The sequence below is a fragment of the Dermochelys coriacea genome, chromosome 17 (assembly GCF_009764565.3).
Source record: "Dermochelys coriacea isolate rDerCor1 chromosome 17, rDerCor1.pri.v4, whole genome shotgun sequence".
Classification (NCBI taxonomy): Eukaryota; Metazoa; Chordata; order Testudines; family Dermochelyidae; genus Dermochelys; species Dermochelys coriacea.
In genome coordinates, this window is record NC_050084.1 from 19256111 (window position 1) to 19384164 (window position 128054).

At 49.1% G+C, this 128054-nt stretch overlaps 4 protein-coding genes across 10 annotated transcripts; 1 reads left to right on the forward strand and 3 right to left on the reverse strand.

Moving 5' to 3' along the window:
* Positions 1-7057: 7057 nt before the first annotated feature.
* On the reverse strand, positions 7058-10069 carry ALKBH4 (alkB homolog 4, lysine demethylase). The gene is given in 4 exon segments (XM_038376010.2): positions 7058-7584; positions 7586-7804; positions 8449-8646; positions 9943-10069. Coding segments are annotated over 4 exon segments (981 nt in total). The 5' UTR covers positions 10051-10069; the 3' UTR covers positions 7058-7128.
* On the forward strand, positions 9256-32953 carry LRWD1 (leucine rich repeats and WD repeat domain containing 1). Of its 6 annotated transcripts, none has more exons than XM_043499740.1 (16): positions 9256-9356; positions 13646-13792; positions 16287-16521; positions 17330-17449; positions 18773-18925; positions 20192-20335; positions 21624-21947; positions 23925-24051; positions 24424-24533; positions 25039-25246; positions 27860-27932; positions 28018-28158; positions 29449-29546; positions 30413-30574; positions 31581-31705; positions 32585-32953. In XM_043499740.1, the coding sequence occupies exons 2-16, from the start codon at positions 13713-13715 to the stop codon at positions 32723-32725; spliced, it is 2241 nt and encodes a 746-aa protein (XP_043355675.1). In that variant the 5' UTR covers positions 9256-9356; positions 13646-13712; the 3' UTR covers positions 32726-32953. The 6 variants fall into 6 exon arrangements, with proteins under 6 accessions (XP_043355675.1, XP_043355674.1, XP_038231935.1 ...); XM_043499739.1 differs by lacking the exon at positions 9256-9356 and adding an exon at positions 10034-10176; XM_038376007.2 differs by lacking the exon at positions 9256-9356 and adding an exon at positions 10040-10176 and having other exon boundaries at positions 13650-13792.
* A 239-nt stretch (positions 32954-33192) lies between these two features.
* POLR2J (RNA polymerase II subunit J) lies at positions 33193-39499 on the reverse strand. Its single transcript, XM_038376015.2, has 4 exons — positions 39341-39499; positions 36379-36468; positions 34355-34529; positions 33193-33492 (listed from the first exon to the last, which is right to left on the reverse strand). The coding sequence occupies exons 1-4, from the start codon at positions 39391-39393 to the stop codon at positions 33457-33459; spliced, it is 354 nt and encodes a 117-aa protein (XP_038231943.1). The 5' UTR covers positions 39394-39499; the 3' UTR covers positions 33193-33456.
* A 1383-nt stretch (positions 39500-40882) lies between these two features.
* On the reverse strand, positions 40883-96906 carry RASA4B (RAS p21 protein activator 4B). Of its 2 annotated transcripts, none has more exons than XM_038376089.2 (21): positions 96711-96906; positions 79620-79676; positions 77364-77477; positions 74211-74272; positions 70743-70872; positions 64764-64845; positions 62442-62573; positions 61253-61344; positions 59609-59726; positions 58564-58720; positions 56515-56579; positions 55842-55954; positions 50193-50385; positions 48821-48958; positions 48150-48294; positions 46724-46884; positions 45707-45844; positions 44985-45120; positions 44058-44178; positions 42968-43029; positions 40883-42637 (listed from the first exon to the last, which is right to left on the reverse strand). In XM_038376089.2, the coding sequence occupies exons 1-21, from the start codon at positions 96773-96775 to the stop codon at positions 42501-42503; spliced, it is 2418 nt and encodes an 805-aa protein (XP_038232017.1). In that variant the 5' UTR covers positions 96776-96906; the 3' UTR covers positions 40883-42500. The 2 variants fall into 2 exon arrangements, with proteins under 2 accessions (XP_038232017.1, XP_038232018.1); XM_038376090.2 differs by having other exon boundaries at positions 58564-58717; positions 96711-96904.
* Positions 96907-128054: the final 31148 nt, after the last annotated feature.

A 128054-nucleotide genomic window follows, 5' to 3' on the forward strand; every position in this document is an offset into this window, starting at 1 on the left:
ATGACAGAACAGTAGTCCAGACCAAAGATTGGGGATCATAATAGGGAAAAGCTCTTAAAGGGACAGTGGATTTTGTAGTCTTCTCCTCAATTGTTTCTTTGCAAGTACCTGACACAGTTAAGATAAGATATGATAAGATGTGCTTTGGCGCGCTCTGGGGATTTTTTGGAAAGATTCGCAAAATCCACTTAGCGGTGTCTCACTGAAAACAGGGTAAAAAGAAAAATTGTGGGTTTAATTTTAAAAAGTGGCCTGATGCACTGTGGTGTGCACATGTCGGGGTTCTAAGCAAACTATTTTTGAACTAGCTACAGAAAAAATTGGCTGGAATCTGACACTTGCCCGGGACAAAGACCCTCCTTGAGGACGTGTTGTGCCTCTCTTTTGAGGAGCAAAGAGAGAGACATTGAAACCCCGATTAAGGGGAAAATCACATCTGAGTATGCTCATGCAGCATCTGCTAAGATTTTAGTAGCGCCTGCTGAAACTCCGTCCCACTTCAACATCACTGAAATTCTCCCTGATAGCGGAGGGCCCAGACAGGGACATCAGCTGGTGCTGGGACTGTAAATGTGTCAGTGGAGGATTTTGCTGCAAGGAAAAGGTGAAAAGTGCAGGTGCAGAAAATCCAGAAGCCCTTGATTTTAGAGTGCCTCTGACTTTTGATGCAATTTCAGTCTGAACTGTAAGAAACCTGTTTCCAGCCCAAACAGTGGCAGCCATAAAGGTGAGAATTCTCTCCCCTCCCGTACTGAAATAGGTATGGTCTTCAAAGCTAAATTAACACTACATAGAAAATTGAAGATAAGAATGACAACACAGGGTCAGCCCTAGCTCAGTATCCTCTCTTATGACAGAGGCCAGTGCCAGATGCTTCAGAGGGAATGAATAGAACAGGGCAATTATCGCATCCCATCATCCATTCCCAGCTTCTGGCAATTTGGAGGCTTAGGGATATCCAGAGCATGGGGTTGCATCCCTGACCATCTTGGCTAATAGCCATTGATGAATCTATCCTCAATGAATGTTTTTTGTTTTTGTTTTTTTTTAACCCAGTTATACTTTTTGGTCTTCACAACATCCCCTGGCAGTGAGTTCCACAGGTTGACTGTGCATTGTTTGAAGAACTACTTCTTTTGTTTGTTTTGTTTTAAACTTGCTGCCTATTAATTTCATCGGGTGACCCCTGGTTCTTGTGTTATGTGAAGGGACAAATAACATCCATAACACAAGACTTAAATAAATAAATAATTTTCATTGTGCCTGGAGTGGGTCACAGCTAAAAATGCCACACTCAGGACAGATTGTCAGAAAATAAGGCAGACCCCCACCCCCTCCACTCGTGGTATATTCTACCACTAGATTTTACCGAACCAGTAAACATAGAATATCAGGGTTGGAAGGGACCTCAGGAGATCATCTAGTCCAACCCCCTGCTCAAAGCAGGACCAATCCCCAATTTTTGCCCCAATTCCTAAATGCCCCCTCAAGGATTGAACTCACAACCCTGGATTTAGCAAGCTAATGCTCAAACCACTGAATAAATATACTCTTGGATCATTATACTAATTTTTATCATGCAGCCACAAACAATCCCCGTAGGCATTCCAGCTCTTTATTACCACCCAGACAAACTGGACTTCTGTGATGTAAGGTTTTTAAAACCAAAAAACACCACACATTAGGTTCTGCCCAGGTCAATGGATGCGCAGGACCTTACATAAAAAACAACTCTGCAGCCAATCCTTAGTAAACTAACTAAGGATTTATTAACTAAGAAAAGAAATGAGTTATTAAAAGGTTAAGACAGTTAAAACATATTACTGTTGGATCAGAGAATGTAGGCCAAAACGTTAGCAGGGATGTTAAATCTTGTAGTTTCCTATAAAAAGAAAAGGAGTACTTGTGGCACCGTAGAGACTAACAAATTTATTAGAGCATAAGCTTTCGTGAGCTACAGCTCACTTCATCGGATGCATTTCCTATAAGTTTCCTATAAGTCTCTCTGGGTTGCCCAAATAGCTTTGGGATCTCAGTCCTTTTGTTTAAAACTTCCCTGGTCAGAATTCACAATCCAGAGATGGGGTAGGAAAGAGGTGGCCAGGAGCCTTTGTTCTCCCCTTTTTATATCTTGACCCTTTTTGCTGGAAAAATCTTGGCTGTCTCAAGGGGTCAAGTGGCTCCATGGCATAAGTGCTTTGCCCTCAGTTCCTCATATGAATTTCAGATCTTTGCCCCTTTCTGGATACATGCCGTCTGAGGTATCTTTACCCTTGTTTACAGCTTCTTTGTTATTCCTGAAGAGCTAACCTATGGATGTTTCTCAAGCTCACAACATCTTTAAGTTACAAATATATATCAACATTTCATAACTTCATTTACAATGATGATACATTCAAACAGGACAATGAGTTTCAGCAAATCCTCACTTTTTAAATGATACCTTACAAGGCACACTTTTTGTACAAGATTTTATTACAATTTGCAACAGTGGTGACCATATTAGTGTAACCTGTCACCTTCCCCTTTAGACTGCATCACAATAATAATAAAAGACAAATACAAATTATTTGTCGTGAAAGGAAAGGAAAGGCACCAGATCACAGTAATGCAGCGTCAAGGTTTTGATCTTGCAGACATTTGCATATCTTTAAGCACACGAGTATGCTCACTGAACTCATCTGTAAGTACTTGAAGGGCTGGGGCCTAAGCTGCGCTCACTTAAAATCACAATCAAGATACAGAGTTTTGGAAGGGATAAAAACTCCAGATGCAAGATTGGAGCCAATCTGATTAGTGGGGATTTGGGTGAGACTTGCATGGGGGCAGACCATATCTGCCTACTATGGGGTTCTGGCATCTTCCTCTGAGGCATCTGGTGGAGGTTCTGTCAGAGACAGGATACAGACGGACTTCAAGTCTGGTCCAGTCTAGTAATTCCTATGATTAAGATGCCTTAAACACCATGGATGAATTAAGGTATGGCATGCGTTTTACAATACGCGGTAGTAATATGTGGGAAGGTAGAAGGCACACCACCACAGAGTTAATATGCTTGACTTTGTGACTTTAGCAGTGTATCCTTAGGAGCTGATCCTGCAATGTACAACACACAGATGGATGCTGTGTCCATTTGGAGCCCTCTTGGCATCACTAGGGCTTCATGAAAGCGTAGTAGTCTGCCATACAATGTAAATTGCAGGACTGGATCCTAAGCTGCTTGTCCACTCTTGTTTTTGTGTTTCAGGTCATCTCTCCTACTTTCTAGTTTTTAAATTCTCATGCCCTCAGCATTCCCCATTTCATACCTTCCCCATCCCCCAAGCGTTGTACCACTGCCATACTCCCCCTCCCCTCCCATTTCTTTCAGCCTGGGAAACAAAGAAACCACTTGGATCCCCAAGAGCCAGCACAATCAGGCCAGCCCATTTATTTTCTAATTAACTTCTCACCATCAATCTCCTTTGTGTCCACTTCAAAGTTAATACTCTAAATCATTTGATAACCATCTGAATATAACAAACATCTACATTAATATCTGTACATACAGTTCAAAGCTCACCTTTGCTTTGATTCTAACAACTGATATCGAGAACAAAATGTTGAATCATTTAAGTGCCAGGAGAAAACTTTTGAAGTCTGTGGGGGGGGGTTTTCCACCTAGTTCCTGTTGAAGTCTTGCTTTATCTATGCATGGAGTATTTTATGGAAAAAAAAATATCCTAGACTGTATTTAGATATGTTTCAGAGTAGCAGCCGTGTTAGTCTGTATTCGCAAAAAGGAAAGGAGTACTTGTGGCACCTTAGAGACTAACACATTTATTTGAGCATAAGCTTTCGTGAGCTACAGCTCACTTCATCGGATGCATTTGAACTCATCCTATGTGAAACTGGATAAACATTTTCTAAAGTATAGTAGTCTTTACACTGTCATGCTGTTAAGACTATTTTTGAAGGCTAGATTGAGTCATCCAGTGTCCTGTATGGACAAAAAAAATATTATAGTACATTAGGATGTTGACCTAATTTAATTAATTTGGCCAAATATGTTAGGCTCCCCCTTTATAAAATGTACAGGATGCAAGTCAACTTGATTATTTTGATTTTTGAGAAGGACCCCTGTTCTTGGAATGCGTATACAAGTACTAATCTAGGTTAAGAAAATATAGTGCTCCGATAGGAGTTACTGTTGCATTGAATGTTAATAGTTTCAATGTATTACATTAACTGCATTAGCAAAGAAGCCCAAAACTCTTCTTAGCAGCTACTAGTTACAGATTAAAATCCTTTTATACTTTCCACAAATCTCCACAATACCTGATCATCCAAAACAACTATTAATGTCTTTACAATGCTGCCATTCTGCCTTTTCAGGAGAGAACATGCGTATGGTTTTCACAAACCAAAACAAAGCCACCATGTGTGTTCCTGATGCCACAGCAGCATGAAATGGGAGGTTTACAAGTATTGAATTCAGGAACTCCTTAAACAGGTGCCCATGTCAATGTTTACCTAGGAAAAGGATGTGCTAAGATACTGTTTGCTTCTTGCAGCGACCAAATTAAACTTCAGTCTCTCTCAATACATAGCATAAAACCCTTTAGTTTATAGTTGAGTAGAACATACATTTTAAAAAAAATAAGTTCATACTGAGTCTCTCTAGTCTGTTTTCCTCGGGGCAGTAACTGTCTTTATTTAGACTGTACAGGGCTGAAAACAGCCAATAAACACACAGCACAATGTGAGCCAAAATATGCACTACAGTTTATCTTCTTTTTATGAAGTTGTTTTCCATGAAACCATCTGGTATCATACCTTGAGATTAAAATGGGCATATGTAGTATTTTAGCAGTGGAGTGAGAGCACAGAGTGTAAGTTAAAGGAAGAATGTTTAATGACTGAAATATAAGGACCAAACACTAATTTAAATACTCTGTCTACTGTTGCTTAGTAAGCTTAGAGCATATTACTACAGAAGCTAAATGCTAACAGCAAACAGGATGATTTAGGACCATGGATCAAAAGTATTGTTACATGTACAACTGTGGTACTCTAGCTTCCTAACTTACTGTACCATTGTACAGAGCTCCAGGATGCTGCCACTACCTTTCTTCCAGTCAATTGGACATGCACTGAATTGAGATGGAGTAAGGAGCACCCCAAGACTCATCTTGTGATAGAGCACGCTATACAATTGAGTAGTAGGACGTAGGTGCTAGCAGTACAGGAGAGATTAGTATGAACTTGTACGTTTACTAGAAAAAGTTGGGGGGGGCCTTTAGCTTAAGAGCACAAATTACACACACAATCCTGCTTTCTGATTGGACCAAAAAGGTTGTAGCCTATGGGAGGGATGATGGGTTTTTTTTGTTTGTTTTAAAATAAACAACATGTGGCTGTAGTGAACAAGTCTCATGCAGGTTGCATTTCTACAGTAGTATCAGGTGCAAAGGATTGTCCTGCAGTGACAGATCTTCCCTTCTGACAATCTGTGATCACAGTATGATGTTTCCTGCAGAGAGAGGGAACACTTTAACTGTGTGAAGCAAACGCTTTGCTGTCAGAAAATCTGAATAGCCGCTCACGGTTTTCGAAGCTTAAGCGGGAGTCCGGGTGTGACACTATGTACATTTAACACTTGCTAATCAATGTAAGAATTAATATGTTGCTATTTGTGCATTTGCATTTAAATATTTGACTGAACTGAAACTGGTTCATTTTGTCTGCAACTATGAACAGACCTGTGTTTGTGTATGTAAAACTCAATGTGATTAAAATATCCGATAACTCAATCCTTTTTCTATTTGTCAATTGTTTGTAGTGAGTAGATTTTTTTTTTTTTTTAAATACAAGTGGCTGAAGCCTAAGACTTACAACATGAAGAAACTAGCTTAGAATATCAGGGTTGGAAGGGACCCCAGAAGGTCATCTAGTCCAAGCTTCTGCCACAGCTGACTTCTCAAATCTCCTACCTGGAGTGACACAAACCTGAGCCTTTCTGTTGGAAGTTACAGGAAAGGACTCGTGCTGTAGTCTGCCTCTTTGCTTATTCTTAAAAACATACTTTATTACTGTGAATTAATGGCAGGGTTCAGAGGTTACAGATGCTCAGAAAAGAACACAGCCTACTTAGAGTTCAGATACTGAAAAGATGTCTGAGTTGTCTTTGAAAACCTCCCACTGCAAATGTTGCTCTGTCACTCTGAAATCCCACAAGATGTAGGTCATACACTAATTCTCAGTATCACACTTAATATTTTCAGTAAAGGGAAAATTACTTTAATTAGTTCTGTGTATAGTATTATCTATGGGTAGATCCTTACTTATGCTCCTCCCCTGGAGAGCTGGCCTTTAAAGGAACTAGCAGATGCAAACAAGAAGATAGTTATGTCCCTAAGGAACAATGCAGCTCTAAAAGCAGTATCTCAGAACTGAGCCTTGACCAGTAGTTTGGAATCTGCTTCATTGCGTGGACTGAATTTGAACCAGAAGGTTGGTGACTGGTTCCTAGAATGATAGTGTGAAACATCCTGTCCCATAGAAAAGGACGTTTATTTTTCATTCACTATTAGTTTAGGCAGAGCACCTGCATTCTTAAAATAGAGCCCTAAAGAAAAGTCAAGGCAGTAAAACGATCCAAAAAGCTTAAAGAACAAGACCCTTTTCTGCTTGCAGTAATTTGAAACATCAAAATAAACATAGATCAACTTACAATAATGTTTAGACTATACAGACTGTCAAATTGAAAGTCACTTACCAAGTTTCCTTCCTGATTTAAAATAATCACTTGAAGCTAAGGTGTAAAGTGATTTGTTCACGTCTTTGCATTAAATTACAGTAAGGACAAAAGTACAATAGCCAGTTTCTGATTCTCATCCAGCAGCTAACACTACAATGTTTTGGATTGTGATACTGCCAGGGAACACTTATTTTAAAAACAACCAAGCACTTTCAATCTGCTGCAATGTTGTAACATTTCCATGAAATCTAGCTTTTATATTTTGTATAATTTGGTCCGAGAATGGCCCTTAAACAATCTCCAAATAAGACAGAGAAATTTCAGAATTTTTGCACTTTCATTTTCAAATATCCAAACAACTCATAATTCTGATTTTCTCCCTCTGATGATCACACTGGTTTTCCTTGAAATGTCAGGGCTATTTCCAGGAGCTCTTTACCCAGTTTTTCCTGCTTTCCTCCCAAAGTGAACTCTGCAGACAGCTCCCTGAAGGTGACACAGATCCGGCGATGCTCAATGTGCTTGCGGTAAATTGCGTGTTTCCACTTATAGCGTGCATCTTCATACAGTGCAATCAGGGATCTCCTAGGTAAGAGAATGTCTACAGTAACTTCTTTGTATGGAATAAGTCTTGTGGGAGAGGAGTGGTCAATATCCCAACTGTCCAAATTTTCACATGCTGATGTGGGAGTAAGGTTGTTTGATTTATGGTTCTGAGAAGCTTGAGGTGAGGCAGAGTGATTTGATGCCCCACTTCCTTGACTGTGAGTAGCAAATAATTGGAGACTCTCTTCTGAATCACAAGACATGGACAACACAGTTTTTGAGAGCAAGTTTAAACTAACCCAGTCGTTCCCCCCAAAGCCACCAGTCATCAAAGTGTGGGTCAATGGCAGAACCTCTTTCAGGTAGATAGTCCAGGTTACATTGCTCAACAGGAAGGAAATCCTCTAGCATAGAATGAGCTTTCATTCGCTGCACAATCTCCTGGCTAAAACTGGGCAGGCCAATGAAACCACCAGCTTTCAGCTTCTTTTTCTTAAAGTTCACTTTGGGCCCATAGTCCTGTTTGAAAAGGAAAACCAGATGATGTTAAATAAAAATCTGGGGCGTGCTTTTCTAGGGAGGCGCTAGCCCTCTGGACAAACTGAAAGCCCTGGGTCTCCTGGGTTCTATTCCCATCTTTACCAGTAACTTACTGGTGCAAGTCATATTCTGATATGACCCCATGAAAGTCATGTAATACTCTTGTATTCGGTTTTCGTGTTTATGGACACTGATGTGATATGAGGTTGTATTTGAATGTACACTATCAAGTGTGATTCATTATAACAATGTATTTGAATGTGCACAAATGCACTCTTGAGAGAACATAAGAACGGCCATGCTGGGTCAGACCAAAGGTCCATCTAGCCCAGTATCCTGTCTGCCGACAGTGGCCAATGCCAAGTGCCCCAGAGGGAATGAGCAGAACAGGGAGTCATTAAGTGATCCATCCCCTGTCGCCCATTCCCAGCTTCTGGCAAACAGAGGCTAGGGACACCACCGCTGCCCATCCTGGCTAATTTCAAATACAATTATGTTTTTGTTGTTTCAGAAAGAATCAATTTAACGAAAACATTAAACCTAAAACATAATTTTTTGTTAACTGAAGAAATAATCTCATTCCCCAGAGGGAGTTAGAAATAAGTATATTTCTGGAATCGGACCTGCTTCCTTCGGCCAGACTGTGATAGTTTCCAGTCATCTTGATCTATCAGCTGAACCATCTCAGATTCCTTGTCTTGGTTTATAAACTCCTCCAGCAAGAATACTCCTGGAAATGGAAATGCCCAGCCAGCAAACTCTGAGCATTCGTTTCCTACAGCTAAACCTGCTGCTGGACAGTAAGTGAAGTTACCCTTTTCCTGCGGAAATAAAAAAGGACACAGCACACTAAGACACTGCCATGATGTCTGTTGTTATAGCATTGCAACAGGTAATGTACGCATAAGACTGCGGTAGAGTTAACCAGTTATACTATTTGTCTTCATGAAAATGTCTCCCTCCTTTTATAGTTGCATCTTTGCAATGCAGGTTAATAGATGCTGTCTGTCTTTAACAGTGACATCTATAGTACAAGGCACCACTGGAGGAAAAATAACAAGCTGTGCATTCTTAAAACACAATGTATATTTGAGGGATTATTGCCTCTCTCCCATCCCTCAGTGCTCCAGGTTGCAGCCAACTTCACTGGGGCAGTGAGTGCTGGATTCCCTACAAAACCAGAGGCACCTCTACCAATGCTGCTGGTTCGAGGAACAGAATCCTATGTTTTAAAAATGGATCCACTGTCTAGTGCACTAGCCACCGGGCTGCCCTAATAACTATTTTGTATGTCTTTTCTGCCTCTAGGTGAGATGTGAGCAACTGACTCTGGACTGGGTGTGGGTTGGTCAACCGGGGTGCTCCAATTGTATGACTAACTAACAAGTCTTTCAATCCATTTGTCACAGGCCTAAACAGGAAGTGATCCAGATCAGGCTTGATGGTGCCCCCACTCTTAAGTTGAAGCAACATCGACTGCTCTGGCTAGAGGGGATGCCCTCTGAAGCTCCTTAGCATCGCTCCTAATCAGGTAAAGATCAATGTCATGCTCCCCAGGCCTGGGTATTGCCTGAAGCTATCTCCAATACCATCACCCTATGCCCTGGAAATGCCAAGGGCAGGGGCTGTCCGTGTGTGGTTTTCTTCACCTGGTAGGAGCAGAGGAGGGCAGGGGAATGGAAGCTGCTGATTTAACAGATACTTTCCCCACGCACACCTTAGCCTCTCCCTCTAAGGAGGGGGAGGGATGCAAAACTCTTCCAGGTAGGGGGAGGCAGACAACAGACCCCCTCAGCTGCTCTCTGTTCCCCTGGGGCAGCAAGGGGGCAAGAGGCCTTGGGCTCCATGAGGCTGAGAGAAAGCAAGCCCTGGGCCTGTCCACAGGGTGGGGTGACCAGTCAGCAAGTGTGAAGGGTGTGTGGGTGGGGGGCGGGGGCAATAGGAGTCGATATAAGATAAGCCCCACATATATAAAATCAGGACAGCTGGTCACCCTACCGCCCCGCCTCTAAACCCACTACCCCCCCCCATTCTGCCCATGCCCCTTCCATTGTCATCCCCTCCCCAGTCTGCCCGATCCCTCCCTGCCCACCCCCCCGCGCCCCTCCCCCCGCTACCTGCGGGGGCGGAGCGGCCAGCGCGGGCCCCTCGCAGAGCAGGCAGGAGCGGATCCCCTTGCAGCCGCAGGCGGGCCCCGCGCCCCCGCCGCCTCCCCGCGCCTCCATCCCGCGGGGAGAGGCCCCGCCCGGCCCCCGCGCCCCGGGGCCGGATCGCCGCGCGCCGGGCTCCGCGCCCCCGGCTCCGCAGCGGCGGCAGGGCCCCGCGCCGCCCGCACGCGGCCCCGGCGGCAGGTGAGCGAGCGGGGGGGCGGGCGGGCTGGGGGAGCGGACCCGCGGCGGGGGGAGGGACACCAGGGCTCCCTGGCCCGGCTCCGGCAGGCCCAGAGCCGATCCGTCCGCCCCGACGCGGAACTCGCTTTCCCAGCAGCCTCCGGGCCGGCCGGCCATGCTGGCGGGCCACGCTCGGCCGCGGGGGATGCTGGGAGTTGTAGTCCCCCCCCCCGTTTCCGGCCTTAGCCGCCCCTCGGCACCTACTCCCGTCCCTGCCCCGGGAGCCTGGGGCCAGGGCCCGGCTCTGCCCAACTCCAGCTCGGGCAGGGCCGGCCTGGGGCACGGGGGCTCCCTCCCCCCAACATCGCAGGCCTGGCCCGGGACACGAGGGCTCTCCCCCTTCCCGTCCCCCCCACGTGAGCCTGGGCCGGCCTGGAACACGGGGCTTCGGGCAGCCCTCCATGCTCCGGGCCGGGTCCTGAGTCAGGACTGAGCTGGGCCGTGGGGACGTGCCCACGGAGGCTCTGCACCCCCAGACCCGCCCCGGAACTGGACTGGACCAGGACACAACACAGTCCCCGCCGTGTTAACGCACAATGTGGTAACCTGCCCCGCTCTGCAGCTGGACCAGATCCCAGCCGTCTGGACTCCGCGCTCAGAACATGCCGATTCGGACCCAGCCATATGGCCCAGAACATGGCAATGCCACATCTCGCTGGAGCTGGACCGGGACACAGCAACATGACAAAACAAAGCAATGTAATCCTGAGCTGGGACAGGGTGACCTGGTCACAGCCACAGGACCCATAACATAACAGCACAATCCCACGCTGGAACAGGGCCAGACCAGACCATGGCAACCTGGTCACAGCCGCGTGACATGGCAACACAACCCCATGCTAGTACTGGATTGAAACGGTGACTCAGCCACAACCACATGAGCTTAACATAGCAACACAATCCGGATCCAGACCTGGATTGGAACATAGCCATACAACCCATAGCACGGCAACGCAACCCTGTGCTAGAACTGAACTGGAACATTCCAACTTGGTCACAGCAACATGATCAACAACATGGTAACACAAACCTTCGTTGGAACTGGACCAGAACTCAGTTACATGGTCACAGCCATGCAACCCATAACATGGCAACGCAATCCCACATTGGAACTGGATCAGACCACAGTGATCCATGGTGATGCCACGGTGAGGCAGCCATAGCTAGTGAACCCATAATGTGGCAACACAGTTTTGAGCCAGAACTGGACCAGAACATGGTGATGCAATCACAGCTTCATAGGAACCTGTAAAATGGCAATGCAACCCTGAGCCAAAACACAGTGACAGCCACTCAGATGTGGCCTGTAACATACCAACGCAATACAGCCCTGAGCCAGAACCGGACCAGAACACGGCGACAGTCACAGCCAGGCAGCCTGTAACGTGGCAAAGCAACCCTAAGCCAGAACTGGACCAGAACACCGTGACATGGTCATAGCCACATGACCCATAATGTGGCAACACAACCTTAAGCCACAATATGGCAATGTGGACACGGCGATACTGTCATAGTATAGTGACCTAATCCATAACGGTGATGTGTTGCTGACCCAGGACTGGAGGAGAATTTGGTGATGCAGTCCTTATTGCTGTTCTGATCCAGAAGCAACTTAGAACACAGCAATGCTGCCCATTACACAGTGACACAGCCCTGATGCAGAACTGGCCTAGAACATGGTGATTTGAGTCATAACATAGTCCATAACATAACTTTGAGCCAGAACAGGCCAAGAATATGTCCCTGAGTGAGTGCTAGTCCAGAACATGGCTGTGTGAAACATGACTGTGACGTGGCCTGTAATGTGATGGCAAAGCCTGTAATACAGTCACTATAATGTGCTCTGTAACTCAGTGGTGACAGAGCCCCTATATGTGAGAGGGTCCATGATATGACCCCAGTGTCACCCATAGTGTGGCCCATGACGGTGTGACACAACTGTGTCTGAGACATCAGCAGAGTTTCTAACATGGTGACATGGCTCATAACTCAGCTGTGCCTGCACTGATTTTAGCTCGTAACTGTTTGGACTCTTATAATTGACATGGGGGTTTATGGGAGGCTTGAATATACTGAATATATCAGTATCTGGGGGTCTGATCTGGAGCTCAACTCCCACTGACTGCCCTGGGAGATGAAGGGGGCTCTGCAGCTTGCGGGATCAGGCCATAAATGGTCACTGATTAAATTATCAGGTTTAATGCTTTTAATTCTTGGATAAAATGGGGAAATGAGAGTCTCTCTGCTGTTGAGCCTGCAAAGCCTTTATTTAAACAAAAGAAACAATGCAACAGTGTTGGTCCCAAACAGACCTTACAGCTGACTGTAGCAAGTCTTCTTCAGCAAGACAAGTGACTGCCCAGGGCCCACATACTCTTATCAACTTGCAGCCTAATCTCCGTTCCAACAATGGGACTAGAAGGCAGGTCATGATCATGGCCTAATAGCTTTTTTTGAACTCCCTTTAGGACTAGGGCTGGAAAGAAAGCTAAACCAAGGCCCAGTATCCCCAACAGCAGTTCCATAAGGCTGTTCTGGCACTGGACATAGTATTTTTAAATAACGGAATATGTGTCATTTCCCCTTTCCACAGCAATGTTTCCTAATAACCTACAATATTGCTATTAACATTTCTTTCCCCTGTGAGAAATCAGTGCCCACCAAAAGTGATGGACATTATCATTTGTACCTTCTCTCCCTTTGAATAGGGGAATTGGCTTGTTAGTCCAGTTTTGCAAAATTTTAGGAATTGCCAGACTGGATCCAGCTAGTGGTCTCTGTAGTCCAATATCCTATCCAGGGGGCAGTAACACTTGCGTCAGAGGAAGAAACCTTGCAGTAGGCAGGTATTGTTTATTATTTGTATTGCGGTAGCGTCTAAGAGCCCTAGTCATGGATTGGGCCCTGTTGTGTTAGGTGCTGTACAAACACAGAACTAAAATGTGGTCCCTGCACCAAACAGCTTACAATCTAGGGTACAACTCACCTGTAAGGAGTAACTTCTTTTAATGGGTGAGTAAAATATCAATAGTGTTTTTGAGTAGCAGCCGTGTTAGTCTGTATTCGCAAAAAGAAAAGTACTTGTGGCACCTTAGAGACTAGCAAATTTATTTGAGCATAAGCTTTCGTGAGCTACAGTGATAAAGTGAGCTGTAGCTCACGAAAGCTTATGCTCAAATAAATTTGTTAGTCTCTAAGATGCCACAAGTACTCCTTTTCTTTTTACTAGTGTTTTTATTATCATTATTGCAGTCTGGGCAGGTGAAGTGGAATTTGGTTGTTTTGCAAGGCTGGGTTACTAATATCACCCAATGATGTCAGCTTTATCAACAGGGGGTAGTTGCACCATAACTTTTTTTTTTTTTTTTTTCTTTCTCTTCCTGGGACACAGTTTTAAAGGATTCCCCCTAATTCCTGTTTCTTTCACCTGGAAGGTTCCAAGAAGACAATCTACGGCTGACGGCTTTGTGCTTCCAGGAAAGGGGCGGAAATTAAAAATGTCAAAAGTTACTACAGAGCTTCTTTTGGAAAGAGCAGTTCCAAGATCTACTAGGCTACGAAAGATTGAGACTCTGAAGTAAGTGCAAACCAGACTCTTGTCAATTTCCAGTTGAATCTAACCTGGGCTATACCCTCTTTTTTTTCCTTCTTTAAATAGTGTTATTGGAATATGAAATAAGGGCTGTCAAGCCATTAAAAAAAATTAATCGTGATTAATCGCACTGTTAATAATAAATACCATTTAAATATTTTTGGATGTTTTCTACATTTTCAAATACATTGATTTTAATTACAAAACAGAATACAAAGGGTACAGTGCTCACTTTATATTTTTATTACAAGTATTTGCACTGTAAATAAACAAAAAAATTAGTATTTTTCAATTCACCTAATAGTAGCACTTTAGTGCAATCTCTTTATCATGAAAATTGAATTTGCAGATTTAGAATTACGTGCAGAAAATAACTGCATTCAAAAATAAAACAATTTAAAACTTGTAAAACAATGCAACACTCCAATGAGCAAACTACAGAGCCTGAACCACCAAAAAAGAAAATCAGCCTTCTGCTGGTGGCATCTGACTCAGATAATGAAAATGAACATGAGTTGGTTCGCACTGCTTTGGATTGTTATTGATCAGAACCCGTCATCAGTATGGACATATGTCCGCTGGAATGGTGGTTGAAACATGAAGGGACATATTAATCTTTAGCCCATCTGGCACGTAAATATCTTGCAACGCCGGCTACAACAGTGCCATGAGAATGCCTGTTCTCATTTTCAAGTGACATTGTAAACAAGCGGGCAGCATTATCTCCTGCAAGTGTAAACTAACTTAATTGGCTGAACAAGAAATAAGACTGAGTGGACTTGTAGGTTCTGAAGTTTTACATTGTTTTGTTTTTGAGTGAAGTTATGTAACAAAAAAAAGTCTACATTTGTAAGTTGCACTTTCACAACACGGAGATTCCACGACAGTACTTGTATGAGGTGAATTAAACAAAAGAAATAGTCTTTTTCATCTTTCACAGTACAAATATTTGTAATCAAGAATAATATACGCTTTGATTTCAGTTACAATACAGAAAATATATATAAACATGTAGGAAAAGATCCAAAATATTTAATAAATTTCAATTGGTATTCTATTGTTTAACTGTGCAATTAATCACAATTAATTTTTTGAGTTAATCAGGTGAGCTAACTGCGATTAATCGACAGCCCTAGAAATATAAAAACGTTATAAAATATGGAATACTTGATAGTGTGATAGGTACTAGGGCTTTATCATCATTGTAGGTTGAATAGGCAAGAATTAGATAGTCATGTTATCTGCAGTTGTAAGATCTTTGCCACCATGTATATTCTGCATATGCCATGTATTTTACTGGAGAACTGTTTAAGGAGGGCTGGCTTCTGATCTCCTTACATTAAATAGCACTTTCCTCCATTGTCTTTAATGGGACCCACTCAAGGAGTAAGGTGCTACTTGCTGTGAGTAAGGGGATCAGAATCTGGATTGTAATGTAAAGGTTTAACCAGACCAGTCTGACCTCAATTCTCATGATATGTCAGGTGGGAAAGGTCCCCTGTCCCCTTAGAAAGAAAATTTCCCATTTCTCCAATGGGATGAATCACCTGGTTGTGTGTTTTTGTTTTTGTTTTTGTTTTAGGACCAATTGTTCACAACTACCTTAAACTTCTGTTTTGTTCTAGGGCTTGTAGGTGGAATTCCACACTGGAACCATTTTACAGCATGCTTTTATTTATTTGTTTGTTTTGTTTTATTTTATTTTATTTATTGAAAGTAAAACATCATTTATTTTTTTGAAAGTTTAGTCAGTTGTTTGAAAACTGCCCAGGGGCTGATCCCAGGCAAGATGATTTAGTGGTTAGAGAGGGAAGTGCTTTGAGGTGCATGAAAAATATAGTGTATCCTGTGGGTCTGGCTGCCATGTATATGATGTAAATGGGTACAAGAGAGACAGTCTGATGAGAGAGTACCTCTGCTATGTTATTTTCTTTTGGAAATAGTGTTCTGGAAGTCAAATGTGGACTCTGAAAGATGTGAACTCAAAGAATTCAGCAACAGAGATGCATCAAAATTGCTACAGTTATAATTGTTATCACGATAGGACAGGGAATAGTTTTCATAGGAACAATAACTTGTTTTGTAGTGAGCCACTGACTGCATGGCCTGGCAATTAAGATACAGTCATTCCACTGTTTATTTTCAGTGAATTGGGAGTGTCACAAATGGCTGTGTTTTCTCAGTAAGTAACAGGTGCAGGTTTTGCCTGTAGATGTTAGCAATGGTTCCTGTTCCCCCACCACACTTGTGGTTACATTTAACAACTCTCTCCTTGCTATCTTCAGATTTGTGCTTGAAACATGTAGCGCTACATTCAAAAGTTAATGTAGGATCAGCGAGATTTACTCAGCAAGTTTTGCCTGAGTGAGAAGTGCAGCAGAATGAGACTTTATATCCATTAAAAGTCAGATGTGTCCACCTTTGCCCTTACCTTTGGGGAACCAGAGACAGCATGTTTTATTTTTGTTTTTTGTTTCAGTTTATCCAAGCTGCAGTTAAAGACCGGAGACTTGGACCCACGGTTGTTTTCCCGTCTGAGACATCTGCAAAATCTCGATCTCTCTGATAATCTGTTGGACAAACTACCTGCTAATCTAAGCCTGCCAGACCTGCGTGTCCTAAACTGCAGTAACAACCAACTGGAAGATGTGACTGTCCTGAAGCAGTTCCCGCTGCTGGAGGAGCTAAACTATGAAAACAATGTGTACCTGACAGTGAGTGATACGGTTTCCATCCTTATGTGATCAGCAGTTTATTGACTGGAATGTAAATAATAATAGTATCTTTTATATAGCACTCTTGAACAGTAGATCTCAAAGTGCTTTACAAAGGAGGTCACTAGCATTATCGCTATTGTACAGATGAGGAAACTGATGCACACAGAGGGCCCAGGGTCACCCAGCGTGCCAGTGGCAGAGCCAGGTCTCCCGCGTCCCAGACCAATGCTCTAGTCATTAGGCCAGCTACAGGAAACTTCCCACTTAGGGCTGCTTGTTCAGGGTCCAAGATCACTCCTCTGTGCAGTGCTTTGAAGATGGAAAGTGCTATGGAAGTGCTAAGTGTGAAAGGGATCTTGGGGACCACAAAAACCATTTGGCTACTTTGTACTCCACATAACACTGCAGACTTGCTACAGCTGTGGGAGAGCAAGGGAGGTCGTCAACAGAAGAGTTAACTGAGTTCTACGTACAGAAGCAAATTCTGCCTGCACAACTCTCTGGTGTAGCTACTGGCAGAGATTTTAGTCTTGTTGATGTATGAACAGGAAAGAGCCCGACTTGACTTTCAGACCCCAGGTTGAATTTGCAGGGCTGGCAATCAGGAAAAATCTTGTACTTGTAAATGGAGCATATTTGTTTGGGAAGTCTTGTATGGTGCTAAATTATTTTAAGTGCCCATTGTGGAATAAATATATTCAATTCTCTCCTGGTGGATTTGTAATTTAAATACAAACAATGATTATTTGTTCGAGGGAATATCATACACGTGTTACCATAACTCAAACTTCTATCTGTTTTCTAGACCAACGATGACTATAAGGTCATGTTTCTTTTACAAAATCTTCGGCTACTCAATGGCAAGGATGTAACCAAATTAGCTAATCACGTGAGAGTTGTCAACAGCCGAGAGCTGACCAGCAAGGTAAGATGTGTAATGTTTCCGCATGCATGCCTAAGAAATAGCTTAGACTTGCAGTAGAACCTCAGAGTTACAAACGTCTCAGGAATGCAGGTTGTTCGTAACTCTCAACAAAACGTTTTAGTTCCTTCAAAAGTTTACAACTGAACATTGACTTAATATTGGTTTGAAACTTAACTATGCAGAAGACAATGCTGCTTTTAACCATCTTAATTTAAATGAAACAAGCATTTTGTGAAATCTTTTTTTTTTTTTAAACTTTCCCTTTGTTTTAGTATTTTACTTTTAACACAGTACTGTATTTGCTTTTTTGGGGGTCTTGGCTGCTGCCTGATTGCATACTTACGGTTACAAATGAGGTGTGTGGTTGACTGGTCAGTTCGTAACTCTGGTGTTTGTAACTCAGAGGCTCTACAGTAGATACAATGCAATAATCAGGTTAACATCTCAGACCCTGTCCTCCACTTTGCCATTGAAACTATGCTGACAGCAGGCGTGTTTAAATACGGTAGCACAGTTTCATCTGCAGCGTGAACAGTCCTTGTAAATATTTCAGAGTCCCCTTCACTGCCCTCCTGTTCTTTGAAACCAATTCATGATTGCTCTCCTGGTTTTTGTTAGTCTCCCTACACTCACTCCCCCCAGCCTTTGTGACCATCCACTGCCCCCGGTTTAAACCAGCATGCTCAGCACTACAAGACATGGCCCCCGATTCTGGGATTCCCAGCAACACCCGTATAGCAGCTCTGCTGGTGTATGGGGGTTGCAAAGTTGGCAGATCTTCCCACCTGGAATTCCCCTTTGTGCAGGAGGGATTTGACAGCCTTCATTAGATCCCCTTGCAGCCTGTAGTAAATGGGATTGGCTGAGATGTGGGTCAGGGGCCTTCAGCTTTTCTGGGCTTACTGCAACAACCCATAAGTATGTGGTTCTCAGTCTTTCCAGACTAATGTACCCCTTTCAGTAGTCTGGTCTTGCATCACCTCACTTAAAAACTTACTTGCTTACACAATCAGACCTAAAAATACAAGTGTCCCATGAGTAAAGGTACTATGTAAATTATATAATTTATTTACAGATGCTTCCAGGATGCCTCTTTTTAACACATACGTGTTCTTTAAAGTAAAAACACAAATGCAAAATGTGTTAACAAATCCTCCTCCCCTTCCCAAATGAGCTGAGATCGTATACAAGCACCTGATCACATAAATATCAAACAGAACAGTGTCTGGGTCCAGGGGTTGGCCATTTCTGGAGCAATTTTAGTAGGGAGCCTTCTGATTTCCATGAAGCATCCAGTTCAGTAAACCAGATCTCTCTGCCTAGGTCACAGCTCACTGGGAGAGGCACTTCCGAAGCCAACTCCCTGAGAAGTATTCAGCCGAGCATGTGGTGATCATCAGGAAAAAGTTTCTGAAGTCTGCACAAACCCACGTCATATATGGACCCAGCTCCCTCGGTGAATTTACCCGATGGAGGGTAAGTGTCTGATCTTTCTGAGTTGCCTGGCGCCAGGATTCGGCAGCTTCATTTTGTGGACCCATAAGGTTAAACTGCTCTAATGATTCCCGGTAAGGGGGGCTCCTGCAAGTGACAGTATCAGTCTTTGGTTTTCGTTGCTAATTAACTGTGGCTGTTATGTTAGAGCCAGCAATAACTTCCATTCCGGATGGAGGGATGGTCTTTACTGTCTTTGTTTTCTACTCACCAGTAGTTAAGGTACTCATAGTAATTAAGTATTAGAAATACGGTAGTCATTGCAAGTGGCAAATGATTTTAATGGCAACCATTGTGTATTCACTGCTCATTTTGCACAGCTCCCATTAAAGCCAATGGCAGCTGTGTGCATTTCGCCAGAGGAAAATATACCCTTTTGTTTGGGTATTTTATCTGCATGTGCCCTAGACTTCCATCTGTTCTTTGTGTAACTTTATTGCTTTTGCATTCCTTCCTCAGATGACCCCATTGGCATCAGTAACAGAGTGGGGTGCCTGGTCCATGTGGCACAGACATACCCAGTAAAACAAAACATGTATAGGCAGAAGTCCTACGTGGAGGTTAAGATTGCAGTCAAACAGGCTTGTATTTCACCACGTTGCAGAACTCTGCTGTGCTAATGCAGAAAAATTCACCCTAATCTCTCATTTCTGCCTGCGCACTTTGATCTCCCAGGTCACCAGTATCTATCACTTGCCATTCACGGTATCCAGGGGCTCCACTTGGTCAATGAGTTGAATTGTTGCTTCGATGTACTGGTCTTTGGCTAATAACTGGTTTCAGTTGGCTACCTTTTCATTGTGTCACCAGTATTTCTTCCGGGCTCACTGTATTGCCAAGCACCTGCTCCTTTCTCTGACTCTAAAAAGAGCTGTCTTTAAACTATCATAACTGACCCTGGTTGCTAGCAGCCTCAGCAGAGAGGCCGTACACTGAATGAGGCTAAATTCCAACCTCCTAGCAGTGGTCCCTCCAGATCAGGAATGAAGCATAGGAGGATGGCAGCATGGGGCATCTTGCACTGCTGCTTCCCTTCCTGGACGAATTCTGTGACTAAAGAGAGAGCTTGAGTCTCCCCGCCTGTCAGCCCAGCGTCCTTCCACTAGATAGTAAGTGCACACAAAATATCTAATGGAAGCAAAAGCACCCTCCCCTATTACAAAGTGTAGTTGCATAGTTGAGTCAGGATGTTCTTGTTCTTTGTCCTCCATTAAGTGATGCCTTTTAAAAATGTCCTTGCAATGCTAGGTGAAGATGATTGCGGAGGAGTTGCTGGCATCCATGCTGGGACAGGAAGAGAACACACATCCTGAAACACAAGAAAGGATGGAGGATGATGAGGAGGAGACTACAGAAAACCCCAGGGAGGTGGGAAACGATGATATTGCGCAGGTAAGGATTCTCCAGGGGATTCTAGTAGGTAAGACACTCTTGGTTTTTTAAAAAGAATACTGCATTAAAGAGTAGGGTCCATGCACAACTGCTTCCAGCTAGGTTTTACACATTGCATTGAGGTCAGTGTTATGATCTTGCTCTAGCAAACCTGCATGGAAGTAGTATATTTCTCTACTAAGGATTCCCCAGCCAGGAGATCTTAGCAGATCCAGTTGTAACCTCATCAGGGAAGTAAAGACAGCTCATTCCATCTAAGTTTTTACTTTCATCCAGAAGGATCTTAAAGTCCTCTACAAAATTAATGCTGCTTTATTAATTATTTGTATTTGGGTAGCGCCTTAAAGGCTCCAGCCTGAGATCAAGGCCCCATTGTGATTGGTGATGTATATGTATATAGTGAGAGACTGTCCATGCTCCAGAGAGCTTACAACCTAAACAAAGGGGGAATAGAGGCACAGCAGGTCAGTGGCAGAACAGGAGTAGAACCCAGGTCTCCTGGCTGCCTCTCCATGAATACAGGGATTGCTTCACCCACCACTGAAATGCAGCCACCTCTGGGATGATATGCAGCAGCTGCATGCTGGCTTTCAGAAATCCTAATTGAAACTATGAGATCAGGGGTTGGTTTTGTTAACTTTTTTTTTTTAATTGCTTTTCTTACAAATTTAACAATGCTCATCAGTTGCATCCAGAACTTACCTTTCTGTAACTCGGGCAGCACCTCAGGGTTTATCCTGTTTTAACAAACCTTGCAAGCTAGTGGCATCATCATCTGGTACCAGCTTTAAGCTTTCCCAGGAATGCAAAGGCTCTGATTTTCTAGGAGAGCCAGAATATTGGCTGGATAATGTCCTGCTTGTTCCATTGTTCCTTGGGGAAAAGATATTTTTAATGAAATTAACCAAGGTGGCACATGCCCAAGATGTTGGGGTTGTTTTGGGGCTGCCCCATCACTGCACTTTGCAGCTTTGACTTGGCGTTAAGCTCTGTAGGCACAATTCTCCTGTTCCTTATCTTCGTGTGAATCGGAAGTGACTCCCTTTGAGTCAGCAGAGTGACACAGGTGAAGCAAGTGAGAGGAGAATCAGGCCCTTTCTGTATGCTGTTCGCTGGTCATCCGTAGCTTGCTGGCCTCTGCAGATGTGGATCTGTCTGATTTAGGAGCCCAGTCTCTGTGGGCATTTAAGGGAATCAGTTTTGGGGTAAAGACTTTCTCTGAATTACAAGCTGTCTGTATGCTGGCTGGGGAAGGAAACAACCCTGTACATTGCCAATGTGTCTTTAGGTCACATTAATCCCCAGCAAGAGAAGAGGGAATCACTCAACAGCAGGATCTGCAAGCAAAAGGCCACGGTCCTGGTGTAACACTGAGGAGGAAGTAGTGCTTAGTCCCAGAAAGTCCAGCCATTCACAGGATGACCCAACTCCTGATAGACCAAGAGCATCGAACCAACAGGCAAAGGTGGCCGAAGAGACTCACAGGAATGGAGAACAGCCTCCGAAAGGACAAAGCCACAGAAGATCCAGCCAGTTGACGGAGGAGCAGAAAAGCCAGGAGCAGGACAAAAAGGTTCTGACCATAACCCCGGTCAAGAACCTGGAAGACAAGGTACATTTATCATTCTCCTTTTGGGGTTGATTTTTGGCCTCTTGGGCATACAGAGAGGATCTGTGTTCAGGTGGGGGGATGGGAAGGTTCTGCTCTTTCAAGGCATCTTAACAACTCATGCAGCTTTCCCTGAGTCACAGTTGACCACATGTATTCGGGGGTGGGGATTGCCTTTCTCTGGAGCATGAGGGTTTGGCCACAGCTGGAGATGGGACACTGGATAGGGTGGTGCAGCGCTCTGAGGTGGTACAGAAAATCCTCTTTCCTAGATGCTTGGCTGCTGTGCCTTGCTCACATGCTCAGAGTCAAACTGATCACCAGATTTGGGGCTGGGAAGGGATTTTCCCCTGGTCAGATTGCAAGGGGGGGGTTGCAATTTTAACCCTCATTTAAATTGGCAGGCAGGAAACCTTGATCTGTTGTAATTGTGTTTTGCATTTGTACTTTTTAGCTATTTTAGCCTGTTCAGGGGTGTGAATTTCTTTAAAATTTGGCGGCAAATACTAATTTTTGTATTTAAATTATTTTAATAGATTGTCAATTTCAAATTTAATTTTAAATAAGTTTATTAAAAAAACCTGGATTGCATTTAAATTTTAAAAAATATATATATATATTTTTTTAAATAATTGATTTTTATCTATCCTGCCAGATGAGCGCAGAGCTTGGGTTTTTTCACCCTCCTCTGCACCATGGTGCTGGGATCATTTGGATATATCCCACTTAATCAGTTGAACTGCTTTGGTTGAACTCAAGTTATTGGGCTCAATATAGGGGTAAAATGTAATGGTCTGTGTTATAGTGGCGGTCATACTAGATGATCTACTGGTCCTTTCTGGCCTTAAACTCTATGAATCTGTGACACTGATTCATTCCAGATTTGGGATCAGTGTATGTGCTCGGCTCCCAGGCAGGTGGAGGAAAGGCAGCAAGGGGGAAGAAATCCCTGTGCCGGTTGTGTATAGTCACCAGCTTGTTGGAATTTCTTTTTCTAAAGTTACCGTAGAGTTGGTGGATTTGTCACGGTAAATGAGCGAAAAGCATTTTGTGAGGCAGAGCCTTGCTTGAAGAACGCTAAATGGTTTTAGGATGGCTCGTGTACAGAGGACACTGCCCACTGCTTCGTGTTACTTCAGTTTCCCCTGGCACTGAAGCCCCAGCAAGCAGCTGCAGCGAGCTGTGCTGGCTTTGCTGAACAAGGGAGGACTCTCTCACTATGGGGTGTTCTGATGCAACCCCCCTTCCTGGTGTAGGGAGCCTCCTACAGAGCTGGATTGTGTCTGTGCCCCACTGATCCCTGCCTAGCAGAGCAACCCCTTGGTACCATAAACATCTGGAAATAAATTAAAGCAGCCCTGAAAATGCTCTAACATACAGCAGGTAGTGGCCCATTTCTCAGCCAGTCCCAGGATCGGGAGCATAATTGTGGCATAAAGTCACCTTTCCGCCCAACTTGGATATAGTGCAAGATCGGAGCCCTTGTCTTCAAAACTCCTAATGGACTATAGCCAGGCTACCTAAGGGAATGTTTTGCTGCCTGGAACACTTCATGTCCAGACACTTTTAAGGACTTGGAAAGTAGAGAAGCCCAGTGAGAGAGAGGGTTAGCAGCTCGGTCAGAGGCCGGGGGACACCCCACAGGAGAGGAATAGAATGCAGCCTCTAGTCTGATCCCCTCCAGAATCTGGTGCAGACTTCCCAAAGGTTGAGATGCTGAATAGGTTTATAACACACCAGTACAAGCAGCTGAGACCTATGTACGAAAGAGCCGATCCTAGGAAGTATTCTGCCTTTTTTTTTTTTACACTGTATTTCAACTCCTAGCTGCAGTTACTAGGGCTATGTAAACACCTAAGATCCATCTGCCTCTTGATCTAGTCACTGGTGTCCTGTTTAAACAAGCCCTTGGAGTAGAAGGCTTCTGATCTTCTATTCCTGTTACCAGCGCATGTTTTCTAACTGCAAGGTTTATTGCAGGAAGTTATCAGTTTGGAGCCATTGCACTTTCTTCAGTGTCACAGTAAAGGCAACAGCCGGGAGGATTTTAAAACGCAGCTCTGGTCCTGTGTCTTCGAGCCACCATTGGATTCTGGGACGAGGAAAGGTGAGTTTGTTCGAAGGCACCTGGAGAGCACTTTGCCGGCTTCAGAGAATGACTCCACATACCCTTTGGCGAAGGGTCTGGTGGGTACGATGCCCAACTGACTCATGTATTAGACCCCTCCACTTTCAAGCAGTAGTTTCCACTGCTACCTACTTATATTTTTGACTATAAAATAGATCAGGATTCTTTTGTAGTTTGTGTGTGTGAATTTTGTGTCAAGTTAACCTCCCTAGAGATGCCAGGCCATAGGATCGTTCCAGTACCACAGACAGTGGGAGCCTGGGGTAACAGAGAGGTGATTATGATTAGTATAATCAGCAGAGATCTAACTACAAGCCCCGGCATTTCTTAACAGTTCTTTTCATCTTTCAGACCCTGTAGTGAGCACCTCCAGAACCATGGCCACCTGTGGAGGGGAATCGGTTTGTCTTATCGACTGCGAGACTGGAATAGTGCTGAAAAAGTATAAAGTGCCTGCGGAGGTAGGAGCATGAGTACAGTGACTATAACTGTGTTAAAACAGCCTGTTAGAAGGGTGGACAGGAGAGAGATCACTAGATCATTACCTGTTAGGTTCGCTCCCTCTGGGGCACCTGGCATTGGCCACTGTTGGCAGACAGGATACTGGGCTGGATGGACCTTTGGTCTGACCCAGTGTGGCCATTCTTACGTTATGACAGGCATTAAAATGATGGGTACACATGGAAAATGTCATTTGTTGATCCTGAAAATAATAATACAGGCTAAAACTTAGCAACCCCACTTGTAGGCTGCTGAATCTGCTTCACAGGGTAGAAGGATCCATGCCCTGCTTTTGCAGTTTTTTTTCCCTCTTAAGTTTGGTCTGACACGTATGGCCCCTGATTGAATATTCATGTCATTTCAAAATGCGGCTTCTCACTAGTTCCCTAGATTGCTATCTAATCTGTGACTTCACAGCCATCCACCTGTGTTAGTTTCACAAATTCTCACCTCTCTCTATCCTAGGAGTTTTTCACCGTTGCATGGACAACTCTGACCATGGTAACTAATGATGGTCGGAAAAAAAAACATAATATTCTGGCCGCAGCCGGAAGAAGAGGAATTGTAAAGCTGATTCATGTATCAGCTGATTTCTGCTACGGAGAGATAAAGGCTCACAAAAAGCCTATTGCTACAGCCTGCTTCAGCCCAACCTGCGAGACACACCTCTTCAGTAAGTCTCCAGTTCTGGATTTCTCTAGTGGCAGGGAAAAGGCCTTGCTTCCAAATAAAGAAGCATTTTGTGGTCATCAATGTTGGAGCAGGTACTGGTCGATGGATATTGATGTGGAGGAGTGTTGAAACGCACATGGAGCACGTGTACCTCACTGGGGTGTGTGGTACAAGTTTCCCTTCAGTGTCTAGCCACAGAGAATATGAGTTGTCATAAAAATAAGGGGAAGAGTAACCACCTTTCCGTATACAGTGCTATAAAATCCCTCCTGGCCAGAGGCAAAACCCTTTCATCTGTACAGGGTTAAGAAGCTAAGATAAACTCGCTGGCACCTGACAAAAATGACCAATGAGGAGACAAGATACTTTCAAATCGGGACGGGGGGGAACAAAAGGTCTGGCTGTCTGGGTGATGCTTTGCCAGGAACGGATCAGGAATGCAGTCTCGGAACTTCTGTTAGTTAGTAAGTAATCTAGCTAGAAATGCGTTAATTTCCTTTTGTTTAATGGCTGGTGGTAAAATAAGCTGTGCTGGATGGAATGTATATTCCTGTTTTTGTGTCTTTTTGTAACTTGCCTAGAGGGATTCTTTATGTTTTGAATCTGATTACCCTGCAAGGTATTTACCATCCTGATTTTACAGAGGTGATTCTTTTACCTTTTCTTTAATTAAAATTCTTCTTTTAAGAACCTGATGGATCTTAAGAACAACGAAAAATCTAAGGCTTTGGGTCTGTGTTCACCTGTACAAATTGGTGAGGATTTTTTATCAAGCCTTCCCCAGGAAAGGGGGTGTAAGGCTTGGGGGATATTTTGGGGGAAGACGTCTTTAAGTGGGCTCTTTGCCTGTTCTTTGTTTAACACGCTTGCTGGTGGCAGCATAGGGTTCAAGGACAAGGCAAAGTTTGTATCTTGGGGAAGTTTTTAACCTAAGCTGGTAAGAATAAGCTTAGGGGGGGTCTTTCATGCAGGTCCCCACATCTGTACCCTAGAGTTCAGAGTAGGGAAGGAAGCTTGACATGAGTTGTTACAGCCTTCAGCTATAGAGCCTTGAGACTTTTGCTCCAGTGGTAGCAGCTCTGGCTTTTGGCTCTAGAGGTCCACAGTGTCTTGCCTGTGAGGGCGGCCATTGCACAGAGACCACATAAAACCCCAACCATTTCCATGCCAAGGAGTAAGGAGGGTCAGACCAGGCTGCATCTTGTGGGTCAGAAGTTGTGACTCAGTCCCCATGTCAAATGAATGCGCTTACCCTGGGCTGCTTGATTTCTTCAGATCAATGACGTTTGTGCCTTTACTTTGAGTAAAATCAGAGGTCACTAAATTTATTTAACAACCTCTTACAAATGACTCTATGCAGGGTCAGATCCTGACATAGAGGAGAGTTTTGCCTGGGTAGAGAGAGAGTGGTGCTCAGTGAGCAGCCAGTAATAACCGTTGGGTTCCCGTTGTACTGTCTGTCAGGTAATGAGTCATAGAATATCAGGGTTGGAAGGGACCTCAGGAGGTTATCTAGTCCAACCCCCTGCTCAAAGCAGGACCAATCACCACCAAAATCATCCCATATAGATCAACCCTTCTTTTTTTCGCATTCCGTACCTTCTGGCTTGCGTCTGACACAACTCGCATCCTGCTGTGTGCCCAGTGCCACGTGAATCATGAAGGCCTAAACTTTCAGAAGCATCCACTAACTTTGGAATCCTCCAGTTCTGGGTGCCCATCTTCTGGAAGCATCCAAATCTAATGGACATGTCTCAAAAGTATGCTCAAGAATTTAAAAACAAGAGCCTATCCAGCTCAGAAGATATCTGATTATCATTCTCAGCTGAGGGGGACTTTCACCTGGAGAATTGTTCTGAGTTGGACAACCATAGGCACATGGAATGGAGGAAGGGCCATTTTAGTTTGTAGAGTTGTGAGGGTTTTTTTGCAGGGGTTAACAGTTGTTCCCTAAAGGACTGTCTGGTGGCCAGGTAGTGGCAGTTTGAGGGCAGTCGTTTGGCTGGGGTCTGAATTATTTTCTGAATAATCTATTGGAAATGTACCATGTAGCTCTCGGTGCCAAAGAAGATTTTAAAATCTTTTGTACTTGGTGCCTAGCGTCCACAGTGGGAGGTTCCGTAACTATTAATAACGTATATGGAATGAACTGGTGGGTCGCAGTCCATTGGGACAAGTAACCAAAACAACACTGCCTGGAACTGGCACTAATTGATGCTCTTATTTGCCTTCTCAGAGGCCTGGAAAACAAACTTCCCTTTCACCCTTCAAAGTGCTCCCTTGAGAAGAAAGATTTGGTATGGGGGAAGCTTGCATTGCCTGTGCTGTGGATGAAGGGCCCCAGAGCTAGCAAGCTGGCACTCTTCACTAGCAGTAAATTCCCACAAGAGAGGGTTTTCCTTTCGCAAGTTTAAAAAAATATTTCAAACCATATGTTTTTAATGGCTTAGCTGCTTTGTTAGCTGGACCAAAATCCATATGGCTGATGCTGTGTTAATGGACTCACACATGACACAGCTGTGCAATGTCATGGCATGTGATCCAGGTGGAGCAAAAAGAAAAGTTGGCAAGTAATGGTCTGTAACTACCTAGTACTGTTTTTTGTCCCCCACAGCTGCATCCTATGACAAAAGAATTGGCCTCTGGGATATTGGGGTTCCAGATTGTGACTACAACTTCAAAGCAAGGTAAGTGTTCAGAAACGCTCAGTTAAATTCTCCCGAGAGGCAACTGTTACAGGAGGTTGGACTAAGTGTCTGTTTTATTTGCCAGCCAACTAATGGTGCTGGAAGTTGCCTCTATTCCATTACGGATTGCCCTGGTCCCATCCTGCCCAGATCAGTTCCTGCTGGCTGGTTGTGAAGAAGGTTGCTTTGCTTGGGATATTAGACTGGACAAGCCACAGAAGAGCAGGTAAGAACCATGGGCCTGGGACACAAATTCACTTTTCACAACCATAAGCGTTCTGAGGGCTTTGGGATTTTCATTATAGAAGGCTGAGATGAGGAAAACCTATTAATCTGGATATAATTCCCCAGCTCTTACAAGATGGTGGACCCCAGCAAGAGGTATAGAGAACAGTTATTTAGCATGTATGATGCTCGGATCCCTGAAGCCCCAAAGCACAAGGTTTCACCTGGCTTTCACCAGGCTAGTTACTCTTTTTTAGAGGGTGACACCAACAGCCCTGAGTCTTCCCAGATCTGCCGTCCCTAACTACCAGACACTCGAACTGCTGCCCTCTGGTTTGTCACTCCAAAGGCATGAAACCAGCCCCGTTATCAATTCACTTTGGCACCCACATTCCTAGTACAACAGAGACCTGTTTGAGATAAAAATAGACAAAAAGTTCATTTACTAGAAAAACCACAGATTCAGAGATGAAATAGTTAAGGGAAAGCAAACAGAGACAAATAACAAAGACTTAGGCTTTCCTAAGTCTATTAGATAATGCCCCTTTCCTAAAACAATTTACGTATTGCCTTTGAACAGGTTCCCCCAGTACCCCGTAGCTCGAGGGGGATCTAGGTTTCACAGACAGCTTCCTGCCTCAAGGCTGTCCCTTAGTTTCCAGATTTAAAAAAACCCCTCAGACACAAGTTTACTTTTAAAAGTAGACTCCCCTCCCCTCTTTTCCCCCCTCTTAGTGCAGGGTGACTCATGTTTATTCAGCATGTAAACTTGACAGCTGGGTTGGCTGGATGGCTTTCCATTAACTCTAATGCTCCACCTGACGGGACAGTGGGGTCATTACTTGGAGCCAGTTTCTTGAAAATACCTGGCTTAGGGGGTGCCCCTCCCTGCTTTGAGATGTAGTTGACATTGTAGTGCAGGTATGTATACTTCTCTCATAAAAACCATCAAGTTCTGCACATTAAAGGCTTTCATAAAAGACCTTACTCAATACACTGATAGTACAATAATGCAGTACGCAATCAGTCGCTTCAACGGCTCATTGTTGGGGATTTAAAACCTTCTGTTCTCCCCTTGGAGTGTCAGCACCTGATTATCACAGCATAACAGGAACTCTATTTCTTGGCACATCTAAAACTAGCTAGCATTAGGGAATGATCCTGCTTAGGCACCGAGAAGGGCTAGATGACAGGCTATATTTCCATCACTGTCTCGTTTAACAGGTCGCTTGGAGATGATGATTGTTCATTCGGTAGCTGACCACTACTTAACTTCTCAATTTTTCATCAGGCCTTTTGAAGTGGCATTCCAGTTTCCTAATGATGAGGGAGAAGAGACAACTTCCCACAGCGTGGATGGATTGGCCTTTTTGAACAAAGATGTTGTGGGTAAGTATGAACTCGGATAGTTGCCTCTTAGTTGGAGGCAGATTGCCATAAACAGTTACATGGGGTGCAGGAAGTAACTCATGCTCCCCTGATCTCAGGAAAACTGAAACAAATTTAATTTTGTACCACAGCTGTGGCTGTGAACATTTTAGCAGGTTTTATAATGTTTGGGCTGGGGCTACATACTGTGAAATGTTATATTCCAAATATAAGGAGGAGCTTTTCCCCCTCTAGTCATTCCAGGCAGATGGCTTGTACTTGCTTTGCATGTTGAATGGAACTGGAGAAAATGCTTTCTTGGTTCAGGGACCCTAACTCCCACCCTGAAACGTGGTAGGGTTTGGCTCTATGGGCCTGTCCACACAGGAACGTTGGCACACAGTAAGCTGGGGTGTGAACTTACCACACACATTAAACTCCCTGTGTGGACGCTCATACTAAGTAACTTTGTGCATTTTAAAGCTACAAGGCCTGGGGCACTTCTAGTGCCCAGTAGGATTGTCCATACAGGGAGTTAGTGCACAGCAAGGTAGGGTGTGAATTTACTGCACTAACTTCAGTGCAGACAACCCTTTATAGTAGCCAGTAGTGGCTTCCCAGGCCCCACTAGCTCCAGAGTCCTGGGGTGGGAAATCGAGTTTAATTCTTCCTTTAGCCTCACACTATCAATCTGCTTACAGCAAGTGTGGCTAGAAAGGTCCCTCCGCTATCGCCACTAATGGTGACTAGATCTCTTTTGTAATGGGGAGCATGTTACTGTCAGAAAGGCAGTATTTAAAGAGGGCCGGGTGTTTTGAAGTAAATGTGTCTGAATATTTTAGGACAGTCATTCCTAATATGCTGTTTGTTCTCTCTCTCCCCTCCAGTTTCTAAGAGTTCTAAGACAGGGTCTATATACTTATGGAGCTGGAGCCAGTCGTTTGAGGCCCAGGGGAAATCATGTCAGAGAACACGACCTGCACTGATTCTAGCGGAACTGGAGTGGTCGACAACAGACCTGCCCTACCTTACCCTCAGCACCTGTCCAGGTAAGCCCACAATGCAGAAGGCTGGACTCAAGAAGCTACTATTGGGGAAGGACTTGAAAGGTACAAGTTTCAGAGTAGCAGCCGTGTTAGTCTGTATTCGCAAAAAGAAAAGGAGTACTTGTGGCACCTTAGAGACTAACAAATTTATTAGAGTATAAGCTTTCGTGAGCTACAGCTCCCTTCATCGGATGGCATCCGATGAAGGGAGCTGTAGCTCACGAAAGCTTATGCTCTAATAAATTTGTTAGTCTCTAAGGTGCCACAAGTACTCCTTTTCTTTTTGAAAGGTACAAGTTGTTCTTTTAATGGGTCTTGCCATTTCTGCTTTACTTACCTGATTCCTTAGGCAGGGTAAGGATTTTATATCCAGCCTTGCTGCTGAGTTATTGTTCTAATGCTGCCTCTGTAAAATGTTAACATCTACCTCAGAAGACTGGTAGGAGCTCAGTTTATGAATGTCTGTAAAGCACTTTGAAATGAGGGGTGCTCTCTAAGTGCTTACACTATAGAGGTGGACAGCATGTTAAAATTTGTGCTGCATTTCAGACTGGTGGTAGAACTTCCACCTGGCACTCATAATAGTGACAAATTTCTGGGAGGAACCTGAAACTAATCCACATACTGTGTCTCATGCGGCACTTTGAAAGGAAAAGCTGAGCTGTCTGCTGGAGGCACCCAACTGAGGGTTACAACGGGGACACTAGCAATGCAAGACCAATGTTAAAACTACTTTATTTCAGCCAAAAGGGTCACACAACTATACCAGCTTGAGCCCAAAGTCCACTCAGCGCCTCCTTAGTATGATACAAAATTCAACTCCAATTATTTTTATGGGCTAGTCCTGTAAGGCTGGTTTACTGAACACTCTGTAGCAATTAAGAATGGGATACATTTCATCTGGAAGGTGACATTATAGTGGGCTCTGTGCCACTGGCAGAGGGGTGAGAAGTTTTTGGTCTTGGCCATCAGAAATCTCAACCCTGCACTGGGTCCTTTGCTCTTGCAGCGGCAGAGTATGTGTTCTGTGGCGATGAAAAGGGAAGCGTGTGGATGTACAATCTCAGCAAGCACTCCTCAGCCTGGAGGGCCTCCAAGGGAAAACGCCCAGAGAACAGAATAGCTCCCACGCAGGTAAGCCTTGGCCTTTGGTTTTTATATTGAACTATATTCCCTATCAGTGAGGCTGTGCAAACAGGAGGCATAAGACAAATTACTTAATTTTAGCATATGGAAGTAACAACTTTACAGATTTGTAGTTAAGTAACAGCACCTTAACTATCTCAGATGGCTCTTCTAAGAAGAGAATTTTAAAAAATTCAGACTAATGGGCTGTTAAGAGTTAGCAGGGAACTAAAATGTGTGGTAAATCTGCCTTTCCCAAGCTCTTGGATAGCATAGTCTTAGCAAGTGAGAAGCCTTGCCTTTCCGTACAAATTTTTAATTTTTTCCACCACCAGCTCTGAAAACTAGATGATCCCCCACAAACAGCTGTTCTTTACCAAGGCACTCTCTGCATTACCTACTTCAGTGGGCCTTAACACCTACTGTCTTTCAACTCAGGTTTTGGTACGCACTGGTTTAGCCCTAAGCTGTTGAATAAGAGGAGAGATTTTAGCTATGTGGATAAATATTGGTCTACTCTAGCTTACATCTTCAGTTACCTAATAATCCTGTATGATGGGTTTACTGTCCTAGATCAGTGTTGTATACTCCCAATGACTGAGGCCCTAAGTGTTAGCATGTAGTTTTCATAGGTGATTCTTCCAGCCTATTGATGTTGCATGCTGTTAGCCAATAGCCACTCCACAACCCTATACACTTACCAGTCGTGGTAAGATTATAGAAAGTTTGACCTCTCAGTCCATTGTTTTATACCCCCCCAGTGAAGACTTGGGCTTTGCACAGACTGTACATCCCTGTACCTTACCTTTTCTTTCTAAACAGAGGTAAACCCCAACCAAGACTTACTTTTGTATAAGCTTTTCTGAACTAAATCTGTTCTCTTGCTAGATTCTTGAGTGGCCAGAGCTTCGAGCAAATGGGGAGCTGCTGACTGAAGTCTTAATAAACAATGTGGTGACAGACCCTACTTTCACTTACCTTATTGCTTTAACTGGCGTAAATATAGCAGCTGTATGGAAGAAAACATAGCTCGTTCTTTATGGAAAACTTCATTCCTGTGATGTTTTGAAATAGTGCAGTATTAGTGATTGTTTCCAAGAGTAACCATGAAGTTTCTTATCATGCAAGAGAGAACGCAAAGAGACTTGGCCCACATCCTGTCATTGACAATACCCAATTTCTTTTACTGTGAGTTTTCACAATTTGTGTATTTGTTTTATAGAAATATAATACTTAATAAAATGTAATACCTGTTAACTTGGTAGTGAATAGATGACTTCTGGGGATGGGAGAGAATGCTGCTACAGCTGTAGGAGGGTCAGCAGTTAATCTTGTTCTGGAAGTACAGCTACTAAGCCCAATACTGCATGGTGAAAAAGCAGTCACTTTAACATGCTCCATGCTACAAAATAAAGTGGAGAACTACCCAGCTGTTAAGTTTCATGGGGTCTTACCTCTGTGTGACAGTAAATGATGGATTGTGGATGTGTCACATACAGCTTTGAAAAAAGTTTAATAGCTCAACTGATACACTTACCATCCTACCAGCAAATAATTTATCCTGTACAGAAATCTAATACTGCTTTCTCTGGGCAAACCAACAACAGTGGCCCTAATTTTTAGTTAGACATTAAGGATTATTTTAAACTTTTTCCGTAAGAATTAAATGAAGTAGAGTCACATCCACTATAATGAAAACAAAAACTTATTTATAAACACAATTCAGGTTAAAAAAAAAGTCCACTTGAAGCTTCATGTTTCTATTCAATTCCTTCTTGTTTATCTTTGATAGCAACCTGTAAAACAAAAGTAGTAACTTGTTTTAAAGGAATTCTGTACCAGAAAGTGATATCATTTATTTCCTCTCTGAGGTTCGAAGACCAATAATTTGAGAAACATTCATCACTATAAAAACTATATTTGAGTTTAAAGAATGACTTGGATTAAAAAATATTGAATCATGGATTTTTAACCCAAGTCATGTTCCGACGGAGAATGTGTATTTATACGGGTCCCTTACATTCTAATAATTACTGGAAGGCATTTTACATGAAAAGAGGGTAAGTTTCAAAGGATTTCCTGTGTGTCAACTGCTTTATTCTTTGAGATCTCATTAGTTGCTGAGATTATGTTAAAACAAGTCACAGCTAGGACTCAATTAAGAAACTAGCAAATAGGTGTGTATGGAATTCAATATAGCTTTAGTCTGAAATGTTTTTCAGACCAGTGGTGTATCAAACAATTTTAGAGGTTAAATAGACACTGGCAAGCAAGGAATGGAGTAATTACAGAAAAGTGAAAATATTAGAGAGATTTCAAAGGCACAATTTTTCAAGTAAGCTGTTCCAGACAACAGGCTTTCACACTTAAATGCTTGTGAAAAGGGAGAGAAAGCAAATGCTAGACACCTAGAGAGACAAGGTGTGTGAGAAAATGAACAAAATTTCAAGTGTCCTGGGGTAAGACAGCCAAATTCTGCTCTGGCTTAATGGAATTTACACATGGGTATTCAGAGCTGAATTGGGCTGATCATAAGTTACATTTTTCATACGAAAGCAACAGCTGTAAGATTAACTGTCATTTGTAAACCTGGTCACAGTTTCAGTAACTTTTCCCCACATTAGTGACACTACAGTTTAGCCAGAGGAGCAAGCTTACCCTGAATCTCTCCTCCAGAAGGGAGAGTTCACTGATCAGGTCTGTGATAGCATTGGTGAAAGCTTCCTGGGGGCTGTAATCAGGAGTGGTCTGAACTCGAATGATGATTTTATGTTCCAGAGGATGTGGGACCTTGTATCCTGCAAACAACACCTGAGGGTCTTTCAGTAATTGCCTGAAATGGGAAGGGGGAAAGCATTTAGAGGATACAAGACAGATGACTTAAACAGTTACCTGCAAAATTTCTGTAAGATCCCAAAGCATGAAGTTGGGTCTGCTATAGATCACATCTTTCTAACAGGCTAATTCAATCCTTGGAGAATTTTGCCAGAGGGCTAGAGGAAATGTTATGTCTATGGCAATCTCACCTTGAGAGCAAGTTTTATCTTATCCTAATAAGACGCAATACATGCATTTCATAAAGCCACTGCACATTTTGGCAGCAGTGACAGTTCCTACCTTAGAGGTCCAGGACAGGAACAGCAGGGATAATGGGAAATGCTTGACAAGTACTAGCAGAGCAAGTACAGAGCAGTGGTGGTCATGTGCACGAAGCACCAGGGTATAACTTTCAGCAAAATCCATGCAGAAGAGCTATCAAAAGCATACTTCAATAATCTGATGCAGCGAGCCCAAGTTTAAAGGCAGCAGTATTTACTCCTACCACTGGAGGCCACATGCTGCTGTTCCGAGCTAATAAATTACAGAAGGGACTTAAGCAAAAGACCTACTGCATCACCAGATACGAATGGATTAGCCCCTGCCACGTCCAACTGTGTGAAGTCAACCTGGTTCAGCCCTGGAGATTCTTGAATCACTGTGTACTGCTACAATGCTAAGTGCTAATTTGTAATTTGGAAAAAGAAAAAAAAGCAGGCATTTGCACCTTTGCCACCCAGATTGAGAATCATATTTTAAGGCCAGAGAGGATCCCCAGATCATCTACTCTGACCTATATATCACAGGCCAATACCACCACCCAGCGACTGCACTAAACCCAACAACCAAAATTAGACCAATGTATTACAGCCCACAGAAGACTAGACTATTATGTGCCACAGGCAGAGACCAAGAAGCATCAGGCTCAGTAACAGCAGGGAAATGATCAAGTGAGATATAACCAGATAATTTAGGCAAGCAACCTGCACCCACATACTGAAAAGGAGGAGGGAAAGAAAAAGGAAAAAAAAAGGACGAAAAACACACCCCCTCCCCCCCCCAGGTCACTGCTAGTTGCACCTGGGGGGAGACATCTTACAACATTACAAAGAACCAATCTTAGCCTCTAACTTTTGGGTATCTGCTAACATTATGCCCTAGAGCAGGGGTGGGCAAACTTTTTGGCCCGAGGGCCACATCAGGTTGCAAAACTGTATGGAGGGCTGGGTAGGGAAGGCTGTGCCTCCCCCAAATAGCCTGGCCCCCACCCCCTGACTGCCTCCCTCACCATGCCACTCAGAGTAGCAGGACAGGCTTATTGGAAAGCCACGCAGTGGCACAACTGCAGGGGAGGGGCCAGGAGCTCAAGGGCTGGGCAGGATGGTCCCGCAGGCCAGATGTGGCCAGCAGTTTGCCCACCCCTGTGCCAGAGGTATGATTCCCATACTCTTGCTAGCTCTCATAGCAGCAGAGGTACAAACCTGCCTGAAACCAGGGGGTATGTCCTCTGCTGCTGCGGCCATACTGCTCTTTCTGCTCACTCTAGGAGCTAGCGCCAGTACGTGTACACGAGCAGAGGAATCGCACCCCTAGCTCAGAGTTTTACACATGGTGGTAACAAGGGCCACCATGAGAAGTGGGCATCAACGAGCATAATTTCACATCCGTAACTACTACAACGAGGCCTGCAGGCATCACCCAAACATGCTATTGAAACTCACTGGTTGCTAGTTGTCCAGTGTTTATGGTTAGAGTCACGTGCGGGCGCTCTGCATCTTGGCAGTCTTCCCAGCTAAATGTAAGCTACTGCCTCACCATTAGAACTTTACTCCTAACCCTGTGTGACAGGAATTGGTTTTACTTACGATTTGATGATATTTCCAAGTGTGTGGTCTTCCTTGTTGATTGTAAACAAACAGGCATTTGGTACTTTTGTATCCTTATTAATTGTGATCCTGAATAAAAGAAAAATACTAGTATTAAAGCAAGTGATATTATCGAACATCAGACCAAACCATTCTGAGCTTTCAGTCATAAACGGTTATCTTTAGATTCACACCAGATAGAGCCTTTTGTACCTGTTTTGGATAAACAAAGTTAAAAAGTCAATATGGGATCATAATGATACTTACATAATTCATGTAATCCCTACAGCATTGCTAAAGCAGCACAACAGAAACATAAGAAAAGAAATGAATTTTTCAGAGCACAGTTTATTTCTTTAAGAATTACTGTAATAGCAATTACTTCCCACACAGCTGTAGCTGTATATATGGTTATTGGCAAGGGAGAATTTTTTTAATTATCCCAAGTTACTCTGCACAGTGCACTAATAAAAAGGTAATTTAGCAGATAATTTGAAAAGCTCTGTGGGTGAATTACAGAATAATTCGTGAACCCCAAAATTGCATCATTTTTTAAATTACAGCTTCTAAATGTCCCTTCACAATACTGTAAACCCAAAAACATTTTATACTTTAGAGCCATTTGCCAAATTGTCTATTTAGTAGACGCTGCCTTTAATAATTCAGATTTTTTTTTTAAAGAAGATTTAGCTTGTCAATCTTTTCCCCCGTCTGTAATCCATTTGTATTTCTGAAAATTTCTCTCTCAACCCATAACTTTGACTGATTATGCAACTCAGAGACTAGGTAAAAGGCGCAACATGCAACAAATGCATGACTCAGACACTGTGTCTCTCACTGATTGTCATTATGCAGCTGCGAAAACATAGCCATATGTACCAAATGTCAAGGCAGAACAGAGCAGGTGTCTGAAATGAAAGGATTTGATTGGGACATACTTGTTTTTGACTGCATGTCCTAGGACTGTGTACACCCAATGAAACATCTCTAAACTGGAAATATATCTATGGTCTGCCACTTAATTAAAAGTCCCTCTTGCCAGTTGTTGAGATTTTACAATAATAGAAATGTAGGGACAGAAGGAACCTTAAGAGCTCATCTAGTCCAGCAGTCTGAAGCGGGAGTCCACAAGCGGTTTCAGGGGGTCTGCAATCCCTGGTCTAGTCCAGCCCCTGCATTGAGGGAGGATTAGGTAATCCTAGACCAACCCTGACAAGTATTTGCCTAATCGTTCTTAAAAACCTTCCATGAGGGGTATTCCACAACTTCCCTAGGTAACATGTTCCAGTGCAGAATTAGTCTTAGAGTTGAAAAGTTTTTCTTACTATCTAAGGTAAACCTCCTTTGCTGCAAACCAAGCCAATTACTTTCCTCCCCTGCCTTTAGTGGGCATCGGAGATCAATTGTTCTCTCTCTGTTCGTAACACCCCTTTTACGTATTTGAAGACTGATCAGGTCTCCCCCACCCCTTTCCCACCCTTCTCTTTTCCGCACTAAATATGCCCAATTCTTTCAACCTTTCCTCATCGGTCACATTTCCTAACCCTCTTATTATTTCTGTTGCTCTGCGGAGCATTCTTTCCAGTTGGTTCACATCTTTAGTACCCAAAACTAGACATAACACTCCAGCCAAGGCCTCACCAGTAGCGAGTAGAGTGGGCAGATTACCTCCTGCGTCTTACAACACTCTTGTAAAAACACCCCAGAATGATATTTTCTTCTGTGCAATAGCGTCACACTGCTGATTCATATTCAATTTGTGATCCCAAAAAGAAAAGGAGGACTTGTGGCCCTTAGAGCCTAACAAATTTATTTGAGCATCAGCTTTCGTGAGCTACAGCTCACCGAAGTCCATTTCTGCAGTACTAGACAGTTATTCCCCATTTTGTATTAATGCATTTGATTTTTCCTTCCTAAATGCAGTTCTTTGATCTTGTTGATTTCAGACCATCCTCTACAAAGTCATTTTTAGTTCTAATCCTGTCCTCCAAAGTGTTCCCAGTTTGGGGTCATCCCCACTTTATTAAAGCGTATTCTTCACTGCACTGTTCAAGTCGTTAATGAAAATATTGATTTGCCCCGGACCCCTGTGTGTGATCCCACAAGGCACCCCCCGGCTGGCCAGCAAACCATGGGTAAGGAGCCAGTAGGATCTTGGACCCGGCTGGGCACTCCGTTTTACGGAAGGGGCCAATGATGGGGCCAGCAGCTCCCTTGGCACAACTGGCTGGAGGTGGTTTTCGGCTGCCCCCGCGCAGGGAGGCCGGACTCTGGAGGGGAGCAGCGGACGGGCCCGCAGGGTGACCCCGCCACAGCGCGGCTGAGCAGAGGGGGAGGAATCGACCTGCCCCCGCGCCGGCAGAGCCCCCCGCAAAGCAGCCCCTGCGCCAAGGACAGGCTGAGCCAGCTCGGGGTCTGGAAAGGGGGGCCGGTGCCTGGCGCTGCCCGGCTCGGGGGGCTGGAAGGGGGCCCTGGGGGGATTGGAAGGCGGCCCCGGGGGGTGGGGGGCTGGAAGGGGGCTGGCGCTGCCCGGCTTGGGGGGCTGGAAGGGGGCCCCGGGGGGATTGAAGGGGGCCCCGGGGGGATTGGAAAGGGGCTGGCGCTGCCCGGCTCGGGGGGCTGGAAGGGGGCCCCGGGGGGAGGGAAGGGGGCTGGCGTTGCCCGGCTCGGGGGATTGGAAGGGGGCCCCGGGGGGATTGGAAGGGGGCTGGAAGGGGGCCCGGGGGGGCGGGAAGGGGGGCTGGCGCTGCCCGGCTCGGGGGGCTGGAAGGGGGCCCCGGGGGGGGGCTGGCGCTTCCCGGCTCGGGGGGGTTGGAAGGGGGCCCCGGGGGGGGGCTGGCGCTGCCCGGCTCGGGGGGCTGGAAGGGGGCCCCGGGGGGGTGGGAAGGGGGCTGGCGCTGCCCGCCTCGGGGGGGATTGAACTCGGGCCCTCGCAGCGGCGGGGCCCCGGCCCCGGACTCACTTCTTCTCCCCCTCGAAGAGCAGGAAGGACTCGAAGGCGGGCGGCGCGTTCATCCTGCGGCGGTAACGGCGGCGGCTCCGCTTCCAGCAGCGCCGGGCTCCGCTTCCGCTTCCGGGGCGCACGCGGCGACGACGGCCCGGGCCGGCCGCGAGGCGAAATGGCCCCGCCCTCAGCCAGCCAAACACATGGCCGGCACCCGCCTGCTGTGACGCCGGGGCAACGCCCCCCTCCGTCCGCCACGGCAGCGCCCCGCCGGCCTCACCAGCACCGTGGACGGTGACGCGCTCCGTGCTGCCAACGGCCTGGCCGAGCCCCCCGCCCCCCCCGGGGCCCCCTTCCAGCCCCCCGAGCCGGGCAGCGCCCGCCCCCCACCCCCCCGGGGCCCCCCTTCCAACCCCCCCGAGCCGGGCAGCGCCCGCCCCCCACCCCCCCGGGGCCCCCCTTCCAACCCCCCCCGAGCCGGGCAGCGCCAGCCCCCCGGGGCCCCCCTTCCAACCCCCCCGAGCCGGGCAGCGCCCGCCCCCCGGGGCCCCCTTCCAGCCCCCCGAGCCGGGCAGCGCCCGCCCCCCGGGGCCCCCCTTCCAACCCCCCCGAGCCGGGCAGCGCCCGCCCCCCAGGGTCCCCTTCCAACCCCCCCGAGCCGGGCAGCGCCAGCCCCCTCCGGGGCCCCCTTCCAACCCCCCCGAGCCGGGCAGCGCCCGCCCCCTCCGGGGCCCCCCTTCCAACCCCCCCGAGCCGGGCAGCGCCCGCCCCCCACCCCCCCGGGGCCCCCCTTCCAACCCCCCCGAGCCGGGCAGCGCCAGCCCCCCCCGGGGCCCCCCTTCCAACCCCCCCGAGCCGGGCAGCGCCAGCCCCCCCCGGGGCCCCCCTTCCAACCCCCCCGAGCCGGGCAGCGCCAGCCCCCCCCGGGGCCCCCCTTCCAACCCCCCCGAGCCGGGCAGCGCCCGCCCCCCACCCCCCCCGGGCCCCCCTTCCAACCCCCCCGAGCCGGGCAGCGCCAGCCCCCCATCCCCGGCCGGTCCACAGTTCCAAATATCAAGGTAAATTCAATTAACCAAGAGGGCTAAAAAAAAAAAATCAAATCAAATCCAGCCCAGCCTCCCCCCGAACTAAACTGAGGGGCCCTAACCCCCCTTGGCATTTTCTCAAGGGGGAGATGCTGGCAGGGAATGAAAAGCAAACACCTGGCCCCATGATAAAAGAGGTGTTTATTGTGCATTCAGCTACACCGCTATTTCTCTAGCCTTGGTTCTGTACCAGGGCGAGGAAGGCACAGGCCACGCTTCCTGCCTTCGCCAGCAGCCTCCTCTGGAGTCCGTTTCCTTAGCTCATACGCACCTAAGCAGGGCTAAGCCGCCTCTGCACCGAGCCCACCAGCCATGCCCCAGCCTGCGCTTGATCAACTGCCAAAGGGACCCATTTCCCCTGGCAGGTGGATGGGCACTTGGGTCCCTCCCCCCTGCTGCTGGAGTGTGTCGACTCCACGTGCTGCGCTAAATGATAACAGGTTTCAGAGCGGCAGCCGCTCGTGCTCCTTTTCTTAAATGATAACAGTACACAGAACAGCAGGTCTAACCTGGGGCATTATCTGTCCATTCAATGGAGGGTCCGTGCGAGCCAGCAGGTGCACTGTTCTGACACCCAAATAGCCATGAACTAGGCTGGTTGTAACCAGCGCTTTAGTTAGTGCAGGACACTGGGTAACAGCCAGGCCCCCTGCTCAATAGTTTCAGAGCATCAGTTTATCTGGGCCTGAAATGTGGGTCAGGGGGTAGTGGCTAGCCTGCATTTCTACAGCACCTTTTGCCGGGGATGTGAAAGCACTTCTCAGACAGGAAACCATTATACAGATAGTGTTTTGCAGTTCCTGGGATCAAGAACCACTTGACAGGTAAGTAAGCTTTACAAGACCCCTGAGAGATAGGCATAGGGAGTGAAAATCTGCCTTCTGTGATTGCCAATGGGATCGCAACTCCGACCTTGGTTTAGCCTAATAAATATTATCCACAATTATAGATCAGAAAAAAAAACCAGACACAATGGTCAAGGCCCTGGCTTTCTGAGGTGCTGAGCCTCTCCAGCTCTCACTGACTCTTGCGGGTGGATGCTAAGTGCTTCTATAAAAGCAGCAATTTACCTAGGGTGGGGGGAGGTGGGAATAGAACCAGGAGCCCTGGCTCACAATCACCTGCTCTAATGAACCACTTCCCCAACTCTTCTTCCTCAAGGTGTGAAAGTGTCACCGAGCAGCCAGCGGTACCCACGCACCATGCAATGGGGTCTGAGGTGCTGCCTTGTCCATGTTCATGTTCATTCAATAAGCTGAACCTGCACTCCTTTACCTCGGCTACAACCAACTGAGACATATGGATGTGCAGCACCTGGATGTGTTCCAGGTGACAGCCAGCACCTCCAGTTACCCAATACGCTGCACCGCCATTGTGCCTTTCATCAGAGGGCCGCAAAGCACTTTAACAAAGAAGGGGAAGTCTCATCATCCCTATTTCAGAGATGGGAAAACTGAGGAACACAGCAGGGTCAAGGACTTGCCCCAGCTCACACTGTGGGTCAGTGGCAGGAGAGTGAATGGAATCCAGGCCACCTGGCTCCCAGTCCCCGGCCCAAACAGATTTCCCCTCCTTTTCTGTGGATGCATCAACCTGTGCATTACTACTGGCTGCAGTGCTCCACTGAGCCATTTTGACCCTGGTGAGAAACGCAGGCTGAAGCAGCTCAGCTATAAGGTTGCATTGAGGAATTAAGATTTCACATCAGATCAGGCTTGACAAAACAGCTGGATCTTGACTGAAAGGTAAAAATAATAGTGGAGAGAGACTTCCTAGTGCAACCCTGGCAGAGGTGAGACATGACAGCTTCCATGCTACCTTCTGGATGGAGCACAGGCCACCCATCCCACTCTGGGGACTAGTGAAAGCACAAGAGGGTCATTCACCAGTCGCTCATTAATGGAGACACGCTAAGCTAGCAGAAGTCCATGGCATGGCTTTTTGAGCAGCGGGGCAATGATGAGAGCACACGGTGTGAGGGAGTTCCCATTGCAAAGATGTCTGGTGTTGGCAGCTCTGATGGATGCAGCGGGACCAAGTGAGCAGAGCGAGAGGCAGTGGCGTCACCCTGATGGAGTGGCTCACTCCAGGAGTCACGTCTGCAGCTCCAGGAGGCAGTTTCTGTCCCGATCAGTTAGGGTGCCTGAGCTGAAGAGGGCTGTGTGATGGGCATCTTCAAGGTCCTGCAGCACCTGGAATAGCCTCGTGGGTCCATCAACGTTTTCGGGGTCTGTGGAGGTGCAAGGAAGCAGAAAGAATTGCCCTGATTGGAGTGATGCTTGCACAGCAGCTGCTGACAACACTACCAGCCCCAAGGATCAGAGACAGCACCACCCAGAAATTCAAGCCCACCTCCAGCAGCAGAGGATGATAGCTAGGGCTGGTTGAAAATTTTGATGGCCATGGTTGATGGCGAGGACAGGGAACTATTACAAGGTAATGTGGCGTTGTCTGGGAAGAGAGTGCTGGTTAGTAGATGTATTGCGAAATCTCAGCACATGCCCAGGTAGTAGTGATGGGTACCTTGGAAAGATTAATAAATCAATCAACAAAGCAATACCTCCACTTTGGCTCAGAAGAACGTTTTCGTTTTTCTCTGTCAACATCTCCAGGTACTTTTCCCTTAAGGGAGAAAGATGAAACAATAATGGGTTTTCAGGTGTAATTCGCAATTAACCGATTAGCCCCACCATATTGAAAGCCAAGAGGCCAGAAGGTTCAATCCTGCACAATGCCACTGATAAAAGGAGTTGAAGACAATCATTATCTCATGAGATGGTCAGGACCTTGCAAGATTAAGGTGCGTGTGTCTGCTCCCCTTGACACCGTGCCGGGTTTCATCACATCCCAAACTCTGACACATGGTGGCTTCTTCTAAAGACCTTTGAGCAGCCATCCCAGCCTCATGTACATGTCCACCCCCTGCTCACCCACACTTTCTTCTCTGGGATGGAGCCCCAGTGGATGCTCAGGACGGAGGAACTGTTCAGGGTGATACAGGGTGTAGACAGAGAAGGATGGGGATAGTCAGAAAGGGAACACTGAGGGCGAGTGTCAGAAGAAGTTCCTGCACAGTGAGTTCCTTAAGATAATGGAACAACCTCCCAAGGGAAACAGTGGAAGCCCCATTGCTTGGGGCATTTAAACTAGAATGGACAGAGCACTGGTAAATAGAAGGGAACAATCCTGGCCTGGGGATGGGCAAGATAGGACCTAACAGGGATTCCAATCTCCAATTTCTAGGCTAGTCACTAATGACTCATCTCTTTCTGCACAGGATCCCAAGGCTGCAGACCAGTGTAGAGGGAGGCCCTGGGGTATCTCCCTCACCCTGGCTTCAGTCAGAACGCCTGGGACATGTGCACATAGACAGGTAGAAACTCCAGGCCAATTCCAGCCAGGCCTTTGAAACAGAGCAGAACCCTGGGCCTTAGGCAGACGATTGCCAAGGGCAGAGCGTTGGCCCCTGGGACACAACTCACTGTGCTGATTGGCCCCCTTCCTCCTTGGGGCCACAGAGATGGTCCCCCACGAGTGAGAAGACAGTGTACAAGACTCGCTTCATGCTTACAGGGCCCAGAGATGATCCCTGGGTGCAAACTCCTAGAGGGAAACAGCCCCAATCATGCCGCACAAATCAAGTGACTCACCTCATTAGTTCCCTCACTCCAAACAGGTGTCTAAAAATTAACTGAGACTCTAGATCTGGATCCAGGGGGTCATTCCATTCCTGTAGAGTGACACCGTGCCGGGTTTTATCACATCCCAAACCTAGACAGCAGCCAGGACACAGACGGTTAATTTGAGGTGGGCCCGCAAAGGCGCCTGTTGATGTCGGAGTGGTGCCCTCTAGTGGATGTATTGTGCGACTTCCCTGCCCTCCCCCTGCTCTGGCTTTGCGGGAGGAGGGAACGTCTGGGCATTCCCAAGACGTCAATAAAGCAAACGAACACAGTTCACCCCCAGGGGGACAGGAACAGTACTCTGCCTTTCTCTAGCACCTGAGCCCTGGTCTGCACTACAAACTCATTTTGGTATAGTGCGGTCACCCATCCAACCGAACTCCAGTGTAGCCAGTGTCGACGGGACGGCTTCTCCTACCGCCTCTCGGGGAGGTGGAGCACCTATGCTGATGGGAGACGCTCTCGTAGGTGCGTCTTCACTACAGTGACGCAGCTGCACCGGTGCGGCCTTCTAAGCATAGAGAAGCCCTGAGCCAAGGGGCTCCAAGCCCTATTGGCGGACAACCGGGGAGCTCCACAGCTAAAAGCACGAGCGGATGACCCACGTGTCCCTAGTTTGGGCTGTACCAGTCACAGCCTCTGTGGGTCAGGCACAGAGGGGAACCCATAACACCCACCCACCTGTAGAATAGACAAACGCTTTACACCCAGGCATGCATCTCACAGATGGGCCCCGAAGGCATAGAGAGGTCAGGTGACTTGTCTAAGGTCACACAACGAGGCAGTGGCAGAACTACAGCCCTAGAATCCACCCAAGAGCCATGCCTCTCTGCTCTCACCCCTGGACTCCCTCGCCTTCCCCTTTGCTGGCAGGGGATTGGGCAAGCACGGTACCAGTTTTATCCTTTTGGTGGCAGCAGGTCCATTTGTCTCCTTTGAATACTCCTGGGTGATAGGAGCACAGCATCTCGGCGTTGTTCCCGCAGACTTTCCTCAGGGCCGAGAGCCACTGGTTCAGCTCATTGACGCACTGAAACAGACACACACAGCGGGGACTGCCCTATGTCCCTGCAACACCGGCCACTGAGTGACTGGAGGGTCCCCACTCACAACCTCCACCATCACTTGGCCTGCAGCCCATCGGCATTGCCCAGCGCGATAGCGCGCCAGCCTGGGAGCAAAGCAAAGGGCCACCATCTGTGGCGTAACAACCATGCATTGCACTAGTGCTTTCCCGGGGAGCCTCCTCCCTGGAGCAGCCGGCCTCACGAGGCAAACGAAGTTTCCGCCCTCACCACCCAGCATAAGAGCCTCTTCTGGCCCCTGGGACTGACTGGCTGCGTCGCTCTCCACTCTCAGCACTGCTGCTCACATGTTCTCAGCCTCTCACTCGAGCTGTGTGGCCAGCCTGTGGGCCTAGAACCCAGGAGTCCTGACCGCAGGCCTGCTGCACTGTCAGGGAAGGGGGACGACTCCCGACACCCACGGCCATGAGTTCCAGTCTCCATTCAGACTGGAGCAGACTGCTGCACATCCTCTTCCTCCATAAGTTATGGGCTGAGCGCCATCACCCGATCGGTGACCAGACACCCCCTTGGCCTGGGTGACCATCCTACCTTGCACTGCAGATAGGCCATCTCCAACTGCCCCGTCTCATCAGCATAGATGATCTGCATCACGTGGGAGCTTCCAAAGCTTTTCTCCTCCACCTTCTCGGCCGCCCGGATGTTGGACAGGGTGATGAAGGAGCTTTTCTGAAATGATGGGGTGGGGGGGAGCCATGGAAATGTCAGGAGGGGAGAAGGGGTGGGGGCCAGCCCAGCAGAGCAGGCCCCACAGCAGAGCCCAGGAGATCTGAGCGCGCCCAGGGAGAGGCCATGCCCCCCTTAGAGGGGGCTTCACAGGAGAAAGCTCAGTCTGAGGCTGGCTCCATGCTGATCCCTTCCCCACCCCGCCCCAGACTCTAGAGACAATGCAACCAAATCCTGACACCAGTGGATCCCCTGCACTGCAGAACCATGGCCCGTGCTCTGCAGGTCAGACCAGGTGATCCAAGTGGCCCACTCTGCCTTTCAGATCTTGAATGGATGGGCAAGAAAAGCCTTCAAGGCCCTGGGGTGGATCTGGCCAATTCTCTCCCCCCTGACCAGTTCACCCACCCCAGGTGCTTTGCACATGTTCCTGAATTCTCAACACCACCCCCAGAAGCCAGCAGTTCAGCTCCACGTCACAGATAGGCAAATGGAGGTACAGGCCCAAACCCGACTCTCAGTCCCAGCAGTGTGAGAGAATCCCCTCCCCACGGACAGACCAGCAGAGTCTTTGCCCCGTGTCACTGCCAGGTGTCAGGGGGAACGTGCCCTGCCTTGAATATCCCCTAGAGCACAGTGCTCCCAGGGGGCTCATGGTGATGCTGGCAGCAAAGGCTTGGATGGGGGCTGAGCAGGGAAGCAGCTTCCATCTGTCCGCCTGGTCCAGGCAAAGCCGAGTGTCCACCTGGGGCCCCACAGCCACTTCTCTTCCACAATCAGTGCAGCCCAACCGAAAACATGGGACCAGCAGCTGCCTTCCTGAGCTGGGCCCATCCAGGCTGCAAACCACTCCCTGCTAATGGCAGGGTGCGTCCCCCTTACCTTGGAGTTGGGCGTCTTGGCAAAGCTGAGGGCCTCACTCGTTAACGAGAAGTAGAGTTTCTTAAAGGAGGACGACAGCAGCGGCCCTTTGCCTTTGCTCTTGTGGATGAATAAAGGCCCCTCCTTCACAACCAGCGTCTGTGCCTTCGGCTGGTCCACCTCTGCAAGCAACAGGGACGTCCTCAGAACCAAACAGCTGCCACTTAGCCCCTGGGCAGCCGCAGACCTCAAAAGCACCTCAGAGCAGAGAGTCCCAGAGCTATTCACATTTCACAACCAGGGCATGCAGCATGGCTGGGACAAGCACCCAGGTCTCCTTCCCAAGGTGGTGCCCTGTCTGCTGGAGCACACCGCCTGCAACAAAGATGGCCATTTCCTGCACTGTCCCTGGAAATCATTCTTGGGCCTGGAGTCCATTGTATTAAGAATGCAAAGTTTATGTATTGCTGTGGGACTGTACAAAAAGCCCTGGGGCAGACGGGACCAGTGTGAACCCGGGAGAGTGTTCTGCACTCCCAGGGAGCATTTGAAACAATGGGCCAGACAAGAATGAACTTTGGGGACAATTAAGCGGGTTGCCCAGGGATTCTCTCTGTGTGTGTCTGTGTGGCGCGCGCCAACGTACCCCATCTCTGGTTATGCAAAGCCCCAATCTGCAGCCTCACCCTGAAGAGAGAGGTTGTGTCTGTGGTTCACTCTTGCATGAGCCAAAGGCCCCAGCTGTATACAGGAAAGGCTAACCTATGCATGTGTTCTGAGCAGAGGCCACCATGACCCTGTAACCACAGAAAACCCCCTGCGGACGGTGTGAAGGACTGATCGCTGGCCAGACTGATCACCCCTTGCTGGAGCCGATTTCGGGTAACTGTATTAGCACACGTGTAGGTTCTTTTTATTGTTTTTCATGCTGTCACCTGAAGAACAGTGTGCGTGCTTAGAAAGGGCTGTGTGGTACCTGATCACCATGGGAAATTCTCCTGTTCTAGCCTCTGGAGGGGAAACAAAGTGCAGGCATTGACCTTTTAGACAGTCTGGCTTGCTGGGGTTATCACAGCATAGGCAGGGGACTGTATCGCCTGGGGAAACCTGAGTCAGGTGGGCGTGAGATGTGGGTCCCATCCAAGAAAGGGGGTGGCTGGGGCCCGAAGCCTAAAAGTGGGTGTCCTTGCTGAACCATGGAGCAGGAATACAGGTCCCCTGGACCTGTGACACAGGCTACTTCATTGATCCCAGTCTGACCTACCTGGCTCTATCCATCTAAGCAGAGAGACAGAGTCCCAGCGTTCTACTTGTGGGGCCCAGAAGCTGCTATGCTTTTAGAAGAGGGATTCAGCCCAAAGCCACACCAGCAACGGCGAATCCCCCTGAGCCAGATGGAGTGAGGTATGGGGTCCTTAGACCAACTGGCTCCAGCAGATCCATTCACCTTCCTTCTCCTCGATGTCTACAAGCTTGGTGATGAACTCCTTCATCTGGGAGATGCTCTGCTGGATGGTGGGCTGCAGAGGGGCCATCCAGCCTTCCTTGGCCCGGCTCGCTGCAGCATCCATGTTCCCTACAGTCTGGATGGCCTGGCAACAAACGAGAGGGAAGGATCACAGCACGCCACCCGAGCTGCCCACAACTGTGTGCTCTGGGCAAAGCCGGGGCAGTTGCACTCTGCCTGACATCAGGGCAGGAATAGAACCCAGAAGTCCTGATTCTCAGTCCCCTGCTGTAGAGAAATGGGCAGCTGGACATGAGCAGACTCTGTGGTTCTCTCTGGCTGTGAGAGTCACTGATGCAGCCCACTGCTGCCTGGAGACCCCGATGTCCTGGCCTCGCTCAGAGAGCTGCAGGAAGGCTAGCTGACCCCACTGCCGTCTCCCACCCAAGGGGAGCATGACACACGGGGTCAGCAGGCAGTGAGGGCTGCCCGGCATCCTGCGGCAGGTGGGCTGCTTGGGGGAATACTGCCTGCGCTCCCATGCCAGCCCCTCGGTTTGGCCAATTGGAAATGCTGCATTGGGAAGTGCTGGCAGGGTCCCTTATGGACACAGACACTCCCCCCCACACACACACACCAAATGGAGCTGCCTGGGGCAACATGGGACTTACCTTGGCTAGGAGCAGCAGGGTCCGACTGGTGCGGGCATCCGCATGCTTCTCCCGCAGGTGGAAGAGCTTGGGGGACATGATGGCAGGAGAGAAGAAGCGAAGGCAGAGAAAGCTAGTGACGGCAATGAACTTCACATTCTGCAGGAGGAGAGTGGTCAGGGAGGGGTGTCGACAGGGAGACAGAGAAGGAAATCGCTCGTTAAATACCAATAGCAGCAATTTAGGCCTCCCAGGGGGATGGTATGTGCCTGTCAGCTGATCCCTGTGTAATCAGAATCAGGCCCCTGAGCCTCCTCGGGCCAGCAGCATCACAAAGTGCTTTAGCAAATATAGAGCATATTTTCCTGCCACTGTAATGCAGCCACCTCTGAGGTGGAACAAACATGTCAGCTGTTTGCAGTTTAAGTTGAATGCAGGATTCTTCCCCATTATTGGTTGCCTTGTCAAAAGGAAATTCAGGGAGACATGCACCATGCTGGAAATAGGGACAGTCAGAAAATGCAGTATTTTCCTGCAGAAAATTCAGATGGGGGGGGGGGGGGGGAGAAGAGAGAGAATGATTTTTATCTCAGTTTTCTATGGAGAATTTTGACATTTCAGTGAAAATCTGAAAACTGGTACATTTCAATTTGCTGCCATGGTACCTCATGGGAGCTGTAGTTCGGTGCCTCATGCTCTCCTATTCTCCTATATTGGTCCAGCTTCCTGGTTGGACTACATCTCCCATGATGCACCACAGTATTCCCTCTTGGAATGGGTGCATCATGGGACATGTAGAACAGCCAAGGAGAACGGGGATATGAGGAACCGCACTACAACTCCCATAAGGCGCCGGGGCAGGCTAATCCAAATCAAGGTATTTCAGTTTTTTGACGAAAAGATCGAGATTCTCCACGGCGCTTCCTGTGAAAAAAAAATATATTTAGCCGAAAACCCCATTTTCCATCACAGAGCAGTTTATTTTCCGACCAGCCCTGCAGGCCACCATTGCTTCATTCATGGCCCAGAAGGAAGAGTGCCCCCCACTGAACCACAGTGCTGCTCCTTGCAGCTACCACCTCAGCGGGCCCTGCACTGGGGCCCATCTTGGTCCAGACTAAACAAGGCTGTGATTTCCAGCCAAGGCCGCCCCCTTCCCGTCACTGCTGTGTCTGAGCAGCAGGCTCTGGGCAGCTGCTGCCTGGTGGGTTAAGTTGTTCTGCAGCCTCACAGCCAATGCCTGTTGGAAGCCAACCACAGCACGGGACAGCCAGGTCCCCCCGGAGAGTCACGGTCTCTCTGGCAGTGAAACGTCACCATCCCCGTCTCTGTGTTGGGCTGGCCTCCCTCTGGGCCGGTGACAGAAAGGGATGGGGAGGGCCTGGCAACCGACCTTGTGTTTGTTCTCCGGGAAGTGCTCCTCGACCCGCTTGAAGAGCTGCCTGAAGGTGGCACGGACGGTGGCGGGACACGTCTTCACCGACTTGGCGATGGTGATGAGCAGGTCGATCAGGTAGGACTGCAGGTGCTGGGTGCTCTGCTGGATCACCTCGCTCTCCGTCTGGATCCGATGGAGCCCGGAGCACCTGCCGGGCGAGCCGCAGGGACACAGTCAGGAACGCACACTGGGGGAGACCGTGTGCATAAGCATGAGTGGTCTCTGCAGCCACACAGCTGCGGTGCAGGGCTGCCAATCCACATGCTTCAGGACACATGCTGGCCACTGGCTGGGGTCAGGAAGGATTGCTCCTGAAGAGTCTAGTGCAGCCTGACGTGGGATATAGGACGCTGAACTAGCTGGACCATTGCCGGGTGAGTTAGCTCCCTTCTTCCTAAATCATCAGCCAATCCCCTGGCATCTGTGTGGCTCTGTTTAGACACAGGCCTGACACACAAAGTCAGGAATGAACCGGAGGTTTGGTTTGGACTCTTCTCTAGCCCTAGGATTCTTTTACTGGCCCCCTCCAGGGGCCCAGAGCAGAGTGAGAGCGAGAGAGAGATTTGCAACCAGGGAGCTACAGGCTTTAGGAGAACGCTCTGTTTGGAGGGGGAACGTTAGGCAGGTTTCGCAAAAAGAAAAGGAGTACCCGTGGTACCTTAGAGACTAACAAATTTATTAGAGCATAAGCTTTCGTGAGCTACAGCTCACTTCATCGGATGCATTTGGTGGAAAACACACACACACACACACACACACACACAGAACATGAAACAATGGATTTATCATACACACTGTAAGGAGAGTGTTCACTTAAGATAAGCCATCACCAGCAGCAGGGGGGGAAAGGAGGAAAACCTTTCATGGTGACAAGCAAGGTAGGCTATTTCCAGCAGTTAACAAGAATATCAGAGGAACAGAGTGGGGGGGGGGAGGGAGAAATACCATGGGGAAATAGTTTTACTTTGTGTAATGACTCATCCATTCCCAGTCTCTATTCAAGCCTAAGTTAATTGTAACCAGTTTGCAAATTAATTCCAATTCAGCAGTCTCTCCTTGGAGTCTGTTTTTGAAGCTTTTTTGTTGAAGGATAGCCACCCTTAGGTCTGTAAATCGAGTGACCGGAGAGATTGAAGTGTTCTCCAACTGGTTTTTGAATGTTATAATTCTTGACGTCTGATTTGTGTCCATTCATTCTTTTACGTAGAGACTGTCCAGTTTGGCCAATGTACATGGCAGAGGGGCATTGCTGGCACATGATGGCATATATCACATTGGTAGATGCGCAGGTGAACGAGCCTCTGATAGTGTGGCTGATGTGATTAGGCCCTATGATGGTATCCCCTGAATAGATATGTGGACAGAGTTGGCAACGGGCTTTGTTGCAAGGATAGGTTCCTGGGTTAGTGGTTCTGTTGTGTGGTGTGTGCTTGCTGGTGAGTATTTGCTTCAGATTGGGGGGCTGTCTGTAAGCAAGGACTCCCAAGATCTGTGAGAGTGATGGGTCGTCCTTCAGGATAGGTTGTAGATCCTTGATGATGCGTTGGAGAGGTTTTAGTTGGGGGCTGAAGGTGATGGCTAGTGGCGTTCTGTTGTTTTCTTTGTTGGGCCTGTCCTGTAGTAGGTGACTTCTGGGTACTCTTCTGGCTCTGTCAATCTGTTTCTTCACTTCAGCAGGTGGGTATTGTAGTTGTAGGAATGCATGATAGAGATCTTGTAGGTGTTTGTCTCTGTCTGAGGGGTTGGAGCAAATGCGGTTATATCGTAGCGCTTGGCTGTAGACAATGGATCGAGTGGTATGATCTGGATGAAAGCTAGAGGCATGTAGGTAGGAATAGCGGTCAGTAGGTTTCCGATATAGGGTGGTGTTTATGTGACCATCGCTTATTAGCACCGTAGTGTCCAGGAAGTGGATCTCTTGTGTGGACTGGTCCAGGCTGAGGTTGATGGTGGGATGGAAATTGTTGAAATCATGGTGGAATTCCTCAAGAGCTTCTTTTCCATGGGTCCAGATGATGAAGATGTCATCAATGTAGCGCAAGTAGAGTAGGGGCATTAGGGGACGAGAGCTGAGGAAGCGTTGTTCTAAGTCAGCCATAAAAATGTTGGCATACTGTGGGGCCATGCGGGTACCCATCGCAGTGCCGCTGATTTGAAGGTATACATTGTCACCAAATGTGAAATAGTTATGGGTCAGGACAAAGTCACAAAGTTCAGCCACCAGGTTAGCCGTGACAGTATCGGGGATACTGTTCCCGACTGCTTGTAGTCCATCTTTGTGTGGAATGTTGGTGTAGAGGGCTTCTACATCCATAGTGGCTAGGATGGTGTTTTTAGGAAGATCACCAATGGACTGTAGTTTCCTCAGGAAGTCAGTGGTGTCTCGAAGATAGCTGGGAGTGCTGGTAACGAAGGGCCTGAGGAGGGAGTCTACATAGCCAGACAATCCTGCTGTCAGGGTGCCAATGCCTGAGATGATGGGGCGTCCAGGATTTCCAGGTTTATGGATCTTGGGTAGCAGATAGAATACCCCAGGTCGGGGCTCCAGGGGTGTGTCTGTGCGGATTTGTTCTTGTGCTTTTTCAGAGAGTTTCTTGAGCAAATGCTGTATTTTCTTTTGGTAACTCTCAGTGGGATCAGAGGGTAATGGCTTGTAGAAAGTGGTGTTGGAGAGCTGCCTAGTAGCCTCTTGTTCATACTCCGACCTATTCATGATGACGACAGCACCTCCTTTGTCAGCCTTTTTGATTATGATGTCAGAGTTGTTTCTGAGGCTGTGGATGGCACTGTGTTCTGCATGGCTGAGCTTATGGAGTAAGCGATGCTGCTTTTCCACAATTTCAGCTCGTGCACGTCGGCGGAAGCAGTCTATGTAGAAATACAGGCTGCTGTTTCGACCTTCAGGAGGAGTCCACCCAGAATCCTTCTTTTTGTAGTGTTGGCAGGAAGTTCTCTGTGGGTTAATATGTTGGTCAGAGGTGTGTTGGAAATATTCCTTGAGTCGGAGACGTCGAAAATAGGATTCTAGGTCACCACAGAACTGTATCATGTTCGTGGAGGTGGAGGGGCAAAAGGAGAGGCCCCGAGATAGGACAGATTCTTCTGCTGGGCTAAGAGTATAGTCGGATAGATTAACAATATTGCTGGGTGGGTTACGGGAACCATTGTTGTGGCCCCTTGTGGCATATAGTAGTTTAGATAGCTTAGTGTCCTTTTTCTTTTGTAGAGAAGCAAAGTGTGTTTTGTAAATGGCTTGTCTAAAGAAAAAAGGACACTAAGCTATTTAAACTACTAAGCCCCGACCTGGGGTATTCTATCTGCTACCCAAGATCCATAAACCTGGAAATCCTGGACGCCCCATCATCTCAGGCATTGGCACCCTGACAGCAGGATTGTCTGGCTATGTAGACTCCCTCCTCAGGCCCTTCGTTACCAGCACTCTGGTACATTGATGACATCTTCATCATCTGGACTCATGGAAAAGAAGCTCTTGAGGAATTCCACCATGATTTCAACAATTTCCATCCCACCATCAACCTCAGCCTGGACCAGTCCACACAAGAGATCCACTTTCTGGACACTACGGTGCTAATAAGCGATGGTCACATAAACACCACCCTATATCGGAAACCTACTGACCGCTATTCCTACCTACATGCCTCTAGCTTTCATGCAGATCATACCACTCGATCCATTGTCTACAGCCAAGCGCTACGATATAACCACATTTGCTCCAACCCCTCAGACAGAGACAAACACCTACAAGATCTCTATCATGCATTCCTACAACTACAGTACCCACCTGCTGAAGTGAAGAAACAGATTGACAGAGCCAGAAGAGTACCCAGAAGTCACCTACTACAGGACAGGCCCAACAAAGAAAACAACAGAACGCCACTAGCCATCACCTTCAGCCCCCAACTAAAACCTCTCCAACGCATCATCAAGGATCTACAACCTATCCTGAAGGACGACCCATCGCTCTCACAGATCTTGGGAGACAGACCAGTCCTTGCTTACAGACAGCCCCCCAATCTGAAGCAAATACTCACCAGCAAGCACACACCACACAACAGAACCACTAACCCAGGAACCTATCCTTGCAACAAAGCCCGTTGCCAACTCTGTCCACATATCTATTCAGGGGATACCATCATAGGGCCTAATCACATCAGCCACACTATCAGAGGCTCGTTCACCTGCACATCTACCAATGTGATATATGCCATCATGTGCCAGCAATGCCCCTCTGCCATGTACATTGGCCAAACTGGACAGTCTCTACGTAAAAGAATGAATGGACACAAATCAGACGTCAAGAATTATAACATTCAAAAACTAGTTGGAGAACACTTCAATCTCTCTGGTCACTCGATTACAGACCTAAGAGTGGCTATCCTTCAACAAAAAAGCTTCAAAAACAGACTCCAACGAGAGACTGCTGAATTGGAATTAATTTGCAAACTGGATACAATTAACTTAGGCTTGAATAGAGACTGGGAATGGATGAGTCATTACACAAAGTAAAACTATTTCCCCATGGTAATTCTGCCCCCCCACCCCCCCCCTACTGTTCCTCTGATATTCTTGTTAACTGCTGGAATTAGCCTACCTTGCTTGTCACCATGAAAGGTTTTCCTCCTTTCCCCCCCCTGCTGCTGGTGATGGCTTATCTTAAGTGATCACTCTCCTTACAGTGTGTATGATAAACCCATTGTTTCATGTTCTCTCTCTCTCTGTGTGTGTGTGTGTGTGTAAATCTCTCCTCTGCTTTTTCCACCAAATGAATCCGACGAAGTGAGCTGTAGCTCACGAAAGCTTATGCTCTAATAAATTTGTTAGTCTCTAAGGTGCCACGGGTACTCCTTTTCTTTTTGCGAATACAGACTAACACGGCTGCTACTCTGAAACCTATCGTTAGGCAGGTTTGTGATCCACACAGAGTCTAGGGCCTGATCCTCAGCTGGTGTCAGTCAGTGTAGATCCATTGATATCAATGGAGTGATGCCACATGACACCAGCTGGCCCCTTAGGGTACGTCTACACAGCAGACCCACCACCCCAGGTCGGCTGACTTGGCCTCGCGCTGAATAGCTGTGTCGATGTTCAGGCTCGGGTGGGAGCCCGGGCTCTGAACCCCAGCAAGGGGGGAGGGTCTCAGCGTCCAGGCTCCGGCCTGGGCCCGAACGTCTACACTGCTCTTTTAGCCCCACAGCGCAAGCCCCATGAGCCCGAGTCAGCTGACCTGGGCTCAGACTCACTGCCGTGGGGTTTTGTTTGCTGTGTAGACATACCCAGAGACTCTGGCTCTTAAAGATTGTGGGCCTGATCTCACTTGCGTCAGGTCTTCATGGGAGTTACAGCCAGGGGAGAGGAGCATCCAGCCTCATGCATCCCCTACGTTCAGGAGCACTGTCAGCTCCAGCAGCAGTGCGGATTTAGGGCAGGGTGGCTGGCACCTCGCTGGCGCCAGGGCAGTCAGGGGTAGCAGCCTACATGTCAGCTCCACATTCCTCGGTGTTGGAGCCAGAACATGGCTCTTGGTTTCTGCCATTCTCGTCCCCTGCCCCGGGGGGCTGCCCAACGCCCGGCACTGCCGCTTACCCGACCTCTTTAATCTCCACCTTGCTGGGATCCAACTCGATGTACTTCTTCTCATCAAAGATTCGATTCACTGTCGGCCCCAGGATGTTGTGCAAATACTGCATCCCTGCCACCTAAGGAGAGACGGCCAGTGAGGCAGGCAGAGAAGTGAGCAGCTCGCACACGCACACACAGACACACGCACATGCTCTCTCTCTCCCTCAGCATTTACAGCCATCAGGAGACGGGCCCAGTCCTGCATCCGAAGAGCAAAGCTGGATCCACACCACGTTTCCAGATCTCTCCCCCACTGCAGCCCTTTGGCCAATGAAAGTCTCAGGGGCCACCCCACTATCTCACAGAGGATGGGGGGTGGTTTTTTCTAATGTTTAGAGATGGACTTCAGCTACAGGGATCCAAGCTCCGGTCTCCTCCCAGTTCGTTGGTCCCAGAGCTGGGGCGGGCTGCAGAGTAAAGATCTGGATCCAAACTCCCCACGGTCACAGGGGTTCAGCTCAGCCCCAGCTCTGCTCCTGACTAGCGGTGAGTCGTGGAGCGGGTTTCAAGCCTGCAACTGGAGGGGGCCAGACTCTATTATCTAGGAGATCACCTCCCTCCCTGGCGTCCGTGGATACTACAAGACCGATAACACGCTCCAGGGTATAATATGCGACGGCTGAGCACGGGGCAGTACCTTCAGAAAGGATTCCATCGACTTCGAGGCCAGGGAGTTGCTCCGGAATAACGTGTTTGGCTCATCTGAAAAATGAGAGCGTCACCCATGAGAGACCTGAGGAGCCAGAGCCCCCGGCTTTGGTCATCTGGAGCAGAATTTCCCTGGCACGTATCACATGCTTAGGGTGCGTCTTGCAGGCCAGCCTGAATGCGCTTGGATAAAATAAGAAAAACAACCCAAAGCTTCACTTTGGAGCTCAAGTCGAACCTGAACTGACTCTTTGGGGGCCTTGGAAAAATTCAGGTGTCCCCCACCCCTCAATTATTTTATCATCATTCCTGTTGCAGTTTCTAAGCATTCCCATCATGGCAGGGTCTCCTGGCACTTCCAGCCCAGCCCTGCAAGCCCAATGGGAATGGAGATGACTCTCATAAGCAGTCCTGACGCCTAACTCCCACTAATGTTCAGCCTCAAGCGCTGAGCAGAACCAACCCTCCAGGCTTTTGGCGATCAGCCCCACTTGGATACTTGGACCCATGTCTCCCAAAGCAACGTTATTAATCAAGGGGTGACAGTATTCCACATGTGGTACTGCAGCCCTTGTGACTCCCCCCTTTGAGTAGAATCATACACGATCACGGTTTGAAGGGACCTCAGGAGGTCATCTAGTCCAACCCCCTGCTCAAAGCAGGGCCAACCCCAACTAAATCATCCCAGCCTGGGCTTTGTCAAGCTTTGAAGCTCCATCCTGGCCAGCAGACATTAGCCCTGGTCACTAGGAGAAGAGAGCTCTTCCTGAAGCCTGCTTCCAGATCAGAACACCCCCAAAGTGGGGGGTTAGCCAGTTCCAGGGGGTTTGGCCTGTTTTAGAATTCAGTGCCATTAGACTCCAGAGCCATCCAGACCCTTGTCTGTGACCTCTCTGCATCATCAGCTGTTTGGAGGTTGACGGACAAAACTCACATGGGCTGGGGAAGCTGACCCTGATTTATCCCAAGCCTGCAGGGACATTGTGGGTTTGAAAGCATGAATCAAACGTCACCGTGTTTGTGACAGACTTAGAGGACAATGGGTTGGCTGGGGAAGGGCAAAGACAGTCTGATGAAAAACTCTGGGCACCACCCCCTGCTTCTGAGAGGAAGGATGGCCCAGTGCTTAGAGCAGCAGCCCAGAGTATGGGAGACCAGGGTTCAATTCTTCTGCTCTGCCACAGGCTTCCTGCATTACCTGGGGCAAGTCACTTAGTCTCTTTGTGCCCCAGGTCCCCCTTTGTACAAGAGGGAGAACAGTCCTGCCCTGCCGCCCAGGGCTGCTGTGAGGTTGACTCCATTAAGGATGGGGAGGTGCTGAGATCCTCCAGGGACAGCGGCCACAGACACCCCTTGGACAGATTCTCCTTTCTCGCTAGCGCAGTTAAACTTGTTCAGAGCTGGAGCTTCAGCCTCCACTTGCACCAGACTTTATCTTCCTTACGAACAATGTCCCATTTTCTTACTTGGCAGTAGATGGTGCTCTTTGTATTCACTACTTACATACTCAGAGCCACGTAAACAAACCAGCCTCGAGAGAACCTTGTAACAGCGGTGGCATTGCACCGGATTTACATCAGAGTAAGCGAGAGGAAAACCAGGCTCACAGCACAGAGCAGCTGTAGGACATGCACCTGGCTTTCGGGACACTCGTCTATCCCGTACACATGGAACAGGCTGCCCCTTAACTAGAAACACTTGTGTTTAATGGAATCACCAGGTGTGAAAGAGGACATGTAAGTGACAGGGGGAAAAAGGTTTGTGAATTCCTGCTAGTTTTACATCCCCATACCACCACCTACCTCTTACCTAGCCCCATTCATCAGTAGATCTCAAAGCACATTCCAAAGAAGGTCCACAGCATTATTCCCCACTTTACAGGTGGGGAACTGAGGCAGAAAGCGAGGAAGTGACTTGTCCAAGGCCACCCAGCAGAGCCAGGAATAGAACCCAGTCCAGTGCTCTATCCACTAGATTGTAGCTGGGTCACTCGCTGCTAGTGTAATAACAGACTCCTCCCCATATCCTCGTGCCTCACCCGTTTTATCCAGCTCCAGCTTGAAGAGGAGATCCAGGAACTCTTTGGCCAAGCCTTGGCCTAGGAAGAGCTTGACGAGGTTGATGGCCACTTCCTGTCTACACTCCGCCGTTGCAGTTTCATCGATCAGGGTGATTAAATGAAGCTTCCCATCCTGCTGGGAAGAGAAGCAGCGGCTGCAGTGAGTGGAAGAGGCAGGCAGGATAAGGCCTTCCCCCTCGGCAGGGCACACTGGGTGCTGGGGAGTTTTCTTGGCAGCTGGCAGCTCTGGAGGCTGAAGTACTTTGTCTACAGAGTGAGTACAGCATATGCATTGGCAGAACTGGGGTACCCAACCCCGCTTGGTCTGCCAGTGGGGTTCGAAACCCTGCATCATCAGTGATAAAACCACAAGCCTCTGCCACATGAGCTACAGGAGTAACTCCCTTAGCTGCCAGCTGTAGTAGACTGCTACCTTCTTATGTGTGCCAGCCACTGGACAGAGACAAAGACCGCACTCGCTTAGTGTGGATTATACTAGCTTCCCCCATGCAGCCGCACCAAAACCCCTTACTTAGACTGTAGGCTGCTTGGGGCTGGGGCCATCTCTGTTTGTACAGCACCTAGCACAACGGGGTCCTGGGCCGGGACTGCAGCTCCTAGGTGCTATCACAATACAAACAGATGATGGTTAATCAATCTAGCGGGGCTATGTCTGGTACGTCCGTCACGGCACGAGAAGAATTGGTGGGGGCCTTGAGCAGATGTCGAATGGTAATTGGCTGATGGCCTGAAATGAGCTGATCATCAGCAGGGAATGATATTTTGGTCACTACCAACCTAGAAGTGAAAGGCTCCGTAGCTTCTTGCGAGTCGCAGGAGCCACTTGCGGCCTGCAGGGTGGCTGACCGGCAGCTCTTACTAGATGATCAGAATGACCTTAAAGATCTAGGACTTTGAATTCCTGTTTTGAACGGGGGTGATGCCAGGAAATATTAGCCATGTGCCCAGCTGAGCAGCCTCCCAGCTCTGTTCTGCGTGAGATGGTGTGGTGCAGCCAGCTCACCTTGGGCCCCGCTTTTACTTCTTGGCACAGCAGCTGGACCAGAGGCTGGTAGTAACTGCCTGGCAGCACTGTCTCATCTCGAAGCCTCACCTGCAGCTGCAGGGAGCCCAGGTTGCCTCTGAAATGCATGAAGCACAGAACCAAAGCGTGGAGAGAAATCACAGAATCATAGGATTGGAAGGGACCTTGAGAAGTCTTCTAGTCCAGCACTCAAGCCCTGCACTCAAGGCAGGACTAAGTATTATCTAGACCATCCCTGACAGGTGTTTGTCTAAACTGCTCTTAAAAATCTCCAATGATGCAGACTCCACAACCTCCCTGGGTAATTTATGCCACTGCTTAACTACCCTAACACTTAGGAAGCTTTTCCTAATGTCCAACCTAAACCGTCCTTGCTGCAGTTTAAACCTATTGCTTCTTTTCCTATCCTCAGAGGTTAGTGAGAACAATTTTTCTTCCTCCTCCCTGTAACAACCTTTTATGTTCTTGAAAACTGTTATGTCCCCTCTCAGTCTTCTCTTCTCCAGACTAAACAAACCCCATTTTTTCAGTCTTCCCTCATAGGTCATGCTTTTTAGATTTTTAAATCATTTTTGTTGCTCTTTTCTGGACTTTCTCCAACTTGTCCACATCTTTTCTGAAATGTGATGCCCAGAAGTGGACAAAATTGGGGATTGGTCCTGGTTTGAGCAGGGGGTTGGACTAGATGACCTCCTGAGGTCCCTTCCAACCCTGATATTCTATGATTCTATGAAAATATTCCAGTTGAGGCCTACTCAGTGTGGAGTAGAGCAGAAGAATTACTTCTCGTGTTTTGCTTACAACACTCCTGCTAATACATCCCAGAATGATGTTCGTTTTTTTGCAACAGCATTACACTGTTGATTCATATTTAGTTTGTGATCCACTATGACCTCCAGATCCCTTTCCGCAGTACTCCTTCCTAGGCCGTCATTTCCCATTTTGTACGTGTGCAACTGATTGTTCCTTCCTAAGTGGAGAACTTTGCATTTGTCCTTATTGAACTTCATCCTATTTTCTTCAGACCATTTCTCCAATTTGTCCAGATCATTTTGAATTTTAAACCTACCCTCCAAAGCACTTGCAACTCCTCCCAGCTTGGTATTGTCCACAAACTTTATAAGAGTACTCTCTATGCCATTATCTAAATCATTGATGAAGATATTGAACAGAATTGGACCCAGCACTATCCTGAGAGAAGCCAGAAGCTGGGAATGGGCGACAGGGGATGGATCACTTGGTGATGACCTGTTCTGTTCATTCTCTCTGGGGCACCTAGCACTGGCCACTGTCGGCAGACAGGATACTGGCTAGATGGACTTTGGTCTGACCCAGTAGGGCCATTCTTAGGTTTCTATGAGATACCACATGTGCCAGGACCCACGAGGACACCCACTCGATCGTGGGGTGCAGAAACACCATGGACGGGCGTCCCTTTGGAAAGGCTAGCACAGAAATACAGACGCAGAGGGGAGAGCGCCCCCTACTGCGTCGCCTGCCTTGCAAGCCGCAGGAACAGCGGGGTCAGCACTGCCTAGGAGGGACAGCACCCCCTGCTGAATCCCCTGGCATTCTCTCTGCATTTTATGGCATGAAAACGTAACTGGATAATGACAGACTCACTCATCCACTCTGGGCTTGGATTTATCGGGCCTCAGCCTGAACCATCCTTCCTCTTGCTGAACGGTCTGTGACCCCTGGATATTAAACACCACCTAGGAAGAACACAGGAGGAGAAAGCTGGCAAGGAAAATGTAACCCTCTCCCGAATGGGGTTACCACAGGGCACTTTCGTTAGAGAATCACTTCTGGAATAGTTCCGACGAGTCTCACCAGCTACTTCTCTCACCGTTAGCTCGTTCTCATGGCCAATTGCACATATTACAACACCACCTAGGAGGCAGCGACTGAGATCAGGACCCCCAGGGCACTAGGCGCTGTCCGTGCACAGAATGAGAGACAGTCCCTCCTCCAAGGTGCTTACAGTGTAACAAACAAGAGAGAGACAGGGTGGGAGAAAGGATTTCACAGATGGGGAGCTGAGTCCCAGAGAGATCGGGTGACTCACCCGAAGTCCCACATGAAGGCTGTAGAAAAGGTGGGAACTGACACCTGGTGCAGTTCTTAATCCTGAACCCCCCTTCCTCCGCTAGGCCACACTCAGGATGCTTGCGGTTAGCCTAGAGATGGCCCAGAACCAGACGCTTCTATCTGAATGCCCAGCGTGCCCTGGAACTTCAGTGGTTTGGATAAAATAATAATGAAAATACTTAACCTTCTACCTGACTTCACCGAGGGGCTGGCAACACTTTACAAAGGAAGGGAGAATGATTTCATCCTAACTTAGGTGTTTCTACCCAAGCATCTAATTCTCACTCTTTGATTTTACAGTGATGGGAAGTTCCTGAGCCCCTCCCCATCTTTAATGCATTGATCCTGCAAGGCAGGGCAGTACTGTCATCCCCTGGTACAGATGAGGAACAGAGCAGCTACGGGACTTGCTCAAGGCCACACAGGAAGGCTGTGGCAGAGCTGGAAATTCAATCCACGTCTCCTGAGTCCCAGACTAGCTCCCTGACCACTGGGCCATCCTGCCTCCATTTCAAAGATGGGGGAAACTGAGGCATGGGGTGGCAACAGGGTTTACCAAGGCTACAGAGAGAGTCAGTGGCAGAGCTGGAACCAGACCCTCAAGGTGTCTGACTCACAGCCCCGTGTCTGATCCATGAAGCTTATTAAATATTAATCCTAATGACTGTACAAGAACCAGGCCAATGGAGGTGGCTCTGATCAGCCGGCGGTCGCCCCTCACCTTCCCCAGGAAGTCGTTCCTGCTGACGAGATCCCAGTCCCACACCTCAATGCAGAGCTTCTCTGTGGCCGACTCATCCAGGTCAAACGCAAAGGTCTCGTTCCAGCGGGGGTAGCAGGATTTCTTGACCACCTTTGAGCAAAGCAAAGCAGTACAGCTTTAATCACCCTCCCCGGCCAGATCTGTAATGCTCCACTAAGCAGCTCAGAACAAGGGAACAGCATCTCACCGAGTCACCAAGCAAATTAAAAAGGAAAAATAATGGTTTTTTGTTTAAAAAAAAAAAAAAAAAGCGCGTTCTTACCTGTGTCACTAACAGCCCTTAGATTATTCTTCCCGGCCTTGATTCTTGACCCGATTCACTACGGCTCTGCACCTTGCCTGGTCGTCTGCATCAGTGCAAAGCACCTCACACCCACTTTGCACAGCATGAGTGACCATGCAAGGCACAGGACAGGGAGTATCAGGCCCTGCATTTGCAGAGACGGCCTCAAGCCACAGTTGCCAGAGCTAGATCTCCAGCACCTCAGAGCTGAGGAGTGGTGAGAGCCCAGGGGTTTGGAGCAGCCGGTTATAAAATGGTTCTGACAAACTAAAGGGGCACTCAAATGCATATACATTTATATTTCAGACCTCCGGAAGGCCTCTTTCCCCGGCTAGAGTGGTATAATGTGGACTTAGCGACACTGAGAATTCAGGCCATTGATTCTAATGCACTACAGCAGGTTTAGATTCCAAACACAATTGTTAACCCCAGCTCCTCACAGCCCCGTGTTGCCATGACACAGTGTTACCAACTCTTGTGATTTCATAGGGAGTCTTGTCACAGGTCATGTTTCATTGAAAGCCCCAGCTCCTGGAGTCATGTGATTATGGGGGAGAAAAATCACAGCTTTCCTTTTATAAAATTAAGTTTCTAGCTCACAAGGGCAAAAATGTGACCCAAAGGTTCAAAACACCCAAGGCAAATAAAAAGAATCCAATTTCCTTTTTAAGCCAATCTCATGATTTTTGAGGGGACGTTTGTGGTGGTCAGTACTACTGCCTTTGTTGTTTGTAATTGGGCAATCATTTCAATTCCTATCAGCTCTGGTAAAACTTTTTCTTTAAAAAAAAAAAAAAAAAACGAACACACAACTATACAAAAGCTAAACTTTAGGTCTAAACTACCTACATTTACATTCCCAGCGTCAGCAGATCTCTCAGTCTGCTGACTTCTTCCCACAGGAAAACAGTTCCTATGCATTGTTTGCCATCCAGGAACAGGACTGGCAGGGACCTCCTGGGTCATTGAGTGTAGTACGCTGCTATTGCAGGCAAGCCCATACAATCCCATTCCTAAATTTATCAAGCTCCACCTTAAAACCAGGTAGGTTTCTTGTCCCCACTATTCTTGTTGGATTCCAGAGCCTCGCTCCCCTCATGGTCAGAAACCTTCTAATTTCCAGCATCCGTTTTTTCAGGGTCGGTTTATCGCCATTGGTTCTTCATTTAGCTTCTGCTGCTCTTCCCCCTCCCTTGCATTTACCCTCCTGCCGTACGTCTAGAGATCAACTGGATCCCTTCCCCAGATGGGCATAACTACTTCCCTGTGATCAGACGGTACTGTTCGGTTTAGCAGAGTGGGGACTATCAGGAGGTGCTGACCTGGACTGAGTCTATATGCCTATGTCTGGAGCTAAAATTTACACTCCTGTACTAGGTCACTGCAAAGAGGCCTAGGTCGGATACAGATATTGCCACCAGAGCCGAGCTGCAAGGCTGGCAATGACAGAAGTCCAACAGGGCACTAGAAATGGGGCCACGCTACAACATTTTGATTGGGGTGCCAATCCCCCCTCCCAAAGCCTGAGGTTGTTCAGACCTCAGGAGTCTGGCTCAGGCCCATCCCGATAGGGAATCCTGAGGCAGTTCATCTTCTACCTGAAATAACATTACTGAAATGGCTCATAGCGCCACACCCGAGCAGCTTTCCTCCTGGAGTCCTGAACACGACCAGAGCCAAACTTTGGCCTGACGTATACCGCCCCCGAGCCATCCCATTAGCTCCAACAAAACTTCTGCACAGAACGAGGCTCCTAGGGCTCTGGTCCCAGTGATGCTCACATGGAACTTTCACTGCTAACTGATCCATCCAAGAGCAACCTCCGCCCCGATGCTGCGTCCATGAAGGGCGCTGTGCTATGAACATGACCCATGCGGCTGACTGCATCCCTGGATCCCCCCTTGGGGAACGGAAAGGCAGAAGGGAGTTTCTAGCACAGGCTGCTTTCCTCCCTGTCCCCACAATGGGATCAACACCCCAACCTGCTCTCGACTCACCGAGCTCTCTTGGGTCTTGCTGTTGTAGCGAACTCTGACAAAGGGATCGGAAGCGCCATTCCGATCTTTCCGAGCCAAATCCCTGCGGAGAGAGGAGGAATCAGAAGGGCCTTAGCACAAAAGAGCTTCTGACTAGAGCTGGCAATCTTTTTCAACTGAAACAAGTCAGTGCAAAATGCAGATTAAGGCCGACCGAAACATTTCGCCCATCGGTGTCGGCCCAGACCAAACTCAATTTGGACAGGGCTCATTTGGACGTTTTCAAAGTGACTTTTTCGTTAGAAATTTCCTTCAGTTTTATTGAAGCCAAATGTAAAAAATAAGAATTTTTTTTTAAAAAAAAGCTTAAAATCTAAATGAAATGTTTCATTTTTGTTGGAAATTTAAAACAAATTTTTTGTTGTGGGTCAAACAAAAAGGGTTTTTTTTGGAACTGCCACTGACCTTAAAAAAAAAAAAAAAAAAAATATCAGTTCTTTCCACAGCTCTGCCTCTGCTTAAGCTGCCAGCAGCTTTAGGGGAACCTGCAAGATCCTCCCTCTTGCTACCGAAAGCACAAAAGAACGGGGGCCAGTTCATGGTGAGCACCATAAAGGAATCTGCTACTTAACCAAAGCCACTTTCAAATGCGTGTTCCCTCCTACATTACTCCTGGCTGCTGCATGCATGCAGGGACAGAGGAAGGATGTCCATCTGCAGGGGAAGGAAGGGGAACAAGCTGCAGGTCCGTAACTGGTGTGAATGTTGATGGGAAGGTAGGGGAGTCATAGATGGAGGGAGGGATCTGCCATGTGCCCCAGTCAGGGCTAGGAGATAAGGGCAATAACTTGATACATCATGGGATACCAGCTGCTTCCACAAATGCATCCGATGAAGTGAGCTGTAGCTCACGAAAGCTTATGCTCTAATAAATTTGTTAGTCTCTAAGGTGCCACAAGTACTCCTTTTCTTTTTGCGAATACAGACTAACACGGCTGCTACTCTGAAACACAGAACTCCTGTACATGTCACACAGGGCTGTGGCGTGAGCAGGAAACACTGTCCCAGTATCCCTTGGGTGGGGGTAGGGCCATTGACAGGTGCAGGTTTGGGAGCACTGGGTGATCCAGACTGGCCACTGAAAGCAGCCAACGGCGTGATGTCCTGGGGTGCTATCTGTTTCTTGGTAAACAAAGGCTAACTCCAGCTCAGCATCCCCTACTCTTTGTATGAGCGCTCAGGGAAAAGACAAAAACAGTGGAGCTTGGGGAAAGATGGGAGAGAACTCTTTTGGGAAGGTCAGGCTGCTCTCCAAGGATCATGAGAATTGCTACACTGGTCCAATAGCCCATCTCTGGTAGTGGCCAGCATCAGCTGCTTCAGAGGAATCATCTTTCTAACACCCATGAGTCAGAGGCTAGCTAGAAGAATGAGAGTTTACATTCCTTCCCACCTTTTCCTTTCCCCCCCCCCTCTTTTCTTTCTTCTCCCCATCCTTGCTATTGTAACCCTGGACCTTCTCATTTTATTAATTATATATATATAGCCAATCCTTTTCGCCATCCTTCTAAGCTCTTGGCTCAGTGACATCTTGTGGCAATGAGTTCAACAGGCCAATTGCATGGTGGGTAAACACTTATTTCTTCATGTGTGTCCGTCAGCGACATTCCCAGTACTTGCATTACAAGACAGAGTGAACAGAAGGGCCTGGTCTACCTTCTCTCTACCATTCATTATTTCAGTGTGTCGCCTCTCTCAGGTAAGCAGTCCTCTCTCTCTCTCCCCTTTTTTCCAGGCCTCTGATCATTCTTGTCACCAGTCTCTGAGCCCCCTCTACTTCTGCTCTATCCTTTTCAATGTAGCGTGACCAGGTGGGATATATTATTTCAGATAAGGACACACTACCGATTTATATAATAAATGTGTGCTATTTTCAGGAATGTGCCCAACTCCAGGCATGAGGCAGTGTTCTCACTCTTTTGTTATTTACAGTAACTTGGTCTGATCTCTGGTTAGAGACAACCTCCCAAGAGGCAAACCCTTTGCTGATTGCATGTGTGCTTCGTCTCTGTGGACGCAACCCAGCTGCTTACACTGAGGTGTTGGAAGAAGGCATGAAATTGATCAGATTTCAGCAAAATCTGCAGTAGAATTGTCTGATGAAATATTTCTACCAATATGCCTTCTGGCCTTAGAACTGATGGACACACACACACACCCCTCCCCAAAGTGCCCTCATTCCCACCACCAGTCATTTCTTACCAGGTAAAAATTCAAGCACCCCTCCAACTAAGGCTTGCTGTAGCTAGACATACAAGTTATTTCCACATGTGGCATCCCCCACATCTTTTCAGAGGAGTTCAATCAAACCCTTGTGGTTTTGAAAAAATAAACAGCCCAGTTTATTACCCTCTCTCTTTAGCAAGACAATTCCCACCTGCTTTAAACTTGCCCAAGAGATTATTTCCACTGACGTAGGTTTTCCATGGCAAAGTTCACATTGTTCACGGGGTGCTGACGAACTGGGAATAAAATGCTTATGGCCTTCTGTAGGCCAAGAGCAAAGGTGTATTTTTAGTCTGGATGGCTTAAACTACAGAACAACGGGCCAAGAAAGAACAAAAGCAAAGTCTCAATGGCAGAGCACAGTGCGTGTGCGACCCCCTCCGTGACACCCCCTTCATATTCATTTCATTACAGCCGAGCCCGCTCTGCCTCCTATGCTTCAAGTTGGTCCCTGGGATCTAAACACGTCCATGGTTGCGTCAAAGCACTTCTGATCGCCTACACTATCCTTTATTAACAAGGCAGAGCTCGGCCGGCCCCGCTGTTCAGAATTCAAATTTCAGAGATCCCTGTGTGATGATGCTTTTAACTGGGGTTGATGTGCGCAGGGCTCCAGGGCATTTTATTAAGGATGCCATATTATTATTTGCCTTAGAGAACTGGCAGGTACAAAGAGACTAGTGGGGAAGACGCATTCCCACGCAGTTCTCTCTCTGACTCATAGGGGCTGGGTCCTCAGCTAGCGCAAATCAGCACCCTCAGCAGAGCTCCCCAGAAGGAGCAGAGTGACGCCAGTTTACATCGTGAGGGAGTGAAGCTAAAAATAGCCAGGCACCCAAACCAGACTCATCCTCTTTAATGAGGAAATTAAAGAGACCAACGTGTTTCAAGTGCTCCCTTTCCAGAATCCACAGGGCGGTTTGGAGCCAGACGACAGGCTCCATCAGCATGCAGGGTGCGTCGCTGACTGCTAGCCAGGAAAAGCCACCCTCTGCTGCCCGGCTTATGTGTGCAAAGGGAAAACCTGAAGCGTCAAAGCCACACACAGGGTTGGCCAATGAGGCGCTTCCCAGAGCGAGTCACACAAGGGGCTCGTTTGTTTCACAGGGAGTCGCCGGTTCTGGCACTCACCCCTAGAATTTGCACTCGGCCCTTCCCCCAGCAGCAGGGAGATGGGAGGGGGGAAGTTAAGCAGACATGGAAAATAATGAAGTGTAAAACAGTAACGGGGCAACCAACAGACTCCTTGATGATGCAGTTCAGTGAGCGGAGATGCCAAGAGACCAAAGAAAGGGGCTACCTTCTCTCCTCCTGCCCCACCAAAGAGGGACTAGATCCACACCCAGGGGCTGAGGTTGATATCAGGGCTTCTGGGTACTACCATGGTATGAATATTAATTCCTTATTGTTTGTGAATAGAGAAATAATACCCGCAGCATTCTGTAGCTGTGGGAGTACCTGGGTAGGTACACTCCAGGCTGCTGCAGGGATTTGCACTTGATGACGGAGTACATGAAGCACTGCATACTGAACCAATGTCCCGGGGGTCACGTGTCACATAGGATGGGCTAACTTTCAGAGGAGAGAGGCCATGAGCACTCATACTCATTAGAAAGAAGAGAAACCCCAGGATCCTGACCAGATTCCTCCCTAAACTCCCCCTGCAATGTCACTTGGGCAACACATGCTTCCCGTTGTGGGCTGCTCAGTTGCAAAATCCCTGCCTGCAGGCAGTCCAGCTCAGAGCAGGGCCAAAGACAGCGAGTATTCGCTCCTGGCTTTCCTCCTGGGGTTTTTGTGTCCGAATCTCTCCTGTAGGTGCCCTACTGTTCCCTCCCCATGTAGCCCTTGGAACAAGCCTCCTGGCCATTAGACTGACTGTGATTAGAGACTGGGCGGTCATTGCTGGAGTGCAGGGTACTCCGCCCAGAGCCAGCGGAAAGGTCAGGAGAGGGAGGGGGAATCCTGCAGAGCCAGAGCGGTGAGTCACAGGGAAGGGAACTCCAGGCAGCTCGCTGGCTTGGGGAAGCGGATTCCCTGCAGCTCCCTGGGGGCTTCTCCTCTCCCCCCCCCCCCCCCCGTGCCTGGCTGACAACGCAGGCTGGGCCGCTTGGCTGCTCTGAGGGGGTGGACGAGAGAGAGCAGCCTCAAGGGCGCTCTGCCCAAACAAAGCACTGGCTTCCCATTTGTGCAGCCTTTGAGGGTCACAGAGCCCCGACTCAGGAGGCAGGTGGCTAATGCCTGGGGAGGCTGGTACCTGGAGCAAATACCCAGCAGCAGCGGGCACAGTCTCGCCCATGCTGCAGCAGGAAGGCCCCTGAGTCAGCCTGGCACTGCCCGCAGGCTCCAATCCTCACAGTCCCGCAGCTCTGTCATGACAGATCCGGGGCCAGACATGAAGCGGTCTCCAGGAGCGGAGCCCAGGGGCTCTCAACGCGCAGGCCCCAGGAGAGGAAATGGTTACGCAGAGGCTGAACGGAGGAAGGAGAAGCCCATCCCTGGGGGTCACCCACTAGGAGCCAGCGAGATGGATTTTGGCCCTGCATTTTCGAATCGCCAAAAGATCTCGCACATATCAGCACATTATCCCGCCCCTGAGTGTCTTCACTGCAGAGTTAACCCGGGCTCTTACCAGAAGTTGCCCACCGGTAGCCCCCACCTGCACCAGATCCTCACCCAGCCTGTCATGTTTGTAGCAGCTGGGAGTCTTGGGACTCATTTAACAGGGAGCCCCGTGGTGGAGGGAGCTCAGCTGGGTGTGCAGCCAGAGCCACAGGGAAGATTAACCCCTCATTAGAGGCAGGCAGGCCAAATGCCTTTTCAGTCTAGCTCCTGCTGTTCTGCCAGCTGCATCAGACCGTGCATTGTGGGCGTTGTGCACACAAGGACGGCCAGGATGGAGGAGACACAGGGTCCATCTTGCCCAGAGTCTTGTCCCCAGCTGGGGCCTGCAGCAGTTGTTGCAGAGGCAGGGACAAGAGACCCCAGAATGGAATAATCTGGCCCCAGGGGAAGTTTCTTCCCCATGTCAGGCACTTAGTGGTTGATCTATGGCCTGAAGCAGGAGGAGTTTTATCCTTTTTAGTTACATTTTCTCAATATCTAGATAAACATCTGATCCTTTTCCAAATTCTGTTAAGCTCTTGGTCTCAGTGACATCATTTTGTAATGAGTTCCACAGGCTAATTATGCCCCAGGTAATAATCATACTTAGCTCCTATATAGCACTGTTCATCAGCAGAGCTCAAAGTGCTTTACAAAGGAGGTCAGTATACTTAGCTCCATTTTACAGATAGGGAAACCGAGGCATAAGGAGAAGTGACTTGCTCAAGCTCACCCAGCAGACCAGTGGCAAAGGTGGGACTAGAACCCAGGTCTCCTGAATCCCAGGCCAGTGTTCCAGCCACTAGATCACACTGCCTTCCTTGTAACATCACTGGATGTCCCTTCCTTCTCATTTTACGAGCAAGGGTAAAAGGAAGAGCCCCAACGACCGGGTATATATTGCTTATTACCACACACACCTCTGAGACAACCCCCCGCCCCTTTAGAGCCTTACCGGTACATTGCACCGTCCTGAGGTTTTAAACCCCTCCACCTTTCCAGGCCCCTGATCACTTTCATTGCTCTTCTTTGGACTTTTCCCTGGAGAGCAAAGGGGCATTAGCAGCTTCCTCCCTGCAGGTCTGTCTCTGCCTTGCTCCACCCCCTTACCTGGCTTCAAACACCCTGCAGCGCAGCTTCCTCGCCGCGTCGCTGCCCAGGATCTCGATCTGGAGGTGGATTTCCCCCTGTACCTCTTCGTCGGGATCGATTTCGGTCAGGTTCAGCCAGCCGCTGTAGCCTAGACAGAGAGAACAGCTGCTAGAGAAGCCTGTGTGTGTGTCTCCCTGCCACGGGTTTGTCTGGTCAGGCCTGTTTTCCACACAGGAAATAATAATACCACCACCTCACTCTTATGTAGGGCTTTCCATCAGGAGATCTCAAAGCGCTTCACAGGTTTTAATAAAAAGAAAAAAAGGAGGACTTGTGGCACCTTAGAGACTAACAAATTTATTTGAGCGTAAGCTTTCGTGAGCTACAGCTCACTTCATCGGATGCATTCAGTGGAAAATACAGTGGGGAGATTTATATACACAGAGAACATGAAACAATGGGTGTTACCATAGACACTGTAACGAGAGTGATGGCAACACCCATTGTTTCATGTTCTCTGTGTATATAAATCTCCCCACTGTATTTTCCACTGAATGCATCCGATGAAGTGAGCTGTAGCTCATGAAAGCTTACGCTCAAATAAATTTGTTAGTCTCCAAGGTGCCACAAGTCCTCCTTTTCTTTTTGTGAATACAGACTAACATGGCAGCTGAAACAAGTTTTAATGCATTTCTCCTCCCAACACCCTTGGGAGGCAGGGCTGGTGGGGCCGTCATCCCCATGGTACAGCTGGGGAACTGAGGCATAGAGCTAAGTGACTTGCCCAGGGTTACTCGAAGTCTGTAGCAGAGAAGGAACTTGACCTAGAGTCTCACAAGGCCTTACTAGGCTAGTGCCCAAGCCACAGACCCATCACAGTGCCACACAGTCAGCTCACACTACTCCAAGAGACTGACTGTGAATTTAGTGGTGGCAAAAGGTACCAGGCTTAGAGCCCAAAGTCATCTCTCTGCAGAGCCCTTCCCACCAACGAGCCTGGCGCCTAACCCAGAAGGAGAGGAGATCTGGGTCTCCAGGCCTGCTCAGACCCCAGCTTTCTCACTGCCGACACAGGTGCCCTTTACCATGAGCAGTGGCTGGTGGCATGTGCCACACAGACCCTGTCCCAGAAGAACCGGGCCAGCACCTCAGTTTGCAGGCGAGGTATCAAAGGGTAACGACATTCCATCACCTCTGGCCTCGGACCAGCCCCAAGCTGGCGGCCTAGTGGGGAAAGGCGCTGTACCCCATTACCAATCCCATGAGCCACCCAAAGCCTCTCACTGCTAGGGGCAGTGGGATGGTGCAGGACCCTTTACCTGGATCTTTAGCCTCTCCGGCATCCAAAAGAGCCAGAGAGTTCCCAAGTCCTCACAAATCCAGACAGACCCCCCACATAGGGCAGGTCCCTTCCCTTTTGCAGCCTCCTCTGGGCTGGACCTGCTGCCCAGACAGACACATGCAGGAGGGAGGCCAGCGCAGAGTTCCCCCTCCCTGCCTCCTCCACCCACGCAGCATTCGCTGCCCTTGTCTAGAGGCTGGCTCAGCTGGGCAAGAGTAAGCCGAGGACGTGAGCTGCCTACTCAAGGATGGGGGGACTGAGGCAGCCAGAGACCTGCATGACTCATCCCTGATATAGATGGGAGATTGTTTCCTTCTGGCAAGAAGGATTTGCAATACCGGAACTCGCTCTCTGTTCCCTCTTAACTAGTGTGCAGCTAGTTCACCCCTTCGATCCAGCCACTAGCTAGAACACGGGCTGAACTGTCAGGAGTACAGGACGGCTCCAGTTTGCAGGGAGCGCTGGCCGACCATCCCGGGGTTCTGGCAACTTACAGCTTGGCAGAGCTCAGAATGGGGGGCGCTCTCTGCACAGAGGGAGCGATGGGAGCCTGCTGGAATGAGCTCCTGTGCTGCAAACTAGCCCTTAGCGCAGGGGTGGGCAAACTTTTTAGCCAGAGGACCACATTGGGGTTGCGAAGCTGTATGGAGGACTGGGTAGGGAAGGCTGGGCCTCCCCAAACAGCCTGGCTCCCGCCCCCTATCCTCTCCCTCCCACTTCCTGCTCCCCTCAGAACCCCTGACCCATCCAACCCCCCGGCTCCTTGTTCCTGACCGCCCCCTCCTGGGACCACCCACCGCTAACCACCCCCTGGAACCCCTCCCCCATCCAACGTCTCCCCCTGTTCCCTGACTGCCCTGCCCCCTATCCACACCCCACCCCCGACTGCCCCCTCAAAACCCCCAACCCATCCAACCCCCCTGCTCTTTCTCCCCTGACCACCCCCTCCCGGAAACCCCTGCCCCTAACTGCCCCCCTCGGGACACCACCCCCTATCCAACTGCCCCCCCCACTTCCTGCCCCGACTGCCCCCCTCAGAACCCCCGACCCATCCAACCCCCCCACTCCCTGACCGCCCCGATCCCTATCTACACCCTTGACCCTGGGGACCCCCCCCATCCAACCCCCTCTATTCCCAGTCCCCTGATTGCCCCCTGGGATCCCCTGCCCCTTACCCAACCCCCACCCTCTCTTGCCATGCCCAGTAGGAGCTCGCCGCCCCACCCCCGGCTGGAGCCAGCCACGCTGCCTGGCAGGAGTGGCGGACCAGAGTGGTGGCGGCATCTGAGGCTGTGGGGGAGCGGGGACAGCAGGGATGGGGCCGGGCGCTCAGGGGCCGGGCAGGACAGTCCCGCGGGCCAGATGTGGCCCATAGTTTGCCCACCTCTGCCTTAGGGCGTCCTCTCAGAGGACCAGCAAAGGCTGATATTGCTACAGCACATTAGGGGATAGAGATTACACTCACCGACACAGCACAATGCCAGTGTGTTGCAGGGAGATGGCGCATTGGGACCCTGGCTGCACCCATTTGGGGCAGCATCTTGCAGACAGACGGTTTGCATGCAGCGCTAATTAGTCACCGAACACAGTCTCCAAGCCATGTGCTGCCATGCTAGGACACAGACTGCACCGATTCACAGGGGGACTGGAATGAGTAATAGCCCAAACTCCAAATCAAATGCCATCGCATTTGCCACATCCAGGTTTCCAGAGGCATCATGCATGGGGGGGGGTCTGCACAGTGCCTGGTGCAGCCTGCTGTCTGGGATGCAGTGGCAATATGCAGCGTTGACAGGCTGTCTGTTTCACTCCCACCTAGGTGTTGGGGGCAGTAGCAGGGTAGTAGTGCTTGAGGGTTCAATTCTATCCTTAGATGCAACCAGGAAAGGCTGTCGCTTTTGACAGGGCTGCGTAAACGTCAGGGGAGAAGCCACGAGAAATTCTGGCTGGCTCAAGACTGCTATCAGCTGTGGGGTCAAGCCTTGCTTTCGTTTCCACTGGTGCAACCCCCCGAAGCAGCTCTCTAAGCTGCTTTCCAGCATCAACTCAGTGCCCCCGGGGAAAGGGACCGTGCTGATTCGTGTCTGGCGGCATGCACAGCTGTACACAGAAACCAACTCAGCTGGAGTGAGAATCGGCCTTACCCTTCGGATGCTCAGTCAGCACGTCCCGTGTGACGCAGACTTTCCCAATAACATCATCACGGCTGGGGAAACAAAACAAAGCACCTCGCAGTGCAGGGGCCAAGCCAATGTAAAACCTCGACATGTCAAACCCCTGCAGACATCTGATTCAAATCCCCAGGTCGGAGCCTGACCCCATGGTTCTGGTTTGCGGCTAGTTTGCTTTCTGGTTCAGACACGGACAAGATTTTGGCATAACCCACAGTCCCAGTTAGGGCAGTACCTAAGCCTGTGATTAAGTCCCAGTGACTTCAATAGGACACAAACACGTACTTACGCGCAGTCCTGAATTGGGGCTATATCCCTGCTTTGGCCTCAAACCCAAGCCCCGTTCATCCCAGCCAACCTACTTCCCAAAAGCACTTTCCATCAGCAGTTCTCAAAGCTTTATAGAGCAGGTCAGTAGCATCATCACCATTGCACAGATGGGGAAACTGAGGCACAGGTAAGGGATGTGACTTGGCCAAGGTCACCAACAGCAGAGCTGGGAACAGAACCCGGGTCTCCAGAGTCCCAACACTGTGCTCCGCCAGGCCAGGCTGCCTCCTCTACCAGCCTGCTCAGGTTGCAGCCTCCTTGGTTCATTAATGCACAATGTCATTTCCCCCTTAAAGAGCCCGCTCCAGAGAGATGTGGGAACTCTGCAGCTCCCTGGGAGCCCTCCTTAGCTTCTTGGGATCAGTTTCAGAGAGATGCTGCTGGGCAATCAGCCCAGCCTGTCACCTGGGCAAGTGCCCCCCCCCCTTCCTGTTTACAAAGCCCTGCTTCTTGCTGCCTCCCAGCTCCTCGCGTGGGCGGAGGGACAGTGCTTGCCAGGTTAGCTTGACTAAGCTTCCTGACGCATATCTACTTGCGATGCTCGGTGTGCTGGGGCTCCACCGCTCCCAAAACCCCGATGGTGCACGCACCAGCACTTGTGCCACAGCAGTGACTAGAGGCTGGCAAGATGGCAACAGCGCTGCTGCGGGGATGGGGAAACTGAGGCACTGAGAGGGGATGTGACTTGCCCAAGGGCACCCAGTGACAGAGCAGAGACCCAGTCCAGCGTTCTATCCACTGGAGCCCTCCGCCTCCCTCAATCCTGCCAGAGGCTTCCAACAAGCTGCTTGAGAGAGGCCACTAATTGGAAACGTGGCAGACTGTGGAAATTATCCTTCCCCTGTGCTGTGTGCACAATGCGTGTGTTACTGTAGGGTCACCGGGGAGTGAGTGCTGCACAAGCTGGTTTGCTATTGTTTGGCTGCTGATACTGCACACACTGTTGTGTTACCGTAGGGTTGCTCAGGTGCTGGGGCTCACATATTGGTCTGGTATTGCAGGGTGGTTGATGAGGCCAGGCAACACACCCCAGTTTATTATGGGAGGGTTGCATGGGAAAGGGGGACGTTGCGCACTGCTCTGTTATTGCGGAGTAAGTAGATCAGGCCAGTTGGTTTGTTATCGTAGAGTTGTGGGCAGGTGCGAGGTGCCATTCTCGCCCTGAATCATTTGTTGTGAGAAATAAAATTCCCACAAAAAGAGTTACATACACTTAAATTCCATGTGTGTTCACACACAAAGGCAGGCCCCAATGGGCTGACAGTCCAAATCTGCTCCCTCTAGGTTTGAATGGCTTATCCTCTTCCATTCCCACTTGATTGCCCACTTTTGTGCATCAAGCTGACAACGGGTTTCCTCTTCCATGACTGTGGGGTAACTGCTTATCTGGAGTTTCTTCTCCCATGTGTTAACCGGTGCTCCCATTGCCACACCGAACAGCCAGCCCTTGGCATCTGACACTGGACCAGCATCTGTGCCCTCAATTACCTGTGTGCAGCCTGCGGGGGGGGGGGGGGGGGGGGGGCGGTTGGCCCTCTGTCCTCCCGATATTCAGGGGGAGAGAGAGAAAAATCAGAAACGGAGGCCATCTCACCCTGCAGTGCCCCCATCCCATTGTTCCAGCCCCTCCAGGCTAGGCCTTTGTTCAGCCCCTCTCCAGCTGACCAGGATTATTTGAAATGCTCTGCAGGCAGCTAAGTGAAGAGCTCAGCTAACTGATCTCCAGGGGAGGCAGAGACCTTCCCACATGGCTGGGTCTCCATCTGCATTGCCAGCAGGAGGCATTGGGCAGCTCCTCAGCGGGGGGAAAACCCCTCACCTCCTTCACAGCTGGCAGCCCAAGAGCCAGACGTATTCCATGCCCCTCTCTGGCTAAGGAGCGTAGGAAGCACCTTGTGCCCAAGACAGGGAAGGCCTCAAATTCCTACTGATCCTGCTAGAGTAAGGATGTTTTCATTCCTAGGCAGCTGAAAGCAGGGGGTTCACAAGAAGCCCCTCAATTTGTGGGACAGCCCTGATGCACATTCCCTCCACCGAGGTCAACAAGATGAGGATCTGGCCCCAAGGCAGCTGGTAGTTCTTAGTCCAGCCCAGATATCACTGCCGTGGAAGTGCCCTGTTTTACATGCTTCGCCATTCAGGACTGCCCATTTCTCAGACACCACTGCAGCCTGCATCTCCTCTGGGCACTAATGCACTTCCCTGCTGTGGCTGCCCATGCCAGCTCAGTTTGCAAAGGACTTGGGGAGTTTCCCTTCAGCAGCAGCCCTTGTTCTGGAGTCAGCCTCTCCTGACTTCAATTTTAATTTGCATCTTTTCCACCCATCCTTTGCAGAGAGGATCAGTGGGTCAGCAGAACCCACCAAGTCAAATACAGATCGGTCATTTCTCTTCCCTAGTCCCTTGCAGTTGAAGATGGTCTTGTGGCTAAGGCACTGCAAATACCTGGGGGGATTCAATGACCTGACTGGTCACTGAGTCCCTGTGTGACCTTGGGCAAGTCACTTGATCTCTGTGCCTCAGTTTCCCATCTGTTAATGAAGGGGTAATAGCACGTCTTTCGCCTTGTCTGTTTGGAGTGTAATCTATTTAGGGCAGGGGCGGTAAGTACGGTGTCTAGCACATTGGGGGCCTCCTGCTGTAACCGTCCTACAAATAAACAATACTAGTGTCGACAGAGATCTGCCATGGATATGGCCCAAGGCTAAAATCTCACCCTGGGCAAACTCCTCTGAAGCCAGAGGAGCTGCACTGGCGGGAGTGAGGAGAAGAGCTGGAGAGACGTCTACACCATACCTGAGTGCATCTTCATCCATCACGTAGAAGGAGACACAGTGGAAGGTGGGCGGCAGATGGACCTCGTATTCCTCCCCCCAGAATGGGGATAGCGTCTTCCAGACCGTGGCTGTCCTGGAGGGAAGAGGGTCCTTTTAACCACAAGTCATTACCAGGAGCGCAGGTACCTGTCTCCCAAACAACCATTCGCTTCTCATTGATATATATCTCATCTATACACCTACCGGAGGTCTTCTGCAGTAGACACTGCAGTCGTGTCCAAGTGCTCGTATAGGGATGGCAAGACATCAGCTTCCCCTCGCAACCAAGCCCCAGGTGAGGTGTTCTACCAAGCTCTCCTGACCATTCATGGTCACTGAGGGTCTATCTATGCTGCAGTGTCAGCCCAGGGTTAGGAGAACTCGAGTTAGCAGACCCTGAGTTTGCTACCCTGGGGTTTGAGCCTCTACACTCAGTTGTAACCTCAGGTTAGGAACTGTTGAACCTGGGTCCCAACCTGGCACTCCAGCGTCTACACTGCATTATGCGGGCCTGAATCCAGCCACCCATCTCCCAGACTTCCTAGTGCCCTCCCCAAAAGGTGGCCTCTCCAGCTCTCTGTTCATGGTGCAGTGTGGGAAAACTTGACTGTCCAGAGGACAAAGAAAGTTGGCCCATGGGATACTTTTGGCGAACTCTCAGAGCACGAGTCCAATGGGGCTGCACCTACACTGCAAAACAGGGCTTGAAACCTGGGTCCTGGCTTGACTCAGGTTCAGCCCCTCCACCGCCGAGGGGTCCTGGGTCAGTGCGATTTGTGTGTAGATGGAAGGGGGGGTTAGATTTGAGCCTGTGTTTGAACCCTGGGCTTACACTGCAGCGTAGACGTAGCCTCAGGGACCCAAAGCACTTCTCCATAGTAGTGTGTCCTAGCCAGACTCCATTCTCCCTCCGTTTCCCCTCAACTTTCATTTGGATACACTAAGGGCTCTCAACCTGGGGATCAAAATCTGGTTTCAGTAGTGTATGCTGAGCCGCTCTTTCTTTATAGTTAGTTGAACTTACGGGCGGGCGAGGGGGGGCAGGGGGAGAAAGAGGAGCCTGAAGCTTTTCTCTATTGTAATCACAGTATGGAAAAATTTGAGAACCACCAGGAGAGGACCTTCTGTCTCACTTCCTGTCCTAAACCACACTCCGATGCTAACAGCTTTCGGTCACTACTAACATGGGGCTAGGGATTCATATCAGCGACCTCATAGCAAAAGGATTTGTGCTTGCCTATTAACAGCAGCCTCTTGAGTCCTCCTGTCTACACTAGTAGAAGTGCCTTTTAAAAATGTGATAGCTAACACATACTAAATTCCTCATGCAGACAGAGTGAGCTTAGCTCTGATACGGGTTAGCTGGTCGGATCCCAGTGGGGAGCCAAGACAGAGTTAAGTTCAACCAGCTAGCGTGCATTAAACCTGTCCAGTCTACACTAGCTTTCTATCACCAGTTAGCAACCATATTTGAAAAGCACATTTCAGCCTTTAGCGCCAGCTTGCCGTGGATCCTGAGATGCTGGGAAAACAAAACCTCATGATCACGTCCGCTCTGCTCCGAGCACAGGAGAATAAAAAAAAGCAGCCATTGCTGGAGAGAATAGGAGACAAACAGGAGACGGGAAATAGCTTTTCTGATAGCTCCTTCTTGTTTACAGAGCCAGCTTGGGGAGAGGACGTGTTGAAAAATCAAATTAAATTTACAACTTTAAAAAAAAAGGGTGGGTGTGGGTGGGGCAGTTGACAGTTCTACCAGCTGTTCCAAAATCAACATGACATTAATCTCTAATCAGAAAGAGGAAAAATTCATAACATCCCCAACGGGCATTTCGCATGGAAAGGAAACGTCTCTCTGAGCACTGGCTCCTAACATCCTCACACCACAGCAAAAACTTTTTTTATATATGGCAAATGTTCTAAACTGCCTGGAGCTCGGGATTAGTCCCTCACTGGTTTTTCAAGTTTCGGAATATACAAGATGATCACATGGAACACATATGCTAGTGGTGCAGAAGAAATAAGAGTTTGCTCCAGGGAGCAATTCAAGGGGAAAAAACACAACAAAAAAAGCCAAACCAGGACCTCAGAGCCTTAGCGGTGTAAATTGGCCTAGCTTCATTGAAGTCAGAAGAGCTAAGCTGATTTACACCAACTGAGGATAAAGTCTACAGAGACAGAGAGTGCAAGACCACACAAACAAGCATTAGAGTGCGCAAGCAGATGGGTCAGTTACCTGATGATAGCCTCATTGTCGATTTTAACGATGCAATAAGGGTCACTGCTGCCCATGCTGCAAAACAAACACAAAATGTCCATGTTAACACAGACCAGGGAATTTCCAACCACAGTCGCTACAAGGGAAAGAAGGCACCTAACTTTCATTCTTCAGTCCCAATGGCCTTTCCCTCCTATGCAAGTCACGGTCCACTTGTCTAAGGGTACTGCTGTCCTGCAAAATAAAACCATGGCAGCACATCTCAGAGTCCAGGTCTACAGACTTGGACTCATGCTGCGGCTTTTAAAAGGTCCGTGTAGATGTTTCCCCTCGGGCTGGGGTTTGGGCTCTGAAACCTGGCAGGGCTATGGGAGGGGGAATGTCTCACAGCCCAAGCTCCAGCCTATGTGGGATCATCTACCTGCCTGCCTGTCTTTAGCACCAAAGCGTTAGCCTGTAGACCTGAGCTCCGAGATTCATGGCTGGGTGGTTTATTTTGCAGTGTAGACGTACCCTTAGAGCGCTAGCAGCAGGCTTTCAGAGGCATGTTGTGTCAGGGGATGAGACGGTTTATTGGTTTCTGTGGGGTTTTTTAATCTCATGGTTTTTAAGCCAAATCTTGTGACTTTGAGGCCTGACTCATGGTTTTTGAATGCGCACAGTTGGCAGAACTGGGCCTCTAAGGAAGGGCTGATACAATCACACAGCAAGTATCAGCTCTTTTTTGGGACAGAGGGAGGTAAAATCCATTTACTGCCTTCCCTGCTGTACCCACCCTTCCCAGCTCCAGAACAGCTCTTCTAGACCTGACTTTAGCAGGGGGATCTAGGTCCTACTGCAATGCAAACAAACAAACAAACTAATCAGAGCAAGTCAGACAGGCTATTTCTCGGAGACCCAAATGGAGCAGGCATGTCAGCTAGGCACCAGTTGTTGGCACCCTAATCTCACTAGGAAATAAAATGAACCAAAGAGTCCTGTAAGCCCAGGGAAGTAAGTGGTGGATTCTCCATCTCTTGAGGTCTCCAAATCAAGGCTGGTGCCATTCTGGAGGCTTTAGTCAAACACAAGGTACTAGGTGAAAAACTCTGGCCTGTGTAGGTCAGACTACCTGGTCCAAAGGGACATTGTGGCCTTAGACATCTATGCAAGAACTGTCACCCAACAGCATCTGGACTGAACATAAATAAGAACGGATCCAGGTTGGGGGATCCAGGTCAGGCACGAAGCGCTAAGGAAATAAATCTCAGACACTGGCTTCCTTGTAAACAGAGAGGTGCCTGGCTGGGAATCTCAGTCCTTCTGTCTGCCAAGAAGTTTTCTTTTTTCCAAAACAGGGGAGGAAAACCCCCCCTCTCCATCAGTGGAGCTGAGCATGTCCAACTTCCTTCATCAGGCACTGGCTGTTTGCAACCGGACAGCCAGAGTGACTCAGGGCTGCCAGAGATGCAACTGCTTCCTGCAGCAGCAAGGCAGCAAAAAGGAGGCAGAGCCAACTCCAGCCCAGTTGGACCTAGCCCTGGTCTGCCAATTCTGGGGGGCTCGGAGAATGCCACCCACCGGGTCCTTCCTCTCCTTCCCCCACTGGACAAACTGCACAGGGAGGTTAAGATCTATGATATTTCCTTGACTTTATCTTGTTCCAACATTGAACCCAGGTGTCCTGAGAGGACCCAGGTGTCCTAACTCCAGGAAGCCCAGCACTAACCCTCATCATAACCAGCGCTATCAGAGTGCCATATGGGTCCTGAAGCATGGGGATGTAGCCCATCCAGCTACTCTCAACACGTTCCTAACAGCCACAAAAACTCCCCTAGCTCCCCAGGGACGGGCTTTGGGGGGCTTTGTGCATGTCCGGGAGGAGGGACCGCTTTATGTCCCGAAGAAGGAAGTCCCAGTGGGCCATCCAATGGTTTGGGGGGTTAATTCCCAGCCAGGGAGGCACTCTGGTGCTGACCTGACAACCCAAACTTCTGGGGTTAGGTGGTGCTGGCCTGACAGCAACTTCTAGGTCAAGGAATAGATTAGATTCTTCTAGCATGTGGACTCGAGGTCTTTAAGGCACAGAACACAAAGGGAAAAAGGAGAGCACTGACCAGCGCGAGCAGTGCCAGAAAACCGGCAAGGTTAGGATCCATCTGTCAGTGGCCTCCAAGGTTTGCATCGTGGCTGGAATTCCCACTCAACACATCAGCAAAGAGGTGGGGAAAAATAGCCCCCCCAAGCTCTAATAGTGCTTCTCTAGCTCAGTGGCTTCGAGGACAGAGATTTCAGGAAGGTCCTTAGCACAACTGTGCTGCAGATCTCCAGGTCAAAACAATTTGCTTAGAACTAGATGCTCTTCATTAGGAAGAGGACATGACATGAACATACCAGCCCACCATCAAAGGCTGCCTAGCTCAGAGGAAGCAGAAGAGGAGAGGAGACATTTCATGCCTCAGCAACTGGCTCACAGATGGCCCAGTTCAGGACTGAATGAAAGTCACTCCCATTTGACAGCTGCATGGGCCCCCTCTGATCAATGGAGCTGGGGATCTCATCCAAGCTGTATTTGGCCCAGGGCTGGTGGGGTTTCATTGCACAAGCATATCCAGAAGTTATTCTGGAAGACTTCCCTGCTGGCCTAGAACCATGTGGGGAATTCCAGGCAGATTCTGCTTCCAGCCTGCTCTGTGGCAAAGCCCTCAGATGGCCTTATGCAAGCCCTGCCCAACGGGGTCTTCGGTGACAAACCTCTGAGTTAAGTAGAATTCAGTTCAGCCTTGGACTGAGTTTGGTGATCTCAAGACACAGTCCTCTATGTTTCCAGCACAACTCAGACTCCATCTGGCCTGGGACTGCAAAGGGCGTTGGAGCTGCCAGGGAACTGTGTTCAAAACAAGGCTCTTTAAAGAGGTGCGGACACAGATTCCAGTCTCAGGGTAATCAGGGCAGACAGCTCTTCGCGGCACCCCAGGGAAGGCAACGCTAACCAGACCACGGCTACGTCAAGCTCCTGCGGCCAGAGAAACGCAGCGCTACCTGCTAGCGACAGAGACCTTTACTTCTCCTTTCAGCAGCTCTGGAGAGGGAGGTCTGCCCTGGCAGCTCTCCAGGGAGAAGAGGATCCCCAATGTTGCTTGCTGTTAAACCAAGGGAGCCACCACTCAGGCAAGGCCCTGAGGACCCAGGAGAGGTGGAGCAGCTATTCCAGGCCGTTATCTTTCATCCAGAATCGATCCTACTCTGTGAGCTCCGGGGACGTGCAATCCTCCTGCACAGCGTCTGTGGTCCCCACCGAGCGGGTGTGGAGTATGCTAGGGCCCCGCTACTATCCATCTTCTCAAAGGGCACCCCTGGGCTGCAAGCACAATAGCACCTCCTTCTGGCCTCCACCAGGCAGCTACATTTCCCCCCCTGCCCTCCCCCCATTTCACCCTCTCCTGCAGGCTGCCTCTCTGTTGACCAACTGGAGAGGGGAGCAGATCTAGACAAGGTGGCAAAGAGGCTGGTGCCACACCGCTCCCACCATCACTGCCATGCGGAAGAGATTCCCATAAGGGTGTAGCATAGCCAAGGAGGGGAAGAGTTTGGGGGAAAACCAGTGCAGGTGCCCAGATACCATGGTGATGGTCACTGGATAGAAGAGGCACATGCTAGGGGCCTGACCCAAAGCTCGACGACTTCAATGGGCTTTGGATCAGGCCTATCACGGGGTCTGGGTAGGGAGAAACCGGGTGGAAAGAGCCATGTGTCCCCGTGTGCTGGACATGGACACCCAAAGGGAGGCTAGAGGTCAAAGTCAGGGTCCTGCTTTGGGGGGGAGGTGGGGCGAGGAGACAATGGCCGAGGAAATCCCCTCCCACTGCTACGCAGCACTGTTATGCTGGCTTGCGGCCTGGAGCAGGTGTAAAGCAGGCCAGTGGTACGTGCAGCCTCTTTGGCACATTTGCTGTTTCGATGAAGCTTTCCAAGCAAAGGAAGGAAAGGGGACGGCAGGACCCAAACACGGCATTCTGCAGAACTGTCTTAATGATTTGCAGCCGGAGCAACAATCCCCCCGGCCAGCGGAAAGGTTAATTCTGCCAAGGAGCGTTAAACGGCTGATAGACTAAGACTAAAACAAACAGTCGCATGGCCGCAAAACCACAGGCAGGGCTGGGGCCTCTGCTTTTATATTGGGTTCAGTTTTCTGCTCTCAGGTGCCGTCTGCCAAAAACCTACTCCCCAGAATAACAAGAGCTGCCATTTTGGGGGGGGGGGATAAGAAGAGAAGAGGAGGAGGAATGTGGGGGGGGACGACTAGTAGTCAAAGCGCTATGGGAACCCACGTCAGTTCAGTGGGACTGGTCTGGCAGTAGCCAGGGTGGAAGCCCAAAGGCAGACAGCTTGCCGGTTCTGGCAGCCATTTTGAGTCCCGTATGATTGAGCTAAAGGGAGAGAGCTATCTACGCCATCACTCGTGCCACTGAGCTGGGCTTGGTCCTAGAGCAGTAGTGGGTAGACATGGCGTTAGATGGGAAAAGGAAACCGCAGTAAGACTGTTTAGCATGTTCAGTGCTTCATGCCCATCTCACAGGGGGGCGGGGGGCTGAACTCAGCCGGGGTCAATTGTCAATGTCTTGCCTGAAGTCGCAGCAGCTAAATCGGTACGGAGGCACCTGTGGTTTGGGTACCTACGTGCCACTTTAGAAATCACTCACGGGCCCCAAACTAGTATCTAGGTGACAATATATGAATTTAGATGCATAAATTTGGGCACCCAGGTTTGAAAACTGACCCCTTAATGTTTGTAAAGTGCTTTGGGATCTTCAGGGGAAAGGGGTAGAGAAGACAAAAGACTTAACTGAACTGTTTCTTTTCCTCTCTTCTCCAACAGGAATGGGCTAGAGAAAAATAGATCAGAAATTTCTGTTCTCTCAGCCTCATACCATGGGAGCACCCAATGAAATCTAAAGGTAGGAAACCCAAAAAAGTGATAATGAAATGATTAAACTGTGGAACTCACTGCCACATCAAATCATTGAGGCCTAGGTGGTCACAAGATTTAGAAAGGGATTGACTATTGGTATGGAGAATATATTATGCATAAGTAAAAAACAATAATTCTGAAGATATCTCTAACTATTAGACCAAGACGAGACCCATCATGGGGATGGATTTTCCCACATCCACGACTGTGGACCTCTTCCTTACACCTTCCTCTGAAGCATCTGGTGCTGGCCAATGTCAGAGACAGGTTACTGGATTAGATGGACCAGTCTGGCAATGCCCATATTCTTCCCAAAGCTGGTCTCGCAGATAAATAACAACTGACCTTATTTATTTTAAGGAGTGCTTCTTTTTGTCCTGTTACCCGCTCCATTTTCTCTGCTCCCGCCTCACTTACATTCTGTGTTATTTGACAACACATTTTCCAAGGAGCTGATAATTTAAATCTGTGCGTTTCGCTGGAAGTAATTTCAGGTTGCTAAGAATGCGTTTCTCCCAGCATTTCAATGAGCTAGAACTGTAGTCAGGACAGGTTTTAAAATGAAATCAGTGGCTCAAATTCTGTTAAATATATGCTGCTGACGACAACATTTCCTGCCTTAGACAAACTATTAAGTGCGTAGGGAATACATACAGGGAATGTCAGATGTGGGCAAAGTAGTCTGTAGATCGTTAATCTCTAACCTAGAGTTTATAAAGTAAGGACCAGCTCCTAGCTGGTGTAAACCATTGTAGCTTCATTGAGGCCAATGGGGCTGTACCAATTTATATCACCCAAGTGTCTGTTCCTAGATCAGCAAAAACAACAAGGAGTCCTTGTTGCATCGTAGAGTAACACATTTATTTGGGTATACGCTTTCGTGGGCTAGAACCTACTTCATCAGATGCATGGAGTGGAAAATATAGGAGCACGTATGAATACATGAAAAGATGCGAGTTGCCTTACCAAGTGCGAGGTCAGTCTAACGAGACAATTCAATTGACGGCAGGATACCAAGAGAGGAAAATAAAGCTTTTGAAGTGGTAATGAGAGTGGCCCATGAGACAGTTGACAAGAAGATGCGAGTCACAGTAGGGGGAAAATAGTATTGGGGAAATTAGGTTCTGTAATGACCCAACCACTCCCAGTCTTTATTCAGGCCTAATCCAATGATGTCCAGTTTGACCCTGCACCACTGACAATTCCTCTGGAGGACTGGAGCTCAAGTGATCATGGTTAAAACAAACCTCCCAAAAGGTTTCTAAATCCACCTCACAATAGGTGGATGCTGCATTTCTATGGTACCTTCTCCATCCAAGGATCTCCAAGTGCTTTCCACACATCATCCCGTCCTCATAACCCAGCTGGGAGAGAGGTCAGTATCACCCCCATTTCACAGGGTTTTATAAGTGTTATAGGCCCCAAACACTAATGTCTGAGATGGTGTGGTTAAGCGACTTGTGTTAGTGCAACGCCTTGCATAATGGGATCCTGGTGCTACTGCAGTACAAATAATAAAATAAAGATGCCTGCCTACCATCAGTGGCAGAGCCAAGGCTTGAACCCAAGACTGCTGACTTAGTCCCGTGAGCTAACCCACAGATCAAGAGCTGCCTCCTGTCTTCAGCATTTCTAGCCTAGTTGCTCTACTCAAGCATTGAAAAAAAAATCAAAAAACACATTACAAGCAGCTTAGATGGACTCAGGAGCCCAGGGACATGACGAACCTCCCAGGGTTTGGAGGACTGCAAACAGAGCCCTGGATGGAATGATTTCCTTGGAAATGGCCATCGTCCGGCATCTACTCCCTTTATAAATGTTTCAGACAATTCCAACCAATCGCAGCGCACTGAGCTGATCAGCCAGGCCTGTCCTCCATCCCACGACACAGTGTGACCAGATCATGTTACCTACAGAACCACCTTCTACAACCATCTCGCTCTAGGCTTTGCAAGGCCTGGGAAGTGCCTTGACATCCACCCGCTACAGCCCAGTATCTTCACAAGGGCTGGTAGGTAAATTCTAGTTGCAATACCTGACGCAAAGTCTTTAGGTCAGGACTGGCACCATCTACAATGTTTCCCCCCCCCCCCCCGCACTGAGAAGCCAGAGGTGTTGTAGGTGGCCTAGCTCACCTAGCTCCATTCTGTAGCTGGTGCTTTGGAAGTCCTAGGATGCACTGGTACAAACACAGCACTGGGAACAAGCAATCACTTGACTGCACAGTGGTTTAGCATGAGCCGACCACTTCACATAACCCATGTCTCTGGGTTTCCTTGCTTAACATGTACAGCTGTCACATAACAGTCATGTCTTAATGAAGCCTCACAATGCTCCTCCCCCACTCTTACGATGCAGGTGATATTAACCCCATTTCACAGATCAGATGAGCTGCTTGAAGCCAAATTCACAGAGTGAAGCCCCCCAACGCCCAGATCAAAGCTTTAATCACCACACCCTGCTCCCAAAACATTATACTGCCTATGCAATAGGCACTTGCTTCTTCCCTAAAAGCAATGAACCAACTCTGACAGTCTCCGATACATCCAGCACAATTAGTAGAAGTGGCCAGAAAAATGGGATTTCCATCCCCACAGGAAATTCCAACCTTTCAAATTGTGTTTTCCATCTTGAATCAGGGGCACCAGAACAGGACGACTATGGTCTTTCCACTTTTTACTGGCTGTAAGGGAAAGCAACAGGGTGAGAGGGGTGAGCAGGGGACAGAGCCCCAGGGGAAAGAGGCAGTGCAGAGGCAGGGTTTTGGGGAAAGGGGTGGTGGGAGGGTGGGGCCTCGGGGCACCGCAAGCCCTCCTCCCACCTCCCTTTAGGGTGTTTCTAACCACTCCTGTCTTGAGTTGGTATAAAAAGTCCTTTTTTTTGGGGGGGGGGGGGGCACAAAAACGAATGCTGAAGATTTTCTACTTGGAAACAACTTTATCAAACGTTTCGTTTCAACAACTGTGAAACAATTAAAATAATAAATATAACTAAAATATTAAATCATATATTAATACCAAAGCCAAAACAAGAATCCAAATGAAACAAGAACATGGAAATCAAACCCTCCATTTCAATGGCACACCATTTTGAAATTTTTTCCATTGAAAGTTGTGTCAAGATCAACATGCGCATTTTGATTTCAGCCCAATGGCATTTTCCAACTCTTCCAATATTTCTCGGCCAGCACCAGCTACTAATGAATCCGACAGTCCTGGGAACCATTCGGCTCACTGCTCCAGAGAACGGAGGAGAGGAAGGATGGGTCAGTGATTATGGTGCTAGCCAGAGACCAGGGTTCAACTCCCTGTGTAACCTTAGGCAAGTCATGGCCTTACGCTATGGTGCTTAGGGTGTGAAAAATTCCAACCTAAGCCCCAGTGTAGATGTGGCTAAGTTGATGGAAAAGTCTCCTCTTGACCCAAGCTCTGTCTACACTGGGTCACAGCGTGAAGTTCGGAGGTATGAATTGCAGAGAGCACCAAAGAGGTGCACTATAACTGCCCTGCATGGACACTGCTGGCATGAACTACAGGGTACCTACGTCACCTTAACCCTTAGCTACCACTGCTAGGAGAGGCGGCTTACCTACAGCAATGGAAAAAAAACCCTTCCGTCAGTGTAGGGGCCATATAAGCACCTTAGAAAAATCCTGGTTGAACAAGCATTTCATCTGAACGGATGAAAGCAATCATTTAAAAAGGCTGCAGCAGAACAAGGTAGCACAAGAGGTGCTACGATTCTTTCCAGCAGGCTTTAATGTCCCATTGTTTATGGGAAGCCATAGATCCTCACGGGAGGCTGACAGTTTTATAATGAAATGCCAAGGTTGAGTGGTGTGCATAGCTTGTGGTGCTGGAAACTTCCTGTTCTCGGAGGTTTGTTAATCATTGCCAAAGCTAAACGACCCAGGACCAATGGCCGAGGCTGGAAATCAAAGCACCACTAAAAAGGTGGCAGTGATTCCTTTTGCATTGATGGTTTTTCCACCATTAATTCGAAGGATGCTGGTGTTTTCCTGACTGCCAGGAGGATGGCTGCTTAACAGGACAAAGGAGCAGTTCTAAAGAATAATAGGGTCATGTTTTCTTTATAAGGCCCCAAAGCCCCCAGACTTATCAAGAAAACAGAACTAAAAGCAAGGTTAAAGAGAGCAGAAGCAGGAGTCAGGACCTGCCAAGGGACATGAAACTGAAGCTCTGCCCTCTTTGTGATGGATGTAGAAGGCCTAAAGGGGGCTTTCCAGGTGTTTTTTACCTTGGCAATGTCAAATCTTGTCTTCCCTGTTTTAGGAAACATGGATAAGCCTTCCTGGACTGCAGTCGTACCTTTGCTTGCAGTGGAGACATGTTACAAAACCCACCATCCCAGAGTGCCCCCGCCTCGTGAGACCTGGCATCATGGCGTTTCCTCCTCAGTTATCCCATGATGATCTTCAGCCTACTTTGGCCATAGAGGCAACTTGAATGCTTTAAGTGGCTTGGCCGGACAGTCAACCCCTTCTGGGGATACAGCGTCCCTTAGTCCAAGTCCTGAAGCAATATCCAAACAAGAATCTCCAGCCCCATAGGGCTCAGCCTTCAGCCCCCTTGTTTACAGGTGGCTCCCAGCAGCGAAGGCCTGTCCCAGTCTACCTACTGTGGGTCCTTGGATGGGTGGGCCTAGACCCATCTTCTTCAACTGATGGGGGGGGGGAAAACCACAAAGCCCAGCTGACCAATGGTTATGGCTGTGGGACCAAATAAAATAAATAAATAAATCACAAGGAAACAGGGACAGGAGTGTGGGCCAAGGGATCCAGAGGGGCTCACCGAGCAGAGAACCCCGCACAGCCCCCACAGATCCTCAAAGGAGTCCAAGGAGCCAGTGGACAGCACCTGCCCACCCAGACTCTGCCTGATATGAGGAACCGGAAGCAGAATCCATAGCCATAGAGCAAGCCCCCCATCCAGCTTCCTCCTCCTGCTGTTCTTGTGGACTGCTCTCTTGGCCAGCGCGAGGAGGAAGTTGATGGGGAGGTTTTGCAACTTTGTGGGGGCCATGGGTAGCATGTGCAAATCTGAGGCGACGTGGAGGGAAATGCAGCCAGAACCTCACTAGAAAGCTGAGGAGGAGCCAGCAGAAGGGCTGCAGCCTGCTGTCCCACTGACTGACAGCCAGAGTCTGGGCTCCAATCAACCCAGCCATGGGGTCAGATCTACCCTCCTCTCAAGGGCCTTGGGCAGGCCAGAGTCCTCAGCCACTTCCGAACTCTCAGCTTCTTGCCTCCTTGCTGAGAGGCCTCACTTCTGTCCTCCCCAGCTAGCCCTCAACCGCTGGGCTCTCTCTCCTCCCTGGCTGCCCTCGCTCCTCAGGGCTAATCACAGGAGACTTCCCCCCTCAGCTGCTCTAGTCTGCATGTCCACCATCCCCCAGGGAATTCTGGCAGCCTTTCCCCAGAAACTCCTTCCTCACTTCCTCCTCCTTTCAAGTCCCACACCTTGCACAGGGCTAGCGGGACAGGGTTAAGTGAACAGGACTGACTGGTGCCAGGCATCCTGGCCTGGAAAGAGGCAGACCGGCCTGTTACAGTGTACCCCCAGGGACTCCCATGTCTTCACTAGGAACATGTCTACACAAGGAAAAAGGGGTCTTCTGAATGCCTTAGCCAGTACTTATCAAATCCTAGTGGAGAGAGAGCAAGTTGTCATGCTAACCGGGTTTGTTTCAGCCTGTTAACCCAAGTTAAAACTACAACTTGCCCTGTCTACGCTGAGATTTTATAACGTGTCAATTAACATGTAGCAAAAAGACACCGTTCCCCCCCTAGTGTACGTACACATAGCCAGTGCCTTCCAGAAAGATGGGGGTGAGGACAAGATCTAGACTTTTGATGGAAAAAAAATCCACACACACACACACACACAAAGAAAAAAAAAAGTGAAAATTAAATCAAAAAGTAGTAACTAAGAGCTCACACAGTTCCTTGCACATGAAGACAGACAGAAACTAATTCAACTTGGCAAAATCATCATTAAAACGTACTAGCCAAGACACAGAATCTGCTTGCCCACCTTCTCCATGAAGATAGGCAAGTAAAACTTGGTTGTCTAGAAAGTGAAAAACCCATCTCAGTTTCCCCATTTCTACGAGGGTGGGGATATCTGCCTCCTTAGGAGATGGAGGGACTTAGCGCATTCATGTTTGTAAAGCACTCCGAGACCTTCAGCCGGAAGGTGCAGTGAGCTCCAAGGGCTATGACTATATTCCAGTAGCTTGGGTAACTCCAGCAGACAGAAATGGCCTTTGCTCAGATGAGACTCCAATATTGGTGTTTACATTTGTGCTAGCTAAGCAGGAGGGTAAAAACTTTAGGCAAGACTGTACCTGAAGGCATCAGAATGACCCTGCTAGGACATCTGTCCATAGAAATAACCCATGACACCTCCTGCAGAGGCCATCTCCTTGGGATTCAGCAGGGATATCTATGGCCGTACCAGGGCTAGCTAGGAATTATTTAAACTGCCCAGCTGGCACTAGCCTGTTCCATTTTGGACGCTTTCGTTGTGCTGCTGTATGCTCAGTGCACGACCTTCCATTGAGGTCCCCAGAACGGGGAATGGGAGGGGTCAGCGTCAAAGCCACCAGCCTACAGGAGTTAGCGCGTTGGCTTAGTGCAATGGCCGTTCCTTGCCAAAGGTTCCAAACCAAGAAGCTGGTCAGAAGCGATATACGTACAGTGGCTCAACGTGGTCCCCATTCCCCCCCCCCACCGCAAACCCAACAAATCAGTCCCTGGTGCAGTTCCACTGGCTGCAGGGGAGATACCCCAGGCATGATACAGCCCAGGAAAGCAGGAGATGTGGCCAGCCAGGACTGTGGTTCACTGGCAGAGCCGTGCCGGGTGTCAGGTGTGAGGCCTTGCAGCTGCACTTGACCGATCACCGGGCCGCCTGTGAGCGCAGTGGAGTCTGATGACCACTCTGCCTGACTGGCTGAGGAAGCCAGCAAGCCTGCTGTTAACTGCAACAGCTCTAACTGAGCTCTGGCTATTCATCACCTGCCCACAGCGGATCTCTCCTGTGCCTGCCCTTCTCCTTGCTTTGCTCCAGCCCCGATCCTGCCTTGCTCCTTTCCTGCCAGTCCTGCTTGCCTACTGGCTTCCTGACTCCATCTCTAACCCCTGGCTTCAGTTCCCGAGTCCAGCTCTGATCCCTCGGCCCTGGTTACTTCATTCCTGACTCTGGCCCTGAGTCCCGACCCCTTGGCTTTGGTTACTGGATTCCTGATTTTGGCTCCTACTCCAACCAGTAGGAGTGACTGTCCACATCCCAGTTGATGACAGTAGGGAACCTGTACTGAACTGGAAGAGACATGCTGCAAGTCAAGATTGAGGTGCATTGTGGGGAGGGGCCCAGCATTAGGTTAACAAAGGGGGCATTGCAGCTCACAATAGAACTGAACTGAAGGGGCGGGAAGCTCACACAACACCTGTCCGCGCTATTTCTGGTTGCTAGGAGTCCCCCACTATCAAATGCCACTGAATCACCCACAATTAAACAATAAACAATCGGCAGCTTGACAGCTTGGGAGAAGGACACTTAACATTTCCCCAGGGGCGGGAGGAACCATTCGCATGGATGCAGCATGTTATTACAGGCAGTCTAGAAATAGCTTCTTGAGAGGTGCCTTTCTGGTGAGCACCCAGAACTGCTGAAGGTAAGAAACCCAATCCCTGTAGGGCAGCCAGCTGGCAAGGGCTGGGCTGGGCTTGCGGCTGCCAAGCAGAGTCACTCTTCCCAGAATGGTCCACCCACCACCAGGCCCTGGACCCAGCCCCCCTTGGAGAAAAAACAAAAAAAAACACCACAAACTTATTTCAGTTCCCAGATACACGCCAAACAGCGAAGTCAACAGGAGTTGTGGATTTTTAACAGGGACCACAGAAAGAGATTCAAGCAAAGCACCCAAAGATAAGGGCTGTGTTTGGAAACCTGAATGTAAACTGAGCTGCTGTTGCACTGATTCCATGCCTGGTACACAGGATGGCATGTGGTGGTGTTTCCGTATAAACATATTACACATACAGAAACCCATTTCTATCCCCGTGTTCCTAACATGACTTTAGGATTATTGAAAGGGAGCATCCAAAACCCAGCTCACTTGATACTGTTCATGGCTCGGTGCAAAAAAACCAAAACAAACGAAAAAACACCCCCCCTTGGCTCAGACCATGATGGGGGAGAGGGGAGAAATCAAAGGAGTCTGTTTCCCTCTGGTTTAGTCAGTTTCAAGTTCTCAGTGCAGCCAAGTCTAGGCTGCAAACCCTGCCAGGGGAGATTTGTGCTTGAACAGGTCTTTCCCATTGTTAAAGATGAGGCTAAAATTTGGGGCCACATTTAAGCATCTGTTGAACAGGAGGTACTTGGGTTTGTTCAGATTCCTGCAGAAGCTGGATCCATGCACTGACTGGGTCTGATTCATACCTCACACCTGCTTCATACAGGGTAAATAGCTCATGTCTCTGGCAGTACTGCGGTGTCAGAGGCGAATCAGGTGCACTTATAGCCGAGTTTCCATAAGCCATCCCTGCATTGGATCCACCCAAGCTACATATTGTAGGCCAAATTCTGCCCTTGGCTACTCTGGTGTAAATACAGAATGATCCATTGATTGAAACGGAGTTATCCTGGATTTACAATGGTGTCACCTAGAGCAGGATTTATCCCGACAGGGCCTGAATCACCTAGTGTTTATACTGGTGTCAATCTGCAGTAAATTCATTGAATTTGGTGGAGTTACATTGCGGTAAAGCTGGTAGAAAGGAAGGGAAAAGTCAGGCCTTAAGACTTTTTGCCACCTCAGAAGTGATTACAGGCTGGGCAGAACAACCCCAGGGTCACTGAAAGGCAAATCCAGGTGAAGTGGCAAGTTCAGAGCTTCTTTCCCATCTATTTCCACGGATACAGGACGTCACTAGCTCAGACTCTCCAATGAGCGGTCCAGGGCCTTGAACCCTTGGGATTCACGGCCCCATCAGTGGCTCCTCAAAGCCCTGACTAACACAGATCAAAGACAAACACAAAGAGGGCCAGCGAAGCCAACCCGGAGCTGGAGACAAGCCAGGGGACGGCTCTCTCGCTGCTGCCTGGGGAGAGGATTTCATTCCAGGTATCTGAGAAGGCAAACCCATTAATATATTAACCAATAGGCTGCCTAAAATGTCAGGGTGCCCTGTGGGCCGAATTGGACACCACAGGCTCAGCTGTGGCGATCAGCAACCTCGCGGATTAGTCACCCTGGAGCTGCAGGTTTGCACATGCAGCTGGGGCTTTGGGTCTGTTTACAGGCCTGTTACAGGTGTGGGGCCAGATCTTCAGCAGGCACAAGTCAGCATTGTCCTCAGGACTTGTCAATGGCAACTGTGCTGATTTAGGCCAGCTGAAGATATGGCCCATTGCGTGAAAGCTGGGAGCAAGGATCAGAGCCAAATCCTGCTGTAAATCTAGAGTAACTCAGCTGGAACAAATGGAGTTACTCCAGATTTACATCAGCAGAGCAGGTGCACCACTCACAAACATCCACAACTATAATGAGCCAGATCCTGGGCAGGTATAAAGCAGCATCGCTCCATGACCCTATGATGGTTTACGCCGGCTGAGGATTTGATGTATGGATTCAATGGATTTAATCAGAAGAATAATTAAAAAAAAACAACAAAAAAAAAAAAAAAAACCAAAAACAACACACAAAACCCTAAACCCAGTAATGTCACCAAAAGCATCTGGAACCATGATCCGATCCAAGGTGAAGGGTTGGGATCCTGGGCTTTGGAGCCCAGGGCCCCAGCATTGCAAAGAGAACGCACTGCTGCAGGACACACTGAAGCAAGATAGACTCGGATCAGTCTGGCCACCCATCCCATGACATCTTTTGCCTCCCTCCAAGTTAAAGCAGGTTGGGCCAGATTCTGATCTCACCCAGGGGTAAGTAAGGTCCATTGACTTCAGCAGGGTTCCTCCTGGGTTAGCTCTCACTTACACCCTGGTGTCTACCGAAGGTACTGACATGGCCCCATCACTAGGCTATCCAGGCACCTCCACCTCCGCTGTGCGGCCTCACCATCCACTTTAGGGGCTGCGTGGATGGCTCTCTGGAGTATAAACCTGAGCAGCGTTTGGCTGGCCAAGTGAAAGACAGAAGAACAACGATCCCTAATCCGGGGTTTTTCAGCCCCAGATCTCGAGGCACTTTAACATAGGCAGATAAAGATAAATTAACCTCGTTTTACAGAAGGGAAGTAACTTGCCCAACAGGCCCATGATAGAGCTGGGAATGGAACCCAGGTCTCTTGTTTCTCCAGTAAATGCCCTACCCACTAGACCACACAGCCATGCTGGTGAAATCAGAGCTTATCCAGTCCCTGTTCCCTGCAAACGCAGTCTATGGGCAACACATTTTTAAAAATGCTATTTCACCCTCAGTTTTATTCTCCTCTCATTCACACTCATGCAAATCAGGAGCGTGGCATTATTACACTGACGTAAACCTCATTCCAGAATCAGGCCTGAAAAATGCTCAAAAGTCATATTTCTTTCCTTATTTATGTCTATTCTTTTTCCATGACGATTGTTAGGATTTTTTTTTTTTTTTGGCAGCCCTTCAGCCCCACCAACCTGAGGGCCAATTCCTTAACACTGACAGCCTCCGGAGATGGCTGTCCTAGCTGAGCTAAGCGATTCAGGATTTACGCTGGGAACCTGGTTACAAATGCCTCCATATGGTAAGCAGCAAAATCTTGTCTATTTCATTTTCTAACCCTTTTCTATCACTCATGCAGCTGCTTCCTCCTGCCCAGAAAAAAGCAACATGTAGCCACTTCTCCTCCCCAAGAAAGGGCCACACAGGATGGAAAGAATGAATAAATCAGGAAGCAAATAAATAAATCAGCCTCTTTTGGTTACATTATGATGTTTTGGTTACATTATCATGTTTTGGTTCAGTCCAGTGTCTGTAAAAGAGAAGCAACGTGAAGAATAGGCAGGTGCTGGGACACTGCATTGTACCTACTTTCCAGAGCCAGAACCGGCATACTCTGAGAAGTACATGTGTATTGGATGCTAATCCTAAAAAACATGCATGCATTGGAAAGGCACATGGCATATATTGGGAAATAACTCCTCAAGCACACCTACATCACATCGGGAGAGGGTGCGTGTGTTCGGGAATAACCCTAGACCTCGCTTGGGAAGGAAGCATGAGTGGGTGTGCTGGGAGACTAACCCTGTAAGGTGTGGGGGGTTGTGTTGAGGGAACATGCCCCCACCGGAGAGGGGTATGAGGGTTCACATGTAAGAACTACACTGGGAGCAAGGGGCGTGGAGGAGATCCCTCAAAGCCTGCCTACAATAGGGGCTGTATCGGAGTAGCAATAACCCTGGGTACGTACACGCATGGGGCAGGAGCAATTACACTATGGACAGGCCTGCGGGGGGGGGGGGAAGGGGGAGCGGCGAGTGACAGTCATCTGGATAATTGTGGGTGTGTGAGGGAAGGGATAATACTTTGGACATGCTTGCTGTTTGGAGTTGAACATTCCAGTCCTATGGGGCAGGGAGATTTGTTCCCCTTACCTTACCTAACAAAAAGAAACGGAGGACTTGTGGCACCTTAGAGACTAACAAATTTATTTGAGCATAAGCTTTCGTGAGCTACAGCTCACTTCATCGGATGCATTCGGTGGAATCCGACAAAGTGAGCTGTAGCTCACGAAAGCTTATGCTCAAATAAATTTGTTAGTCTCTAAGGTGCCACAAGTCCTCCTTTTCTTTTTTGTGAATACAGACTAACACGGCTGCTACTCTGAAACCTTACCTAACAACCATCTCTATCCTCCCTGTGTTTCATGGGCTACCCCTAACCTGCAAACTAGAACCAACACAACCCCCCCCCCCATAGGCGCTGGCACTAGTGGAGGGGGGAGGTGCTGAACTCCCTGGCTTGAAGTGATTTCCATCAGATCCAAGGTTTACAGGTGGGCTCAATGGTTCTCAGCAGCCCCCTTCTACAAGTTGTGCCAGCCCCCCTGCAAATCACCCCCACGATGCCGGTGCACCCCCCCCACACACACACACACCCCCACCCACCCACCCCGGGCGGGGAGAAGCGCTCTTACTTACATGTCCTTAGCTGGCAGGTTCTTCCCTTCCACGATCCGTATGAACAGCGAGCTCCTCTTGGCCATGGCAGGTCCCGGTGGGGCTCCCGAGCCTGGCCCGGCCGCAAGACGCTGCGAACTGGGAGAGGGACCGAGCCCAGCTGGGCGCCTCACGCTTCCATTCACCCATGTGTGGCGAGCTGCGTCAGCGGCCGCCCGCTGGCCTATCAGAAGAGGGAGGGGGCGTGGTCAGGCGGGCAGCGCCAGCGGTGATTGGCTGTTGGCGAGAGAGCGACCCGCCCGCTTGCTCCGGCTGTGCTCGGGACTGCGCCCCCTCTGGGGGGTTGCTCTAAAGCGAGGCGCCGGCGTGTGACACCCGATTATCTGAGCTGGTTAACGCGCCCCTGAGCTAAGAGCAACTCCGGTGATAGTAACGTCGGTGAATCAGCCACAGCTGCTGCTTCTCCATGGGATGCTTTTGCAAGGGCACAGTCTGGCTCCCCCAGGCAGCCTGCAATCCCAATCCCGCTCCAAAAAGAAAAGGAGGACTTGTGGCACCTTAGAGACTAACAAATGTATTAGAGCATAAGCTTTCGTGAGCTACAGCTCACTTCATCGGATGCATACGATACACGGCTGCTACTATGAATCCTGCTCCAGTTTCACACCGGAGTAACTCCATTGACTTCCGTGGAGTTATTCCCCATTTACATGGGTGTGCAGTGTAGGGTGACCCGATTTTATAGGGACAGTCCCGATTTGGGAGTCTTTTTCCTATATAGGCTCCTATTACCCCACACTCCTTGTCCCGATTTTTCACACTTGCTGTCTGGTCACCCTAGTACAGTGGAAACAGGAGGCCCAAGGCTGAGGGTCTGCCCTCTGGCATCTTCAAACATTGGACTGTACACATGGGGCAGAGCCTAAAGCAGTAGACACCCACCGAATAATACAGGGAGAGGGAGCTCAGACACTGATTTATTAGCAACATTGTTAAGCGGATGAGTACCCAAGGTTTCCAAGCCCTGCACTGAGTTAAATCGGGTGTTGCCTGCAAACTAGAATACAAATGATCATGAAAACACAGGGAGAAGATGCGTTAAATACAGTCAAGTGGGCTGAAGACTTACTGAATGCGGAGAACCAGATGCTAACGTTAGAGAAACATACAGAGATCCCATTCCATTGCTATCTGTAACAAGAAGCCCAGTCATAGACCAGCACTCCATTGTGTGAGGTGCTGTACAAACACAGAGCAAAGAGATGATCCCTGGCCCAGGGAACTTACAATCTAAGCCTGTAATTAACAAAAGTTTTGTGTATCGCCCGATGGATCCCAATAAAACCTACTGATCACACAAGAAAAGAAAAATACACCAACGAAACTTTTAATACTGACCAGCAAAGTTATCAATGCACCTCAACTGAAAGAAAAAAAATACCATTGGTTAAAACAAGATTATATTAAAGCTAAGAGCCTATCGCTCTTTTCACTTACAATGAAGGGACTCACGTGCTGCTCCAGGGCAGTCCAAAGAATTACACTGGGGCAAGACAGATCTGGATCTCCCTCAGTGGAAAGGGGAGTTGCGGTCTCTATTTCAATAATCTATCACAATTGACATAGATGGCCAGGTCCTCAGCTGGTTTAAAGCCTCTTTTAGATCGACTGAAGATCTAGCCACTAATTAACTACATTAGAAAGAATCATTTTTAACTTCCCATCCACATCCCAAAAAATAACCCTCCACCATGAGTCCCCTACTCATCCCATCAGTCTCACACAAAACTTAAGGGACCCTAAATAACTCTGGATACAATTGACCAGAAGCAACTGACCAAGATAAAATAAACACACCTTTCCATACATGGAAATCTGCTGCACCTTGTATGGGATCCTTCCTTTCAATGCACCCCTGCAGCCAGCCCTAACTTTGACTGCGTGGAACAAACACCACCGTGCTCCAGGAACAAACTGGACTGTGTGCTTCTTGGTGCACTCAGTCCTAGTCTCTGGGACTGTGTCTTGTGCAAGCCAGCAGCAGCTGATATAAAAGAGAAAAGAATCAGGCATACGATAAACCAGACATCTGAACCTGCAAACTTTACTCCAAGAAGTAATCCTTATCCAGCTGAGTAAAACATTTGGGCCAAACCCTGAGCCGCTCACACAATTCTCCACAGAAAGTTTTGCCTGAGTAACGATTTAGCCCATTTATGTCAATGGAGACACTAGGAGTGATATGGGTTACCCAAGCGAATACAGGCTGCAGAATTGGGAAGTCTATTTTCTTCTTGACCAATCTCCTACCCTACCTGTGCTCTGTTCATCAGTAAATGGGATGTTCCTCATTTCGGAGCCCTCTCCCCCACACTGGGTGTTACCTCAAAATCAAAGTACGGTAAATTATTTACCTCAGAGACTGAATTACACAACTAGTGTAAATGTCTGTGGATTCTCTGTAACTTGAAGTCTTTGAACCATGATTTGAGGAGTCAGTAACTCAGCCAGAGGTTAGGGGTCTATTATAGGAGTTGTTGGGTGAGGTTCTGTGGCTTGCAACGTGCAGGAGATCAGACTAGATGGTGATGGTGCCTTCTGACCTTAAAGTCTATGAGTATAGGCCAAATTCTGCTCTTAGCTACACTATTGTAAACATGGATTTACTTCAAAGGAGTTACTTCAGATTTTCATTGAGGAAAAGGGAGAGCAAACTGTAGCCTAATGCTGTATAGATTCAGGAAACAAATTCCTCATGTGGCTTAATTCATTGATGGATCCTGTTTTATCCTGAGGTCACATTTAATAAATGTGACCAGATATTCTAAGCATGTTACAGACATGGGCAACGTATGCTATAGATGGTTATTAGCCCATCAGCAAAAGATGTTATAGATGGTGATATAAGCAACCTATTGGCCTTTATAACAACCAATTCACCATTTATTAAACCAGCTAGCAATTTATTAATCCTTTATAAAAAAAAAAAATGGGACACACCAAGGTTTATAAAGAGCTATGAAATTCTTGGACATTGTAGAAGAGCAGGGTATTAACACCTAATGTCCCTGCGCTATTATTTTTTGTCTCATTTCATGCCCTTTTCCTACGTTATGCCAGTCAGTGGAGCATTAGCTAATTAAAAGGCAATGTGGTCTAGTGATCAGAACAGAGCATCAGGACTCCGGCATTCTATTCCTGGCTACCCAGCTGCAGGAACTTGGGTAACTCAATTTTTCTGGGTCTTGGGCTCCTCATTTAAAGAAAGGGAAAACTACATTGAGATGTGTGGATGAGAGCAGCAGCTGAAATGCAAAGTATTATCTGTTTCAGAGTATTATCTCTCACACACACACTGCTCTATTCCATCTACCCACACTGTTTTCTCTCTCTCTTCCCGTTATTCCTTCCCATTTGTTTGCCTTCATCTTCATTCTTGGAAAAAAGAAAAACAGGCAGGAATTCAGGATTTGAGTCCGATGTCACATACAGCCCGTAAAAATTCCACTGAAGTCAATGGAGTTCTGCTGTTATAAATGGGTGTGGAAGCACATGTGGGGGTGGGTGGGCGAAGGCAGTTTGCTTTACCTTACATCCTCCTGCAGATTGATTCTCCTGCCTGCCACACTCAATTTGCACAAAGCCACGCCAGCTCATTACTTTAGCACTCTGACCAGGTTATGCTCAATATGTAACTTACTCTGCTGTTTACGGCACGGCTGATGTTGGCCTTACAAGCTTTATTGTTAGTTTTTTAATTCAGAAATCCAAGTTGCCCAGATGTAACACACACAAGCGGGATCCAGGATTAGGAGAGAGTTGACTTCCTCTCCAGACTAAGCCATATGGCATTTTATTAACAGATCAGCCTCTGCAAAGGAAGGCTGAGCCGGGATCCAGTTTCAGGAGACCGGAATAGATGCCTTTGCCTGATGAATTTGGAGGGGCCCTAAATTCTGACCTCTGATCACTATAACTATGGACTTCAGTGGAGTTCCTCCTGATTTACACCAGGGTGAGACAAACACATGCCCCCCACTAATGCCTCCAAGAACCATCAGGTTTCTTTGCTAAACTAGGGCCCCAATTTAACAAGTGCTCCTAACTCTCAGCACGAGTCAATGGGAGTATTCACATGAAGTGAGCTGTAGCTCACGAAAGCTTATGCTCTAATAAATTTGTTAGTCTCTAAGGTGCCACAAGTCCTCCTTTTCTACATGCTTGAAGTTAGGCATGTCATTAGGTGCCTTGCTTATCTGGGGACCTAGGCTCTTCACTACAAATAAGCCCATAGCACTTTTCTTCCATAGCTCTCAAAGTGCTTTGACAAAGCAGGGGACGTGCAGTCCCATGGTTAGGACATTAACCTAGTATGCAGAAGATCTGGGTTCAGTGCCCTGCTCTGCTACCAGCTTCCTGCATGACCCTGGGCAAGTCACTTAGTATTTCTGTAGCCAGCCTGTACAATGCCGATAATGGAGTTACCCTGCCTCACAGGGGAGTTCTGGGGTTGAAGACATTGATGGGCTTTTAAATCTGCCAAGGAAGCACTATATACTATTTAACGGATAGAAAACTAAGGCACAGAGAGACGTGACTGACACAAGGTCACACAGCTTAGCTGGGAATAGAACCAAGGTCTCCTGCTTTTTAGCTACGTACCCAAGCCACCAGGTCATGCTGCTGCAACTCTTAGGGGTGTCACTTGTGGGCTTCTAAGGGGTTCTGTCCTGCAGCAGTGAGGTGGGGCAGGAGGAGCTTCATGGCATGGATAGGCCCTGCTTTGGGGAGAAAGAAAAGCAAGCACCTGCAAGCCACAGCATCTGCAAGGAGGGAGGCAGGCCAGTGGGGAGCAGGGGATCCTGGTGATCTCCCGTCGTCCTCCCACTTGGACAGGGACTGCTTATGCTGGGTCCAGCTCCCACAGGACCCCCCCCTTTGTGCCAAGCGCTGTGCTCTGCAGCAGCTCCCTCCGTTCTGCAGTGCAGAAGGGATGGGGCAGAGGGGGGAGAACGCGGCCCATGGCATGGTGACCACATCCCTCAACTGACCAAAGAGCCTGGCTGAAGGTGAGCGCCAAAGCAATGCATTCACATGCCTGAAATTAGTCACGTTTTTAAGTGCCTTGCTTGAATGAGGGCCTAGGTCTAGAGACAGCAAACACTTGGTACAGTGGTGGATTCCATCCCCTCCTCGCTAATGGAGGGCCCTTGTGAAAAGGCCAATTACTCTTCTGATCTACTGGTTGTTATTGACAAGCCAAGGGCCAATGGAGCTGAGCTTGGCCAGGCAGTGCCCCTGCTCAGAGCTGCGGGGGCAGGGGAAGTGACAGAGCAAGCGAGGTTAGGCCAGTCTCAGGGCCTGCTGCAGAATCGTGCTCCGGAATCTCAGCTTTCATCATAATTCATCTCTAGCCCTTAGGGGTGGGAAGAAACCCCTGAAAAGGTTGGCCCTGAATGCAACCAGCGCAGGGACTGTCTGCCTGAGTCTGCAGAGCGCTTATGTGACGGCCACCATCTTGGCGACACTGGTGATTGAACTGGAGACCTGCAGAGCTAGTGGGGCTAAAGAGCCAGGGTCTCAAATCAGGCCCTGTGAGAGCCCCACATTCCTCTATGGAGAAGGTACAGAGGACACAAGCCATATTGACCCGTAGGATTACTTCAGGATCAACAGCTTTGAGAAGCATGAACTGCACCCATTCATCACAATGGACTGTTAACTCTGAAATCTAACAACACAATGAACGACCAAAACATGCAGCTGACATGTATCTGGATACTGGATCTTGAAATACAGGGTCAGATTAGTGTTTTCGGAGATCAATGGGACTTACTAACGATGTGACCGGAACCAGCAACAGATCCTGAGTAAGGAAGCACCGGTACTGAAAGGGAAGGTTAGTTAGAGAGAGCAGCAGGAAGAGGAAAGAGGCCTGGAAACAAGGCCCTGACATCCACAGAGGGCTGCAGAGTTGAGTGTTGTGATTGCAGGGCCAATGGGGAATACATATATTTATTGATGCTAGACAGAGCAACAGACGTCAAAGCTCGTATAAACCAAACTAAACAAGCCTCTGTCTAATGTTAAACCCCCCTCTTTATTAGCATAATTCTGTCCAAAGCTGACATTAACCAGGGCCATCATTAACCAGCTGGTCATCAGGAAAGGGATTTTATAGCAATACGGGAGGTGGTGAGAGAAACGCTCACTGAGCTCCAGACCAGAGCTTGGGATCCGCTTCAGTCACCTTCCCCAGCAATGCCCTTCCCTGCAATCCCAGCTTACTTCAAAGGAACATCACATGAGAAAGAGCAGCTGCTCACTGGTCACGTAATAGTTAACCTGCCCCTGGTGCTCTCCGGCTGGAGGTCTCTGCCACTGGTAAACAGTACAGACGCTGGACATGATTCTGAGCACCCTTGCACTGATGTAAATCGGGATTAGCTTCATGGCAGTCAACTGGGCTATGCTGGTGTAAGAGAGGAGAGTTGGGCCCACTGAGCTCAGAGGAGTTATCTTTGGTTTGCACCCCCACGAGCAAGGAGGTTCATGCCTGCTGACCAGTGGAGTTACTCTTGCAAATCAGGAGGAGAGAGGGAGAGGAGGTTTTAAGCTGCTGCTCTGGGTAAACGTCATTTTTCGTAGCACAAAAATCTCCCAGTGAAGCCAGGTTCCTGTGCCCAGTGTGAGACGCCAGCCAGTCCCTGCAGAGAGCGAGTGGCCAAGATCCAAAAGAGAGGGGGGAAAATAAAACAAACAGTCTCTGGTATGCACAGACGGGGAGCTTTCTCCGCAGTCTGATCCTCATTACAAACACCGGGCCTGATCCTGCATTCCTGGTGCAGCTGGCACTCCAACTGCAGTTCCTGGGAATCTCAAAGAATGCAGGACCAGGCCCCTGGCAAGCAATAAAACAGCCTGCTGGGAGCAAGTTCAACCAGCAGTGCTCAGGTTGGAACAGGGGGAGTTGGCCATGCATTGCTTCCAGTCTCCCCCACAGCTGGGATGTCATTGCTGAAAGGATCAGCAGTGAAAGGGTTAAGGCAGTTCACACCTCTCCAAGCTAATTTTTCAGGTTATCTGGTCCCACTGCATTGGGAGGGTTGTGAAGAGGTGCCTTTTGAAGTCTTTGGAAGATGCCACAGGGGGAAAAGGCTCCTTCTGCCTGATTAGGGACTCGAACCCTGGACCCTCAGATTAAAAGGCTGACATTGTACCAACTGAGCTAGCCAAGCTTGTCCTGTGACCTACATGCTGTGGAGCAGCAAAGCCTTCATCAAGTCCCACCCCGTGGAAAACCCCTTTTGCAGGAGGCCTCCCCAGTTAGCTCTGTGCTGTCCCCCAAGACTCTGATACAGGGGGCATGTCTTGGGCAGAAGGGCATGGCCAGGGCTGCAGCCTGTACATTAGAGGCAGCACGACCAGCTTTCTCGTAATAGCGGTTGTTGTGGCAGGAGGCTGGCTGGCCGCGGCTGTGCCCGGCACGGCCTGCCTGCGCTGACTTCCCTGCCGGGGGAGCATAAAACAAGCTCAGTGCTCCCACTCAGAGCTGCAGCAGGGGTGTGGGAAGTGACAGAGGAAGCTTGGTTAGGCCTCTCTCTTAGCACCTGTATCATTACTGGGGGTTGCTAGCCGGCAATCCAGTTACCGGGGAGGGCGGAGGAGAGGAGATTCCAGTGGAGCCAGACAGCATCACATGACCTAAGACACCTTTGCACTGTTGCCTGAAAAAAAAAAAAATTGCAGGCCAGCACTAGGTCCCCAAAATCATGCAATGAGGTCATTGCACGTGCTCAGACACTTCTGAGTGGCGAGACAGTAGATGCTGCACGCTCACACTTCTCTTTTCAGCCCTAGAGAAGTGAGATGCAAGAGGAAGATTGATCTGATTGATAAGATGCTGGCCTGGGAACCCTGGAGATCTGGGTTTAGTTCCCATTTCTGCCACAGAGTCACTGTGTGACTTTGCACTAGGGGGGTCTGTGACATAACCTCAGACTAGATGATCTCATGATCCATCTGGTCAGTCTCTCCCTGCCTCGTTGCCTCTGTTTAAAACAGGAGAATAGTCCCTTTCTCTGATTAATTTGTCAGCCCTTCAGGCCAGGGACTGTCTCTTACTAATTGTACGTACAGTACCTAACATACATGGGCCCCTAGGTCTGTGGGGGACCCCCAGGTGCTAATGTAATACAGAAATCAAATATAATGAAGATGTACTGATCATTTCACCTGAGGCAACAGCTGTGTAAAACACTGGTCAAGGGCCAGAAAAGTCACCAGCCTTGCGAAAGACCATGCTGAACATACAGCTTCTTTCTTTGCAATTGCTCATATCCCTTGGGCAATATTTTAGGGTTATTGTCCTCAAAACCAGGAAGGGAAACTATTGTAACGATCAGTGAAGCCGGCACAGATCCATGTGACTTTTATAATCAGTGTTACAGTCTTCCCTCTCGGAGAGGCTGTTAAGTGGCAATGATCCTCCTTTACACAGCCACACCCCGTAACTCGGCCTTTCCTTTTACACCCAAACAACAGCACTGAAGGGATTGTGGTTATACTGGTGTAAATGGGGGCATGATTTGGCTCAATGAGTAGATACATGAGGGGCCCTGATACTCGCTAGGGGCAAGGCACAGAGAAGCGAAGGAAGGGGGAAACTGGGAACCAAAATAAATAAAAAAGGTGTGTGTGTGTGTGTGTGCAATGATCTACAACAGCATTAATCATCCAGAGAGACAGTGCCAGGAAATGAAGAGTGAGGCGCCGCACTCAAGAAGCCACGCACACTAGAGATGTTGTAGCCTAAAATACACGATGAGTCAAAACAAGCCAGCATGTTCTGCTCTTCCAACGCCGCCACTTACTCACCGGGATTTAACGGGGGAACCTGCTCTGAGTTCCTGATGAGCGTGGTGGGTGGCAGGGAACGCCGCTCACGGCTCAGCTAAAACCACGGCAGGGGAGCACACCGAAAGCCGGGAGTGCTGCTTCGCGCTTCAGAAAGAAATGGTTTCTAGGCCTGGGAGCCACTGGCCCATAGGCCAGTCACTGGGCTCGAGAAGGGGGTTCTGAGAAGAACGGTTCCAGGAGCAGAGAAAGGCCAACAAGCCCTGCCCATTGTATTATGAGCGTAACTCAGTGCTGCCAGCCCCTAGAGACTGGGACCCTCAATCCACAGGACAGACGTAGCCGGGAGAACAGCAAAACAGGGCTCCACCACCCCGCCTCTGCCTACGTCCCTTGGAACTGCCCCTGTCCAGTCCCTGGGACCTTGTTGAATCTCCAGCCTGTCTGCTGACTTTTCCCACCGCAGCTGTGGCTCTGTGACCTGGAGACCTGTCAGCTAAGGAAGGGACCACAACCCACCAAGCCCCGATCGGCGGGTAATAATGGATGGCTGTTCCCAACTTGGCTGGGGTTCAGCTCAAGAACCCAGACCTTGTGCCAGCTCCTCAGCATGGAAGTCAATGAAGTCTGTTTACACCAGCTGAGCCTCTGGCCTTAAAGGCAGCCCTCTGAGCCAGCTAGTGCCCCGGGCTGACTATCTAAACCCAACCTCCCTGCTTTTTCAGCGCAGAGCATCGGTGTCTTCCCAGCCTACAGGGTGATCTTCCCTCTCTTTGTGCCTCGGTTTCCCTCCTGTGTAAAACAGGGCAGATGCTGTCGCCCTCATTTGTCAAGTGCTTTGAGCGCCAGCGGTGAAGTGAGCTAGGTGTTATGGGGTAAGCAATATAAAAATCGCAGGCCGTTGTACATGCACCAAGCTGCCGTGGGCAGTGAGCAATCACAAAGCAGGGTTATGTTTATGGACATAATACTTTTAACTAAGCCTTCACCATCTGTTCCCAGAGCCCCTAATTATGGCTGCAAAGAACACGCAGCAAAGTGCAATCTATCAGCAATGAGATGAAAGGGATTGGAGCATATGGGCCCGAATCCCTTCCTGCTGGCTGCTGTTTTACATCATTTTAATCCACTGACTTCAAAGGGGGTTACTCCCGATTTACACCAACGTGAGCGATGGCAGGATTAGGCGCCTGCTGCCTTTATTCTCGATCTAATCCAGCCTCCTGAGAGGATGATAATGTATTTCAGAGGCGTATTGGGGAACCCAATCCACATGGGAATGAAACCCCTGCTTTTTTTCAAGGGGAAATGGTTTGACCTGAATCTTTTACTCTGCTGATTACATATACAATAGGCCAAGTTCTCCACTGGTGTAAATCAGCATAGCTCCATTGAGGCCAACAGAGCTATTTACACCAGCAGGGGATCTGGCCCTGTAACCACACTCCCACCTTTGGTGTGACATTTCCAGCTGTTCGGGGTTAATCCGCCTAAGCAATTCATGAAAATGATTAACTTGCTTTTTATAGAGGGGTTTTGCGAGCTGTTTGGAGCCACTATTTCTCAGAAAGAGTGAGAGCTTGGATGGTAAATATTTACCAAAGAAACACCCCTTCTCTTCCATCCTCTCCCTAGTGATACTGCATCACAAGGAAACCTGAGCTAGAAACTACCATCATTAGCAGCCCTAATCTGAAACCTCCACTTTAACCAATCATGCTTTGCATTTCTGTAGCATCCCCCCCTGCCCCCTCAAAGTGCTTCAGAAACACTAATAAATTAAGCTTCACCATATCTGCCCTTGGCCCAATTTTCCCCAGCCTCATTTTACAGAGGGGGAAACTGAGGCACGGAGCGGCTAAGGCTCACATTTTCCTAAGTGGCTTCTAATCATGGATGCCCCAGACATGCAGGACCTGATTTTCAGAGGTGTGGAGCACCCACAATAGATGTCAGGGGGAGCTCAGCACCTCTGAATAATCAGGGTACCTCAAACTGGGACACCCCAAATTAGGGGTGTCAATTCACCACCTTTGACCAGAACTAAATTCACATTCAAAAAAACAGAATAGAGCCACTGCTATCTGCACCCCTCTTTGAATGGGGGGAGGGATAGCTCAGTGGTTTGAGCATTGACCTGCTAAACCCAGGATTGTGATCTCAATCCTTGAGGGGGCCATTTAGGAATCTGGGGCAAAAATTGGGGACTGGTCCCGCTTTGAACAGAGGGTTAGACTAGATGACCTCCTGAGGTCCCTTCCAACCCTGATATTCTATGAATGCTAGCTGGTGATGCAAGACGCTGCATAGAGGCCAGAAGAAATGGCAAAGGTCTATCTTAGAGCAACAGCTGGAAACAAATGCCCAAGTGAGCAAAACAAAAAAATCGGGAGAAGGATTGTTTGATGCAGGATTTAGCTCTCACCCAAGAACTGGATTCAAGGAGAGACAAATACACTAGGACAAAGCACCTGGGACCAGATCCTCAGCATCACTCTCCCGCCACTGCCTTTTCCCCCACAGAACCAGGGGAACCACTGGAGCAATGCCGATTTACACCAGCGGAGGAGCTAGTGAAAGGCAGAAGGATAAAGACGTGGGCAGGCATTGCAGGGCCAGGCTGGATGTGTGCCTCGAGACACGTGGCGGCTCGAGACATGTGCCGGGGGTCAGAGGCTGCTCTGGGTTAGAGGCTCAGACAGAGCGACTGGCGAATGGAGAATGCGCTGGTTATCCAGTCTGTGCGTGGTAAGGCAACAATATAATCCACAGGGTAAATCGGTGGCATAACAAGAGAGCTTTTGTGAAATAAGGAAGCGAGAAAGGTCAGGGGAAAAAGCCTCCCTGTAGAGTTTCCATTGGTGAGAACAGCTCATTGTGGTGTATTTTTCTTATGGCTCAGAGAGGGCCACACTGCCAAGACTGCCTCCTGCTCTATTTTTAGTTTGTTTTCATTTCTCTCCTTTCCACTTGGCAGCTGACATGGCAAACGGCAATTTAGGCAGCCCAAACGCAACAAACCGGCAGCTGGCAAGGATCCTGCCCGCTGGCTGGAGGGGGTCAGCAGAGCTGGTTTAACCCCAAGCCCCATCCCAGAACTTGCTGTGGGACTCACCCATGCCATAGGAAAGGTCCACTACCCTACCGCATGAGTTCTGCCCCTCAGTTACATGGGACCGGACCATTGCAAGGCTGGAGAGGAAAGATGCTTTAGTGGTTGAAGCACTAGCTGGAGACCAGGGTCCAATTCCCCACAACCACAGACTTCTTCTATGACCTTGGTCAAGTCACTTAGTCACTGTGAGGATCAGGGGCTAAGTCTCTCTGTACCTCAGCTCCCCATCTGAGAAATGTCAGTAGCGGCCCTTCCCTACTCTAAAGGGCAGTTGTGAGGATAAATACAGTAAAGATTATGAGAAGCTCAGATATCATTGTACTGGGGGCCATGTAGGTACCTATAACAGGATAGGTGCAGCGGTTCATCTAGACTAATATCCTATCACTGACAGTGACCAGTACCAGCTGCAAGAAACCCTGCAGCAGGCAGTTATTGGGTAACCTGCCCCTCCGGGGCAAGTTTCTTCCTGACCTCCATTAGTTAATGCACGGCCTGAAACATGAGGGTTTAGATCCCTTCCAAAACTCCTGGAATTTTTTCCAAACATTACTAATCTAACTCTGAGTATGTTGCTTTGGCAGCAGTATGTGCTGAAGTGGAAACAGGCACTCCTGTTCCGGAATAAAGGCATCCACGCAGGGAGTTACACTGCTCTAGCTACGGCAGTATGATTATACCAGTTAATTTCCTCATGTAGACAAGACCTAAGAGGGAAAACAAATGTAACCCGACTCTATTTCAGTGCTCCCCTCCCCGGCTCTTTGAAAAATGTATAAAGCTGTATAAAGCTACATGTTTTTCTTACAGCCATAACGTCTTTAGATTTGATCTCAGCACAGCCAAAGCAGGGTCCAACCTGCCCAGGGTTGGGATGGGGGATTGTCAACAAACCCCCTTATTTGCCAGAGCCCTGCACCATGTGTGGTCATGCACACCAATGCAACACGGGTGTAAAATGCTGCCAGATCAGATCAAGTCTGCAGTCACGTTGCGTTGGTGTAAATGATTGTACAAAGTGTGGGACAGCAAAGAATCTGACTGCCTGACATGGAGTCACTCCTGATTTACACCACAGAGAGTCAAAAGTCAAGGCAACCTCTAACTAAAGGAGGTCAGGATGAAACTTTCCCCAGGGGCAGGTTATTTCATCGCTGCCAACTGCAGAGTGTCTGCCTCTGGTGCTGGTCACTGTCCGAGACAGGCTAAGAGCCTAGATGGTTCCCTGGCCTGAGCTACTGTAGCAAGTGGGTACCTTGGGGGACTGTGGTCTAGAGCAGTGAACATTAGACTAAGCCTTAGAAGACCTGGGTTCTCTTCTTCCTACTGGCTTGTGGCGTGACCTTGGGCACGCCATGGCTCCCTCTCTGTGCCTCAGTTTCCCCATCTTACAAGTGGAATGATAAGACTCCCCCTCGGTGGTAAAGCATTTTGAGATTTATGGATGAAACCTGCTAGATGACAGTGGGAGGATAGCATGAAATGAAGAGCCTTGAGTCTGCAGTGAAGAATGGAACAAGACAAAGCCCCTCTTCTACCTGTCCTAACTCTTTTATGAACTACCCCGCGTCACAGCCAGCCAATCAAGGAGCCTGTCGCAGGTACTTGGCCTCCTAGTGGAGCTGGCTCATTGGCTGGCTGATATGACAGGGCAGCTCAGAGGCTGGCTGAGAACCTGCCTGGCAGCCAGCATGCCCTCTGCCTGGTGGGTTCTTTGTGCCAGGAGTCCAACTGGGCTGGGAGAAAGAAATCTATCTCCATTTTTTCTAACTGATTTGGAGGCTTGGTTGCCATTACATTTGGTGGAGATGGGGGCCCCATATCACTCTGAGGGCTTTGAAAATCTCAGTTGGAGGGAAGATGCGGTAGAAGCCTCTGGAAATGACCCCCAGTAGATTTTTCCATGCTTGATTTTATTGCCGGTTTAACCCGACCTCCGTACAATGGTCAGAATCACAGGCGAAGGGCGCTGGGCTCCCCACCTTCTCAGGAATGGAAGGTTTCAGCCAGACCTGTTTACCAAATACCTCTCCCTAACACAGCTGCATGCTGAGCCTTCTAATCAGGTCACAAAGCACGCCTTGTTCCTGCCCAAGGTCAAACCCGGGGAGGTCATGCTGCCTCCAAAGGTTTATGCCACTTTCCAGTGCAGCATCTCTCCTGTTACCACGGGCTGCAGCCACAGCCATTGATTTACTGAGCTGGTGGCTGGTAAAGCAACAAGAGGGAGAAAATGCAGAGAGAGGGAAGGAAATCTGTGCTGTGATCTCGGAGGAGGCGTCTGGATGTCCCGGTCCTATGGGGAGTAAATGATGATAAATCAGTGTGGCCTGGGTCTGCCCTAGAACCACCACCAGTTGCTGCCAAGGGATGCAAGGAAAGACGAGGATAAACTGCCCCAGTCCCATGTCACTAACCCCAGGTTAAACACCCAGCCAGATCCTGCCTGGGTGGCCTGCATTTATGGGGCTGAATGAATCTGTCAGTTACATCCCTGCAACCTCGCTGACGCACGGCTCCGATAACACAGAGAATGGAGCCGACAGACAGACGATAGGATACACAGACTTAGCCCAGCGTGCCAGACCATATTTCTGTGAGTGAAAAAAAAGAAGAGGAGTTTTAATGGGGATCATTATGTGAATTTGGGAGACTTCCCAGTAAATACAGAGCACAGGCGCGAGCCAGATTTTGTTGAGCTGATGTGGGCAGGCAAGCACATGCATCGTGACTTAACAGTCCGAAACACATCATGAGGAGAGCGCACCGCAAAGGCACACGCCAGCCTTCGCTAGAAGCGACAGCGCTGCAAAGGCACCAGCTGTTTACATATGTCACCGGCTTGATGGGGAGATCGTTGTCAGGAGTCACCTGAGCTTGTTAAAAGGTCTCTCTTCACCGCAGAGTTAACTCTGCTGACCGGCACAGGCTTAGCCTCACCAGGGTGTGCAAAGCCTGACCCCAGCGACTGCTGCACTCCTCCAGCTGTCGACAGGACTCTGGGGGGCTGAGATTCTTTCCCAGTGAGTTGTGGGAGAACTCATCGGTCCCTCTGGGCACACGGGAGGGAGGAATTGTGGGAAGGCCCTGGAGGACTCTCGGCACGGGTGTGGTTTAGCCAGCATCCTCACTGCAAAGTGAGCGGGTTACCAGCGGAACCCGGGGTTTAAACCAGCCCCGCAGCCATGCTAGCCTGGGTTGAAAGCACACTGAGCTCAGGAGAGAGGGCTGCGGGGTGTGTGTGGGGGGTTAGCTTCAGTGGCATTACTCCTGCTTTCCATCATCAGAACCAAGCCCTTAAGGCTGGTCTCAGTGCCGACCTCTACTGGCTGGCAATAGGTCCAGTCCTGCCCCCAGTGAATTCATGGGGAGCACAAACAGGGACTGGGCACGGAGAGCTTCCAGATCCCAGAGACGTGGGGACATTTCAAAGACACCTGCCTGGGGGAGCCCCGAGCCCTGGCAGGTGCCCTGCGAGAAGGTACTCTCCCCCATCGGACCATTTGGAAGAAAAACCCTAACAAGGAAAAACACAAAGGGAAGCGGGTTGGATAACCCAGCCCAGGCGCCAGCCAAGGGTCACAATGCAGGCTCATGGCCGGCCGCTGGTCCCTCCTGGGCCTAGTTTCCAGTTAACTAACGAAGAGCAAAGAAAGGACGGGATGGGAAGGAGGAATCCTATTGCGTGCATTGGCTCGGCCATGCAAGCCCCACTGCAAAGCTAGCTGGTGGGGCAGGGGCAGGGAACCGAATGCCAAGACCTCGCCTACGATCGGTAAGCCATTTAACACAGCTCCCCAATGGGCGCCTGCCTCCCCCGCTCCATTCTCCTCGCCCCCGGGGGGACCCTCGCCCCGTGGAATCCATTACACATAATAGCCGGTGTCGTCAGCTGCGTGGTCTCTGTACAAACCAAGCCGGCAAAGTGCACCCACGACCCAGCTCTGCTTCAAGAGCCATTAAGTCGGCAGCAGCCTGACTCCTGCGGCAATTTCATGTGACTGGCGTCAAAAGAAAGAAGGGAAGCTGTTCTCCGTGTAATTGCAGGTTATAGCAGCCCTGAATTAACAGCCCCGGCAGGAGCCCTCTATTGAGAGCAGCTTTCTGAGCTGTCATGAAGCCAAGCCCCCCTCCCCAGACTGCTGCTTATAAAGGCAGGTTTGAATGGCAGCCTCCTTCCAGTGCACCCCCCCCCCCGAAGGCAACACACGCACTGCGGAGAGCAGCGGCCAGCGGCACAAGAGCAACTGCCGGGGTGTTTCATGACATTGGGAGGCCGGGGGCGAGCAGCCCCCCATCTCCCTTGCCCACTGTGCCATGGCTCCCATTCGCTCTCGGACTCTGGCTGCTGACGGGGTGCTGGCGAGTCCGGGAGGATGATGCCTCTTGCTGACGCATTTCTACCCCCCCAGGGATGGCCTGAAACTGCACAGGTAAAGCTGCATCCATGTCCAGTGTGGCTCCTGGATCTAAACAGGCTCAGTGTTTGGAGCTTGGGGATCCCAGAACTTGGTTTGGGGACCTGGGACGGGTTTGTTCTACTCACCGCTGGATGGTGCCACCTTCTGGCTGTTCTGGGGATTAGCTCGGTCCAGACCGACGCCCCTTTCAGTAGTTACACCCCTGTTTCTCCTCTGCAGCTCCTCTCTTGCTCTCAGGAGCCCCAGCTGTCTTCTTTGTGACTCAGCCCTCCGGCCGGGTCACTATCGGGGTTCCTCTTCCTGGGGGGAGTGCAACAAGGATCTCCAGCAGTCTCCTGCTTCACTGCCTCACAGTGCCACTCCTGCAGTGGCTGGCAGAGCAGCCCGGGCCCACCCGCTACTCCGGGTGCTAGCTCAGGGACCCTCTACACAGGCTGCTTGCACCTGCTGCCTTTCCCTGAGCTGCTTCCACACCTCCCGGCCTTCCCCACTCCTCGCTCCCTCCTCCCAGGGAATAACTTTAGGCAACTTGGTTCTCTGCTTGCCCCCTCTGCTTCCAATTTCCTGTCTTTTGTAGAAGCCCCGCCTGTCCCTCAAAGGTGAGTGTCTCTCTAATTAGCTGCCTCCAGCCTAAAGCTCCCCCTGTTTGCAGCCTAATTAATTGATTTGGCCCACCTGGCCCAATTCGGCCCTTGCCAGGGTGGGGAGCACTCGCCATCACAGGGCCCTTCTTCATGACACAGGATGATGCTGTACTCTGGGGGCACCCTTTGGATCTGGGGGCCTGGATTTGTGGACCCACCCTCTGTGTTGCTTCACTTTAGAGGAACCCATAAGACAGACAGGATCAGCTGGTCAGCTGGTGTCAATCCACAGCATTCCATTGACTGAACTGGCGCTCTGCCTCTTTACTCCAGTTGGGAATCTGGCCTTTGTTTCTTTATTCTTTTCTGCAGAGACCGATGACACATTTCCATATGGGGAGAGTGGAGACTCTTAAGGTGGAGGGGGGATGCAGGGTGGACTTTGTCTCCCTCTAGTGGCTAGGCCCCCTACAGAAGTTTAGGAGTCTGCTACTGCCTCTGAGCTAATGGAGCTGGCATTTCAGCTGAAGCAATAACTTCCTGTTTCTAGAGCCAGGGATCTGGGTTTAGCCGTCATGGGAAAAGGCAGTACCGTGTTTGCAGAACAGCATTTCGTTCCAGTGGGGACATTTTTATTTTTTTTAAATATGCATTTGTAGTCATAATGCCCTTCGCCCGCACCAACCACAAATGGGAGAAAATGCACTAAAATCTCAATGATTTGTTCATAAAATCCACAAAGCAAAGATCAAGGGCTCGGCGCTTGCTGTGGCACTGGGCTCCCATTCTCCTAGTGGTCTGGCTCTTTGAGACCGTCATTTACACTTCCGAGGGTATCCCTGCTAGCCCAGCGCATTTTCACTGGGTACAAAGCAAATCCATCAGTTTCTTTAAACAACTCCACCCGCAGTTCTGCTGTCCTCACTCGAAGGTTTGCTTTGCCCACGAAAAGCTGGCTTGGGTAAAGCCTAGCTCATCCCATGCGTCAGCTAGGAGATTTCGCTAGTCGCTGTTGATTTGACGCATCTAGGTATCTGTACTGACCTCATGACCATAAGATCTCAATGACTATTCTCGGGAAAGTTTCTCAATCATGATTTGACCAGCACAGCTAGCCAATTGCCTGATCTGTCATCGGGGGATTTCAAATGCACAAAGAAGCCGATCGGAACCCTTTCTCCTTTGCCTTATACCACATGGCATGGGGCAAACCTCCCACTTGCTGGCCCAGACCTTGCAGAACAGCCTGGAGAAGATACTCAAAGTCATCACAGTGCTTTGAAAGGCATCCCCACCTCAGCTGGGGCCTCCTAAAGGCACATCCAGCCCCCATTCTCTGGGAAACAGAACGACCGCTTCCTAAAAGTAACATTGCCTTCAATGAGCCACACTCCTCCCTAGCGTACGGGGCCTGAACCCCTGGTGTGTGGCCCTATCTGTTTATTAGGCATTGAAGGCCATTTTACCTGGATCTGTAGTAAATTTGGCTTTGTTCCCGATTTCAGTGTCATGATGACTTGGCCATTCCTAGTTTGCTGACTCAGCTGGATGTGTCCCGCCAGTATGCGATACTCCCTGGTCATGAAGCAGCACTGAACCAGAAGGCTGATTCCTCCAGGCACACTCAGCTTTCTGCTCTAAACACACCTGGTGCTTTGCCTGTGACCGGGAGCCCTTCTGGCCCTTTGGGGGAAGGAACATCACCTGCCTTCCCAGCGGGGCCCACACCAAACAAACGATTTCTATTTCAAGCCACGTGACTGGGTGCTAAACCCATTTGAACTCTCCTAAGCCGCTCTCCAACTGAAACATGTACTTCACTGAATGAATTGACAGAAGATGGCTGAGAAAGAAAGTGCCGTTTCGAACGAGAAAAAGGCCATGTGTTGCTGGTGAGATTATCTTTGGTTCATTTATTTAGTACTCTTCTTCCCCTGGGGAACAAGATCTAATTTCTGGCACGACCCCCACACTGTTTGGTGTGGGTGACCTTGCGCAGGGGATCCATCACAAGCTGGTCTCTCTCTCAGAACATGCCCAGTAAATGGTATTGGGCTGTGGTGAATGAATGGCATGCATTGGCAGCTCTATACGGGGATAGCAGTAAGGACCACAGCAGTTTGTTCCCTTCGTCCCTTCTCAGATTTTGCTATCGCTGATGGGTTGGCTTGTTTTAACGTGACCTCCTCCTTACCTTGGAAGCCAAGGCAATAAGATGGGTTGGTATTATTTCTTCCCCCCCGCCTTCATCTACTGGAAAATTGCTTTATTCTTCAGTCACCCAGTCACACGCGCCAATTCTGCATTCCATCTCAGGACTCCTGGGTTCTAATCCTCAGTTGGCCACTGACTGCTCAGTGAGCTTGGAGAAATCATTGAACCGGTGTGTACATCTATCACGAGAGTCAAATACTAATCCATTGCAATCGATTAGTCGAATACTAATCCATTGCAAGATTCTTGCAAGAAAATGCTTTGCTTTGTATAGTACCTACCGGAGTATTCCCAAATAACTTGGTGCACTAGGGTAGATCATTTTCCTATGAAGCATCCAGTACCAGAGATACGCTATAGGGTTAGCTGGACTAGACATGTGCTCTGGAGAGGTGGTGTTGGCTAGTGGCTAGGATGCTAGCTTGGAGACCTGAGTTCTAGTCGTGATTCTGTCATAGTCCCGCTGTGCGACTTTGGGCAGTCACTTCCCCTCACTGTATCTATGTTTTCCCCTCTAGCCCTTTGTCTATTTAGACTGTAACCTCTTCAAGACAGGGCCTCTCTCTATGATGGATAGTGCAATGCTATGTGTACGTACAGCCTTTAGCACAGCTGTGGCCTCTTAGCACTACTGTAATTCAAACGATGAATCTATTCCTTGCCGATTGCTAGACGCCGATGCCAGTGGTTTCTGAGAAACGTATTCTAGTGGATCTGTTCTGAATGCACATTAGCTTCACTTTGTAAGTTACGTAAGGGGGTGTTAGACAAATTACCCAGATAATAGGAACAAAGATGATAGTCATTACGCATAAACAATAACAAGGGAAAGTCAGCAAGAGCCCTGGGCTAAGAGAAGACAGCTCCTGCTAGATCCTTATAGCAGCCTGAGCTACTTGGGGACATTCATATATTCCAGTACTCCACAGCCCCAGGACTAATAACGTGTCACAAAATTTTGGGTCGCAGCCTCGCTTTTAGAGAGTACGGTAATCTGAACAGACAAAATGGCAGCAGCCAGAAAACAGGAGGCCTGGCTGTTTTCCTCTGCCAAAATTCAAGCCTCCTGCTTGACACCATCTGGTATTTAATTTGCTAGTGTTGAATGAAGGTAGATACACCCGGCACCACAAGGACAGAGATGCCCATGTCCTCTTCAGGCTTGTTCCTCTTTGAGAAGTGAAACAAGGTGCAACTGTTCATGGCACGTTGCTGAGTGGAGACCATATGGAAGAACAGGATATCGAAAGCAGGTGCAAACAGGCCTCTGTGAGAAGTGCCAGTGGTAGTATGGTCTAACACCATCTAGTGGACCTGGCAGGTGTCTAAGAGGAAGTAGGTTAGAGAGAAACATGGAGACACATAGAGTTTAGGCCTTCTGACGCACACACTGAATCCATTACGGGGTTGCTCTAACAGAGCATTGCCAATGCTCACAATTTCATCATGAACCTGGCTGTGTGAGTGTAAAAGGACGTGCTATGATGCTGTCATCTGTAAGGGGTTTCCTTGCCTGTCTGCTGTGGGGATGGCGCAGTGAGTTAACTCAACATGGCTGTCAGGCAAAGAGTCTCACACACTGTGCTCTCACTGTCTTATGGAGATGTAGATTTGGTTGGTTTTTGTTGTGATTATTTTCCCCTTTTCTAAGACTGAAATTGCAGGCCTGGCTCCTTGTGCATGGCAAACAAAGTGAACCTTTTGATAGAGTCCTGTCTCTGCTAATCTGGTCCCTGACTTTAGTGGTTAGCGTGTGTATATATACACAGTTACAGTGTGAGCTTAGTTGTGACTCTTAGCTACTAGGCCACGCTTGAGGCCTTAGTGGGGAGCTGTCCCACCTCTGCAGGAACTCTGGGGAGGAGTGTCCTTCATGGAGGCACATCTCTTTCGGGAGCTTTCAGGCAGGGGTCAGCAATGTGTCCGTACACGGACACGTGTCCATGGTAAAAATGTTGAGGTCTGTGGTAATTTTTCAAAAAATGGAATGACTGAATGACGTAACTCCCCCCCGCCCAATGTCCATCACTAAGTACAGTAATTTCGTCAAGTATCCATCGCAACATGGTGGTGCCGACCCCAGGTCACAGCATGACCCTGTGGGGGTTGCTGGTAATGGGGATTGAACATTGGCCCTCGGGTCTGAACACACAGAGCCTTGACTCCTTGAGCTAGAATGGCCAACTCAGAGCCAATGTTAATCAACCTCTGGGGCCCAACCACCACTCGAGAGAGACAACGCACCTCCGTGAGTGGGTGTGGGCGACACACGCTCATTGCGCCATGCCTCAGGGCAGGGCAGCGGGTTACCCGCTCTGCATCCTGAAGCGGGGAGAGAGGGGAAATGGTCAGGCCATGCCCCACCTCCTCCCTGGCCCCTTCTTCCTGGGAGCTGCTATGGGCCCCTGCAAGAGCTAGGAGAAACTGCAGTTATGCCTGGTCACTGCATGGCGCTTCTAAGACAAGGCGCCGCAGTCAGAACTCCCAGCAGAACTCAGACGAGTCCAGGGCCACCTCAGGCAAAAGGCTCAAGGGAAAGAAAAAAAATCCAGGGGCGCTTTCCCCAGCTTGCATCTCGTCTTCCATATACAACTTCCATCCAACTTGCCCTCCTGGGCCAGGCGGGAAGTTATTTCAGATTAAGGCAAGCAACCAACCAAGAAAGAATAAGTCTCTGTGATGAAGAGAGCGGAGTGTCCCAGAGCCCTGCAGCCAGACTTCTGACCTTTAAAAGGGAAATCAGAATCACCTGCCCCACCCAGGAAGGACTTCAGCAATTTTCTCCCATGTGACCCCTAGCAGGACATATTCCCTTCATCTGGGGCGTAGGCTGAGCCCCAGCCCCCTGAACGGGCCAGCTTGGCCTGCATGACCCGCCCTCCATAAGCTGCGGCAGGTGTAGTGAATGGCTCGTAGCCGCGCGTAACAATGGAGTTCCCCTCTCCCCCCCCCCCCGCGCGAGGGACGGTGCTAAAATGCATCAGAGCCAGGCGGGGAGGCAGCAGCCCCAGGAGAGAGCTGCTCATTATGGTTTATTTTCAGCAGCGTTGCTGTCTATTTTTAGCCCTGCTCTCGGCAAGTGAAAATGAGCGACTATAAAAACGTTAGCCAAAAGGTTGCTCGGTCTCGGAGCCTGGCGACAAGGGCAGGAAGGGTCCATCTAAGGGGGAGATCTGAAGAGGGTTTCATCCGGGGTCGGGGCGGGGAAAGACACAGGTGGGACATTTCAATCCTGTTCCTTCTGCTGAACAACACTCAGGCCCCACAGATCAGACACGGCCCCTGGATCAAACAAACTCCGAAGGCGATTTGGCTCCTTATGGCTAAGAGTTGTCGTGCACCTGGATGGTGGTCAGCCATCGCCATTCGCACGGTGATACTCCCTGCAGTAAGGGAGGTAAGAGCGGCGTTGGGAGATCAGCGCTTCCTGGGGTTGGAGGAGGAAATACAGCCAGTGTCCCAGGAAAGCCGAACACTGCGAAGGAAATGCTGCTTTTGGGGAGTGCATCCAAACGCATCGCATGTCGGAGCCATATTGGGTGGCAGTGCAGTCTAGTGGATGGAGCACTGGGCTGGGAGTCGGGAGACCTGCAAACAGGAGGGGGAGAAAGCCGAAGGGGAGTGCCTCCCCTCCCCTGCCCCCACCCACCTCCCAAAGCCCCCGCTGCTTTATTCCCAGCACTGCCAATGCTGTCACTGAAGAGGTGGCTTCCCCTCAAACCCACGTCATAACAAACGCCGAGCAGAGTGACAGCACCCTGTTTGTGTGGGCAGTTGCCACTGAAACAAACAATGCAATGACCTTACGGGGCCAGAACGCTGCACGCCAGCTGGGGATCTGGCTGGAGGAGAGCCCTGCCAGTGGGGCGGGGACCCCAGTGTGTCCAGTAGCCAGCATACTCAGGAGGGCCCTTAACGATCACTCTGGGCTGACCTGGACTTTACAAGCCCTTCACCACCGTTTGCACCATATTCTTTGCTTCATAAACCTTCTGGCTGTTCTGCGGCCCTAGGAGGGAGCCTGGGTCCATTTCCCACCAGCAAACGATGGTCCACCATGGGGAAAAAGGCTATCCCATGAGCACACTCCTTGGTCCCCTTTGCTGGCACGGGAAACGTTGGCCGTGAGCAAGGTATTCCTCTCTTGCAGATCGCAGGACATGGCTGTGCAATAGGGTATGAATTTGAGGCAGATTGACTCTTCCTGATTAATTCCATGTGTGGCTGTTCCGATGAATGAGATCTTTATTCCAAACTACCTCAGTCCAAGGGGATAAGCTAATATGGAATAAGGTGCTCTGATTCTAGATTCAGAGCATCCAGATCTGGCATCCATCAGGATTAGCTATTCCAGAATAACTCCCTCCATGTAGACAAGCCTAAGGCCTCATCTGCATTGGGATTTCAGCCCCAGGGGCACCTGCACTGATGCAAACCCCTAGTGTAGACAACTGTCACCTGTCCTGGACTAGTTTATCCAGCTGTGAATCCACATCTGCCTGACAGTGCTGAGCGGGCGGGTGAGCAGGGACCGCTGTTCCCCATGCTGATCAGCACTGTCTGCATGGTTCCCTCATGGTTTCCCCCAACACACAGTCTGTTGTATCCACCTATTGTCTCATCTTTAGACTACAAGCTCTCCAGGGCAAGGGCTGTCTCTGTCTCTTTGCCTGTACAGCTCCCAGCCCCAGCGGGCCCTGATGGCTACTGTCAAGCACTGGTGCTTGAAACTTCTGTGAAGACAAAGCCTAATTCACCTCCCCACCCACCTCCTCACCCCACCCTTTCCTTAGAGATCTCATTTCCGCTGCAAGTTAAAACCCATCTCTTACCCCTGCCCCTGCGCTCCACAGCCATTAACACAGCCAGCCCTCCTGCTTCTCAAACCAGTATCAGCTCACAAGCATAGGCCTTCATGTGGGAAGCTCCGTGGGATAGGGCCTGGTAATTGTACCATTACCAGGCTAACACCTGCAAATTAAGGGGGCAGCCACATACCTATCACCGGCTCTGCATGGGGTTAGGATGGAGCCCCAGCACTTCCAAATCACCAGCATAAAGCTCTACCGCTCCAGCTATAAGGGTTAAGTTTTCTAACCAAATTGCACTCAGTTGATTCCACATGGTTTTGATGGAGAGCCATAAATCTAGGGTTACCATTCATCTGTATTTTCCCAGACATGTCCGTCTTTTTGGTTTGTAAATCGCCGTCTGGGAGGAATTTTTAAATATCTAAAAACGTCCGGGATTTTGCCATTATTTTTCCCCAAAGAAGAGTTGATCATTCAAGAAAGAGAGTGAATGTTGATCATTCGAAAAAGAAAGTGAATGCTGATCACTCAAGAGAGTGCCTGCTTTTTCCCCCTAGCTCCCAGTGCTTGCGCTGCGAAACAGCTGTTTCGCCCAGCTGCGGGGAGGGAGGAGGGGATGCACTCAGGGGAGGAGGCGGGGCTGGGGCGGGGATTTGAGGAAGGGGTCCAATGGGGCGGGTGGGCGGAGTTGGGGCGGGGACTTTGGGGAAGGGGTTGGAATGGGGGCGGGGAAGGGGTGGAGTTGAGGGTGGGGGCAGGGGTGTGTGAGCACATCCACCCCCCTTTGTCCCCCCCGTGGAGTGTCCTCTTTTTCGAATGTTCAAATACAGTAACCCTACATACATCAACTCAGGCTTGCGAGCCTTTCAATGAACTTCGGCTGCCCTCGGAGTTCGCGACCGTACCTGGAACGAGGAGGATCTAGGTTTGGTTTCATGGGAAATATTTTGCATGGCTCCTGCAGGGCCCCTAGCAGCTCTCCTAAGAAAACCTAGCATCTCTCTTGGGTCTTCGCTCTAAGCTCCAGGCACTTTCATTGATTGCTGAAACCTCCCCGGAGGGCACTGCAGTTGAGTGACTTGCCTTGCTCTGTGATTGTGGGTCGGGTTGGAAACTGCTGAATCCTGACACACCACGCTGGGTTCTAACCGCTAGACAATGCCGTCTCTGTTGCTTAATGTCACCATCTTAACGTGCACAGGAGGGGAGAATATAGCCTTGAATGCAGGATGTGGTTTAATAGTTGTTATTAGAACAGGGTTATTTTGTACTAGGGGAAAAAAATTGCTGTCTACTCTAGGTCTTTAAAATTGAAATGTAAGGCAGGCTGAGTCATGTCCCTTTGTGCCCGTCTGTTCACTAAGACCAGGAGAATGTAACCCCTTTGTAGCTGGTCCCAAGCACCATTTCGGTGCAGGGCAGGCTTCCTAGTTTTCGTGGTCTGCCCCGTGGGACGAGTCAATGCAGGTGTTAGGATATAGATATTCAGGCCTGTCTGTAAAGGCCGATACTTTAAGAATGTAGGTGTATGTTTATCATTTAGCTGGTTGTAGAGGTATAAAAGAAAGAATCAAAATCACTGTCTGCTTGCATAAGGGCCTTCTCTCATTGTGACAGCCTGAGGCCCTGTGCTTAAGCGAAGGCCTTTGGCTAAGCAACAGAGGCAGCCATAAGCTGGGAAACGTACGGTCACATCCTCACATCCCAAACCGGTCACATTGAAATAAGGCAATCTGGGGCCGTTAGAAAGGTGATCTGATCAATCACCTCCAGAGAAAGGGAAGAGCCTAAAAGATGTAAAAGGAAATTTAGTTTGATCGTTTTCTGTTTGGTAAGAACTCACTTATCAATAGACACAGCTGGGAAACCCTTATGTCTTTATAGATGTAGTTGTAAAATCCTCACTTCTGTATTGTTTTGTCATTATAGTTCCCACTTTGTTATTGTTTATTTGCATGGTCTCTATCTGGTTCTGTGATTGTTTCTGTCTGCTGTATAATTAATTTTGCTGGGTGTAAGCTAATTAAGGTGGTGGGATATAATTGGTTAGCTAATCATGTTACAATATGTTAGGATTGGTTAGGTAAATTTCAGTAGAATGAGTGGTTAAGGTATAGCTAAGAATATTACTATATAAATTAGGGGCAAACAGGAAGTAAGTTGGGATTCGAAAATAAGGAAAAAGAAACTTGGATTTAAGCTTGCTGGAAGGTAACCCCAATAAACGTGGAATTGTTTGCACCTTCGGACTTCAGGTATTGTTGCTCTCTGTTTATGTGAGAAGGACCAGGGAAGTGAGAGGATGAAGGAATAAGCCCCCTAACAGCAGGGGGAAAATATTGCCCTTGGATTGCAACTGCATGGTATAACACAGCTACAGGAGGATATCAGGATACAGTTGGAGCTGGGAGAAACGTTTTGGCCAAATCAAATTTTTCCAGCAAAAAATGCTGATTTGTCAACACCAAACCAGTCCGCAAAGACGAGCCTGGGAATTTAGATTCCTAACTCTGCTAGACACTAAAAATCACGGTCTAAAGGCACTGGATTTATGGGTTATTACAACACTCTGTTACTCACTAACCCCCGGTTTTGTTCTAAGATTGCAAGGGTGCTAACAGACCACTTCATCTTGAATGGCCTCTTCTGTGTGTTAACTACTGATACAAAACAATCTCGTCCACCATGTATTTAGCTGTGACATGCTGAGGGCAGGTCCACGCTGTAGACGCTGCATCAGCATGGCTGCACCGGTGCCGCTGTGCTGCCGTGTTGCTTTAATGAGGCCGATGTAAGCTGACTGGAGAGAGCAGTTAATGTGCTGTAGTTATACCAAAGTAAATCTGAAGCGTAGACCAGAGCTTACATTGGCTGAACTAAGTCTCTCAGGGAAGTGAAAAAGCCACACCCTGAGAGACCATAGCTATCCTGAACTAACCCTGTTGTAGACTGGGCTAGGTCAACAGAAGACTTCTTCCTCTGACCTAGCTACTGCCTCTCGGGCAGGGGGATTACCTCCTACGCCAATGGGAGAACCCCTCCCATCAGCGTGGTAGTGTCTACATGGCAGCACTACAGCGGTGAAGCTGCAGCGGTTTAAGTGTAGACCTGTGCATGCCCCACGTGCCTTCTGTGGAGCTTGAAAGCTTCTCTTTCACCAGCAGGATTCAAAACCCCTTCATGAGTCAAACTTGTGTTCGATTTTATTTTTTAACACTGTAAGAAGTTTAAGAAACGCGCCGTTCAAAACATTTTTCGACTTCTTGGTTTGCCGGAAATCTCAAAAAACTATTTGTTTCGGGTCGACCCAAAATTTCTTGGACCAGCCAATAACAAAACCCCTGTTATTCACCCAGCGCTGGGTGCGATGCAATGGCAATGTAATGGAACGCTGCAACATGCAATAGACATAATGCAAGGGTGGCAGGACAGAACACTGAGCCATGATGCTGTGATACAGTGTGCTGGTCCGGGACTAGGGCTCCTAGCAACTAGGCCCCAGATCCTCAGAGGTATTTAAGTGCACAACTCCCATTGCTCTCAATAGGAGGTGCCTAAATACCTTTGAGGATCTGGGCCCATGGTAATGTAAAGAATAAATAACCAGGGACTTTAGAGCGCCATTTAAGGGGAACATGAGCAGTGCTGTGATCCCCTGGCCAGTCACTCAGATTGGCCTGGCCTCCCATCCTGATGGAGGGGAAGCTGGGCCAAACCTCAGCAGCTCTGCAACCTGCTGCTTCTAACCTGCTGTGGGGTGGGGAGCCATGGTCCTGGGCGGCTCCCCACCCCGCAGCTCTGTGGCCTTTAATAGTAATGGTAGCCTGATGGAATGCGGCAACATGAGGATGTTCCCCGCGCAAGTTAACGACCCTCCATTGTCTCTGCACTGGGAGAGATGAGGGTGGAGCCCAGACACCCCAGCGAATTCCCTTACACAGCAATTTCAGAAAAATCAACCAGAATTCTGAAGTTGCACATAGATTCCCCAAAGCACACAGATTCCCCGGAGGGAAGAGCGCCACTTATTGAACCACCACCGCCGCTTCTGGCGGCACCCTGGGCTTTCCTTGGCGCTCTCCCACCCAATACTAGCTACTGTCGAGCCTTAGAGGTGCGAACACCAGAGTTATGAACTGACCCGTCAACCACCCGCCTCATTTGGAACTGAAAGCAATCTGACAGCAGCAGACACACACACGCCAAAAATCGAAGACAGAACAGTACAGTATTGTGCTAAACGTAGACTTCTAAACATAAATAAATAAAGGGAAAGCACCATTTTTCTTCTGCATAGTAAAATTTCAAAGCTGTGTGAAGTCAAGGTTCATTTGTGAACGTTTGAAAGAACAACCGAGAATGTTTTGTTCAGAGATATGAACATTTCAGAGTTACGAACAACCTCCTTTCCTGTACTCCCAATCCTGCATCACTGAAGACAAGATCACAGGCAGGGCTACCTGCTCTGGGCAAGTAACTCTCTGGACCCAAAGCCTGGTAAGCAGCATGGACGTGTGGGCACGGTTTGTGGTGGGGCAAAACTGCCCATTCCCGGCAGGCTTGTCCTGTCCCCAAGCTGCGCAGAACAGAAATACTCTGCTGACATCTCCTCTGGGCCTGTATTATATCCCAAATTGATTAGAATTGCACCTGGCTTCCAAACTCTCTAAACCTAATGGCAGAGCTCCTCTTCCCCCGCCCACCCGGATTAACTCCACAGGGCAGCTGCTAAAGCTTTGCAGACAGTTTCAGGTAGAGATCATGCAGTGGAGGTGGGGAACAGCCTGTTATACAAGACATGGGCATTGTTTCCTTTCTGATCTTTCTCTCTCTCTCTGCAGGTTGGCATCACAAAGCAGGTGCCAAGCTGCAGAGCGGAGATAACAGAGACCATTAATTCCATCAGGGCTGGGACGACAGCTCATTAGCGGCTGGAGAGGAGACTAATGGTTCCCTTTGTTCCTGCCATTTCCTTCCCTGAGTGGTGACCTTTCTGGAAGAAAGCCCCTGGCTTGGGGAATGCCACCCCCTTTGGGGAGCATCCAGGCTGCCGCGTGTACCATTAAATTGTGTGCCTCCCCCCAGGACACCTTCCCCACCAGAGCTGCTCTCCCAGCCGGTGGGCTTCTTGTGAAGAGTCCAGGGCCCTGTCTGTGCGAAGCCCCATCTCCTCTAGCCAGAAGGAGCAACTCAATAAGTTGAAAAGAAAAGGAGTACTTGTGGCACCTTAGAGACAAACAAATTTATTTGAGCATAAGCTTTCGTGAGCTACAGCTCACTTCATCGGATGCATTCAGTGGAAAATACAGTGGGGAGATTTATATACACACACAGAGAACATGAAACAATGGGTTTTATCATACACACAGTAAGGAGAGTGATCACTTAAGATGAGCCATCACCAGCAGCGGGGGGGAGGGGGGGAAAGGAGGAAAACCTTTCATGGTGACAAGCAAGGTTGACCATTTCCAGCAGTTAACAAGAACATCTGAGGAACAGTGGGGGGTGGGGTGGGGGGGAGAAATAACATGGGGAAATAGTTTTACTTTGTGTAATGACTCATCCATTCCCAGTCTCTATTCAAGCCTAAGTTAATTGTATCCAGTTTGCAAATTAATTCCAATTCAGCAGTCTCTCGCTGGAGTGTGTTTTTGAAGTTTTTTTGTTGAAGGATAGCCATTCTCAGGTCTGTAATTGAGTGACCGGAGAGATTGAAGTGTTCTCCAACTGGTTTTTGAATGTTATAATTCTTGACGTCTGATTTGTGTCCATTTATTCTTTTACGTAGAGACTGTCCAGTTTGACCAATGTACATGGCAGAGGGGCATTGCTGGCACACGATGGCATATATCACATTGATAGATGCACAGGTGAACAAGCCTCTGATAGTGTGGCTGATGTGATTAGGCCCTATGATGGTGTCCCCTGAATAGATATGTAAACAGAGCTGGCAACGGGCTTTGTTGCAAATGCATCCGACGAAGTGAGCTGTAGCTCACGAAAGCTTATGCTCAAATAAATTTGTTAGTTTCTAAGGTGCCACAAGTACTCCTTTTCTATTTGTGAATACAGAATAACACGGCTGCTACTCTGAAACCTCTCAGTAAGTTGGCTCAGGAAAGTTCCCTGCAGTGAGTTCCCAGCCTTGTGACTCATCCCACACAGGATTTCAGGACAGATTAAGCATCGCTTCCCCAGGCACTAAACTGAAACTGTCTCTGATTTGCAGAGCACACGGCTGCCTCTCCATGAGATAGTGCTTCACTCGGATGCCAGCTCAGCCGGGGATAAGGCTGCCAGCACAATGTGCATCAGCACCTGGGGCTAAAACCCTGGGCTGGGATTGCCCGCAGCCAGCGGAAGGCAGCCGGTTCAAGGAAGGCCCCGTGGACGCTGGGTTCTATCTTAGGGTGACCAGATTAAACAGAGAAAATATCGGGACACATGGGGGAAGCAAAAAACAACAAAAAAAAAGGCGACTGGAGTTGCCGAAGCAAAAAAAACCCCAAAAACACCCCACCGGAGTGGCCAAAGCTGCAATATCGGGACAAATGGCATCCCAACCGTGCATCGGTCGGTACGTGGGACAAAGACCTAAAAATCGGGACAGTCCTGATTTTATCGGGGCGTCTGGTCACCCTATTCTATCTAGACTAGGGAAGCTGGGGAGGGCGCCAGGCAAAACACTTACCTAGAGTCAGGAGTTGGAGTGTAGCATTTGTACAGCTAATTAGGGGGCAGATGCAGAGCTAGCACCTGAGACGGTTCTCACATTCTCCTCCAAAGTGCCTCAGCCCTGCTGTAGGGGATGTGAGAATACCCTCCTGAAGAAGAGGAGCGAGAGCAACACTAGGAACGGAGGGATGGCTGTGTGGTAAAAACAGTAGCCTGTGGCTCAAGGGCCTGGCTTTGAGGCCTACCTTTGCCTCAACATTCCTGTGTGAATGGGCACCGTCCTCAGGGCCAGACTTTCAAACATACTTAGGTGCCGTCTGCTTTTGGAAAATCCTATCTGCATCTCTAGGTGCTTTGAAAATCTGGCCCATAACCGTTCTTGGCCTCAGGCCTCTTGTCTGCAAAATGGGAAGAATGATCCTTCCTATGTCTGGCTTGTCCTTTTAGGGGCACGGACGGTCCCTTCCTATGTTTGTACAGCACCTCGCCCTGTGGGGCTCCTACCCGCTACGGTCATCTCCAGCATTGATAGCAGCACGGGGAGCGACATGTGTCAGTGTGGCAGAACCGCTATTGTGAACCGTGGCTGGGCCGTGACTGGAGAATGCTGTAGTGCTATTTATACGGGTTATTCTGGCTCCAACGATCATTCGCTCCTGGGCCTGGCTATCTTCTCTGGCGAGTGGCTT

Excerpts from the sequence above, each read along its gene's own strand:
- RASA4B (XM_038376089.2), bottom strand. The coding sequence starts at position 96,775 with ATGGCCAAGAGGAGCTCGCTGTTCATACGGATCGTGGAAGGGAAGAAC. Across the intron at positions 74,273-77,363 it reads ATGGATGAAGATGCACTCAG|CCGTGATGATGTTATTGGGA; the intron begins GTATGGTGTAGA and ends TTGTTTCCCCAG. Across the intron at positions 70,873-74,210 it reads GCTGACTGAGCATCCGAAGG|GCTACAGCGGCTGGCTGAAC; the intron begins GTAAGGCCGATT and ends CTCTCTGTCTAG.
- POLR2J (XM_038376015.2), bottom strand. The coding sequence starts at position 39,393 with ATGAACGCGCCGCCCGCCTTCGAGTCCTTCCTGCTCTTCGAGGGGGAG. Across the intron at positions 36,469-39,340 it reads CTCTTCGAGGGGGAGAAGAA|GATCACAATTAATAAGGATA; the intron begins GTGAGTCCGGGG and ends TCTTTTATTCAG. Across the intron at positions 33,493-34,354 it reads TTCTGGAGGAGAGATTCAGG|GTTGCTATCAAAGATAAACA; the intron begins GTAAGCTTGCTC and ends TTTGTTTTACAG.
- LRWD1 (XM_038376005.2), top strand. The coding sequence starts at position 11,872 with ATGCAGAACTGGCCTAGAACATG. Across the intron at positions 18,926-20,191 it reads GTGAATTTACCCGATGGAGG|GTGAAGATGATTGCGGAGGA; the intron begins GTAAGTGTCTGA and ends TTGCAATGCTAG. Across the intron at positions 27,933-28,017 it reads GACTACAACTTCAAAGCAAG|CCAACTAATGGTGCTGGAAG; the intron begins GTAAGTGTTCAG and ends TTTATTTGCCAG.